The 135,643-nt window shown below is 38.6% G+C and overlaps 1 protein-coding gene, 1 long non-coding RNA gene and 2 pseudogenes across 3 annotated transcripts; 3 read left to right on the top strand and 1 right to left on the bottom strand.

The window, feature by feature from the left end:
- Positions 1–9,474: 9,474 nt before the first annotated feature.
- LOC143645796 (eukaryotic initiation factor 4A-II-like) lies at positions 9,475–28,853 on the top strand (annotated as a pseudogene).
- A 268-nt stretch (positions 28,854–29,121) lies between these two features.
- Positions 29,122–30,483, top strand: LOC143645797 (uncharacterized; annotated as a pseudogene).
- Positions 30,484–32,708: 2,225 nt separating this feature from the next.
- On the top strand, positions 32,709–94,568 carry SLC30A5 (solute carrier family 30 member 5). 2 transcript variants are annotated; one of them, XM_077117408.1, is made up of 16 exons: positions 32,709–33,056; positions 35,347–35,469; positions 36,627–36,693; positions 37,995–38,080; positions 50,353–50,440; positions 51,488–51,575; positions 55,139–55,215; positions 55,458–55,628; positions 56,177–56,465; positions 56,649–56,857; positions 57,396–57,553; positions 58,387–58,516; positions 72,292–72,520; positions 88,515–88,741; positions 92,195–92,323; positions 92,926–94,568. In XM_077117408.1, exons 1-16 carry the CDS (start codon positions 32,962–32,964, stop codon positions 93,094–93,096), a joined length of 2,337 nt encoding a protein of 778 aa, XP_076973523.1. In that variant the 5' UTR covers positions 32,709–32,961; the 3' UTR covers positions 93,097–94,568. The 2 variants fall into 2 exon arrangements, with proteins under 2 accessions (XP_076973523.1, XP_076973521.1); XM_077117406.1 differs by lacking the exon at positions 32,709–33,056 and adding an exon at positions 33,696–34,042.
- Positions 55,112–59,178, bottom strand: LOC143647401 (uncharacterized). Its single transcript, XR_013158038.1, has 3 exons — positions 59,121–59,178; positions 57,404–57,547; positions 55,112–55,623 (listed from the first exon to the last, which is right to left on the bottom strand). It is a non-coding gene; the product is annotated as an uncharacterized LOC143647401 (long non-coding RNA).
- Positions 94,569–135,643: the final 41,075 nt, after the last annotated feature.

Here is a 135,643-nt window from a genome sequence, read left to right on the forward strand (position 1 = left end):
GGAAGCATAGAAAAGGAGATTTAGGAGTTCAAAAAAGGAAGAGGTCACCTCTATGATAGTTCTGTGTGACACCTGTCTTTCATTCCTGAATGAATAACACTTAACAGCAAACAAACCACAGGATTAACAGTGACTGAGAGCTGATTTTGTCAGTTTATATTGAGACTGTGACCAAGATCAAAGCAAACCACTCCTGTTATTCAGATAACAAAAATGCTGCTGGATTTCAACCAAGGAAAAATATTCACTGGGTAATTAATGTTTTTAAGATAAAGTACCATGCAGAAAGAAAAATAGCTAAGATACTGTTCTAGGTTGTTAACTGCCAGAATGCAACACACCAGAGACAGATTGGCTTTTAATAAAAGGGGATTTATTTTGTTAGTTCTTCAGAGGAAAGGCAGCTAGCTTTCATCTGAGTTTCTTTCTTATGTGGGAAGGCTCAGGGTAATCTCTGCTGGCCTTCTCTCCAGGCCTCTGGGTTCCAACAACTTTCCCCGGGGTGATTCCTTTCTGCATCTCCAAAGGCCTGGGCTGAGCTGCAAGTGCTGAGATGAGGAATGCTGAGCTGCTTGGGCTGTGCTATGTTGCTCTCTCTCATTTAAGCACCAGCCAATTAAGTCAAACATCATTCATTGCAGCAGGCACGCCTCCTAGCCGACTGCAGATGTAAACAGTAACAGATGAGGTTCACATGCCATTGGCTCATGTCCACAGCAACAGAACTAGGTGCCTTCACCTGACCAAGTTGACAACTGGATCTGACTACCACAGATACTGACCCTGACCTAAAGGAATATATTATATAATTGGGAGTAGTTACTTAAGAATAACATATAAAAAATATATCAGAACTAAGATCTTGTGACTCTCCAATTTAAGCCCAGCTATTTTTTTTTAACATTTTTTAGCGTGAAATATAACATATACACAAAAAAACAATGAATTTCAAAATTCATTGTAACAAGTAATTATAGAACAGATTTCAGATTTTTATGTGGGTTACAGTTCCATAATTTCAGGTTTTTACTTCTAGCTGCTCCAAGACATGGAGACTAAAAGAAATATCAATATAATTTTTTTGCAGTCAAACTCATTTGTTAAATGCTATCTTCTCTGCTATAACTCCTCCTTCCCCTTTGATCCTTTTCCCAATCTTTAAGTACTTGGGCTAAGCTCATTTTAACTTTGTCATGTTAGATAGTATTGGATAGGGTGGAACTGGTAGATGTTCTTGGAGAGGCTGGCCCCTATGGGCTTCAGGATCTATCTGGCCTAGGAACCTAGAATCTGGATGTTGTAGGTTTCTGGAAAGTAATCTTAGAATGTGAAAATTTGTAGAATCTCAGATAAAGCCCTAGGTGTTCTTTAGGATTGACAGGAATAGTTTTGGTTGGGGGTTGGCAAACTGAGGTAATGAGCAATATCTGGCTGAAGCTAGCACAAGAGTAGCCTCCAGAATAGCTTCTCAGCTCTATTTGAACTCTCTCAACCGCTGATCACTTATTTTGTTACATTTCTTTTCCCCTTTTGGTCAGAAAGGCATTACGGACCCCATGGTGCCAGGGAACCCAGCTATATTTTAAAGCTTTATTAAAATAATTTAGAACATATCTATGTAGTAGCTTTGGGACTGTGGGAGAAAAAAATGGGTCTTTTTTTACTAGAAGAAAATATTTGCAAAACATTTATTCACAAAAGAATGGTGAACACAATATAAAGAACTCCGACAATGAAATAATAAAAAAGACAAATCATCTGATCAAAAGTTGGACAAAATACTAAGACATTTTATAAAAGGGACATAAAAATAGTCCATAAAAAAGGTTGCCCAAGCAAAAAAAAAAAAAAAAAGCCCCATCAGGACATGAAAAAATGCTTGACTTGATTAGTCATCAGGAAATGCAAATTAAGTGAGACACATGCCTAGTGGAACAGCTAAGTTAGATTCATGCCACCAAATGTTCGTGATGATGAGGGGCAACCAGAGCACTCAGATACTTTTGGTAGATACATAAAGTGGTACAACTACTCTGGAAAATGGGTTTTTATAAATCTCAACTTTGCTTGTGTTTGAAGCTTTTATATTAAAATTTAAATATATAACATTCATGATAGACGAGGCAGTAAGAAAAGTCCCAGAATGGGGAGGTTCCCATCCTCCTGGTCCAGTTCTGTCAGTTAATCCCTGTCTGTCCCTGGGGGGGAGGTAGGCTGCTTCCTCATGTGTCCTCAATCTTCTCCTATGTTAACTGCGGTACTAGGACTTAAAGAACTCCATAGCTCCTGCCAGCTCTAAAATCAGTGCTCTTGATAAGGATGGTTTCCAGTTTTACTCTATTATAAGCAATGCCATTATGAAATGATTTTAGAGTATTATTCTTTGAATTATAAAAGGAAACACATTAACGATGGAAAATTAAGAAAATATTAAAAATTCAAACGAAGGAAATCAAAACCACCCATAACCCCTGCTACCCGAAGATTACCGTTGTCAGTTTCCAACGTGTCTCCTTCTATTTGAAATTTGTCAATTTTTTGTGTGCTGATATGAAAGGAAAAAAAGTATCTGATACAAGTTGGGTTTTCCAGGAGCAGACACTGATTACAAATTTGCACACAAAGATTTACTAGGAATCAACATCCATAGGAAAGGAGAGGATTGGAAGCAAGATTGGTCAGAGGGAAAAGTCCAACTGTGAAGCAGGTTCAATAAACAAATCCTCAATGCTGAGACTGCTCTGGAGTATACGTATCTGTCATAGCTGTTGTGCCTTGAGACAAAATAACCAGGCTTTGGTAAACCTGCCTCACTTAGTCAGTGACTGTGAGCCATCCTGGGAACATGAGGTAAGACCTGAAAGAGCTGACAGTTTGTGACTGTGGGCTGTTACCCAGATGCTGAGTTTCTCCTTGAAGGAGGGTCTGGAATCTAGAGCACACATGTCTATGCTCACTGCAGCATCTTTTCTCTTCTACTTTGCATTTCTTCCAGTATCGGTGAAGTCTTAAAATATTTATGGGTTAAAATGCAAATCTAACCATGCTTTAAAATCCTGTGCTCAATTGTGAGCTCTCAGTCCTGTTTTAGAGGCAGCATAGTAACCCTACATGCATATTGGGGTGCCTGTATATTGGTGCCAACCTGTCAGGTAGAAGCCTGCAGGACTTAACCAGGAAACGTCGCTTCGGATCATCCTTGGCCGGCAGAAAGAAGCAGCTTAAAGACAGCTACGAGTATAAAAAGTAACCTAGTCAAAGCGGCCTAGTGAAAAGAATTGCCTGCATTAAATCACACACTAGAGAGCCCAGCAGGGGTGGAAGTCTATTTCATATGGCAGAGTGTGCGTTCTTATTACTGTAAATGGGGGAGTCCCTAAGGCCAGTAAACACTAGCTCAGGATAAGAAGGACTCACGCAGACTCAGATAAGACCGGACTCTGTGTGGAGACCCAGGCCCGGGGTTCCCTCCACAAGAAGAGGAAGTTGCTACACATAGCCTCCTACTCGACCAGGACAGAGTAAAACGTCAACCAACCTCCTCAGGGAGGAACAAATATACAGATGTTACCAAAAACCACTTATCTTGGTAAAGCATTAAAACTCCTCTCCCCTGATGTGCAGGTTGATAACAAATCTCCAGATCCCCTGCATCATGAGACCCTGCTAAAACTCTGTTCTCATACCCTATGAATGCCCTTGTCCTAAACCCTTATAAGCTGCCCCATATACTCCAGCCTTTGCAGAGAACGATTTCCATATTTCTGGATGGCCACCACCAGAAACCCTCTCCTATCTGTAGAATTCCTGTCTGACTCTGTGCCTAGCATGTCCTCTGGTTTTGGGGCTATGCTGATTAGAGCCCTTCAAGAGCTGGGTTGGAACAATTGGCAAGCCACCCAGGAGTCCAAAGAACTGCCAGCCGTAGCAGGCGTGAGTCCTGGAAGGAGAATCCATGGAGGAAACCCCAAAGTGGCCTACACTGTCAACGTGGGGAGAGGTGGCTGCCTTCTGGATGAGTGCAGGTGACCACAAGAGTATGAGGACGCCCTGAAAACTCCAGCAGGGTTGCCAACTGTTTCGCAATAGATAAAAAGAAGGACAACTAAATTTTAACAAAAAGGTAAAGCAGAGCCAAGTAGCAGCAGCCATAGCCTGTCCTCTTTTAGGAGCCTTACATTTGGCCACAGAGTCAAAACAGACAGCAAAAGTAACTAGAGAGGGACACATGGCTCCCTCAAGCAGACATGAGAGATGCCTTAAATGAGTGGTTGTGTGATGTAAATGATCAATTAGAAACATTAACCTGTAGATATGATTGAGCCCTTGGTAGCAAATTACTCTGAGTTCAAGTCCAGAGAATACAAATCACTCTGGGATGAGACCCCAGAAGATGGGGCCCTATACACTCCTCCTCATATGAGGAAGGAAAGGAGGGTGGGCACCCCATAATACAACGGAAATGGAAGGCACCACAAATCAACCCCCTGGGGCTCAGCAATTCCAACCTCCTGAACAGAAATTACATGTCACTATAAGATATTATACCACTGCCAAATTGGGTGATTTAGGGCAGTGGCACAGACAAAAAACTAGGGACTCCCTACCCAATTGGTTTCTGGGGTTTTGGGACATGGGAACAGAGGAGGTAATGCTTTCTGGAGTGGCGATGAGTAAATTGGTGCCTATTGCAACCCACCCTTTGCTATGACAATGCTTGAATGATGCCTCAGCTGATGTGAAACCGCCTCCTTATTGGTATGGCTGATGGATGGGTGTAAGGTTGCATGGCCTGATAAAGGGGATATAATGCACAATAACCCCCATTGGCTAAATATGGGATTGCTACAAGATGTTTTAATGGGCCTGGGAATGAAACATGCCATTTATGTTGTGGCTTTTGTAGGTCCTGACGCTGAAGCTTTTCCTACAGGAATGAGAGACACAGTATTGCACACTGGCCCCAACTATTGCTATGGGCCTCTTATGCCTACCCCAAGTCTGTTGGTAAGACAGTCCATTTCCCTTGCGCTCAGGCTATTGCTGACCTCAGAGAGTAAGAGGGGCTGCAGAAAAAGGAGGCAGGGATTAGGGCAATGGGAGAGGCTCCCCGTGAGCATGACACCCTATTCAGGTATCTTGTAAGCAGATGTGGGCAGATATCATTGCTGGAGGCACAGAGATAGAGGTTACAGATAGGCAACCTAATGCAGTCCTGGTAAAACTATGACGCAAACCTACTAAGGACTGAAGATTTACTGAAGTGAACTCCCAAGCTTCTGAGGGAGAAAGGAATTCAGTAAAGAAATCACCATACAGAGCCCCAGCCCAGGAACCCTCCACTCTCCCAGAAGAGGCCAGGCAAACCCCTTTCCCTCTTTTGTAGGGGGGAGGTTGAGATTCCTGGATGCAAACAATAGCCAGGAACCCTAGGGATCAAAAGCCACATGTAGAATTAACCATCTACTGGTCTCTGACTATCCAGCAGCAAGTGTTAGCACTAATAGATAAAGGAACTGAATATACCTTAATCAATGGGAATGTAACCAGATTCCATGGGCCAGTACTAGCTAAAGACAGCTATGAATCCAGGCAAAGCAGTACAGTGTAACTTTCCAAATAGAGAGATTGCCAAACCAAATGTATACAGTATGTATTTCCTCTATATCAGAATACATTTTAGGCATTGATCTACAGAATGCCTTGTTGCAGACTACTAGAGGGGATTCTGCCTCCAGTGTAGAGTGATTAAAGTGGTGCTGATAGGACAAGTTAAATGGTCTCCTATAAAACTAACCCAACTTTGGAGGGTCATGGCTACAAAACAATAAATACTTCCAGGAGGGCACCGAGAAATCTCAGCCACTATCAGAGAGTTGGAATAAGTGGGGACATTAATACCCACCCAGAGCCCTTTCACGAGTCTGGTATGGCCAGTAAGAAAGCCTGTTAGAATGTGGTGTGCAGGTTTGAAAGGATTCTGTGCCCTAGAAAAACTGTGTTTTAATCCTGATCTTCCTTGTGGGGGCAGCCCTTTCATTTAATCCCTATTCAATACTGTAAATTGGAAACTTGATTAGATTATCTCCACGGAGATGTGACATGCCCGAATTGTGGGTATTAACCTTTGATTAGAGGGAGATGTGACTCCACCCATTTCAGGTGGGTCTTGATTAGTTTACTGGAGTCCTTTAAAAGAGGAAACAGTTTGAAGAAAGCTAAGGAGCCACGAGAACCATGAGAGACCACACAGTCAGAGACCTCTGGAGATGAAGAAAGAAAATGCCCCTGGGAGAGCTTCATGAAACGAGAAGCCTGGAGAGAAAGCTAGCAGATGTTGTCATGTTTGCCATGTGCCTTTTCCGCTGGCAGAAAAACCCTGAACTTCATCGGCTTTTCTTGAATAAAGGTAATTTCTTGTTGGTGCCTTAATTTGGACATTTCTATAGTCTTGCTTTAATTGGGACATTTTCATGGCCTTAGAACTGTAAACTTGCAACTTATTAAATTCCCCCTTTTAAAAGCCATTCTGTTTCTGGCATATCACATTCTGGCAGCTAGCAAACTAGAACATGGCATATGAAGCAGATTATTGGAAGTGAAATTATTTGGCATAATTGGGATTATGCCAAATCCAGAGCATCACTGGTTTACTATGAGAAATTAGTATCTGTTCTAGTTTGCTAGCTGACAGAATGCAGTATACCAGAAACAGAATGGCTTTTTAAAGGGGAATTTAATAAGCTGCTAGTGTGCAGTTCTAAGGCCAAGAAAATGTCCCAATTAAACAAGACTATAGAAATGTCCAATCTAAGGCATCCAGGGAAAGATACCTTGGTTCAAGAAGGCTGATGAAGTTCAGGGTTTCTCTCTCAAGTGGAAGGGCATGTGGTGAACATAGTCACAGTTTCTCTCTCATCTGGAAAGGTACATGGTGAACATGGTCAGGGTTCCTCTCTCATCTGGAAGGGCACATGGTGAACACAGCATCATCTGCTAGCTTCTTCTCCTGGCTTCATGAAGCTCCCTGGAAGGCATTTTCCTTCATCATCTCCAACGGTCACTGACTGGTGGACTCTGCTTCTCATGGCTACGTCGTTCTGCTCTGCTCTCTCTGAAATCTCTTTCTCCAAAATGTTTCCTGTTTTATAAGGTTCCAGTAAACTAATCAAGACCCACCCAAATGGGTGGAGACACACCTCTACCTATCCAGCTTAACAACCACTCTTGATTGAATCACATATCTGGGGGGGTGATCTAATTATAGTTTCAAACATACAGTATTGAATAGGCATTAGAAGAAACGGCTGCCTTTACAAAATGGGATTGGGATTAAACATGGCTTTTCTAGGGTACATACTCATTTCAAACCAGCACATTATCCAATTGTGTGATATCATTTGTGTCAGATCTTGCTAATGCTTTCTTTAGTATCTCCCTAGAAAAATCAAGCCAACCTGTATTTGACTTCACTTGGGGAGGTCGGCAATGGACTTTTACTATGCTTCCTCAAGGCTATGTACATAGCCTGACCATCTGTCATAGGGCAAAGGATCTAGCTAAGTGGAAAATCTCCACAAGTGTAACTCTATTTTACTACATTGATAATGTCATGTTAACCAGTAATTCTCTTTCAGAATTAAAAGAAACCTCAGAGTCATTGCTATCTCAACTTGTGATTCAGAGATGGGCAGATAATCTACAAGAGAGCAGCTACAAGGCCCTGGCTGCTCTCAAATTCTTGGGTGTTGTACAGCTGGGTAAGACAAAAACTGTACCTTCTGTTGTCATTGATAAGGTGCAATGTTTCTCCACACCACAACTTCCAAAACAACTAATAGCTTTCTTGGGGTAATATAAAAGGTATTAAAGATCTTTTGTTCCTCATTTAGCCCAAGAGTTAAAACCTTTGTATATTCTGGTTAGGAAACACCATCCTGGGAATGGGATACCTCCTGAAAGGCTGTTTTGAAAAAGCAAAAGGGACAATAGCACAGGCACAAGCACTGGGGGCGGGGAACGCGTAGATCCAGACCTGCCTGGTGAACTGGATGTAGTCAGCTCTGATAGTGGCTTTGGGGGGAGGGGTATCTGTGGCAGAGGCAAAATACTAAACAAATTTCCCTTGGCTTTTGGTCACAATTATGGAAAGGAGTAGAACTGAGATACAGTCCCTTAGAAAAGAATTATGTACTGCATACAATGCCTTATTGCAAGTTAAGGAACTGGTGCAAAGAAGCCCAGTCACCTTGAAAATGACTATCCCTATTCATGGGTGGTGAACTGATAAACTTTTAAGCCATGCTCTGGCAGTGCCCGACTGGGCACATTGACCAAATGGAAAGCCTACCTGCTACAGCACAACATTTTCAATAGTAGCCCTCTGAGTGCATAAATGCATACAATTCTTGGAATGGTGTCCTATATAGGAGATTCAATGGCTAAAGTCACTGCAACTGAAATAGCTGTTAAAATGCGCACTATACAGGGCACAGGTACCGTTCCCAAACCTGCTTGGTACCCTGACAGATCTGCTAGCAGTTAGGCTCCCACATGGACAGCTGTGACAGTACAACCCACTGCTGACACCATACTGTGGGAGACTGGTTAGAGTGGTAAGGACTGTAATCGTGCATGAACCAGGGGATGCACTAATGATCTATACCGACAGCTGGGCTGCTTACAAGGGCCTTATAGCTTGTATGGCAACCTGGAAGCAGGAACAATGGACGGTCACAGGTCACCCCCTCTGGGGACAAAAATTATGGAAAGGCATCTGGGATGCCTGCTGTGCTGGTTTGAAACTGTTGTGTACTCAGGGATGTTTTTTAATCCCTATTCAATATTACTGGGTGGGATCTTTTTTATTAAGTTTGTTTCCATGGAGATGTGACCCACCCAGTTGTGGGTGGGACCTTTGGATTAGGAGGTTTCCATGGAGATGTGTCTCCATCCATTCAAAGGGAGGTTGCTTACTGGAGCCCTTTAAGAGAGAACCATTTTGGAAAAAGCTTCAAAGCCCACACAGCCAGAGATCTTTGGAGATGTAGAAGGAAAATGCCCCTGGGGAAGTCTTTTGAAACCAGAAACCTACAAAGAAAGTTAGCAGACGTCACCATGTGCTTTCCCAGCTGACAGAGGTGTTCCATACCCATCAGTTTCCTTGAATCAAGGTATCTTTCTCTGGATGCTTTAGTTCATATATTTTAATGGCCTTAGAACTATAAACTTGCAACTTAATGAATTCTCTTTTTAAAAGCTTTCCATTTCTGGTACATTACATTCCAGCAGTTTTAACAAACTAAAACACCTGCCAACAATGAAAGGGAACTATCTATCGTGTGCCTGCCCACATTCACAGCACAGTACCTGGGAATCTGGAAGCAGATGCACTTGCATGGATTCAACTGAAACCAAGGAAATGGTGGAATAGCTTCATTGCAAAAGCAGACACCAAGGGTATCAAATCCTGTGATGCCTGGCCCAGCAGTTCCAGCTACCAATTACATGCCAGCAGCTATAGACATCACTAGAGTGCCCTTCATGCTCCCTGTGGTGACCATGTGGCTACCACAGCAGGTAAAACACATTGGCCAGTCACAAATCCCTATGACCTGCTGGCAAGTGGATTACATCAGCCCCTTCCACTCTCAGAGCGGGCAAGGTATGTTTTTACTGCCACAGGCACAGCTACAGGACTTTTGTCAATTTTCTTAGCGGGGAAGGTGAATGAGTGGACCGCCATATGCTGCTTGGAAAGGGTGAGCACTCTGTATAGCATACCTACCCAGACAGACAGTGATTGGGAGACTCCTTTTACTGGACAAATAATTCAATCCTGGGCCACGGATCAGGACATCAGACAGTTGTTCCATCTGCCCTACAATCCCACAGGTGCAGGCGTCATTGAAAGAATAAATGTTTCATTAAAGGAAAAGGTAAAAGATAATAAGAAGTCTTTACAGCAGTGAACTAAGAGGTTCTATCAGTCCTTAACTCATGTTACTACAACACCATGAGCTGCTGCACCTGCCCCCATTGAAATGCTGATGGCTGAGCCAATCGAAGCCCTGAGAACACAAGTCAGAAAGTCCACTGCTGGTTCCAGTAAGATGACAGAATAGGATAGGTTGAGTTCACCCCTGCTCCAAGGAACAGCTAGAGAAGTGACAGAAGAAAGACTAGAACAGCATTTCCAGGGTGTAAATGACTTGGGTGGGTCTTCTACACCATATAGAGAGGCTCTGGGTGAAAAAGCAAAAATGAGAAGCAGAGAATCTAAAGACCGTCCAGCTAGTGCAAGCAGCCTAACTCACCCCTTTCCAAATAGAAGCCCAGAGTCTTTAGGATTGCACAGATAGGGAGACAGGGACAAGGAAGTAAGCCAAGCTGTGTTCTTTGAATGCACTACCCTCATGTGTGCCGCCCCTGCCTGGCAACCCACAATTCCCCCAACACCCCACATACCTGTACCCCATTACCCGCTCCCCACCATGCTCCAAGCACTCCCGCCCCAACCACGCTCCCCGTGCATCCCCGCCCCACACACACACATCCCGTGCTTGCACACAAGCCTGACCCAGTCTGACCTACCTCTCACACCCAGTGCACAGTCTCGCCCTGCCCCTCCTTAGACCTGAGTACCTGTAGCCAGCCCCTCAACTCCCATCGCCTGCTCCCTGCCCCCTGCAGGTGGTTACTGAGCATTCAGGCTGCAAGCACTCACCTCTATACCCAGGCTACACCTATACGCAGTCCATACAGTCACTCAACCTTGCACGAACCACCCCAACTCTACCTACATGCACATCAGCATCAGGTCCCCCAGATGCATGCCCACTCGTGCCCCACCCCCTTATTCTCTGGGCAAGAGCCAACCTGCACATCTGGGCCACACCCATTCACAGCTGATGCAGGCAAAATCCCTCCCTGCTGCCCTTGCTTCATAGACCCACACAAACCAGGGCCCTGACCCCCGGGTCCACACACCAGCACAGTCATATTTTCCTTGCTGGGCATCCACATATCCAGGCATCCACATATCTGGGCATGGACCTCTTGATGCCTGTACCACACCCACCCTGTCCCTCACACATCCACACACTTGCCCCATACCATGGCACAAGTGCCTTCTCCCACACTTGGCAGATGCTCTCAGGCACATCTGTGCCACATAGCCTCTGCTCTACAAGTGGGCACCACTAGCCCATCCCACCCCTGCACCTGTGGACCTGCACCAGCACCCTGCCCACCTATCCACATTCAACCCTAACACACATCCCACAACTTCATGACCTATACCCCACTCATTTGCATATTCACATCTCAGCCCCCCTGGACAATTCCCATAGTGCAAGGAAACACCTGCACCCCAACTGCCCTGTGCCCCAACTTCTGTACCCTGTACCCCACACCCTGACACCCCCAACCCACAACTTCACACATCCACCTGCATCCTGCCCACAGAACAGCCTCAGCACAGCTGCTCAGCCCCCCACCTGCCTCCTGTCATGCCCACCTCTGTGTCCCACATGCCACACCCTGTTCCTGCACTCCAAGGCCTGAGCTGCACCTTGCCCCAATGGTCCCCAGACCATATGTCCACAACCCAGTGACCTGCACCTCACACTCACAGGCACCAGCGTAGAGTTCCTGGCCTGTGCATATACCTGCACCACAACAAAGGAAAACACAGATAAATGGGAACTCCTCAAAATCAAATGCTTTTCTGCCTCAAAGGACTTTGTCAAAAAGTAAAGAGGCAGCCAATTCAATAGGAGAAAATATTTGGAAATCACACATCAAACAAAGACTTGATATCCTGTATACAGAAAGAAATCATATAACTCAACAACAAAAGAACAAGCAACCCAACTATAAAATGGGCTAAAGATATAAAAAGACATTTTTCTGAAGAGCAAATACAGATGGCTCAAAAGCGCATGAAGAGATGTTCATTTTCACTGGCTATAAAGGAAATGCAGCTCAAGACTACAATGAGATACCACTGCACACCTATAAGAATGGCTGGTATTAAACAAACAAGAAACTACAAATGTTGAAGAGGATGTGGAGAAATTGGGACAATTAAGCATTGCTTGTGGGAATGTATAAGGGTACAGTTGCTGTGGAAGACAGTTTGGCAGTTCCTCAGAAAACTAAATATCAATTTGCCCTATGACCTGGCAATACCACTACTCAGTGTATACCCAGAAGAGCTGAAAACAGTGACACAAAGATTTGCACACCAATATTCATGGCAGCATTATTCACAACCACCAATACATGGAAACAACCCAAATACCATCAACAGATGAGTAGATTAATAAAATGTGGTATACACATGCAATGGAATATTATGCAGCAGTAAGACAAAATGGCATTCTGAGGCACATGACAAGATGGACGAGCCTCGAGGACATAACACTGAATGAAATAAGCCAGACATGAAAGGATAGATAGTGTATGGTTTCGTTTTTATGAACATAGTAAAGGTAAACCCAGAGGCTTATAATACAGAATGTAGAGGATGTAGAGATACACAGAGCTTGAGATGAGTGAACAATTAGCTAATGAGGTTGAACTTAATTGTATGGGAATAGATAGAAGTGAAGGCAGTTCACTAGTGGGTCTATAAATAATATTACCCTATTGAAGGTGAACATGATTGAAATGGGTTGTATAAACTCATGTGCCTCACCAATTAACACTACAAATATAAAAAGATCTTGCATGAGCTATGCTGCAAAAATATGAATCTTGTACAAAGGGTGTATAATTTGGGGGTATGGCAGAAAAATGCTATTGCATGCTATGGGTTATGCTTAACAGGAAAATATCCACAGTCGCAAAGCAATACCAAGGGTGCATAATGGGGGGAAGGACAAGATTTAGGGGGAGGTTTGGATTTTTTATTTGGTACAGGTGTGTTTGTTGGTTATTTTTCTCTTGGGAACAATGAAATTATTTACAATTGAGAGTATTGATGGGCTATTGACTTTGGGCATTATACGTGAGGCCCAGTAGATGCAAGTGGCTGAAAGATGCATGGACTGAGAAGTAGATTGGTGAATGATGGTGTACACATATGATCAAATAATGCGCTGCTACAAAAAAGAATGAAGTTGTAAGACATGCAACGATGTGAGTGAACCTGTGGGACATTTGGTGAGGCAAATAAGCCAAAAACAAAAGAGAAAATATTGTATGATCTTATTTAGAAAATATTTGTAAGAAAACTGAGGCTTAGATTGTAAGCTCTTATAGCAGTCACATTTAGTCTGGAGAGGTAATTGTTACTTCTGGATTTTGAGAGGCTATTTTATATATGTATAACCTGGTATTTAGAGATAAGAATGAAGCTGATCAGGTCAAGATTAAGGTAATTCAGAATACAAGGATAAGGGAGATATTGTCTGTATTTTAGAATTTCACTATTCTTTGAGACCAAAGGAAGATGAGTTTATTTTGTCCAGAACCTACATTTTCTGTAGCACATAATCTAACTCTACCTGTCTGGATAGATCACTTAAACAATCCAAACACAGGGACCCAGAATAAGAAGGAGAACTTTTTTTTTTTTTAATTTATTTTTTTTTTAATTTTTATGAATTAAAAAAAATTACAAGAAAGGAACACAAACATTCTTAATATATGATCATTCTGTTCTACATATATAATCAGTAATTCACAATATCATCACATAGTTACATATTCATCATCATGATCATTTCTTAGAACATTTGCATCAATTCAGAAAAAGAAATAAAAAGACAACAGAAAAATAAAATGAAAACAGAAAAAAAAATTATACATACCATACCCTTACCCCTCCCTTTCATCGATCACTAACATTTCAAACTAAATTTAACATTTGTTCCCCTGTTATTTATTTTTATTCCATATGTTCTGCTCGTCTGTTGACAGGGTTGATAAAAGGAGCACCAGACACAAGGTTTTCACAATCACGCAGTCACATTGTGAAAACTATATCATTATTCAATCATCATCAAGAAACATGGCTACTGGAACACAGCTCTACATTTTCAGGCAGTTCCCTCCATCCTCTCCATTACATCTTGACTAACAAGATGATATCTATTTAATGCATAAGAATAACCTCCAGGATAGCCTCTTGACTCTGTTTGGAATCTCTCAGCCATTGACACTTTGTCTCATAAGAAGGAGAACTTTTAATCCTGTATAGTTTAAGGTAATGCCTGGGTACCTCCAAGAGTATGTTAAGCAGACAATCAAAAAGTATTGGCAAGATCCCTTGAGGGATGGGAGAAAAAATATGAAACTATTAAACTTTACCATTGTGGAAACCCTGATACAGTGTCAGACCTTAGGGACACCCAAGTCAGTAGGCCAAGACCTTGATCTTGAGGCTTGTCCTTGGGAAGCTCATGATGTAATGGAGACTCAGCCTACCCAAAGGTATGCCTAAGAGTCACTTCCAGGGACTGCTTTTTATTTTATTTTATTTTTTTAAATACCAAGAAAACACCAAATAAATGCAAACATTCCTATATGTAGATCATTCCATTCTACATATATAATCAGTAATTCACAATATCATCACATAGTTGCATATTCATCATGATGATCATTTCTTGGAACATTTACTTCTATTCAGAAAAAGAAATAAAACGAAAACAGAAAAAAAAAATTACACATACCATATCCCTTATCCCTCCCTTTCATTGATCCCTAGCATTTCAAACTAAATTAATTTGTTAATTAATTTGTTAATTTATTTAATTAAAAATTAAATTCTTCCCCCTATTATTTATTTGTATTCCACAGTTCTACTCGTCCGTTGACAAGGTAGATACAGGAGCATCAGATACAAGGTTTTCACAATCACATAGCCACATTGTGAAAGCTATATCATTATACAATCATCTTCAAGAAACATGGCTACTGGAACACAGCTCTACATTTTCAGGCAGTTCCCTCCAGTCTCTCCATTACATCTTGAATACAAGGTGATATCTACTTAAGAATAACCTCCAGGATAACCTCTCGACTCTGTTTGGAATCTCACAGCCATTGACACTTTGTCTCATTTCATTCTTCGCCCTTTTGGTCGAGAAGTTTTTCTCAATCCCTTGGTGCCGAGTCTCAGCTCATTCTAGGATTTCTGTCCCACATTGCCAGGGAGATCCACATCCCTGGGAGTCGTGTCCCAAGTAGACAGGGGGAGGGTGGTGAGTTTGTTTGTTGTGCTGGCTGGAGAGAGAGGCCACATCTGAGCAACAAAAGAGGTTCTCCTGGGGGTGACTCTTAGGCCTAATTTTAAGTAGGCTTGACCTATCCTTTGTGGGCTTAAGTTTCATATGAACAAACCCCAAGACTGGGGGCTCAGCCTATAGCTTTGGTTGTCCACACTGCTTGTGAGAATATCAAGAATTCAACTTGGGGAGGTTGAATTTTCCCCTGTTCTCACCACTACCCGAAGGGGACTTTGCAAATACTTTTTTATTCACTGATCAAATCACTCTGGGATTTATCAGGGCATCACTCTGGACAAACCAACAAAATCTCATGTCCTACTCAAGGTTCAGAGGACCTCTTTGGTTGCTCAGATGTGGCCTTTCTGTTCTAAGTCCAGCTCTCCAGTGAAACCATTGCCCTTCCCCTACATGGACATGTCTCCCTGGCGGCATGGGAGATGACTCCCAAGGGTGAGCTGGCCCTGGCACCATGGGATCAACAATGCCATTCCCTCAAAAGGGGGGAAAGAAGTGTAACAAATAAGGTATCAGTGGCTGAGAGAGTTCAAATAGAGTCAAGAGGCTACTCTGGATGTCACTCTCATGTGAGCTTCAGTTAGACATTGCTACCTATCATAACTTGCCAAACCCAACCAAAACCATTCCTGCAAATTCTGGAGAATACCTACGGCATTGTACAAGATTCTACAAAGGTTCCATTCACTAGGGTAACTTTCCAAAAACCTACAATCTCCAGATGGGTCCCTGGACCAGATAAGTCCTGAAATGCAGAGGGGCCAGCCTTTCTAGAGTGTCAACTAGTTCCATCCTTCTATCTCATATTATTGACAGCCCTTTCCAACATGAAAAAGTTAGAATACCCCTAAAACGTGGGAGAAAGATAAAAGTAGATGGTGGCATTATGCAGGGAACATAGGGTTTAACAAATGAGTATGACTGCTGAATCATTATATTGTTATTTCTTTTCATCTCCTGAATCTTAGAGAAGCTAGAAGTAGAAACCTAAAATTGTGGAATTGTAACCCATACCAAACTCTGAAACCTGCTCTACACCTATTTGTTGTGATGTACTTTGAAATTTGTTGCTTTTTTGTATTCATATTATTTATCACAAAAAAACAATAAAAAAAGAGTAATGTAACAGAGAAGATACAGCTTATAAATGAATATGACTGCACAATCATTATATTGATATTTTGGTCTCTGGTGTCTTGAAACAGCTAGAAGAAAAAGCAAAAATTGTTGAAACTGTAACCCATACCAAACTTTGAAATCTGTTCTATAACTACTAGTTAAAATATGCTTTAAAATGTATTGGTTTTTTGTACATATGTTTTATTTCACAATAAGAAAATGTTTTTTTTAGAAAACCCACTGATTTGCAGCCAAAAAAAGGAAATGATAATAATTTGTTGTTGCCTGGGCCCAACACCACACAAAATGAGGAAAATGAGGTCAATTGGCTCTGGTACTGGCCTGTGCAGCCACATTGGTTAGGAATCCTAAGTCCCTGGGAAATAGGAGTCACCCAAAATGTTGTAATAAGACCTCAATTTAAACAAAAAATATTGTTAAAATCTTGTCCTACTCAAAGCTATAGGCTGAGCCCCCAGTCTTGGGGTTTGTTCATATGAAACTTAACCCCATAAAGGATAGGTCAAGTCTGCTTAAAATTTAGGCCTAAGAGTCACCCCCAAGAGAGCCTCTTTGGTTGCTCAGATGTGGCCTCTCTCTCCAGCCAACACAACGAGCAGTCTCACTACCCTCCCGCTGTCTACGTGGAACATGACTCCCAGGGGTGTGGACCTTCCTGGTAATGTGGGACAGAAATTCTGGAATGAGCTGAGACTCAGCATCAAGGGATTGAGAAAACCTTCTCAACCAAAATGGGAAACAGTGAAATGAGACAAAGTGTCAATGGCTGAGAGGCTCCAAACAGAGTCTAGAGGTTATCCTGGAGGTTATTCTTATGCATTAAGTAGATATCACCTTGTTATTCAAGATGTAATGGAGAGGCTGGAGGGAACTGCCTGAAAATGTAGAGCTGTGTTCCAGTAGCCATGTTTCTTGATGATGGTTGTATAATGATATAGCTTTCACAATGTGACTGTGGGATTGTGAAAACCTTGTGTCTGATGCTCCTTTAATCTACCTTGTCAACAGACGAGTAGAACATATGGAATAAAAATAAATAATAGGGGGAACAAATGTTAAAATAAATTTAGTTTGAAATGCTAGTGATCAGCGAAAGCGAGGGGTAAGGGGTATGGTAGGTATAATCTTTTTTTTTTCTGTTTTCGTTTTATTTCTTTTGCTATTGTCTTTTTATTTCTTTTTCTGAATGGATGCAAATGTTCTAAGAAATGATGAATATGCAACTATGTGATGATATTGTGAATTACTGATTATCTATGTTAATTTTTATTTCATTTGTTGATTTTTTCAGTTAATAATTTATTTTTTTTAATTTTGTCCTACTGGAAACTTATGCATGGCTGTGTGGACCCTTCTTATACCCAGATTAACAACTGATGTATTAGTAGAGGACTCACAAGATTTTTAGGGGGAGAATATCTGGTATTTAAAACCTTCCCTTAATGTTCTTCTTTCTGGTACCTTATTTTCAACCAATATAACTATATATTGTATGCATATTACTAGATCAGCAGGAATTGCCTCTTCTTGTTCCCCACAACACAGCTCTGAGTTCTGGCTTGCTTAGCTTCTCATGGGAAGGCACATGGTGATATCTGCTGGGTTCTGCATCTCCAAATGTCTGTGTCTAGGTATCGCTCTCTATGTCAGCACTCCAAACATCTCCAAATGTCTGTGTCTGACAGCTCTGAACTTTCTCCAAAATGTTTCCTCCTTTAAAGGAGTCCAGTAAACTAATCAAGACCCATCCTGAGTGGAGTCACATCTCCATCTAATCAAAAGATCACACAACAATTGAGTGTGTCACATCTCCATGGAAACAATCTAACCAAGAGATCCCACTCTACAATATTGAATCAGGATTAACACAGCATGGCTGCCACCACAAAATTGGATCAAGATAAAAAAACATGGTTTTTCTGGGGTACATAACATTTTCAAAACAGCACACAACCCAAGAGTCCATCAGATGAATGGACAAACAAAATTTGACATTTATTCAAATTTTATCCAAAATATTAATATGATTCAGCTATAAAAAGAATGAAGTTCTGACAAATGGCACAATATGATTGAAACTTGAAGATATCATATTGAGTGAAATAAGCCAGACACAGAAGGACAAATATTATGTGATATCACTGATAGGAGATTTTTCAAAGAAGCAAATTCATAGCATCAGAACTGGAATACAGGTTATTAGGGGCCAAGGTAGAGGTAGGCAATGGGGATTTAGTACTTAACTAGTCCAGAGCTCCTGCTTCGTAGTGATGGAAAAGTTATGGTATTAGTTGTAAATGTAATCAACACCACAGAAGTATATATTTGAATGTAGTTCAAAGTGAAAATTTTAGGCTGCATATATATGTTACTATAATAATTTTTTTTAAAAAAACCATAGGTCTGTACAAAATGGTGAGTACCAATGTAAACTATAGATTGTTTTAATAGTATAATTATAATAATATTGTTTCAACAATTATAACATAGATATCACAATGCAAAGTGTTATAAATAGGAAAAAATGCATGTGAGGGAAAGTATATTGGAACTCTATATACTCTTCATGATTTTTCTATAAACTTCAAAGTCTCCAATAAAAAAATTTTTAAAACACAATGACATATCAGTTTTTTACCTATAATATGAACCAAGTTTTTGGACATTTTGTTTTACTGAACTTGTTTATCGGTATCAGTAGGTTTTGAATGGCAGATTCCTTAGGATTTTCTACATAGAAGATCATGTCACCTGCAAATAGAGATAAATTTACTTCTTTTTCCAATCTGAATGCATTTTATTTCATTTTCTTGCTCCTGGCTAGAATCTTTAGTACCATGTTTAATAAAAGTAGTAAGAGTGGGCATCCTTACCTTGTTCTTGATCTTAGGGGGAAAGTATACAGTCTTTCACTAATAAGTATGATATTAGCTGTGGGTTTTTCATAGATGCCTTTTATCAGATTGAGGAGTTCCCTCCTTTTCGCAGTTTATTGAGTACTTTTATAATGCACAGTTGTTGAATTTTACCAAATGCTTTTTATGCATCTCTTGGGATGACCAAGGGGTGTTTGTTCTTTATTATGCTAATATGGTGCATTGCATATCCTTAATTCTTCAACATTTTTTTATTGCGAAATGCAACATATATACAGAAAAATGATGCATTTTAAAGTAGAGTTTAGCAAGTAGTTACAGACAAATTACATAGTGTGGGTTACGGTTCTACAGTTTCAGGTATTTCCTTCTGGCTGTTCTAATACACTAGAAACTAAAATGAAATATCTATATAATGATTCAGTTGTCATGCTCTTTTTAAAATTGTAACTTCTCTATTACAACTCCTCCCTCTCATTGGATCACTCTCTCAGTCTTCAAGGATATTTGGCCAATGACCTTTCTAACTTCTTTATGTTGAAAAGGGGTATCAACATCATGGGGTAGAGGAATGCAACTGGTTGATCGTCTGGGAAAGATTGGTACCTCTAAGTTTCAGGGCATATCTGACATAGGATCAATCTGGAGTCTTTAATTTCCTGAAAAATAAACTTACTAAGTAAAACTTAGGGACCCTAAAACCTGGGTTTTCTCTAGAGTTTTCAGGAATACTATTGGTTGGGGCTTGGTATACCATGGCAATTTGTAATATCTGGCTGAAGGCTGCATAAAGGTAACCTCCAGAATGACCTCTAAATTCTATTTGAAATCTCTTAGCCACCGAAACTTGTTTTTTTTTACATTTCTTTTTTGCCTTTTGGTCAAGAAGGCATTCTCCATCCCATGATGCCAGGGCCAGGCTCATCCCTGGGGTTTACATTCCATGTTGCCAGGGAGACTTATATCCCAGAAAGTCATGTCCCATGTAGGGCAGAGGGTATTAAGTTTATTTGCAGAGTTTGGCTTAGACAGAGGCCACATTTGAGCAACAAAAGAGGTTTTCTGGGGGTAACTCTTAGGTGTGTTTATAAGTAGGCTTAGCTTAGCATTACAGAAGTAAGTTTCATAAGGGCCAGCCTCAAGATCGAGAGTTTGGCTTATTAAATTGCATAACCTTAATTTTAAAAAGGTTTTAAAATAATACATGTATATGGCAAAAATGTAAATGTTACAAAACATAAATAGTGAAAATCAAACCTCCTTCACCTTTAACTTTCTCCAGTGGCAATCACTGTTATTTCTTTTCTTTTCTCTTTATGAACATGTTATCTGGATATACAAAAAAATGAATAAACCCTATACTCTTCTTGCACTAATAGAAGCCTAAAACAAGACACTGTTCTGCCTTTTGCTTTTTCAGTATCTACAAATACACCTACCTCATTTAACTGCATTTTATTTTATTTTGTGAACATACATGATTTGTTTAGTAACAATCTTACTTAGCTGTGTAACTTTGGGCAAGTTACTTTACCTTTCTTTGTCTCCATTTCCTCATCTAAATTACTAAGAAGAGTGCTTTAGACCTAACAAAAGCTTAATAAATTTTAATTATTGTTGGGGATTGAATCATGTCCCCAACAAAAGACACTGGTAAGTGCTAACCCCTGCTTCTATGGATATGAACCCATATATAAACGGGATCTTTGAGGATGCTACTGTTATTGAAGGTGTGGCCAAACTGAATGAGGGCTGGCCTTAATCCAATATGGCTAAACAGAAACTGGCTACAGAAGAAACCAGAAGTCAGCAGAAACTAGAGGAGCAGAAACAAGGAGAGAGAGATGGCCATGCGGTGGAGGATTACTGGACTGCTACAGACTACAGGAGAAAGCAAGCTCTGCCAATCCCTTAAATGTTGGACTTCTAACTTCCAAAACAGTGAGACAATAATTTCCGGTTGTTTAAGGCAAGTACTTTCTGATGTTTGTCATAGAAGCCCTGGCAAACTAGGATAATTGTTATTAATATTAGCACTTACTTAATAATTATTGCTACAATTAATATCTCTGTATTTCTATCTTTGCACACTTAGACTATATATCTTTAGGCTAAATTCCTGAATCATGCACAGTTTCCATTTTGACAGAGATTGCCATATTGCCCAAGAGGTTTTATCAGGTTATGAGCCCAGCAACAAAGTCACCGTTTTCTCATACCCTTGCCAACAGTATCGTTGATTTTTCTAATAAAATGATGAATAGCATGAGCTTCAGGTATGCATTACTTTTTCTTGCCCCTTAACCCAAGTTCCATAGGAATAACATGGTCAGCCTAGGTAGATGCTGTGGACTCAGTGAGATTTTGACACAGCCAAGGAAGCTTGAGTTTAGGAAACCTCTCAGTGTTTTAAAGGCGGCAGCTGGCAAACCTGCCCCAACCTTTTTCATGGAGGAGGCGTTATCTTTATTGTCCTGAGCAACAAAAAAGCCTCCCCTCTGTCCCAAAGGGAGATGATCTTCCCAGGCTGTTTGCTGGACAATCTTGAGAAGATAATCTGGAATAAAAGCTATCAGTGCCCCTGCACAGAAGAGGTGGAGAAACACAAGAGACATGTGGAGAATCATAGCCCATAAAGGTTCTTTTTTCCAATTTGTTCCTCCCAAAGTGGGTTGCTACCAGATGAGTTTCTAATCAGTTTGAGATTATAATCATTTTCTAATGTGCATTTTCCAACACTCTGGGGTAAAATTGGTGGTACAAACTAGGCCCTCAAAAATGTTTCCTTTCTGACTGTTGGTATGAATTCATGGATGAATAGATGGAAGGAAAGAAAGGCAAGTCCTGCAAAACTTGGGAGATCATTAAAATCAAACTTCAAGATCACTGTAAGATTCTGATTTGTCCTTTGACAACGTCTGAATATGTGCTTTTTCTTCCTGTCTCCTCAATTAGATCCTCCTGATCATAGGTGTAGATAATTGGCATTTTCCATCTTTGACTGCCTAAGAGCCCTGGGGAGAGAGTCAGGAAAGATGCCAAACAGCCTTTTTGACTACTCCCCAAGCTGTGCTTTCCTGGCCTGGCCTGCCCAGACGATGAGTCTCAGCACACTCTTGCCTGCAGCCCTAAGGAGGCCCTGCAGTCTTTAAACCTCCACTGCCTTCACCCCTGTCGGGGGCGGTGTTGAAACAATGGCCACAGCAGTCCCCGTCTGGGGCAGGCTAGCAACAGTGGTTCAGAGCCAGAACCCAGCAATCTAAATTTGCCAGTCAAAATCCATGATCCGTATTCAGCCGTGCCCACCCTGCCGCTCTCCTCCCGTTCGTGGGGAATAGGGTTTCCATGTCCCTCTCCCTTCACAGCAGCCAGCCAGGGACTGAACCTGAGGCAGCTCATCTGGGAAGTGGGGGTAGGCACGAGCAGCCACCATGGAGTGAGTTACTCATAGTTTTTCATTGCTGTTTTTCAGCCTCTTCACCCCACTCTTCCCTGGATGGTACACAGTGCTCCCCTTGCCTCCAGAGCCCCAGCACCGTACTTCAGACAGTTTCTGCTTGTCCATTACCTGTTTGGGGAGGAAGAGTGAGTCCTGAGCTCCCTACTCTGCCGTCTTCTTCAGAAGTTCCCTCAGTCACCAGGAGTTTGATTTTTATATGAGCGCTGTGCTGCTCGTCAGACTGAAATAAAATGCATTTACAAAACCCGTGAACAGCTTATTGATTGCTGTTCAAGGTTTGGCACAATATCACCTGTAATATTCAGTAGTCTTAATTGCAAGAAACAACTTACACTCTGACCAGTTCATGCAAAAAGGAATTTATGAAGGGATATGGAGATTCTCAAAGAATGATGAAGGAAGGCACAGGAGCAGCTAGGGGTTCCCAGGGCTAAATCTAGGACAATTTGAGAATTAAAAATGATAGCAAATGATTATAATCCATTGAGTAAAATAGGAACCAATGAATCTATGTTAATATAAATAAATGAGTAAATGGGGGAAATATTACTATACCTTACAGTAGGATGTCAACTAATAAATATAGAAGGAATAATGAGGGAATGATTGTCATAAAAGTGGATTCATACAATATCTGTACTTTTATGTCTGGCTTCTTTCACTTAGCATAACATTTTCAAGGTGTCTCCATATTTTAGGATGTATCACAAATTCAATAAAAGAAAAAATAGATATGAATACAAATGGGTAATTGTTTGATCAGGAACAGGATCTTAACATAGTTTCAAAATATCACCAGATAAAATACTTATTCAGTAACTTTACCTTGGAAAGCCTGGGAGGCATCATCTTACCAAATGATAAAACTCAACTTCACCAGTAATAGAACAAATCAACATCACGTGCCTTCTGATAGGATGCAATGAGAAGAATGCACCATCACTTCTGTGGTTTTCCTGCCGAATATGCATATCCTGAGTCCAATCATGAGGAAACATCAGACAAACCCAAGCTGATGGAATTCTGCCAAGTATTTGGCTGTCCATTAAATGTCAGAGTAGTGAAAACAAAGAAAGACTAGGAACTGCCCCAGAGAGAAGGAAACTAATAAAACATGACAATTAAATGCAACATATGATCGTGGATCTATAAAGAACTTTATAGGGACAATCACTGAATTCGAATGATTTATGGATTAAAAGTTGCTGTGGTAGTCAATGTTAATTTCCTGTTTGATGGGTTATACTGTCATTATGTAGAAGAGTGTCCCAGTCTTTAGGAAATAGGCACTGAAGTATTTAGGGGTAATCTGGCATTACTCTCAGATAGTTCAGGAAAAAATAATGTATTTATAGAGAAAGAAAATAATAAGAAATGTGATGACATGCTAGCAATTGGGGAATCAGGTTTAGGGAATACAGGAGTTCCTTGTACTATTCTTGCAACTATTTTAAAGTTTAAAATTATTTATACTTTATTAATAGCTGTGAAATATTTCTAAAAATTCTATTTTGTAACATTCCCTCTGGCAACCTAATTCGAACTCAGTATAAAAAAAAGCATGAAGCTAATAAGAAATGTCATGCAAAAACAAAGTAAAAGAATGTATAAAAATAAGTAAAAGTTACTCACTAAATATATGAGACCTATGAGCCTTGGATCCAATTTGTTAATTACATACTAAATTTTACTGTTAAAGAGCCGTAGGGGCTGGAAAAATATAGCTCTTCATATATTTTTATACTAGGAAAGTGTTCTAGTTTGCTAGCTGCCGGAATGCAACACACCAGAGACAGATTGGCTTTTAATAAAAGAGGATTTATTTTGTTGGTTCTTCAGAGGAAAGGCAGCTAACTTTCCACTGAGGTTCTTTCTTACGTGGGAAGGCTCAGGATGGCCTCTGCTGGCCTTCTCTCCAGGCCTCTGGGTTCCAACAGTTTTCCACGGGGTGATTTCTTTCTGCATCTCCAAAGGCCTGGGCTGGGCTGGGCTGAGCTGCAAGTGCTGAGATGAGGTATGCTGAGCTGCTTGGGCTGTACTAAGTTGAGCTCTCTCATTTAAGTACCAACCAATTAACTCCAAACATCATTCATGGCGGCAGGCATGTCTCCTAGCCGACTGCAGATGTAATCAGGAACAGATGAGGTTCACGTACCATTGGCTCATGTCCACAGCAACAGAACTAGGCATGTTCACCTGGCCAAGTTGACACCTGAACGTAACTACCACAGAAAGAAAACGGCACAAGAGAATAATTTGTCAGAGATTATTTCTGAAATTAACTCATATAAGTTTTTTATTTATTTTACTACAAAACAAGTCAAGAAAAAAAGTGTCAAAAATTTATCATGTAGGGAGCACAGGTGGTTCAGTGGTAGAATGCTCGCCTTCCATGTGGGAGGCTGGGATTCGATTTCCAGACCATGCACCAAAAAAAAAAATATATATATATATATATATACATATATGTATCATGTAATATAATGAAGACCCAGCCTAAGAATAAAACATTTCCAAAGACAACAGATTGTCCTCCCCACCACATTCCTAATACATTATTCTTCCTTTGTTGTTTTGTGGTTTGTTTTTTCAGTTTTTTGTTTGCTTGGTTTTTGTTTTGTTTGCAGTTGTTGAGCCTGAAATTTGCAGCTTTTTTAAAGCCTATACTGCATATCTGTCTTTGTTTTCAAAAAAAGGGCACGGTGCCTGTCATCCAATTTTTTCTTTTTTTACGTTATTGTGCTAAAATATACATATATAACATAAAATTTGCCATTTAATCACTTTTAAGTGCACAATTCAGAGGTGTTAATTATGTTTACAATGTTGAGTAATCGTCACCCCTATCTATTTCCAAAAGTTTTTCATCATCTGAATTAGAAACTTTGCACCCATTAAGTAATCTCTCCCTACTTCCCCTCCCTCCAGGCTCAAATAACCTCTAATTTACATTTCATCTCCATGAATTTGCCTATTTTAGATATTTTATAAAAATGGAATCGTACAATATTTGTCCTTTTATTTCTGACCTCTTTCACTTAGTACAACATTTTCAAGGTTCATCCACATTTTAGCAGAACTTCATTCCTTTTTATGGATGAATAATATTCTATTGTGTTTTTATACTGCATTTTGTTTATCCACTCACCTGTTGATGGGCACCTGAGTTGTTTCCACTTTTGCAAATTGTAAATAATGCTGCTATAAGCATTGGTATACAAGTATCTGTCGGAGTCCCTGTTTTCAGTTTTTGAGGTTATATACCTCGTAGTGGAATTTCTGGGTCATATGTAACTCCATGTTTAACTTCCAACATAATATTCTTAATTCAGTATTTATCATTCTTTTTTATGTATTTATACTTTTATAACATAAGTATATATTCTTAGACAAAATATTATTGGGCAAGATTTTTATTTTATTGAAATTATACCATACTGAATATATCATTCTGAACTTTTATTCGCTCATGTGTTACAGATTTATTTAGTTCAATACTCATAACTCTAAGTGATGCATTTTAACTGCCATGTAGTGTTGTTTGGCATGAATATATAGTTTTTTATTCTGTATCGTAACACCCTGAAATTGCTACCCTCCCTTATTCAAACGGCCCGCACGCTGAACACTGCTGTGAACACTGAGTTGGCGCCTCATGCTGACAGGCAAGCATTTCTTTAGGCCAATGGTTCGCAGACTTCAGAATGCATCACAGCTTTGTAGCCGAGTGCTTAGTGGTTCTTCAGATCATTTATGGCGCGCCAGGGATTACAACAGCATGGTCCAAAATGTCTGTTCCCTCCCCTTCTTCCCGTGCACAACACAGCAGACAGTTCAATTAAAACCATGGCGCAGGCCGCATTCTATTCTACGTAACCTGGGGCCATGTTTGATGTGTGACCAGCAGCGGAGTTGAGTTCCTGGGTTGCTGATGGGGGAAGGGTGGCAGTGGCATTCACCCGCCGCTGTCATAAGGTGGATAGCACTGACCAAGGACGAGGGTCCAGCAGGACTTGGCATATTCCCCAGGCCTCTTCCCCGTGTCGGTCACACCGGCTTGCGCAGGAGAACTCAGCTACCCAGAAGGGATGGACCCTGATGGTTTCATGGAGGGCACCTGGAATGGCATTGTTGGTAACTTTGATGAAATGAATTTAAAGGAATTTCTTCTTCAGGGTGCCTTTGCTTATGGTTTGAGAAGTCTTCAGCTATTCAACAAAGAGTTATTATTCCCTGTATTGAAGGTGATGATGTGATGGCTCAAGCTCACTCCGGCACTGGACTGACAGCCACATTTGCTATTTACCTTTGCAACAGTTGAAAATTGAGTTCGAGGAGACCCAAATGCTAGTATCGGCCCTGTGCTGGTTTGAAAGTACTATATAACCCCAGAAAAGCCATGTTTTAATCCTGATCCAATCTTGTGTGAGCGGCCGTTTCTTTTTAATCCAGATTCAATACTGTAGGTTGGAAACTTTTGATTAGATTCTCTCCATGGAGATGTGACACACACAATTGCAGGTGTGATCTTTTGATTACATGGAGATGTGACTCCATCCATTCCAGACGGGTCTTGAGTAGTTTACTGGAATCCTTTAAAAGAGGAAACATTTGGACAGAAACTTCAGAGTCTACAGAAACAACAGAAGCCTCAGAGCCAACAGAGAGAGCAGATTTAGACTTGGAGAACACTTGCTTCAGAGAATAGAGACACAGATGTTTGGAGATGGATGGAGCCTAGCAGACATTTCCATGAGATGTTAAGCAAGCGAGAACCTGCGAGGAGCCAAGGGAAGCCAAGAGATGAAAGCCAGTCCTGGAGAAGCAAAGTGAGGAGCCTCTACACAGACAGGGACTGAAAGTTATGGAGCCCGGGAGGAAGGGACCAGCAGATGGCAGCCACATGACTTCTCAGCTAACAGAGGTGTTCCAGAACAATCAGCCTTTCTTGAGTGAAGGCAACCTCTTGTTGGTGCCTTAATTTGGACACTTGCACTTCCTTTCACTTCACCTTAAACTTGTAACTTACTGAATTCCCCTTTTTAAAACCTGTTCCAGTTCTGGTATATTGCCTTCCATCAGCTTGCAAACTAACCCATGCCCCTACCAGAGAACTGGCTCAACAGATCCAAGAGGTAGTTCTGGCTCCTAGAGACTAAATAGAAGCAACTTCTGCCTGTTTTTGGTGGAACCTTCATTCAAAATGAAATTTTAAAACTGCAGGTTGATGCACCACATATTGTTCTTGGTACTCCAGAGAGAGTATCTGATACGTTAAACAGAAGATCGCTTTCTTCAAAATGGATCAAAATGATTGTTTTGGATGAAACAGATGAAACATTGAGCTGAGGGGTTAAAGATCAAATCTACGAGATTTTCCAAAAATTAAAAACAAATATTCAGTTTGTGTTGCTTTCTGCCACAATGTCAACTGATGTGTTGGAAGTGGCCAAAAAGTTCATGACAGATCCAATTCAAATTCTGATGAAGAAGGAAGAATTGACCCTTGAAGGAACAAGCAGTTTCATCACAAAATTCGAAAGAGTGGAATGGAAGTTGGATGCATTGTGTGACTTGTACAAGAAGTTGGCCATTACTCAGGCTGTTATTTTTCTCGATACAAGGTGCAAGGTGGACTGTCTTACTGCAAAAATGCATACCAGAGACCTCACAGTCTCTGCACTGCATGGTGATATGGACCAGAAGGAAAGCGATGTTATCATGAGGGAATTCTGAGAGTGGTAAATCCGTGTTCTGATCACTACTGACTTGTTGGCTCATAGAGTAGATGTGCAACAAGTGTCTTTGGTTATAAACTATGACCTACCTACCAACTGTGAAAATTATATTCACAAGGGTGTGTAGCTACTGTTGATGATGAGATGGTGCTCAGAAGTGGCACTGGTGTAATTCAGGATGTGGAATTGTAAGCAAAACAGCATACTGTTTGAGTAAAGAGCAAGTAAAATTGGGAGAAGGGGTCAATTTGTGAGGAAAGGTGTGGCTATTAATTTGTTATTGAAGGAGACTTCAGAGAATCAGTAGAGGATGCTTTGGGACCTAGAGACTTTCTACGGTACTACAGTGGAGGAAAAACTAATGAACATGGCTGACGTTATCTAATTCCTGGGATGAGATAGTTTTGAATGCAGCGCTTGCTGAATACACAATCACAATGTGCATGTGCTTCTTTCTTTAGGAATATTTTAATCTTGTCTCAATGCTTATACCAGATCAGAAATACAGATTTTGATAGCAAAACAACATTATATCCTTGTGAGGATAGTTATTGGCTTTTTCTTCTTCAGAATTAGACTATTGGGGTAGGGTATAAAAAATATCAGCTGTAAAACCTTTCTGCCTTAGAAATAAATCTCCTAGTTCTGTAGAAATGGTTGTGTTAGATGTTCTTTATCATTTAATAATATACTATGGACTAAAAGATATAAGTACTGTATAAAATCAGCTAGTTATCCTAAATTAGCATATCTGTCTTTATTGTGTTTGTCATTAGCCTGAATTTAGAAAGGTCTTTTAAATTGATTTTTTCCTTTTAGAAAGTATTTGAATGTGTTTTGCTTGGTATTTATTCAATAAAGTAGTTAGTGCTGTCTAGTGAACTAGACTCTGTTGCTAAGCCCCAGCAAGCAATCATATTCTAGGTAGGTTTAATCCCAGTAAAATTGCCATATTACACATCTTAATGAAGTTTAAAAGTTAAATGAATTGTAATAAACACTTAAGAAAAAAAAAAAGAATGCCTCAGAATCACAGGAAAGGTTTGTTAAAACATTAATTTCTGAATCCCAGCCCCAGAGTGTCTGATCCAGTAGGCCTGGGATTGGGGATCAAGAATTTGCATTTCTAACAAATCTTAAGTGAGGTTTACAATGGTGATCTGAAGACCACAGTTCTGAACCACTGTTCCAAGACATACATCTAGGAATAAATTTGCTGGGTCTAGGAAGGGTGTTCCTTCCCCCGTGTGCTCTGTGGCAGGCCCAGCTATTTCCACCAGGCGCTGAGGAGCAGGAGCCTGGCATCTGCCCTTGGGGTTTCCCACTAGCCTAAGACAGGGAAGCAATTATGGCCGTTTGCCTGGACTGGAGAGTTGGCTCCTTCTCCTACCAAACTCAAAGACTGTTCTGAGGAGAAGCCCAAGGATTGCTCTAAAGATAAAGGATCTCCAAGGAGTTGCAAGGATCATGGAAGGGATAAAACTCCAAAGAGGCTCAGCGCTTCCTGTGGTAGCAGCAGTACTGCTACCAGGTCTGGCTCCAGCTCGATCTCCAGCTCTGGCTCTAGCACCAGCATGGGCTCAAGCAGTGGTTCCAGCTCCTTAAGGCCTCAGTCCACTGGGGAAGGTACAGCACATCTTCGGCTCCAGCTCCATCAATTCTTTGGGCTCTCCAAGTCCTTCTTGGCACAGACATGACAGTAGGAACCATTCCCACTCCAAATCCAAACCACCCAAAAGAGATGAAAAGGAAAAGAAAAGACAGTGTCCTTCTTTTAAACCCACCAAAATGCACATTAAGAGGCTCGCCTGGAATCCTGGAATGTGAACAAGGATCAGATCGTGGAAATATTTTCTACCTATGGCAAAATTAAATGATTGACATGCCTGTGTAAAAGATGCATCCCCATCTAAACCCAAAGCTATGCCTATGTTGAACTTGAGATTACAGGTGAAGCCAAGAAGGCACTGAAACACAGCAATTCACTGCCACAGCTGTGCTGCCCCACTGCTTAGGCTGTCCTCCCAGGAGAATGCTGCCACCAGCCTCCAAGTGGTGGCACATTTCTCATTCACACAACTGCCCTTCCTCTCGACCCTGTCCAGAGTCCCTCCGCTTCAAGTCCTTTTCCAACCCCTAAGATCAGAACACCTCAAGAAGGGCCTCCCCCTGCATTTGTTGTTGTGAACACACACTCCATACTTCCTCTCTGAAACTGGTAAGCAACTTTAGAGCCAGCTCAGCAACATCACCACAGAGCCACCCACTGCAGTTGTTAGTCCTGGTGGTCTTCAGGTTAACTTTGCACAGCGTTTATTGCTTTTATGGCTCTCATTGTACGATAAGTACTATAAAGTTTCTGTTTTGAGATTTGTAATTCAGTAGCATTTTAGATAATGTTGTATTTGTACTTTGTTGTGTAAAATGAAATAATTGTATTGAATAAACCTAGGATTAAATAGCAAAAAAAAAATTTTTAGTGTCAAGTAATTGTGCATCTTCAACTTTATTAAATATGCCAAATTCCTCTGCAAAAGGATTTTACCAATGTGCTCTCCCACCAGCAGTGAATTAATTCCCTTTCTCTCCATCTTCAACACACTTGATGTCATCAGACTTTCAAAGAACCAAAAACATGTCGTTGTATTTCATTGTGATTTTAATTTGCATTTACCTAATTACCAGAAAGATCCAGCAGCCTTTTGTATGTCTGTGGCCATTCACGTTGGGTTTTGTTTCTGCATTGTATCTTTTACATTCCTTGACATGCAAAGACATGGCTTAAACAATGGGAATTTAATGGCTCACTGTTTTGAGGCTGAGAAAATGTCCAAATCAAGGCATCACCAAGTCGATGCTTTCTCCCCCAAAACCACAATGTTCGGAGTCTGGCTGTCCACAGTCGTTGGTCTTCGGTTTCTCTTTTATGTAGTAAAGCACAAGGAGGCCTCTCCTGGTCTCTCCATTGTCTTCTGGGTTCAGCTGAATTTCAGCTCCTTGCTTCCTGTCCTTTCACTTTCTGTGTCTGAATTTCATTCCAGTTATAAAGGACTCCAGTAATAGGATTAAGATCCATCCTAATTGAAGTAGGTCTCACCTTAACTGAAGTAACCATATCGAAGGTCCTATTTACTGGTTCCAGTCACTAGAGTAACTTTCCAGAAACCTACAACCTCCAGATGGGTCTCTGGGCTGGATAAGTCCTGACACCTAGCCCAGTCTCCCCAGAATATCAGACAGTTCCATCTCTGTACCCCATATTAGTGACAGACCCTTCCAATATCAAAAATTTAGAATTGCCATAGCCCAAACAACCCCAATGAGAGGTATGGAAAGATCAAAGGTGATGGTGGAATTATAAATAGAAGATAGGACTTAACAAATCAATATGAATGCTGAATCATTAAATTGATACCTCTTTTAGTCTCCAGTATCTTAGAGCAGCTAGAAGTAAAAACCTAAAATTGTGGAATTGTAACCCGTGTCAAAGTCTGAAATATGCTCTACAACAAATTGTGGTGCTGTGCTTGGAAACTTACGGCCTTTTTGTATATATATTACCGTTCACAAAAGAAAGAAGGAAAAAAGTTAATTGTGATGATAAAAAAGTATTTAAACCCTTTAGCCTCCTGTACTCTAGAGCAGCTAGAAAGAAAAATATGAGAGGATCCTATGGTAGCCCATGACAAACTCTGGGATCTGTCCTGTAACCACTTTTTGAAGAATGCTTTGAAAGCTATTGCTTTTTTATTTCTTTGCTTTGTATATATGTTATATTATGCAACAAAAAAACAAAGTTAAAAAAAGATATGGGTAGGTATTTGTGGGGTGTCTCTCACACTTTTAAGATTTCGGTGCAAACTATGGATCTTTTAACCAGAAAAAGATTCATCACACTCACACAAATTTCGAGGCAGAGGGTATGTCCGAAACCTCAGATTAAGAATCGCTACCCCGGAGGTTTAGATTTGTGATTATCTCGGTTTAATCACACATTGCATTTTATCTTCCCACTCTTCCGCTCTACGAACCCGCCGTACCCCTGACGACCCACAGGTGGCGGTGAAGGCGCGTGCAAGTGCGCAGCCGCGCCAGTAGGAGGACCCCGATGGGGGCGGGGTTTGATCCGTCACCTGCGGAGGGAGGAGCTAAAGAAGCGCCAGGGCAGGCGAGTGCACGTGATGCGCAGGCGCAGGGCTGGCGGCCGCTGGGGCAGCGAGGGCTGCTGGGCCAGATGACGTGGCCTGGCGGCGTCCGCGAGCGTGCGGCCTCCCGGGAGCCCGGCGCCGCCGGATCTGCCCGCGGCTTACCCCGGACCCCCGTGTGAGTGGGAGCAGGAGCCGGGGGCAGCGACGGCCGCGGCCCGGACCTGTGGAGACCCGACGGGGTCGGTGCCATGGGGGAGTGACGCTGCTGCGCTGGCTGCTCGCGGCCGCGGCGAGTCATGAGGAGGCCCCGCGGCGGGGATAGCGGCGGAGGCTCGTAGCCCGGGGATGGAGGAGAAATACTGCGGGGACGTCCTAGCCGGCCCCGGCGGCGGCGGCGGCGGCGGCGGCGGCCTCGGGCCGGTGGACGCGCCCAGCGCTCGGTAAGGAAGCAGCCCACCTCCCTCTGCAGGGTCGCCGGCCGTCTGCCGGCCCGGGCCCCTCGGGTTCTCACGCCGGGCCTCCGAGCCCTCCGCCCTGCGCCCTCCGCCTTCCGCCCTGCGCCCTCCGAGCCCTCCGCCCTGCGCCCTCCGCCTTCCGCCCTGCGCCCTCCGAGCCCTCCGCCCTGCGCCCTCCGCCCTCCGAGCCCTCCGCCCTCCGAGCCCTCCGCCCTGCGCCCTCCGAGCCCTCCGCCCTCCGCCCTCCGAGCCCTCCGCCCTCCGCCCTCCGAGCCCTCCGGCCTCCGCCCTGCGCCCTCCGAGCCCTCCGGCCTCCGCCCTCCGCCCTGTGCCCTCCGAGCCCTGCGCCCTCCGCCCTGTGCCCTCCGCCCTCCGCCCTGTGCCCTATGCCCTGCGCCCTCCGAGCCCTGCGCCCTCCGCCCTGCGCCCTCCGAGCCCTGCGCCCTCCGCCCTCCGCCCTGCGCCCTCCGAGCCCTGCGCCCTCCGCCCTGCGCCCTCCGAGCCCTGCGCCCTCCGCCCTCCGCCCTGCGCCCTCCGAGCCCTCCAGCCTCCGCCGTTCTGTCTCCAGGCGCCTCGGGGTCCGGGCAGACGGTTGACTGCGGTCCCCCGTCCCGTCCGTGTGCAGTTTCTCGGCTCTCCGAGAAGCGCTTCTGTGTGCTGGCTGCTCCTGGGTGAGGAGGTGGTGCCGCCCCTTCGCCGCCCCGGCGCGACCCCGCGCCGTAACCGGGGCCGAGATCGCGTCTCTTCGGACGAAGAGACCCAAGTCCAGACTCGAGAACTCGGCCGTTCAGGTCGACTGAGCGCATCCGAAACCCAGCCCCGAGGTCCCGTGTTCTCTAGTTTGGTTTCTTTCATTATGAAATAAGTATGTTTTCGTGGTTACAAAATTCGAGAAGTGCAAACGCCTTTGGGGGAGGGAGGGAAGAGCCCCTTCTGCCCTGCCACGCCGCCCGCGCCCCGGCTCCCGAGAGGTGAGTGTGTCCCGCGGCCTGGCCCGGGCGTGCTGCGGGCGCTCGGCCGCTGGGGCCGGGACTTGTGCTCGTTGCCTTCGTTGTTTGTGTGTCTGCTTTTTTTTTAGTTTTCTAATGTATTTTTAATAGCAGTGAAATACACATAACATCAAAATCCCTTTAACCATTTTAAGTGGACAGTTCTTTGATATTCAATACATGGACATTGTTGTGTAACTTTCACCGTTATCCGTTTCCAGACTGTTTTCGTCATCCCGAACCAAACCGCGTACTCCTTTAGCAATAGCTCCCCATCCCCACCTCCCCCAACCTGGCAGCCATTATTCTACTTTCCATCTCTAAAAATTTGCTTATTCTGAGTATTTCACATCAGAGAAATCATACAGTGATTGTCCCTTTGTGTCCGGGTCATTTCGCTCAACACGATGTCTTTAAGGTTCATCCATGTTATTAGAACATGTATCAGTATGTCGCTTCTGTTTTATGACTGAGTAAAACGTCTGGATCTCTCCAGAGGCCAAATAATAAGCTCCGTGGCTTTGCGGGAGTGGAGGAGGGATGCCTGCCTGGCCGTGCTGGGTGGGAAACTGAGCCCCTGAGTGTTCTGAAGACCTTCTGTGAGCCTCCTCTTCTCTGCTGCACTCGCCCCCACTGCCGGGAATTCCCGGGGCCTCCGGGCCAAGTTGTTTGAAGACTCTTAGGTCCAGTCGTGTCAGCTGCAGACCTCACCACAGTCTCTAAGCAAAGCAGAGGAGGGGCAAACCTGGGTTATTCACCGTCCTTCTGTTTCTGTCTTCCTGTTTGGAGTCTCCCATCCGAACAGGAGACTGAAAGTTCATCACAGGTTGTTTGGTTTCTATTACCGTTCTTAATTGTTTGGAGTAATTGTTAAGACGGGAGTAGAATCATCTTTACTCAGTTATGTTTAAATCAGATCTGATTAAAATCTTTGTAGCTGTATCTATATTTTTAATATATTAAAGTTAAAAAGGAGGTTGCAAAATAGTTGTCAACTTAACCAAGAGCGCCTTTAATTTTAGTTTGTCATCTTTTACTAATAGTCTATATCTATACATATATGTTCATATGTATTGAAAAGAATGTAGAAATTTGTATACCAAAATATTAACAGTTTTTCTCATGTGGGATGGTGCATTGTTTGAAGGTTTTGTGGGCTTTTTTTTTAGTGTTGTTTCATTCTGTTTATGTGTATTTAGGATTTCTATAATCTCTCTTATAAAAAACAGGTTACAGAGTTCTTTGTGATTTCAATGCTAAGACATGTTTCTGAATTTATTTTTTAGATTAATGAAATATATCGTGTTACTATGTTTCGCTAAATTTTTGAAGGCTTTGGGACTGTTTGAATCATATGATCTTCTAAAAGCAGTTCACATTGTTCAGTTCATCTTTATATTAAAACTTGGGTAAGTGTGTGGCTTTTTGTCCCGAATGTTTTTTATTTCTTGGAAAATCCTGTTTCAACTGAATATCTTTAGGAAATTTTACATAAACTATTTTGGTAATTTAGTTCTCCTGATAAGTATATAATAACAAAAAAATAATATCTCAGGTTAAGGGTGCAGAGACTGATAAGAAAGAGAATTGTTATACCCAAATAGCTTGCCAAAACATAGACTTTTACTTTAATTTGTGTTAATGAGATTTTTACAATTTCTCTTACATCTAATTTAATAAGAGAAGTCATTTGGATTTTTGTACCTGGGGCAGCCTTCAGTCTGCTACGGTGTTTCCTATCCTGTAGCCTCTGAAAAACTCTACACTACAGTCATGAGAGAATGAGAGTGAAAAAAGAGCATGTATGTTAGTATTTTTCTGAAAAATGATTCTGATGTCTCATGTCTTGAAAGAGTCTCACGAACCCCAGGGATTCCCAGAACATACCACTGGGTTTCCCGGTCTTCTCGTAGGCACAGAACCTTACCTGAGGCTTGTCTGGGCACAAATAATCCTTATTTTCTAAGTTAAACCATGTTGGGCTGTTCATTGCATGTTCTCTTCACAGTACAGGGTCTTCCTACAATGTGAACATCAGATCTGCATATAGTAAGAAATTCTTTCTAAGTAAGGATTCTCTGGATCCTAAGATTGATAGTGACACCCTTTGTGTTAGCAAACTCTGTTAAAGATTTTTGGGAGTAGTATTTTGGTACCCATGAAAAATGATTCTTGATTCAGAAATTTAAGTAACGTTTGTATACCTTTTTATATAACTGTTTTGGGAATGTGAAATATGGGGACATATTTTATATTTAGTACTTTCGTCACTAAATTTTGGAGAAGATATAAATTATTTCTTTGGTATTATAAGTTATGAAATGTTGAAACATGTTTTGTTTTGTGGCTAGTAAATGGTTCTGAAGGCAATTCCAAAAGAATTCCCAAATGTTGCAGTGGAAGCCTTATTAAAATAAGTATAGTTTCCTAGTATGATTTCTTTGGAGGATTACATACCTTTCAAGTCCTACTACATTTGTTTAAAAAAGTGTCTTTACTTAAAACTATACTGTATTTGATATTGCCTGATATTTATATATTAATATTTCAATATTTACATTAACAGGACTGCATTTTTTATGGTTTTGTTTCAAAAGCCATTTTCTTCTGGGAAAACTATTACCAAACATCAGGTGAGTTTTTTCAGAATCCTTTTTCCCTAGGTTCCATTCAGTGGGCCAGGATACAATGCTCATTCCTTGATTAGGAGTAATTAATGAATGATTTACATGTGCAGCAGAATATTTCCAGAGTTAACTTGCTTTTTTGATTTGAGTACCACCTTTTCAGAATTAAAGCTTCAAGGGTTAAAGTTGAAGCACTTCGAGAGTAAATGCCGAAGCAGTGAAATATGAGACTGTTTAAAAATGCAGAAAAAAGTAGAAAAATTTTAAAGACTGCATATAATTATTTTCTTTAATACAGCCTCCTTATTCTTAAAGATATACAAATCAGACATGGAGACATGCCCAAGAGCCTAGACCAAATGTCACTGGGAGACAGAGTGTAGGGGTTAAGAGTGTATAGCTTTGAGGGGGGCCTCAGTGGCTCAGCAGACAGAGTTCTCACCTGCCATACTGGAGACCGGGGTTCGATTCCCAGTGCCTACCCATGTGGAAAAAAAAAAAAAGAGTATAGCCTTTAGAGTCAAACAGATTCATGGTTTATCTGTCCTACTTAATAATTCTTGCTTTGGGCAAGTTACTTAATATCTCTCTGCCTTAGTTTTCTCATCTGTAAAATGGAGGTATTAGACCTTCTTAATGGAGCTGTGAGGAATAAATGAATTGATACATGTAAAGTTCTTAAAATAGAAGCTGACATATAGTGAGTATGCCATACAAATTAGTCGTCACCCTCGTTGTTATTATTCCTTTGGGTACCTAAGGTTCATAATTTCATGCCAGAAATGTCCAGCATTCGTGTTATCACCTCTTTAGATAGTGGTTGTACTGCACTACATGTTTGTTTTAAACCCCAGCTAAAAACTTTTACCATGATTTTTTGATCAGGATGATAAATTGAAGTACTTTTGTTTTAAAGACCAAGAACACTAAAAAATAGGATTAATATTTTAAACACCATTTTAACTTTTTTCTCTCCCTTTTTCGAATAATTGAGGCCCTGAAAATTCCTGATGGGAAGAAAATTAAAGACTAAAACAATATGTCCCTTGCAAACTAGTGAGAAACTAAAATTGTATTGTGTAGAAAAACATTTTAAGATCTAACATAACGGACTATGGACAATGCAAAATAAACCACTGTCTTGCAAATCTAAATTTAGTCACGGAATCTTCATATTTCAAAATATGTAATTATTTGACCTTTAAAATACATATGTTACCATTGTTATCTTTCCCTGTGTGTTTCATTTTGAGATATTTAACAAAATATATATAACTGAGATTTTTCATTTTTGTTTCCGTTTATAGTGGATCAAAATATTTAAACATGCAGTTGCTGGGTGTATCATTTCACTCCTGTGGTTTTTTGGCCTAACTCTTTGTGGACCACTAAGGTAAATAAAAATGAGTTATTTTGAATATTTGTTTCTATTTCTTCATTTGTAATATTTTCTCCCACTGTATGGTAGGTCAAATACTTTGTGAACTAGTTCTTTGGTGAGTATCACATCAATGTATTTTTCATGATCTGTTGTAGATATTTTAGTAGTTAGAATCCAAAGAGTTTCAGAAATTCTTTAGCATTAATTAACTTTTTTATCATTCATTGGTGTTCTTTTTAGTAGCTGATTTTGAAGCCAAAATGTCTGTAGTGGTAAAATAAAAAAGGAGGAGAGCAAAATTTTTAAAATTTTTTTTGTCTTTTTGCACAGCTCTGCAAGTGCCCTGGTATGCAGAGAAAATGTTTGAAAGGTTTGGTTTTTAAACAGATGTCTTCAGAATAGTGTATAGATCAGATTAAAGATAGGTTGAGATATTACTCTTATTTCATATTCCCCTAAATCTATGTAGAGTAATCTTTTTGCATGAAGGTGCCTGCTCAGGGTTGGGAAATGTACTTCATTTAACAGAATTGTAACATGAAACTATGCTTGTGGATTCTTTTAATACTTCTCTATTAAAGGATTTACTTATTAGGTTAAAGGAAAAGTATATTGCTGTCAGTTAGGAGGGAATATGAGGATAAGAAGTAAGAAGTTAGTTAAGAATACTCTGAAGAGCTCTCACTTGGAATGATGGGGTGGCAGAGTGGAGAGTGATGAGTGAAAAACGCTTTATGAAAATTCCTTTCCCCTCTCCCAACCAATAGAATAGCTTTGGGTTTTGGGTCCCTTTAGTTTATTTGCCCTGTGCTTTGTCACATGCACACTATGCATCATTTCACACATCTCTGTAACAACAGCAGCATCCTGGAGGGGTTGTAAGTCTGGCTGGAATTTCTCACTTTGAGAGGAACTTTTCAATTTATGTTTGAATATGATTGGGTAATGGTGTTGCTTGCCATTCTAATACTTTAAATTTCTTATTCATGAAATTATTTGTTTTCATCCATATGTTGTGTTGTTTTGTTTTGTTTTGTTTTGTTTTACGGCATGTGCTGGGTCTGGAAAACAAACCCAGGTCTCTGGTATGACAGGTGAGAATTCTAATACTGAGCTCCCCTTGCACCGCCCATCCATATGTTTTGTTTTGTTTTTTAGGTTTTTAAAATATTTTTATGGATAAAACAACATACAAACACGAACATTCTTACATTAAAATTCCATTCTTGGTGTAAATCAGTGACTTACAGTATAATCACATAGCTGTATATTCATCAACATGATCATTTCTTAGAACATTTACATCACTCCAGAAAAAGAAATAAAAAGACTCATAGATACCACACCCCTTACGCCTCCTTCTCATTGACTGCTAATATTTCCATCTACCCAATATATTTTAACCTTTGTTCCCCCTATTTTTTTCTTTACCACTTTACCACTCCTTTTCATAGATCATTAGTATTTCAATCTACTCAATTTATTTTAACATTTCTTCCTCCTATTATTTGTTCATTTTTTAAAATTTTTTTATATTTCTCTATTTTTAATCCATATTTTTTACTCATCTGTTCATACCATAGATAAAAGGAGCATCAGACGCAAGGTTTTCACAATCACACAGATTGTGAAAGCTTTATCATTATATAATTATCTTCAAGAGACCTGGCTACTGGAATACAGCTCTACAGTTTTAGGCACTCCCCTCTAGCCTCTCTAACACACCTTAAACTAAAATGGGGTTATCTATGTAATACGTAAGAATAACCTCCAGGATAACCTCTTGACTCTGTAATCTCTCAGCCATTGACACTTTATTTTGTGTCATTTCTCTCTTCCCCCTTTCAGTTGAGATGGTTTTCTCAATCTCTTGATGCTGAGTCCCAGCTCATTCTAGGATTTCTGTCCCATGTTGCCAGGGAGGTTTACATCCCTGGGAGTCATGTCTCTTGTAGAGAGGGGGAGGTCAGTGAGTTTTTTTGCCGTGTTGGCTGAGAGAGATAGGCCACATCTGAGCAACAAAAGAGGTTCTCTTAGGCCTAATTTTAAATACGCTTAGCCTATCCATTGCGGGGATAAGTTTCATATGAACAAACCCCAAGATTGAGGGCTCAGCCTACTGATTTGGTTGTCCCCACTGCTTGCAAGAATATCACGCGTTCTCCAAATGGGAAAGTTGAATTTTCCCCCTTTCTCGCCATTTCCCCAAGGGGTCTTTGCAAATAGTTTTTTATTCACTGTGCAAATCACTCTGGGATTTATTCGGGCATCACACTGGACAAACCTACAAAATCTCATGCCCTATTCAAGGTTCCATGTACTTAAATGGTGTTCAATTAACCTGTCCATATAAATTATATTAGGACATACACTGGTCAATATTGACATTCCTTTGTTCTTCATGCAAAAACATTTTTAAATTAATATATTTAGCCACCAGCATTCATATGTTTTAAATCATCCCTGTGTTTTAGGATAGGGAGGGAATGGGAAAAAATACTTAAATTCTTACTTGGCTCCTCTATTGGTTTATTATGGCTGCCAGAATGCAATATGCCAGAAATAGAATGGCTTTTAAAAAGGGAATTTATTAAATTGAAAGATCACAGTTCTAAGGCTATAAAAATGCCCAAACTAAGGCATGCAGGGAAAGGTATCTTAATTCAAAAAAGGCCAATGGGTCCAGAACACCTCTGTCAACTGGGAAGGCACTTGACTGGCATCTCTTAGGTTCTTTGGCTTCTCGTTTCAAACAGCTTCTCTGGGGGTATTTTCTTCCATCTCCAAAGGTTTCTGGCTGTGTGGCCTCACAAGCTTTTTCCAAAATGGCTCCTACTTAAAGGACTTCTCACCCACCTTGAATGAGTGGAGATACATCTTCGTGGAAATCACCTAATCAAACGGTCCTACCCACAATTGTGTAGGTCACATCTCCAAGGAAATAACTTAATAAAAAACATCCCACCCAACAGTATTGTCAGGATTAAAGAACATGGCTTTTCTGGGGGTACACACAGTTTCAAACCAGCACAGCTCCTGAGTCATGAACCTCCTGCCCTTGCAGCCCTTAACCACACAAGCAGCTCTACCACCACTGCCCACCTCATTCATTTACTAAAATTACCATGTAATTTCTTGATGTGAAGGACTGCTTTGGTATTTCATGCGCTGCCTTATTTTAGATTAGTCTCTTCCTGTTAATATATTTCTTTTCTCAAATTACTGTCTTCCAAATATTAATAAAAGTAATCTCTAATATGTTCCCATTACGAAGTTTTGGTTAAAGAGGAAAAAAAAATTTATGTAACCAGCAGTTGAACATCTGTTTACTATATTTAGTTCATTTTTGCTGTTGATAATATTTTACTACTTTTTAAAGAAATATTTTATGAATATAAAAAAGTAAATATAAATATAAGTGTGTTTAAAGAATAATAAAATGAACAGTCATGTATCCAACACTAAACACCAAAAATAGAATGTTACCAATACCTTTGAAGCCCTGTGCGCCCCTCGATTGTATCACTCACTCCCTCCACCCACCTTTGGATGTAACCAGCCAGCATCATAAGTTTTGTTTTTCATTCTCTTGTTTCTCTTTGTAGTTTCACCATATAGTACATATTTCTTTTAGAAAAAAATGTTCAATTTTGAAAGTTCTTTTGCTTTATAAAAAAGGAGTTATATTACGTGCATTTTTCTGCAATTTTTTTCATGTTATGTTTGAGATTTTTTCCATTTTAATGCATCTGCCTTAGTTCTTTCATGTGTTTTTATCTTTTTTAACATTTTTTATTGTGAAATACAACATATATACAAAAACAATAAATAAGAACATTGTAACAAGTAGTTATAGAGCAGATTTCAGAATTTGGTATGGGTTACAGTTCCATGATTTCAGGTCTTTTCTTCTGCTCTTCCTATGTACTGGAGACTAAAAGAAATATCAGTATAATTATTCAGCAGTCATACTCATTTGTTAAATCCTGTCTTCTCTGTTATAACTATTACTTTTCCTTTGATCCTTCTCTCAGTCTTTAGGGGTATGTGTGCTATGCCCATTCTAACTTTTTCATGTTGGAAAGGAGTATTGGAATAGGGAAATGGAACTAGTTGATGTTCTTGGAGAGACTGGCCCTTCTAGGTTTCAGAACTTATCTGTCCTAGTAACCATATGGAAGTTGTAGGTTTCTGGAAAATAATATTAGTATGTGAAACTTTTGTAGAATCTCAGAGCCCTATCTGAGATTAGGTATTCTTTAGGGTTAACAGGAATGATGTTGGTTGGAGCTTTGGCAAACTGAGGTAATTCACAATATCTGGTTAGAGATTGTTTACGAGTAGCCCCCAGAGTAGCCTCTTGAGTCTGTTTGAACTCTCTTGGCCACTGATACCTTATTTTGTTACATTTGTTTCCCCATTTTGGTGAAGAAGGCGTTGTCATTTCCATGGTGCCAGAGCAAGGCTCATCACTAGGAGTCATGTCCCACATTGCAAGGGAGGCTTTCACCCCTGGGTGTCATATCCCATGTAGTAGAGAGGGGTAATGATTTTCTTTGCGGAGTTGGGCTTGGAGAGAGAAGGGCCACATCTGAGCAACAAAAGTTTTCTGGAATTAACTCTTAGGCATACCTATGGGTGGGTAGGCTTAGCTTCTCTGCTACAGAAATGAGCTTCACAAGAGCAAGCCTCAAAATCAAGGACTTTGCCTTTTGACTTGGTAATCCCAAATGTCTGAAACAGTACCAGAGGTTTCCCTGGTGGTAAAGTTTAATAGTTCCATAATTTTTCTCCAGTTATACAAGGAACATTGCCAGTACTTTTTAATTATCTGCCCAATGTAACTCTAGGTTATATCCGGATATTACATTAAGCTACACAGAATTAGAATCCCTCATTCCCATTCTGGGCTCCTTGTGTTTGGATTGCTTACATGAGCTATTCAGACAGGTTGGGTTAGAATAGGTGCTACAGAAAATTTAGGTTTTGCACAAAATAAGCCTCTTTTCACAGTCAATGAAGTTCTAAAGTATAGACAATGTCATCCTTTACCCTGTATTCGGATTTTCTTTAGTCCCAACCTGATGGCTTCATTCTTATCTCTAACTGAAGCCTGATCTCTTCTTCAGTTTCTTTAATAGTTATTGTATGTAGCAATGCTGACTTTCAGAGCTGCAGAACACCACCTCTGAGCCTTAGGTATCACACAGGTACCCAGAGTTCCAGGGAGATACCAGCTTATACATATATACCACAGCATCTCAAAATCTGTAAATCACATTTACAGCTCCAGACTAAATGTGACTGCTATAAGATCTTACAATCTAGGCCCCATTTTTCTTTAAGTATTTTCTGAAAGAGACCATACAATATTTGTTCTTTTGTTTCTAGCTTATTTTTCACCACATAATGTCCCCAAGGTTCATTCACCTCATTTCATGCCTCAGACTTCCTTTCTGTAGCTGACAATATTCCATCATGTGTACACACCACAGTTTGCCAGTCTGCTTCTCAGTGTATCTTCCAGCCCCCTCCATCTATTGGACATCATATCCAAAGTAAACAATCCATGCCTCGTTTTATCTTCACTTAGTTGTGCAAGCATCAACACTCTTAATTTTAAACAATTTTCATTGTTCCAGAGAGAAAAGTACCAGATAAACACACCGTCACCAAATAGAAAATCCGAATCTCCCTTAACTCTTGTCCTCTCCACAAGTATATACCCTTGGTATTGCTGTGTGGCTGTGGTACTATTGATGTCTTCCTATTAAATATAGGCCATTGGATTGTTTCCATCTTCTGGTGATTGTGAATAATGCTGGTATCGAACCACATTCAGTGTGAAAATGGTTATGTCACTGCTTTCAGCTTCTGGGTAGTGGTATCACTGGGATGTAGGGCAACTCAGTATTTACTTTTCTAAGGAACCAGAAACCGTCTTCCACTGTGGCTGTATCATACATTCCCACCAGCAGTGAATAGGTGTTCCAAATTCTCCAACATTTGTTTAATAGCAGCCATTCTTATGGTGTGAGATGATACCTCATTGTAGTCTTAATTTTCATTTCCCTTACAGCTAATGAAAATGAGTATCTCATCTTGTGCTTTTTAGCCATCTGTATTTGCTCATTGGAAAAATGTTCGTATCTTTAGCCTATTTTCTATTTAAGTTGGTTGTCTTTTGTTCTTGAGTTGTATGATTTCCTTATGTATACAGAATATCAAGCTTTTATCCTGTCTGTTTTCTTCCGTTGAGCTGGCTGCCTCTTCACCTTTTTGACAAAGTCCTTTGAGGCACAGAGGCTTTTGTTTTAAGGAGTTCCCATTTGTCTGTTTTATCTGTTGTTGCTTATGCTTTGGGTGTAAATTTTAAGAGGCCAGTACCATGCTGTTTTGACCACTAAGCTCTAAGATCAAGAAGTGTTAGTCCTCCCACTTTGTTCTTCTTTTTTAGGATATTTTTAGCTGTTTGAGGTTCCTTTCCCTTCCAAATGAATTTGTTAACTAGTTTTTCCAAGTTCTCAAAGTAGGGTGTTGGGATTTTGATTGGTGTTGTATTGAATCTGTAGATCAGTTTGGGTAGAATTAACATCTTAACTACATGTAACCTTCCTATCCATGAGCAGGGAATGTCCTTCCACCTATTTAGATTGTCTTTGATTTTTTTCAGCAGTGTTTTGTAGTTTTCTGTGTACAGGCTGTTTACATCCCTAGTTAAGTTTATTCCTAGATATTTGATTATTTTAGTTGCTGTTTCGACTGGAGTTTTTTCCTTGTCTTCTCAATTAGGTTACTGCTTGTGTATAGAAACATTACTGATTTTTGCACGTAAACTTGTAGCCTGCCACTTCACTGAATTTATTAGCTCAAGATACTTTATCATAGATTTCTCAGGATTTTCCACATGTAGCATCATGTCATTTACAAATAATGAAAGTTTTACTTCTTCCCTTCTGATTTGGATGCCTTTTATTTCTTTCTCCTGCCGAGGATGACAGAGGGCTTCCTTGTCTCCTTTCTGATCTTAGGGGGAAGGTTTTCAGTCTCTCACCATTGAGTATGATGCTGGCCATGGGTTTTTCATGTATTCCCTTTATCACATTGAGGAAATTTCCTTCAATTCTTACCTTTTGATGTGTTTTTATCAGAAAAGAATTCTGAATTTTGTTGAGTGCTTTTTCAGCATCAGTTGATATGATCATGTGATTTTTTCCTTTTGATTTTTCAATGTGCTGTATTACATTGATTTTCTTGTGTTGAACCACCTTGCATTCCTGCTATAAACCCCACTTTGTCATGATGTATAGTTCTTTTAATGTGTCATTGGATTCGATTTGCTAGTATTTGTTGAGAATTTTTGCATATATCTTCATTAGGGAGATCATAGTTTTCCTCTCTTGTACCATCTTTGTTCAGTTTTAGTATTAAAGTTTTGGTATTAAAGTGATGTTAACTTCATAAAAAGAGTTATGTAATATTCCTTTTTCTTCGATGTTTTGAAAAAGCTGAGCAAGATTGGTGATTATTCTTTTTGGAATGTTTGACAATTCCCCCTGTGAAGCCATCTGGCCGTGGGCTTTTCTTAGTAGGAATATTTTTGATGACTGATTAAAACTCTTTACTTGTGATTAGTTTGTTGAGATCTTCTATTTCTTCTTGAGTCAGTGTAACTTGTTTGTGGGTTTCTAAGAATTTGTCCATTTCATCGAAGTTGTGTAGTTTGTTGGCATGTAGTTGTTCATAGTATCCGCTTATGATTTTTTTTATTTCTTCAGAGTCTACAGTAATGACCCCCCCCCATCATTTCTCATTTCTCTTTTTTTATTACTTCCTCTCTCTTTTTTTTTGTCAGCCTAACTAGGCTGATGTCCATTTATTTGATTTTTCTCGAAGAACCAATACTTCAGTTTTATTGTTTCTTTCTATGTTTTCTTGTTCCCCAATTCATTTATTTCTGCTTTAATCCTTGTTATTTCTGTTCTTCTCTTTGCTTTGGGGTTAGTTTGGTGTACTTTTCCCAGTTCTTCTAGGTGAGCAGTTAAATCCTCAGTTTTTGTTCTTTCTTCTTTTTTATTATAGGTTTAGGGCAATAAATTTCCCTCTCAGCACTGCCTTTACCAAACCCCTTAAGTTCTGACATGTCGTATTCTCATTTTCGTCTCCAGATAGATACCTGTTTCTCTAGCAATTTATTTTTGGACCCACTGGTTGTTTAAGAGTGTGTTATTGTATCTCCATATATTTGTGAAAGTTTGGTTCTTTGGTGGTTATTGATTTCCATCTTCATTCCATTGTGATCAGATAAGTGCCTTGAACAATTTCAGTCTTTTTAAGTTTATAAAACCTGTTTTGTGTCACAGCATATAGTCTTTCCTAGAGAACATTCCATGAGCACTAGAAAAGACTGTGTATCGTGGTGTTTCACAGTGTAACGATCTATATATGTGTTAGTCTAATTCATTTATCGCATTAAGTTCTCTATTTCCTTGTTTATCCTCTGCCTCATTGCTCTCTCTATAGCGGAGAGTTGCATATTGAAGTCTCCCACTATTCTTGTTGAAACATCTTTTGCTTTCTTCTGCTTAGACAGTATTTGCCTCATGTACTTTGGAGCTCCTTGATTGGGAGCATTAACGTTTTTATGTTATTATTTCTTCTTAGTGAATTGCCTCTTTTATTATTGTGTAGAGTCCTTCCTTGTCTCTTATGACATCTTTATATTGATAGTCTATTTTATATGATATTAGTGTAGTTACTCCTGCTTTCTTTGGTTACAGCTTGCATGGAACGTCTTTTTCCATCTTTTTACTTTCAGTCTCTTTGTATTCTTCAGTGTAAGGTGTGTCTCTTGTAAGCATCATATAGATGGATCATACTTCTTATGTATTCTGCCAGTTTGTATCTTTTAATTGGTAAGTTTAGTCTGTTAACATTCAAAGTTATTACTGTAAAGGCATTTAGGAAATCTACCATCTTACCCTTTGGTTTTTATTTGTCAGATCTATATATTCTTTCCTGTTCTAGTTTGCTAGCTGCTGGGATGCAATATACCAGAAATGGAACGACTTTTAACAAGGGGAATTTAATGAGTTGCTGGTTTACAGTTCTAAGGCCGAGAAAATGTCCCAATCACAACAAGCCTATAGAAATGTCCCATCAAAGGCATCCAGGGAAGATACTTTGGTTCAAGAAGGCCGATGAAGTTCAGGGTTTCTCTCTCAAGTGAGAAGGCACATGGTGAACACAGTCAGGGCTTCTCTCTCAGCTGGAAGGGCACATAGCAAACATGGAGTCATCTGCTAGCTTTGTCTCCTGGTTTCCAGTTTCATGAAGTTCCCCGGGAGGCATTTTCCTCTTTCATCTCCAAAGATCGTTGGCTGGTGGACTCTCTGTTTCGTAGTGTTGCTCTCTCTGAATCTCTCATTCTCCAAAATATTTCCTCTTTTATAGGACTTCAGAAACTAATCAAGACCCGCTCAAATGGGTGGAGACATGTCATCCACTAATCTAGTTTAACAACCATTCTTGACTAAATCGCATCATCCAGGGAAATGATCTCATTACAGTTTCAAACATACAGTATTGAATAGAGATAATTCTACCTTTATGAAATGGGATTTATATTAAAACATGGCTTTTCTTAGGGGGCACACTTCCTTTCAAACCATCACATTTCCCCTCTCCCTTTTTTTATCCTTTAAATTACCCTTATGGTACTCATCAATTCTCTGCCCTCCTCCAAACATCCCTCTCCTGTCCTCTTTTTTTTCGGCTAATAGAACTCCCTTCAGTGTTTCTTATAGGGCAGGTCTCTTGTTGAAAAATTCTCTCAGCCTTTGTGAAAATTTTAATCCCTACCTCACTTTTGAAGGAAAATTTGACTGGGTACAGAATATTTGGCTTGGAAGTCTTTCTCTTTCAGGATCTTAAATTTATCATATCTCACTGCTTTTTCACCTCCATGGTGCCTGTTGAGTAGTCCAAACTCAGTCATACGTAGTTTCCCTTATTTGTAATAATTTGCCTTTCTCTTGCTCCTTTCAGAACCTTTTTCTTTTCAACTTCCACAGACTGATTAGTATGTGTCTTGGAGAAGGCCTATTTGAACTCATTCTACTTGGGGTTCATTGGGCTTCTTTGATTTGCATACTTATGTCTTTTATAAGGGTTGGTAAGTTCTTGCCTATTATCTCCTCAATCTTTGTAGCCCTTTACTTTTCTCCTCCTGGAACATTGATGATTCTTATGTTTTTGTGCTTCTTGTTATCCATAATTTCCCTGAGATCCAATTCAAATTTTTCCATCCTTTTTGACATTTGGTCTTTTGTGCATTTGAATTCAACTTGTCCTCTAGTTTGCGTGTACTTTCTTCTGCCTCTTCAGAACTCTTGCTGTGTCTCTCTAGTATATTTCTGATTTGATCTACAGTATCTTTGATCTCTGTGAAATCTCCTGTTTTTCTATTTTTTCAAAGTCTTCTTTATGCTTTTCTATTGTCTTCTTAATATCCTTTAAGTCATTGACCAATCTATTAAATTTACTTAAGAGATATGTATGAACATCTTTGATTAGTTGTTTCCAAATTGTATCTCCTCTGGTATTTTAGTTTCATCATTTGGCTATTCATGTCTGTCTCTGCATCTTATATCTTTTGTAATTCTCTTTTGGCTTCAAGGCATTTGATTCTCTTGATAGGGTTATTTTGAAAGTTGATTTCCCTCAGTTGTCTAAGGTTTTGTATTTGCTTGGCTTTGTATTGAAGGTCTGCTTTTGCACTTGCTTTGTCAGTAATTCCCCACTAAACCAAGGGCCCAGCCTCATGCAGGGGATGCAACTCTACTTGACGATCTGTTTAAAGCTAGACAGATAGGCAGTTTGTCTGACCACACTTTCCATTTCTTCCCAGCATATGGTGCTCTTGGGCTTCCTCTTCCCCTCAAACCCTCCTCTTCCTAACTGTGGCACTTGGCTGAGCTGAATGGAGACCTGGTGCAATTCCAGCTAGGTCCACTGGTCCCAGTGCATGATGAAAGCCACTGATCCTGGGTCTGGGGGATGGGTACTGCACACCTTAGTTACAATTTTGCTTGATGGCCCAATCAATCTGGTGGCCCTTGTGCTCCCACTTGAAATAACCTTGGGCTGTAGGGCCAAGTATTTTAGGTCCCTTTTCTGAGGTGCAGGGGCATGGGGGCACAGGGTACATTTCGGGGGTGCACGGCAGGGCAAGGAGCACAGAGGCATGGCGTGTGTGTTTGCAAGGCACACCATGGGGATAGGGTGCAGCACAGGGGCCACGTGGTTCAGTGTGGCTTGGGATCGGGCCGGGGGTTGGAGCACAGTGGCACAGGACACAGTATGGCTTGCTTCCTCATCCCCGCCTCTTCATCTGTGCACTCCTGAGGGCTCTGAGCCTCTTTATGGAAAGGTGAGCAGTAGGCTTTGTGCATTAGGTAGATGGTCTCTGTGTGCAGGAAAAAGCAAGTTTACTGGCTTCTGGGTTCTCCAAGGGAGCTCCCAGTTATAGAGCTGAGGGGGCTGACATCCCAAGCTAGCTGCAAGGGCAGGCACTTACTTTCCTGGTGCCACCTCTTGTCCCCAGTGGAGTCAGGGCTGTGCACTCATCCCATTCTTTCCGTTCCAGTTCCTCTGCTTTTCGTCCAGGACCTCCCTATGTAGTGTGGAGGACCGTCTCAGGCCATTCACACCCTGGAACTGCTGCCCTGGTTGTTTTTCTGTCACTTTTCTGGTTGTTCCATGAAGTAGGGATGAACTCAGCTTATCTATTCAGGCATCTTCCCAGAAGTCCTCATGTGTTTATTATAAGGTTTTTTAAAATATTATTTATATACCATAAAATTCACCCTTTTAAATTATACAATTCAGTGGTGTTAAGTATATTGACAGTTCTTTCATTTTTGCTGCTATATAATATTCCATTGAATGAATATACTCCAGTTTATTTATCCATTCTCTTATCGGTAGACATTTAGATTGTTTCCAGTTTTAGCTTACTTAAAACAGTGTATCCTGATACACATATACGAGAATTCTATGTGTTATAATCTTGGGAATGCTATTGCTGGGTATTTGTAACTTCAACCTTTCTAAGGTAGATAATGCCAATATATTTTCCAAAGCAATTGTATCTGTTTATATTTCTTCATTATGTCTTTTGAAATAAAGAGGAAATATTTATTTTCTTTTTTGTTACTCAGTTGAATTCATGCTTCCTGATAAAAGATCACTTATATTTCATGAATTATGTTTTATTTTTGTAGGACTTTGCTGTTATTTGAACACAGTGATATTGTTGTCATCTCACTACTCAGTGTTTTATTCACTAGTTCAGGAGGAGGACCAGCGAAGGTATAATTTTTCATTATCAGTTACTTGAAAATTGAAGTATACCTATTAAACTACATCAAAGCAACAAGATAGTGTCTTTTACTATTTAAAAGAATGCAGGGCATTATATGCTGTGAATATGCATTGCAAATAAGTGTGTAAGTGTTGAATCTATAAATTTGGGTTTATATAGTACATTTGTAATATATAAGTGTTATATGCTATGAATGTGCATTAACACAGTCAGGGGGTTTTTTTGTACCAATTTAAAGTTTTTTCACTTGCTATTTTAAAATCATTATAGACTCCCACTAAGTTGCAAAAATAATAATATACCTGTACATTTTGTCAATACAGGATATATAGTGATGGTATTTAGATTGATTTTACACCTATTGTTTTGAAATATTTGCACAAACTGTAGGCTCATATGTCCCATCTATAATTTTCTTTGTTTTTTCAGCAAAAATCCTTTTCAGCAAAATCCTTTTCCTGAAATGAGGACATAGCTTAAAAAGTTTATCAGCTATTAAATGCTTTACAACTTTACTACATATTAGAGATGACTTTTCTGATTTTCTTGACATGCCCTCTGAGTTCTTTTTCCCTAGAGAAGTGTTAACTACAATATTCATACTATAAATTAACTGTCATTTCTGTCCCTGCATTTTGTAGGGTAAAATAAATCCCTACTAATTATTCTTTAGCTATTAGCTATTTCCAACTAGAAGTAAAGTAACGTTTAGGGAGGTTAATTCTGTAAATAGCAATAGTTTGTGCATAGTGACATGCCTAACCATATTAGCAAGGAGACTTTGAAGTCATCAATATTGTATGTCTTAAATGTCCTTAAATTATCCTGCAGAATTTGCTAGAGCTGTTTACTTTATTATTTTCTATTAATACTGTATACATTTATATTATATAATATAAGGTGTTTAATTTTCATATACTATTTCTCTTTAAATGTTTATTTGGAAAAAATGCTTTTCTTTGGCATTTGTATAGTCGTGATCTTAATACTTACCTCTTGAAAAAGCCGTCTTAGTCTGTTTTCTTTATTTTTAGACAAGAGGAGCTGCTTTTTTCATTATTGCTGTGATCTGTTTATTGCTTTTCGACAATGATGATCTCATGGCTAAAATGGCTGAACACCGTATCCTTTTGCAATAGATTGGAGTTAAAGTATTGCACAAAAACAGAAGACTGGTAGAAAGGAATAGAAAAGGGTGAATGAATTAAACTAATTAATCATGAATGAAACTTTGATAGATAATTGTGTAGGTAGTCGAAATCATTATTCAAATAATAAATTCTAAATTGAAATTTCTGGTATCTCAATTCCGAAATCTAAGGACATGGAAAGAATATTTCAGAGTATTCTGATGCTAGGAAACAATAGCTAATTTGTCACTGAGCATAATCAGTCTGTTTACACCCTTGTGTGTTAGCTCATATCCTCATGTTAAAAGTCAGTAGCGGGTGGGCAGTGGTGGCTCAGTGACAGAATTCTCATCTCTCATGCTGGAGACCCCAGGTTCGATTCCCTGAGCTTGCCCTTGCCAAAAAAATAAAAAATCAGTAGCAATTATTAAGTGTAACATTTCTGAAATTAAATGAGCACCCCTTAATATTGTCTTGCCTGAAAGAAATTCAGTATCCTTAGCATGGTTTACTCACTTGGTTTAATTATTGTTGTTCCAGCTTGGGCTCTGCTCTTCTGTTCTATAAGTGCAACTTTCCAATCACATGTATCTACTCATTTGCATGTATAGATGTATCTTCTTATTTCCCATCTATATACTTTACCCCTGTCTAGTCCACAAAACTGAGATACCAGTTTTAATTCTTCTGATTACTGAGACTCACAGCCCTAGAACTTGTTAGTAACAACTAATAATAATTTATTTTGTTACAATGTATGTGACATATCCTCCCTTCCCCATTCTACAATATTTTGCTTGCTTCTTCCTGTACTGAGGCTTAGGTCATCAGTGGCTCAGAAAACAGATTTAGGACTGATTTTACATGTCCTCCTAAAAGGGAGCCTTTAGATGGAAGTAACCAAAGGATACAGTGACTAAGAAGCACAATGGTGAATGGTTATACATTTATATGATGAAATATGGTGCGACTATAAAAAGCAAGGACATTGAGGGGCACACAACAAACTAAATAAACCTTGGGGACGATATGTTGTCAAAATACGGCAGAAACAAAAGAACAAATATGCTAAGGTCTCTCTCAAAAAATACTTGTAAGAATAAATTGTGAGCCTTATAGCAGCCACATTTAGTTTGAAGTTGTAGATGTATTTCTGGATTCTGAGACTCTAAGCTTGTATATGTATCAGGTGGTATTTCCCTGGAACCTAGAGTAGCTCTGTGATACCTAGCACCCAAAAATGGAGTGCTGCAGCCCTGAACGTTAGCATATCTATATATAATAACAGTTAAAATAACCAAAAAATAGATCAGGACTCAATTTGAGTTTGAAATGAATCTAATCTAGATGGTCTAAGATAAGTTAGAATGCAGGGTAAAAGATGATAGTGTATGTACTCTAGACCTTCAGCTACTGTATGAGATCCAAGGCAGAGAGGTTTATTATGCTAGAACCTAAATTGTCTGTAACACATAATCTAAATCAGTCTCGCTGGATAGCTCATTTCAACAACCCAAACTCCTGTAGTCTAGAAGGGCCTTGTAATTCTGTATAGCTTAATATAATACCAGGATACATCTCCAACTGTGGTAGGCTGATAATTAAAAAGTATTGGTATAGGCCCTTGAGAATCTGAAGTGGGGAAGAGAAAATGTGTGTGTGTGTGTGTGTGTGTGTGTGTAATATTTCCCATCTGGAAAACAGCGGATACTCTCTAAACCGTTGGGGACTCCCAAGAAAATAACCCAAGCCCTTGATTTTTTTTTTTTTTAAATATTTCTATTCACAGATCTTCATACCATACGTTCCATACATGGTATATAATCAGTGGCTTACAGTGTTATCACATAGTTGTGTATGCATCACTCCAGAAAAAGGAAAAAGAAAAAGCTCATACATACGATACCCCTTATCCCTCACTCTCATTGACCACTACTATTTCCATCTACACAATTTTTTTTACCCCTTATCTCCCCTATTATTTATTCATTTTTATCCGTATTATTTTTACTCATCTATCCATACCCTGGATAGAAGGAGCATCAGACACAGGTTTTCACAATCACACAGTTCATTGTAAATATTATATCTTAATACAATCATCTTCAAGAATCAGGGCTACTGGAACACAGCTCAACAGTTTCAGATACTTCTCTCCAGCTTCTCCAATACACCATAAACTGAAAAGGAATATCTATATAATACATAAGAATAATCTCCAGAATAACCTCTCAACTCTGAAATCTCTCAGCCACTGAAACTATTTTATTTTGTCTCATTTCTCTCTTCTCCCTTTTGGTCAAAAAGGCTTTCTCAGTCCTTTAATGCCAGGTCCTGGTTCATCCCACAAGTTCTGCCCCACGTTGCCAGGGAGATTTACACCTCTGGAAGGCATGTCCCGCACAGGAGGGAGGGCAGTGAGTTCACTTGCAGAGTTGGCTTAGAGAGAGAGGCTACATCTGAACAACAAAAAAGGTTCACTGAGAGTGACACTTAGGCCTAATTTTAAGTAGGCTTAGCCAGTCCTTTGTAGGAATAAGTTTCATAGGGATTGTTCTAGTTTGCTAACTGCTGGAATGCAACACACCAGAGATGGATTGGCTTTCAGTAAAAGCAGATTTATTTAGTTAACGTGTAGTTCTTCAAAGAAAAGGCAGCTAACTTTCAACTAAGGTTCTTTATTACCTGGGAAGGCACAAGGCAATCTCTGCTGGCCTTCTCTCCAGGCCTCTGGGTTCCAACAACTTTCCCAGGGTGATTCCTTTCTGCATCTCAAAGGCCTGGGCTGAGCTGCAGGTGTTGAGATGGGTATGCTGAGCTGCTTGGGCTGTGCTACATTCATTGAGCACTCTCATTTAAGCACCAGCCAATTAAATCAAACTAATGATCATTAATTACAGCAGGCATGCCTCCTGGCCGACTGCAGATGTAATCAGGAACAGATGAGGTTCGCATGCCATTGGCTCATGTCTGCAGCTATAGAACTAGGCACCTTTACCTGGCCAAGTTGACACCTGAATCTGAGTACCACAGGGGTGAACCCCAAGATCAAGGGCTCGGCCTATTGATTTGGTTGTCCTCCCTGCTTCAAAAATAGCAGAAAGTCTCCATAGGGAGAAGTTAAATATTTCCTCCTTTTCCCCCATTCCCCTAAGGGGACTTTGCAAATACTTCTTTATTCACTGCCCAAATTATTCTGGGATATATTGGGGCATCACACACATGCACGTGTGAGATCCAAGGCAGAGAGGTTTTGGAGATTAAGTACTAAAATTTAGCAATTGTGTTTTAGGCACTACTCTAATTGTTCTGTCAACAACAAAAGAAACACAGGCCATCTCAATTTATAAATCATGTCCCAACGTTAAGTTTTAAATTGATGGGGTGATTTTTTTTGTTTTGTTTTTTAAGGTGAGCATGTTATTGAGGGTAGCAGGTTTTCAGACCTCAGACTAGTCTGTAGTCAACCCAAAATGATGTACATAACATTTCAGAAGGACTTCAGGATTCCAAGAATTAATATTTGGAAAATTTTTCTTTACTCAACTCACTTAGCTGAGGGACATCATGACAGTGCTCTCACTCACATGCTTTACACAGCTATTTCCTTCCTAGGTGTGGCAGATCACAAGGTATGTTCTTTTCTTTATTGCTACTATTATCAAAAGATTCTGAAAAGTTATAGCAACTCTAATGTTATATATGTGTTTAAAATGTTATTGGTAATTTACAATATTGTTTGCCATTTAAGTAGTTATATTAAGTAATTTGGTATATGTAAAGAAACATGTTAGTTCATTTCTTCAGATATCATGTATTTAAGAATTGGATATTGAACCGTGTGTGTTTGAGACTTATCTAATTTTACTTGTAGGGTGGAGTATTGCTGCTAGTACTGGCTCTGTTTTGTAAAGTTGGTTTTCATACAGCTTCCAGAAAACTCTGTATAGATATAGGTGGAGCCAAGCGTCTTCAAGCTTTATCCCATCTCGTTTCTGCACTTCTCTTGTGCCCATGGGTTGTTGTTCTTTCTGTGACGACTGAGGTAAGAACAAGAGTTTATTGAGAATAAGTAAAATGAATTGTTAATGTTTATAAATTTTAGTTCAGTACATTATATTTTAATTTGAAGTTTAAACTGATTTAATTATCTTTGCTTTTTCTTTGTCGTTTTGAAAACATTTTGGAGTTAAGTTTATTGTTTATAAAAAGCTTAAGTTTATTGTTTATAATTATAGTTTGATTTACAAATCAAATACTATTATGTCTTTATACATATCCCTCATATTCCTTAAACCTAAAGGAATTGGTTGAGCAAAGAATTAAATACCTACCATATGTTAGGCACATGAGGTATGGGCCACCTTGTATTTATGTGCTTATTAAATAATAGCACTTTTGTGTTTTAATTCTTTAGGGAATACTGAGAAAAATGTGCCAGTGTCTTGTCACTCTTATATGTTGGTATTTTATGAGTCATGTTGAAACATTATTATTATATTGATTTATATAGAGAGATGTTAATTAAAATATCTTATGTGACCCTTATACCAGTATAGAAGTGACAGTTTTTTGTGTTGTTATTATTTCTAGAGTAAAGTCGAATCTTGGTTTTCTCTCATTATGCCTTTTACAACGGTTATCTTTTTTGTCATGATCCTGGATTTCTATGTGGATTCCATTTGTTCAGTCAAAATGGAAGGTTTCAAATGTGCCCGCTATGGATCCTTTCCCATTTTTATCAGTGCTCTCCTTTTTGGAAATTTTTGGACACATCCAATAACAGACCAGCTTCGAGCTATGAACAAAGCAGCACACCAGGAGAGCACTGAACATGTCCTGTCTGGAGGAGTGGTAGTGAGTGCTATGTTCTTCATTTTGTGTAAGCATTTTTCTGCTTGTTTTTACTTTAACAAATTTCTATTTATGAATTGTGATAGTCAGATAATTTACTTAATTTGGGAAATTGCTCAATGCTTACATTTAGTGCTGACAGTTACTGTGTTGTTTTTGGTAACTTAAATTTACAAAATTTTTGTAATACTCCTTTCTTTTCTCCTTGTAGCTGCCAACATCTTGTCATCTCCCTCTAAGAGAGGACAGAAAGGTACCCTTATTGGATATTCTCCTGAAGGAACACCTCTTTATAACTTCATGGGTGATGCTTTTCAGCATAGCTCTCAGTCAGTCCCTAGGTTTATTAAAGAATCACTAAAACAAATTCTTGAGGAGAGTGACTCTAGGCAGATCTTTTACTTCTTGTGCTTAAATCTGGTAAGAGTTTTAAATATTATGGCATAACTTAAAAGCTTAATATTTTAATTTTGATAGTTTTGGTAATTTTAGTAATTCCCAAATTTAAAATTAGAGATGTGCTAAAATTTACATTTTCTCTAAGCAGTAGCAAGACTGTAGGATCATTTCCAGACAACTGAAGTGAACAATTTTTGAGGCATTTTAAAATTATTCAAATCAATAAATATAGTAGTTTTAAGGATTTATATCTACTCTTTATAGGAGCTCACTACAGTTCACCAATTGTTAATATTTTACAGTTCATTTTCTTGATTATTACAGACATGTAAACAAAGTTATCTCCTCAGTAGTTTATAAATATATTTGATTTGGTTTAATCTTTCTTACAATTTATGTGACTAAGATTTCCAGTATAAATTACAGTAAGTAAAGAAGCAGAGTTATATGATATCTTCAAGTAAGGTTTGGGTAATTAAGGATTGAAATCCTCTGATAAATATTGAAACAATATTTCCCAACATACTCCTCCTCTATTTTTTTTTTAAACATTTTTTAGCTGTTTACCTTTGTGGAATTATTCTATGGCGTGTTGACCAATAGTCTGGGTCTGATCTCAGATGGATTTCACATGCTCTTTGACTGTTCTGCTTTGGTCATGGGCCTCTTTGCTGCACTGATGAGTAGATGGAAAGCCACTCGGATTTTCTCCTACGGGTAGGTAAATTGACTATCAACTGATGTAGCACAATGAAAAAATCTCCAGTGCAAAATCTTTCTTAGGAAATAAAATGTTATTACTTTAAATGCAAATAATTTTTTCAGAGCATTATTTTTCTTTCATTTGAAGTAGGTAAAGGAAATGAACCAAGCATCTGATAAACACTGAATGGCAGTAAGCTCACAGTTATAGTTCTTCACTAATCCCTCTTATAGGGGAGAGCAGATCAGTTAAACTCTTCAGATTCTTCCCCAGGCTGTTGTTTTTGAGGCAATGGAATGTACGTGGTCATTCACATCTTTGCTATTAAAATAAGTGTCCACAATTTGAAGCAAAAATATCCTTTCATTAAGCAAATAATTCGTTTCAGCATACGTCAGAGACAATATTTTGTGCAAATCATTTTGATAAGACCTATTGTGAATAGATTAATGAAATGCACCTTTTATTCTCAGCTGTTTATATTTTGAAAGATAGATGAGCCAAGGAAACAAATAATTTTTGTGCAAAGCACCATGTGCCATGACAAAAGATACAGAGCACATTAAGGGTTTAAAGGAGGGAGAAATAACTTACTAAGAAATTAGTAAGAATAATATGTAAAATTCAGTAAACATATATATGGAAGCGTTAGTAAGATGTTTGAAATCTTGCCAACATTACTATTTATGTAGTTTGAAAATACAGGTTTTGTTTTCTCATTTATAAAGTAAGAATATATATACTTTAAAAATGTATGTTATTCCTATTTTCTTTATCTAAAAATATAAAAATATACTTTTTATACTATATATATATTTATATAATATAAAAAATATACTTTTTTTAGGTATGGCCGAATAGAAATTCTCTCTGGATTTATTAATGGACTTTTTCTGATAGTAATAGCTTTTTTTGTGTTTGTGGAGTCGGTGGATAGATTGATTGATCCCCCGGAATTAGACACACATATGTTAACAGTAAGTCTTCTTATTTTCCTATTTTAATTTCTATTCTTCTATTAATACACTTCCACGCTAAAGTTTAACTATTTGTAGTTACTGACCTAAGAGAGTTTTATTTTAGTTTTTATTTAAATCAAATAAGTTCTTACCTTGATATTTATATTTATACTACTGACTCTTAGAAATTAATCCTTTTCTATTTTTTTTGTATACTTTTTGGTGAGGGTGTCACATTTCATTCTTTTTTCCATATGAGTATCTTATTATTACAGTACCTTTGTTGAAATTTTTTTGGGTGGGGGTGGGGGAGTGCTTGGGTTGGGAATCGAATCCAGATCTTCTGCATGGCAAATGAGAATTCTACCGCTAAACTGTTGTTGCACCTCCTTTCTTTATTTTAATAGTCAAAATATTAGATGATGCAAAATATGCAGTCTTTTTTCTGACTGATTAAATTTTTTTTTTTGAAAGATGTGTTTTTAAATACCTGGGGAAGATACAGAATGTTAGCAATTAAGAAAATCATGGGAGAAATAGAATTTTAAAGTCTTAAACAGCTTTAATTTAAATGGTCGGCTAAATTTAAATGACTTCTCCCTTAACTTTCTCCTGATCTTACCTCTTACATGAGGTATGGAACCATAAGCCAAGTCTAAGAAACCTCAATTTAGAACTTTATTAAACATTCTGAAGAATTTAGAACTTCAGCACTGGACCAGCAGTGATAAAGGCAGAATAACACTCCTCCCTTGCTGCTTCCAAGAGCTGCAGGTAGCCCTGGAGGAAGAGAGTCCCTTTCAAATAGCTCTGCCCACAGCTGACGAGCGTAATGAGATTAGTACGGTTTTAGAGATAAAGAGGACTTTTAAGGTCCTGCATTGCTTCTGCATTTCATGGTTTCCCCCTCCTCTGGAGTGGCATTCTTACCTCTCCCTTTCTGAATCCTACTCTTTGAAGGCTCCCTCAAGTTTCCCCATCTCATGAAGCCTTTCTGAGTATAACTGCCTTCATCTCCTCTCATCTCTTCAGCATCTAATCTGTACAAACAGTTTAACACTTACTATTTTTTACTTGCTCACTGGTTTACATTGTTATCTTTTTCCTTTGCATAAATAGCTAAACTCACCCTAATGCAGAGGGAAGGTGGAGCAAACAGAGCAGTGATCTGTTATTTGTGTACATGTTCTTGCCCACAACTATGTCAGCGTTGATGGAATGAAAATAAATTTTAAAAATAGGACCAATACATCTCCCTACCCCATATTATTGACAGCCCCTTCCAACAAGAAAAATTAGAATGGCCATAGCCCAGATACCCCTAAAGAGTGGGCTAGAAAGATCAAAGGTGATGCTGGAGTTATACAGAGAAGGGAGGGTTTAACAAACAAATATGATTGCTGAATCATTAATATTTTTTTTAGTTTCCAGTATCTTAGAGCAGCTAGAAGTAAATTTGTTCTATAACTAATTGTTGTGCTGTGCTTTGAAATGTATTGGTTTTTTTTGTAGAAATGTTATCACAAAAAAAAAGTCTGTTGTTATGATAAAAGAGTATTTATTCCTTCTAGCTTCCTATATTCTGGAGCAGCTAGAAGAAAAAGTCCTTCTAGCCCATGACAAACTCTGGGATCTGTCTTGTAACTACTTGTTAAAGAGTACCCTAAAAATTACTGCTTTTTCCTTTCTTTGCTTTGTAAATATGCTATATTTTCAAAAGTTAAAAAAAATTAGGACCAGTATTCCCTGATTTGAGAAATGCAGCATGTTATAATAGGAATTTTCCCTATTTCTCTTAATAGCTATATGCGCAATAATACGCAAAGCTAATGGTGTGTATATATAAAAAATCTTCACAACAAACATACAAAGTAAACATTATCACCATGTTCAGTTGAGAGTTGAAGAAACTGTGTCTCTTAGAGGTATAGTGAATAAAATATTTGTGGGGCTATAATGATTTGCTTGAGGTCAACAAAGAAATAAGTGCCAGAGCCGGGACTTCTACCCAAGTCCATCTAACCTTTAAAGACTGAGTGCCTAATCGTTACATTATGCTGCTTCTTGCAACTTCCTGAATGAAACTGAGATGGATTTTTGGTGTTTATTTTATATCTTTGCAGGATATATATATATTTTTTAAAGAAATTTTAATATGATTCAAGATTATATAAGTGCTTTTTACATTTGCTGTCAGGTATAAAATGTGAAGGTTGTGACAGTTCAGGAAAGAAATAAAATAAATCCTAGGCATTATAAAGGGGAAAGAAATGAGGATGCCTTTCCCATCCCAAAATATTTAGTATAATTATTAAGAAATAAAAATAAGACTGTCTTCTGAAATGTGGAATGCCTCTTAGGGCCCAGAGGTTTTGGATTGTTTCTGTTTTTATTTTGTTTTGTTTTTCAATTTAAACATAAATTATGGAAAGCCTAAAATGATAAAGGAAGCTGATTTACTAATTTTTAAAAGATTCAAGCAATATATAAAGCTTTTCTTTCCATCTTTTTAATAGCTCTTTCTGTTGCTGTTATGTTATAAACTATATATTACATAGACCATCCCCCTTAGGAAATTTCTTTAATTTACTAAGGAGCTACAGTTCCTTATCTCTTGCAACAAAAGATGTTTTCGTTCCTATTATTTTGTAGCTATTCACTTTGTACATTTAATGATTTTCTTTCCAAAGTCTTTAAAGAACAAAAATTGGTTCCTAAGCCTGTTGGACCCAACACCTTCTTTTTAATAAATATATATATTTTTCAACATTTTTTAATTGTGAAATATATACACAAAAAAGCAATAAATTTCCAACTATATTTTAACAACTAGTCATAGAATAGACTCTGAAATTTGGTATGGGTGATAGTTCCACCATTAGTTCTACCTTTTTTTGTTATTTCTTCTAGCTGTTCCAAGACACTGGAGACCAGCAGAAATATCAGTCTAATGATTCAGCAGTCATACTCATTTGTTAAATCCTATCTTCTCTGTTATACTTCTCCTTCTCTTTAAATAACATATATACATAAGCAATAAAATTCACAGTACATCGCAACAATCAGTTATAGAGCAGATTTCAGAGTTTGGTATAGGTTGCAGTTCCACAATTTTAGGTTTTTATTTCTAGCTGCTCTAAAGTACTGGGGGCTAAAAGAAATATCTCTACAGTGATTTAGCACTCATACTCATTTGTTAAACCCTATCTTCTCTAGTAAGTCTACCATCACCTTTGATCTTTGTTCCATTTTTTAGAGGTATTTGGGCTATACCCATTCTAACTTTTTCTTGTTGGAAGGGGCTATCAGTAATATGGGATGGGGGATGGAACTAGTTGATGTTCTGGAAGAACTGACCCCTGTGCCTTTCAGGATTTACCTGGTCCAGGGACCCATCTAGAGGTTGTAGGTTTTGGAAACTTACCCTAGTGCATGAAACCATTGTAGAGTCTTATATAATGTCCTAGGTATTCTTTTGGATTGTTAGGAGTGGTTTGGTTGGGCTTTGGCAAGTTACAATAGGTAGCAGTGTCTAACTGAAGCATGCGTAAGAGTGACCTCCAGTGTAGCCTCTTGACTATATTTGAACTCTCTCAGCCACTGAAACCTTATTTGTTACACTTATTTTCCCCCTTTTTGTCAGGATGGCGTTGTTGATCCTGCAGTGCCAGGGCCAGACTCATCCCTGGGGGTCTCCAGTAGTACAATCCTTGGATGTCATGTCCCACATAGGGGTGAGGACAATCATTCCGCTTGCACGGTTGGGCTTAGAAAGAGAAAGGCCACATCTGAGCAACAAAAGAGGTCCCCCAGTGGTGACTGTTAGGCATACCTATAGGTAGGCAAAGCTTCATAAGAGCATGCCTCAAGATCAAGGGCTTGGCCTGTTGATTTGGATATCTCTACTGTCTGGCATAGTATCTGTAATTTTCCTCCCATACCTCAAGGAACTTTGCTAATATTTTTTGATTATCTGCTTAATATACTTTGGAATGTAGCCAGGCATTACTTTAAGCTATACAGGATTCAAGGCTCTCATTCTCATTCTGGACTCCCTGTGTTTGGATTGTTTAAATGAACCGTCCAGACAGGTTGAGTTACAGTGTGTGCTACTGAAAACCTAGGTTCTGGGCATAATACAACTTTCTTCCTTTGGTCTCAAAGAATAGGTGAAGTTCTAAAGTACAGGCAGTGTCTTCCTTACCACTGTATTCTGAATTACCTTAATCCCAACCTGATTATTCTTATCTCCAAATACCAGGTTATACATATATGAAACAGCCCCCTCAAAATTCAGAAATAACAATTACCACTCGGGACTAAATGTTTCTGCTGTAAGAGATTACAATCTAGGCCCCAGTTTCCTATAACTATTTTCTAAATATTGCTCTTTTGTTTCTGGCTTATTTTGCCCCACCAAATGTCCCACAAGTTCATTCACATCGTTGGTTGCCTCGCAACTTCGTTCCTTTTTTTGTAGTAGCACCGTTTTCAGTCATGTGTTTAAATCATCGTTCGCCAATCTGCTTCTCAGCGCATCTTTTAGCCATATGTATCTACTGGGTCTCATGTATAATGTTCAAAGTCCACAGTCAATCAACACTCTCAATTTTAGATAATTTCATTATTCCCAAGAGAAAGATAACCAATAAACACCCTCACCAAATAGAAAATACAAACCTCCCCCAAACTCTTGTCCCTCCTCCCATTATGTCCCTCTGGTAATGCTGCAGTATTGTTGATGTTTTCCTGTTAAACATAGCCCAGAGCATGCAATAGCATTTTCCCCCATACCCCAAAATTATACACTCTGTACCAGATTGATACCTTTACAGTAGTTCATACAAGAACTTATATATTTGTAGTGTTAATTGGTGGGACACATGAGTCTATACAACCCCTTTCAATCATGTTCACCTTCAATATGGTAATATTACTTACCAACCCACCAGTGAACTGCCTTCACTTTTGTCTATTCCCTTACAATTGAGTTTAACTTCAATAGCAAAATGTCTACCCATCTTAAGCTCCTGTGCATCTTTAGGTCCCCTATATTCTATATTATTAGCCTCTGATTTTACCTTTACCATGGTCATAGAAGTGGAATCATACAGTATCTGTCCCTGTCTGAAATAAGTCTCCTGGCTTATTTCACTCAGCATTTTGTCTTCAAGGCTCATCCATATTTTCTTGTGGTTCAGAATGTCATTTTGTCTTGCACCTGCATAGTATTCCATTGTATTTATATACCACATTTTGTTAACTCATCTGTTGATGGGTACTTGAGTTGTTTCCATCTCTTGGCACTGCTGCTATGAACATTAGGGTGCAAAAGTATATTTGTGTCACTGCTTTCAGCTCTTGTGGGTATATACCAAGTAGTGGTATTGCTGGGTCATAGGACAACCCGATATTTCATTTTCTCAGGAACTGCCAGACTGTCTTCCATAGCAGCTATACCATTATGCGTTCTCACCAGCAGTGCATAATTGTCCCAATTTCTCCACAACCTATTCAACATTTGTGGTTTCCTCTTTGTTTGATAGCAGCCATTTTACAGATTTTCTCAAAGAACCAACTTTTGGTTTTATTTCTTTCTGTTCTTTAATTCTCCTATTCATTTATTTCTGCTTTAATCTTTGTCATTTCTCTTCTTCTATTTGCTTTGGGGTTAGTTTGCAATTCTTTCTCAAGGTCCTCCAGATAACCTCCAGATGGGGTTAAGTCCCCAGTTTTTGCTCTTTCTTTTTTTTTTTTTGGCATGGGCAGACTCCAGGAATTGAACCTAGGTCTTTAGCATGGCAGATGAGAATTCTGCCACTCAGCCACCGTTGCAATGCCCTCTTCTTTTTTAATACATTAAATTTCTCTCTCAGCCCTGCCTTTGCCACGTCCCACAACTTCTCATATGTTGTATTCTCCTTTTCATTCATCTCCAGACAGCTACTGATTTCTCTAGCAATTTCTTCTTTGACCTCCTCATTGTTTAAGAGTGTATTATTTAATCTCCATATATTTGTGAAAGTTCTTGTGGTTATTGATTTCCAGCTTCACTCCATTGTGATCAAAGAAAACGGTTTGAATAATTTCAATGTTCTTAAATTTATAAAGACCTGTTTTGTGTCCCAGCATATGATCTATCCTGCAGGATGTTCCATGAGCACTAGAGAAGAATGTATATCCTGGTGTTTTGGGGTGTAATGACCTTTATATGTCTATTAGGTCTAATTCATATATCAAATTCTTTCGGTTCTCTATTTCCATATTTATACTCTGTCTGGTTGTTCTGTCTATAGAGGAGAGTGGTGTATTGCAATCTCCTACTATTATTATTAAAATGTCTGTTGCTTCCTTCAGTTTTGCCAATGTTTACCTCTTTTACTTTCGAGCTCCTTGATTAAGAATGTCAACATTTTTTATTGTTACTTCTTCTTGGTTAATTGTCCCTTTTACTAATATGTAGTATCCTTTGCCTCTTATGATATCTGTACATTTAAAGTCTATTTTTTCTTAGTAGAGTTACTCCTGCTTTCTTCTGGTTAAAGCTTGCATGGACATCTTTTTCCATCCTTTCACTTTCAATCTATTTGTATCCTTGTGTCTAAGATGAGTCTCTTATAAACAGCGTATAGATGGATTTTATTTCTTAATCCATTCTGCCAATCTGTATCTTTTAATTGGTAGGCTTAGTCCATTAACATTTGGACTCGTTACTGTAAGGGCATTTCTTGAATCCACTATTTTATCCTTTGGATTTTGTCAGATTTTTATATTCTTTTCCCTCTTTCTCTCTTTATTTCTAGGTTACCCTTACTGGTGCTCTTCAATTCTGTGCCCTCCTCGAGACCTCCCTCTCCTTTTTTTTTTTTTTCAGCCAGCAGAACTCCCTTCAGTCTTTCTTTTCATGCTGGTCTCTTGTTTACATATTCTCTTAGCCGTTGTTTGTCTTTGAAATTTTTAATCTCTCTCTCAGTTTTGAAGGACGGTTTGGCAGTGTATAGAGTTCTTGACTAGAAGTCTTTGTCTTCCAGGATCTTAAATATATCATATCACTGCCTTCTCCCCTCCATAGTTGCCAGTTGAGTAGTCCAAACTCATCTTAATGTGGTTTCCCTTGTATGTAGTAGATTTTCTCTTGCTGTTTTCCGGAGTTTCTGCTTCTCTTCAACATTTAACAGACTGGTTAGTATGTGTCTTGGGGTAGACCTATTTGGATTTATTCCATTAGGAGTTTGTTGGGCTTCTTTGATTTGCATATTTATGTCTTTTATAAAGGTTGGGAGGTTTTCCCCCATTATATCCTCCAGTAATCCTCTTAGCCCTTTACTCTTCTCTTCTCCTTCTAGAACACCAGTGATTCTTATATTTGTGTGCTTTGTTTTGTCCATCATTCCCTGAGATCCAATTCAAATTTTTCCACCTTTTTTTGTCATTTGCTCTTTTGTGTGTTCAAAATCAGTTGTCCTATCTCTAGTTCACTTACTATTTCTTCTACCTGTTTAAATCTGCTGTTGTATGTCTCTAGTATTTTTATTTGGTCTACAGCATCTTTAATCTCTGTGATAATCTGCTATTTTTCTATTTATTCTTTGAAGTTCCTCTTTTTGTTTTTCTAGTGTCTTCTTGATCTCCTTTATATCGTCAGTCATCCCACTAATTTTATTTAGTAAAATTATGAACATCTGTTATTAGTTGTTCCAAGGTCTGTATCTCCACCAGTTTTTTAATTTGGTCATTGGACTGGGCTGTATCTGTCTGCATCTTCATGTGGTTAGTGATCTTCTGTTGTCTTCACAGCATGTAAATACTTTGATAGGTTTACTTTAAATGTTGATTTCCTTCAGTTGTCTAAATCTCTGTATTGATGGGATGGGTATGGAGCAGGATGTGGGGCGTGGGCAGGGACACAACAGTGTAGTGATGAGTTGCAGTGCAGGTATATGCACGGATCAGGGACTCTATGCCGGTGCGTCCTTGTCCCCGTCTCCCTGCCTGTGCGCTCCTCACGGCTCCAGGCCTCCATCTGGAAATGGACACACTGGGCTGTTTACACCTTCTGGCCAGTCTCCACTTATCTGTGTGTCAGTTCTTCTGCTTTTTCAACCAGGGCCTTCGTACATGGTGTAGAGGACCCTTCCAGGTCACTTATACCTGAAATCACTCTCCTGGTCTTTTTCTGTCCCTTCTCTAGCTGTTCTTTGGAGCAGGGGTGAAGTCCTCCTCTCCTATTCCACCATCTCACCGGAAGTCCTGTATGACAAATATTTTGTTATACCCTCAAGTACTCTGAAACGAACTTCAGAGATACCATAATATTCCTATACACATATTTTTAGAATAATACTAGTAGTGCCCTGGCTTCAAAATAAAGATGAAATAAAAAGAAAATAATTTAAAATAAATGATATGTATTTCAATACATAAAAGGTTAGGTACAACAATCTGGCAAGCATAATGAATGAGTTAGATGTTTGTACCTATACAAAAAAAATCACCATGTATTCTGCATTTACTAATACAGACTGATTATGAAGTATTGAATAAGCAATTCAGATACCATGAGTAGCCATTGGTAGTATGGTTTTTGTCTTAGTTTGACAGAGCTGCTGTTATAATTACCACAAGCTGGTTTGATTTACACAATAAGCAGCATTAGTTTCAGAGATCTGAAGTCTACCTCAAGGCATTGGCAGGACTGTGCTTTCTCCCAGGGTCGTACTGTTCTGGTGGAGCTGACACAGGAATACTTTGAGGTTCCTTGGCTTTCCCATTACATGGGGATATCCTCTCCTTTCTCCACTTCTGGGTTCCCACTAATATCCAGCTTTCCCTGTGGCTTACTCCTTTTCAGGCCTTTAGTAATCCAGATTAAGACTCATCATTATTCAGTTGAGCCACACCTTAACCAAAAATAACATCTTTAAGAGGTCCTATTTACAATGGGTTCATGCCCACAGGACTGAGGATTAAGATTAAGAATGTGTGAATTTGGGGGTACATAATTCAGTCTACCACAGTTTTCCATAATAATGAACTGCTTTTGGTGAAGTTCCAAAGAAATTAAAGCATAATCCTCTTTAGTTAAATACAGTAGTTCAAAATTTTAGCATATATTGAAATAGTACCCAGAATATTTTGATTCTATATATATATAAATGGGGTTAGTTCCAGGCTGAGATAATTATAAGCAAGGATTTTTTAATCTATGTGGATGTCCAATAAGTCAGGATACAGGATAATTTGTTGGACAACCATGTGACTACAGGTGTCCTCATATGATCCCTGGCCTCTACCCACCAAATGCCTGTAGCACCCACTATTAGTCGTAGCAGCCAAAAAAAAGTCCTCTCATATATCCAGACAACCTCTGTGGAGTGGTAGCTCCCTGTGGTAGATTCAGTTGTCAGCTTGGCCAGGTGAAGGTGCCTAGTTATGTTGCTGTGGACATGAGCCAATGATAGGTGAACCTCATCTATTACTCATTACATCTGCGGTCAGCTAGGAGGCGTGCCTGCTACAGTGAATGATGTTTGATTTAATTGGCTGGTGCTTAAATGAGAGAGCTCAACATAACACAGCCCAAGCAGCTCAGAATACCTCATCTCAGAACTCGCAGCTCAGCCCAGGTCTTTGGAGATGCAGCAAGAAAGCCCAGGGAAAGTTGTTGGAACCCAGAATCCTGGAGAGAAGGCCAGCAGAGATCACCCTGAGTCTTCCCACATAAGAAAGAACCTCAGATGAAAGTTAGCTGCCTTTCCTCTGAAGAACTAATGAAATAAATCCCCTTTTATTAAAAGCCAGTCCGGGGTGGGCCACGGTGGCTCAGCAGGCAAGAATGCTCGCCTGCCGTGCCAGAGGACCCGGGTTCGATTACCGGTATCTGCCCATTTAAAAAAAAAAAAAAAAAAAAGCCAATCCGTCTCTGGTGTGTTGCATTCCGGCAGCTAGCAAACTAGAACACTCCCCCTTTGAGAACCATTATCCACCCTCTTCTATCATAATAATTCAAGGCTAAATTTTATAGCTAAATGCATTGATGGCATTTACTTTCTACATTAAACTTCTTGAGGATAATTGTTCGGATTGAGTTCCTGATTTGTGATAACTAATTTCGTTGTCATTGTAGCCTTCCAAAACTATAATAGCGTTCTTTCTTGCCTTTGTAGGGATAGCTCCTAGCATAGTACCTGGTTCATAATGGAGTTTAACAAATACTTTATCCTCCTCTCAAAATTTAAATACCTAGGAAACAGAGAATTCTTAATTTAGAAGTCTGTTATATTTGAAGTTTTACCTACATTCTGAAAATACTATAAATATGTATATAATATTAGATTATCTTATGTTACTACTAAATGTCTTTACATTATATACATAGATAGGATCAAGAGTCAGTGCGTAATGTCTATAAGTATGTAGAAAAGTCACTATTAGGAGGTATCAGTGGCTGTCTACAGTGAGGGCAACTGGGTTATGTGGGGGACAGATTAGGAAGGAAGCCCGCTTTTTTTTTTTTTTTTTTTTAGTTAATGGATTTTTAATTCTATGTTCTGGCAATATGTTGACAGTAAGATTTAGCTTATTATTGCTATTGTTATGAAGTTTCTATGTTGAATTATTCATATTTTTATATCAAAGGTATTTCAAAGGGAAATAGCTTGCCGTAAGCATCAAAAACTACTCTTTAACCCAGCAGAATGATTAGATTTGATAGTGTCATGAAATGACAGTCTGTTCTAAACCCATACATTTCTGCACTAGTACATTTATTATAGACAGGTGGGGCAATATACTGTCAAAAGGAAGGGTTAGAATTTCAACTCTGGTTACTTAGAGCAAATCTACTCTAAGGAGGACATGATTTTTTGCCTGCCACGCATAAGTCTGTATACTTATGGCATGTTCAACTTTTTTTAAAATTTATTTATTAATTAAAAAATTAAGAACCAAATAAAACATCAACATATATAATCAGTAATTCACAATATCATCACTTGGCATATTCATCATTTCTTAGAACATTTGCATTAATTCAGAAAAAGAAATAAAAAGACAATAGAAAAAGAAATAAAGAAGCCTGCTTTTTGTTCTTTATCTTTTTGTACCTTGTGCAGGCATTACCTATTAAAAAAAATTGAATTTTTTTTCTTTAAAATATGCTTACATAATAAATATAAATAATGATGAATGTGTTTTCATTTGTGTCCCAAAAGTTATGGTGGAAATAAGGACCAGTAGTCCATTAGGCCATTACTCAACTAATCAAGTTGGAGTTTGATTGCTGAGGAAACAGTAGGGCAGTTTTAAATCCGTGATCTATTCCGTATACACACACACACACTCACACACACACCACCTCTCACCAAATCCACATAAGGTTGGCTTAAACTCTTGTCTAGACCATTACAATAGTCTCTTGACTGTATTACCCTTTCGTCTATCCACTGCTGATAAAGCAGTCATCCTGAAACATAAACCTGATCATGTTACCTTCTTGCTTAAAATCCTTTTCCAACAGCCTGCACCCATTCTGAACATTTTTTCCCTTCATTCCTATGACCTTGGAATGTTCTGCCTGTGTCCCCGTATTTTACATGCTGTTTCTTAACATCGTAACGCCCTTCCCTCATCTCTGCCCTTTAGCCTCTTTCAAGACTACTTAAATGTCTTGTCCCATGGGACACTTTCCCTTAATCCCTGTCCTCCCTCCTCAAAACTTATTAGATTCCCCTTCTCCAGTTGTTTCTTGGGCATTCTTCTAGTAACATATTGAGTTATAATTGTTGTTTAATTTGTCATTCTTCCACAATTAAGATATAAGTACTTCAGTGCCTGAACTGTGTCTTTAACTCTTAAATTCTAGTGCCTGGCTTGTAGTAGGAAGTCAGCAATGAATTGTTGAATGAGGAAAAGCAATTATGAGTAAAAGTAAATCCTTTTGGAAACACCAGAAACAGTAAAATGTTTCTGGAGTACAGTTTGGACAAATCTGTTGGATTTTTAAATGCTCATATCCTTTGACCTTTAATATTTACCATATAGGAACATTCACACAAGTGTGTAGAAGTGCATGATTCATTGTACCATTCTTTGTAATAGTGAAAAGAATGGAAATAATCCAACATCTATGAAAGAAAAGGACTAGTTAAATAAATTTAAGGTTGTCCATATAATACAATATTACGCAGCTATTAAAAAGGAATAGGGAGGGCAGGCCACAGTGGCTCAGCAGGCAGTGTTCTCGCCTGCCATGCCATAGACCTGGGTTCGATTGTTGGTGCCTGCCCATGCCAAAAAAAAAAACAGGACTAGGGGACAGGCAATGATGGCTTAGTGGCAAGAATTCGCGCCTACTGAACTGGAGACCTGGGTTCAATTCCCAGAGCCTGCCCATGCCAAAAAAAAGAAAAAGAAAGTATATCTAAACTAGCATGAAAAAATATTTAGAAGATGTATTAAGTGAAAAAAAATTTCAAAAACAGTATATGTAATATCTTACTGGTTTAAAAGGTGTATATGTATCTGTTAATACATGCACCGAAAAACACAAAGGTAACTTGGAGATTGAATTATGGCGGGCTTTTTTTTTTTTTACTGATGAAATACACAAAGACAAAGTTTCTCAGTAGAGGAAACAAGTATTTGTGAGGTTGTTGTATTCCTTTAAGCAGTACTTGGCTTCACCCTAAAACCCACTAAACAAAAACTGCTCATAAAGTTGATATAAATTTTTTAATCTGGTGTATGAACAGTAATAGGAAGATGAAAATATGCCCCACACATCTTCACTAAAGTAAATCTCTTCTCTTACTACCTTTGAAAAGTAAATTAAAATTATTTGTTCCTCTCAGTTTTATATTTTCCTTTTATAAAACAACTGGATTTCTCTAAAAGATAAATTATAGATGTGTAAATTAAGCAACTATCTGAGCTGCTGTTCAAAATCATTTTGTAAGAGAGGATAATCAAGAGTAAGTAACTTTGTTTATCCCTTGAAATGTTCTTTGTGGCACCATTAAATCAAGACCATTTCATGTACTTTGTTAAAAAATAAGAGTTGAAATGATCATAATGATGAATATGCAACTATGTGATGATATTGTGAATTGCTGAGTGTATGTGTAGAGCAGAATAAGCATGTGTTGGGAATGTTTGTGTTTCTTTCTTGTAATTTTTTTTTAATTAATAAAAAATTTTTTAAAAAATAAGAGTTGGGTGGGCCACAGTGGCTTAGTCGCAAAGTTCTTGCCTGCCATGCTGGAGACCAGATTCAATTCCCAGTGCCTGCCATGTAAAAAAAAAAAAGAAAAAGAGAACTTACAGTACAAAAAAAGTACTGTACTGTATACTTTTTTGTTCTTTTATTTACTTTGGAAAATTTTACTGTATTTAAGGCACAATAAAACTATCTTCAATCAAATAGTAAATTATCATTTAAAACTGTTGAAATTTACCTTGTACCATAAGCAGGATTTCAGGTACAGTGTATAGTTTTTTTAAGTAAACAATACTTTCAAACTCTTATACAAGTACAATATTATTCTTAATCATTTAATGAAAACCCATCAAAACTCCTACTTTTCAATATTTTCTTTGGTATTTGAAAGTTAAAATGTTTGTTCTAAAATATTCTAAAGTTAACATTTAAAATTTTGCGTAGGCTTATTGAACTTAGGTGTTACTGGTAGTACTTTAAAAAGTATAAACAGAAAACCATGTACATGTATAGTAACTTTTAAATCACAAGTTAAGAAATTGCAAATTTAAAAGTTCTGTTTTCTCCTTTTTCCTAGCCAGTCTCAGTTGGAGGACTGATAGTAAACCTTATTGGTATCTGTGCCTTTAGCCATGCTCATAATCATACCCATGGAGTTTCTCAAGGAAGCTGTCACTCATCTGATCACAGCCATTCACACCATATGCACAGCCACAGCCACGGTGATCATGGGCACAGTCACAGTGATCACGGGCACAGTCACAGCCACGGATCTGCAAGTGGAGGGATGAATGCCAACATGAGGGGTGAGTCCTTGCCAAATATCGGCCTCCTATTCAACTGTGTTCTGTTTTTACTTGTATTAAATAGTGGGTTTCTGATAAGATTTTATTTTTAAAAAGCAATCTTTGGCTAAGAAAAGGTCAAGTCATTTGCAGTAGAAAATACTTTTGTTCATATATGCCAATTTTTAATTAAATTATTATAATTATAGAGTCCTTTTTATGATAGTTAAATATTATTTGCAAGGAAAACTGTACTATTATGAACTTTTACTTAAGGTACATTTTACAAAGAACTCCAAGAAATTTTTGATATACTCTAGTAAGAAAAAATACAGTGGGGACTTCCATGAAAACGGCATAATAGAGAGCTGCGGGCCTCCCTCCTTTTCCAAAAGCAGTCAGTGGACATGCAGAAATTGTCCAAATGAACTGGTCTGGTGCTCAGAGACCAGAGGAGTTCTGTGCAGCATCCAAAGAAGTGCATGATGAAGAGACTAAGAAACCATGGTGAGAGACTGAATAATTCTGGCTGCAACTTCTGACACCCATTTCCTACCCTCAAGGCAAGGAGCTATGGGCAGTCTAATCCCTGCCAGGTGGGCTGCTGTGGACTGGGATGCCCAAGAGGGTCCTCCACCCCACAGTAGAGGAGAATACAGCCCAATGCTGATCTAGCTATTAGCTGGCAAATTTAGACCACTGATTCCATCTGTTCTAGCCCATCCTCATCAGGCTTCACCGATCCATTCATTGTTTCATCCTTATCAAAGGTGGTACTGACAAAGAGCTAAAAATAACCTGCATTGGTAGGGCTGAGAGGAATAAATTACTGTAGAGTGATTTGCTGGGCAAATTTGCCATTTCCTGGGCAGGTCAGGAAAGTGAAAGATTGGTAAGGTACAGGAAAAACAACAGATATTTTGTAGTCTTTCCTGGCCCTCTTGCCAGATCCTTTGCATCTGGTTTGTGCACCCTGCGTGCCTACCTGGCCCTCTTTTGGCTGGGAAATACTGATGAACCAGCTATCAGAGAAGAGCCTTAACACAAACCCAATCAACAAATAAACCCTGGACAAGAGAAAGAAACTGACCTTCAAAATAAACCCATCAACATGACGTCCAGGGGTGAAAGTCTCCCTGATAGCATGGGAAATGACTCCCAGGGATGAGTTCAGCCCCGACACCATGGAATCAACAATTCCATCTTGACCAAAAGGGGGAAAGAAAAGTAACAAATAAGGTATCAGTGCCTGAGAGAGTTCAGATAGAATCGAGAGGCTACTCTGGAGGTCACTCTTAAGCAAGCTTCATATCATAACTTGCCAAACCCCAACCAAAACCATTCCAGCCGATCCTAAAGAATACCTAGGACAATATATAAGATTCTACAAAGGTTCCATGCACTAGGATAACTTTCTAGAAACCTACAACTTCCATATGGATCCCTGGACCAGATAAGTCCAGAAACTTAGAAGGTCCAGCAGCTAGTTCCATCTTCCTACACCATATTATTGACAGCCCCTTCCAACATGAAAAAGTTAAATTGGTCATAACCCAAATACCCCTAAAGAGTGGGATAGAAAGATCAAAGGTGAAGGTGGAGTTATACAAAGAAGGTAGGGTTTAACAACAATATGATTTCTGAATCATTAAATTGATAATTTCTTTTAGTCTCCAGTATCCTAGAGCAGCTAAAAGTAAAAACCTAAAATCATGGAATTGTAACCCATACAAAATTCTGAAATCTATTCTACTACTGTGCTGTGCTTTGAAATTTATTACTTGTTTGTATATATGTTATTTTTCACAAAAGAAAGAAGAAGAAAAAGTCAATTGTGATGATAAAAACATATTTATTCCTTCTAGCCTTCTATATTCAGGAGCAGCTAGAAGTAAAAATCTGAGATGATGGTATGGTGGCCCATGACAAACTCTGGGATCTGCCCTGTAACTGCTTGTTGAAGAGTGCTTTGAAAACTTGTGTTTTTTCTTTCTTTGCTTTGTAATGTGTGTTTGTGTTATAATTAAAAAAAGCTAAAAAAACTCCATCAAGATAATCAGCAAAAAATTGCAGGTCATACTAAAAAATATGAATATATGACCCAAAGGGACAAATTAAAAAGTCAAAGGAGATACAGAAATGGGAATATCTCAAAGATATTCAAACTGATATCCTAGGTCAAATAAAGGACATAAATATGGCTAAAGAGTTAAAGGATGTTAAGAAGACATTGGATGAACATAAAGAATAATTTGAAAGCATGCAAAGAAAAATAACAGACTTTACCTAATAAAAGGCACAATAGATGAGATTAAAAATACAATAGAGGCATACAGTAGCAGATGAGAATAGGCAGAAGAAAGGTTCAGTTAGTTGGAAGTCAGTACATCCGAAATGGAACAGATGACAGAGAGAGAAATGGAAAAAATGGACAGGGTATCAAGGAATTGAATAACAGCACATAGTATACCTACATATCATGGGTATCCTAGGAGAAGAAAAGAGAAAAGGAAAGAAAGAATATTTGAGGAAATAATGTCCGAAAATTTCCCAACTCTTATAAAGACGTAAATATACATATTCAAGAGGCACAGCATACTCCAAACAAAATAAATCTGAGTAGCCTCACTCTAAGACATACTAATCAGACTGTCAAGTGCCAAAGAAAAAGAAGTCCGAAAGCAACACAAGAAAAGCAATTCACCACATTAAGGGATACCCACTGAGACTAAGTCCCAGTTTCTCAAAAGAAACTGTTCAAGTCAGAAGTCAGAGGTATGATGTAAGAGAAAAATTGCCAGCCAAGAATTATTTATCTGGCAAAATTGTCCTTCAAATAGGAGGGAGAGTTTTAAATATCCACAGATAAACAGAAGCAGAGAGAGTTCCTTAACAGGAGACTTGCCCTAAGAAATACTAAAGGAAATTCTTCAGGCTGAAAGGAAAAGATGGGAGAGGAGACCTGGGGGAGAGTATTGAAATGAAGATTATCAGTAAGGCTAGCCAAAAGGATAAAAAGAGAGAGAAAAATAAGATATGACAAATAAAAGCCGAAGAATGAGATGGCTGAAGTGTAAGTACTGCCATTACAGTATTAACCTTGAATGGTAATAGATTAGACTCCCCAATCAGAAGACACAAGATTGGCAGAATGGATTTTTAAAAAAAGACCTATCTATATGCTCTTTATAAGAGACTCGTTTTAGATCCAAAGATACAAATATGTCGAAAATGAAAGATTGGACAAAGATATTCCATGCTAACTGTAACCAGAAAAAAGCTGGAATACCTATGCTAGTATTTGACAAAGTAGACTTTAAATGCAAAAAACATTGCAAGAGAAAAAGAAGGACATTGTATATTAATTAAAGGGGCAGTTCACCAAGAAAAAAATAACAATCATAAATATCTATGCACCTAAACAAGGTGCACCAAAGCGTATGAAGCCAACACTGGCAAAGCTGAAGGAATTAATAAATGCATCTATAATAACAGTTGGAAACATCAATACACCACTCTCATCAATAGATAGAACATTTAAACAGAGGATCAATAAGGAAACAGAACCTAAATAACATGATAAATTAATTAGACCTAACAGGCTATTCAGAGCACTGTACCCCAAAACAGCAGGATGTAGACTCCTCTCAAGTACTCCTGGATAGATGTTGGCTCACAAAACAGGTCACAAAAAAGGGGGAAGAGTGAAATGAGACTAAGTGTCAATGGCTGCGAGATTCCAGAGTCGATAGGTTATCCTGGAGGTTATTCTTACACATTAAGTAGATATCATCTTGTTCAAGATGTGGTGGAGAGGCTGGAGGGAACTGCCTGAAAATGTAGAGCTGTGTTCCAGTAGCCATGTTTCTTGACGATGAATGAACAATGATATAGCTTTCACAATGTGACTCTGTGATTATGAAAACCTTGTGCTGATTATCCTTTTATCTACCATATCAACAGATGAGTAGAACATATGGAATAAAAATAATAGGGGGAGCAAATGTTAAAATAAATTTAGTTTGAAATGCTAGTGATCAATGAAAGCGAGGGGTAAGGGGTATGGTATGTATAATCTTTTTTTATCTGTTATCGTTTTATTTTTTTTCTGTTGTCTTTTTATTTCTTTTTCTAAATCGATGCATATACAATTATGTGATGATATTAAGAATTACTGATTATATATGTGGAATGGAATATGTTAATGTTTTGTTGTTAATTTTTTTAATAAATAAAAATTTTAAAAAACAGGTCACAATAAATATTAAAAAATTGAAATTTTGCAAAGTACTTTCTCTGATCATAATGGAATAAAGCTGGAAATGAATAATGGGTGTTGAATGGGAAAATTTACAAATATATAGAGATTGAACAATATACTCTTAATCAGTGGGTCAAAGAGGAAATTCCAAGAGAAATTAATAAATATTTCAAGACAAATGAAAATTGGAAAACATCTAAACACTTATGGAATGCAGAAAAGGCATTGCTGATAGGGAAATGTATACCCCTAAATGCCTATATTAAAAAGGAAGAAAGACCTAAAATCAAAGGCCTAATTACACAACTGAAGAAACTAGAAAAAGAACAAACTAATCCCAAATCAAGCAGAATGATAGAAATAAAAATAACAAGGAAAATAAGTGGAGAATGAAAAAACAGTAGAGAGAATCAGTAAAATCAGAAGTTGGTTCTTTGAGATCAATAAAATTGGCAAACCCTTAGCTAAACTGACTAAAATAAGAAAAGACACAAATAGATAAAATCATAAATGAAAGGTGGGTCATTACCACTTACCCCATAGAAATTTAAAAGATCATAAGAGGATACTATGAATAACTAACTGTATGCCAACAAATTTAAAAATTTGGATTAAATGAACAGATTGCTAGAAACAAACAAATAACCTACACAGACACTAGAAGAAATAGAAAACCTCAACAAGCTAATTTTAAGTATGAGATTGAATCAGTCATCAAACACCTCCCAGCAAAGAAAAGCCCAGGGCCAGATGGCTTCAGAGGTGAATTCTGCCAGTCATTCCAAGAAAAATGCCAATACTGCTCAAACTCTTTCAAAAAACTGATGGAACACTACCTAACTCACTCCATGAAGTCAACATCACCCTAATGCCAAAAGCCAGGTAAAAATATTAGAAGAGGCGGGGCCAAGATGGCGGCTTAGTAAGCTACGTGCGTCTTAGTTCCTCCTCCAGAGAAACTACTAGGTGAACAGAAACAGTGCAGAACAGCTCCCAGGGCCACGGTAGGGAATGGACACACAGTGTACCCCAATCTGGACTGGCTAGTCTGACTGCGAGACTCGGCTGCAGTGAGATCCCCGAGCGGCGCGCGACCCCCCGAGCAGCGGCAGCTGTGGCGGCCGGAGCTCCTCCCTCCCTCCTTCCCGGGCCGGCTGAGAGTCTCAGAGAGGCAAGTTTCCCAAGCCGCGGCGGCCGGCACCCCTCTTTTGCGGGCGGCTTCCTGGTCCGGCTATGAGTCTCGGATCAGAGGGCTACCGAAGCCGCAGTGGCCCTCCCACGCGGGCGGCTTTCTGGTCCACTGACGAATTCCCCAGGCCATGGCGGCCTGCGACCGACGCCCCTCCCCCGCGGGCGGCTTCCTGGTCCGGTAGCGAATTCCCCGGGCCCGCTGCGGCTGGCACCAATAGGGAAATTAATAAAGGAGCCACAGGGTCCCCTCAAGCCGTGGCGGCTGACTCCCCCACCACGCGCAGCCCCCCAAACCAACTGAGAGAATTGGATCGGAAATCCCCAGGCCGCGGAGAACGGTGACTGGGGGGATCCCTTCCAAACACGTGAGACAAACGTGTGCCACGAGCGCCACCTACTGGGCAGGATAAGAAAAACAGAACCCAGAGATTTCACAGAAAAATCTTACAACCTTGTTGGGTCCGACACCCAGGGAAATCTGACTAAATGCCCAGACGCCAGCAGCAAAAGATAACGGTCCACGCTCAGAAGATTGAGAATATGGCCCATTCAAAGGAACAAACCAATAGTTCAAATGAGATACAAGAGCTGAGACAACTAATGCTGAATATACGAACAGAAATGGAAAACCTCTTCAAAAGGGAAATCGAGAAATTGAGGGAGGACATAAAGAAGACATGGGCTGAACAAAAAGAAGAAATAGAAAAACTGAAAAAACAAATCACAGAACTTATGGAAGTGAAGGATAAAGTAGAAAAGATGGAAAAAACAATGGATACCTACAATGATAGATTTAAAGAGACAGTAGATAGAATTAGTGATTTGGAGGATGGAACATCTGAATTCCAAAAAGAAACAGAAACTGTAGGGAAAAGAATGGAAAAATTTGAACAGGGTATCAGGGAACTCAAGGACAATATGAACCGCACAAATATACGTGTTGTGGGTGTCCCAGAAGGAGAAGAGATGGGAAAAGGAGGAGAAAAACTAATGGAAGAAATTATCACTGAAAATTTCCCAACTCTTATGAAAGACCTAAAATTACAGATCCAAGAAGTGCAGTGCACCCCAAAGAGATTAGACCCAAATAGGCGTTCTCCAAGACACTTACTAGTTAGAATGTCAGGTCAAAGAGAAAGAGAGGATCTTGAAAGCAGCAAGAGGAAAACAATCCATCACATACAAGGGAAACCCAATAAGACTATGTGTAGATTTCTCATCAGAAACCATGGAAGCTAGAAGACAGTGGGATGATATATTTAAATTACTAAAAGAGAAAAACTGCCAACCAAGACTCCTATATCCAGCAAAATTATCCTTCAAAAATGAGGGAGAAATTAAAACATTCTCAGACAAAAAGTCACTGAGAGAATTTGTGACCAAGAGACCAGCTTTGCAAGAAATACTAAAGGGAGCACTGAGTCAGATACAAAAAGACAGAAGAGAGAGGTATGGAGAAGAGTGTAGAAAGAAGGAAAGTCAGATATGATATATATAATACAAAAAGGCAAAATGGCAGAGGAAAATATTATCCAAACAGTAATAACACTAAATGTTAATGGACTGAATTCCCCAATCAAAAGACATAGATTGGCAGAATGGATTAAAAAACAGGATCCTTCTATATGCTGTCTACAGGAAACACATCTTAGACCCAAAGATAAACATAGGTTGAAAGTGAAAGGTTGGGAAAAGATATTTCATGCAAATAACAACCAGAAAAGAGCAGGAGTGGCTATACTAATATCCAACAAATTAGACTTCAAATGTAAAACAGTTAAAAGAGACAAAGAAGGACACTATCTACTAATAAAAGGAACAATTAAACAAGAAGACATAACAATCATAAATATTTATGCACCGAACCAGAATGCCCCAAAATACGTGAGGAATACACTGCAAACACTGAAAAGGGAAATAGACTCATATACCATAATAGTTGGAGACTTCAATTCACCAGTCTCATCAATGGACAGAACATCTAGACAGAGGATCAATAAAGAAATAGAGAATCTGAATATTACTATAAATGAGCTAGACTTAACAGACATTTATAGGACATTACATCCCACAACAGCAGGATACACCTTTTTCTCAAGTGCTCATGGATCATTCTCAAAGATAGACCATATGCTGGGTCACAAAGCAAGTCTTAACAAATTTAAAAAGATTGAAATCATACACAACACTTTCTCGGATCATAAAGGAATGAAGTTGGAAATCAATAATCGGCGGAGAGCCAGAAAATTCACAAATATGTGGAGGCTCAACAACACACTCTTAAACAACAACTGGGTCAAAGAAGAAATTGCTAGAGAAATTAGCAAATACCTCGAGGCGAATGAAAATGAAAACACAACATATCAAAACTTATGGGACGCAGCAAAGGCAGTGCTAAGAGGGAAATTTATTGCCCTAAATGCCTATATCAGAAAAGAAGAAAAGGCAAAAATGCAGGAATTAACTGTCCACTTGGAAGAACTGGAGAAAGAACAGCAAACTAATCCCAAAGCAAGCAAAAGGAAAGAAATAACAAAGATTAGAGCAGAAATAAATGAAATTGAAAGCATGAAAACAATAGAGAAAATCATTAAGACCAGAAGTTGGTTCTATGAGAAAATCAATAAGATTGATGGGCCCTTAGCAAGATTGACAAAAAGAAGAAGAGAGAGGATGCAAATAAGATCAGAAATGGAAGAAGAGACATAATCACTGACCTCACAGAAATAAAGGAGGTAACAACAGGATACTGTGAACAACTTTACGCGAATAAATACAACAATTTAGAGGAAATGGACGGGTTCCTGGAAAGACATGAACAACCAACTTTGACTCAAGAAGAAATAGATGACCTCAACAAACCAATCACAAGTAAAGAAATTGAATTAGTCATTCAAAAGCTTCCTAAAAAGAAAAGTCCAGGACCAGACGGCTTCACATGTGAATTCTATCAAACATTCCAGAAAGAATTAGTACCAACTCTCCTCAAATTCTTCAAAAAAATCGAAGCGGAGGGAAAACTACCTAATTCATTCTATGAAGCCAATATCACCCTCATACCAAAACCAGGCAAAGATATTACAAAAAAAGAAAACTACAGGCCAATCTCTCTAATGAATATAGATGCAAAAATCCTCAATAAAATTCTAGCAAATCGTATCCAACAACACATTAAAAGAATTATACATCATGACCAAGTAGGATTCATCCCAGGTATGCAAGGATGGTTCAACATAAGAAAATCAATTAATGTAATACACTATATCAACAAATCAAAGCAGAAAAATCACATGATCATCTCAATTGATGCAGAGAAGGCATTCGACAAGATTCAACATCCTTTCCTGTTGAAAACACTTCAAAAGATAGGAATACAAGGGAACTTCCTTAAAATGATAGAGGGAATATATGAAAAACCCACAGCTAATATCATCCTCAATGGGGAAAAATTGAAAACTTTCCCCTTAAGATCAGGAACAAGACGAGGATGTCCACTATCACCACTATTATTCAACATTGTGTTGGAGGTTCTAGCCAGAGCAATTAGACAAGAAAAAGAAATACAAGGCATCAAAATTGGAAAGGAAGAAGTAAAACTATCACTGTTTGCAGACGATATGATACTATACGTCGAAAACCCGGAAAAATCCACAACAAAACTACTAGAGCTAATAAATGAGTACAGCAAAGTAGCAGGTTACAAGATCAACATTCAAAAATCTGTAGCATTTCTATACACGAGCAATGAACAAGCTGAGGGGGAAATCAAGAAACGAATCCCATTTACAATTGCAACTAAAAGAATAAAATACCTAGGAATAAATTTAACTAAAGAGACAAAAAGCTATATAAAGAAAACTACAAAAAACTGCTAAAAGAAATCACAGAAAACCTAAATAGATGGAAGAGCATACCGTGTTCATGGATTGGAAGACTAAATATAGTTAAGATGTCAATCCTACCTAAACTGATCTACAGATTCAATGCAATACCAATCAAAATCCCAACAACTTATTTTTCAGAAATAGAAAAACCAATAAGCAAATTTATCTGGAAGGGCAGGGTGCCCCGAATTGCTAAAAACATCTTGAGGAAAAAAAACGAAGCTGGAGGTCTTGCACTGCCTGACTTTAAGGCATATTATGAAGCCACAGTGGTCAAAACAGCATGGTATTGGCATAAAGATAGATATATCGACCAATGGAATCGAATAGAGTGCGCAGATATAAACCCTCTCATCTACGGACATTTGATCTTTGATAAGGCAGTCAAGCCAACTCACCTGGGACAGAACAGTCTCTTCAATAAATGGTGCCTAGAGAACTGGATATCCATATGCAAAAGAATGAAAGAAGACCCATATCTCACACCATACACAAAAGTTAACTCAAAATGGATCAAAGATCTAAACATTAGGTCTAAGACCATAAAACAGTTAGAGGAAAATGTTGGGAGATATCTTATGAATCTTACAATTGGAGGCGGTTTTATGGACCTTAAACCTAAAGCAAGAGCACTGAAGAAGGAAATAAATAAATGGGAACTCCTCAAAATTAAACACTTTTGTGCATCAAAGAACTTCATCAAGAAAGTAGAAAGACAGCCTACACAATGGGAGACAATATTTGGAAATGACATATCAGATAAAGGTCTAGTATCCAGAAGTTATAAAGAGATTGTTCAACTCAACAACAAAAAGACAGCCAACCCAATTACAAAATGGGAAAAAGACTTGAACAGACACCTCTCAGAAGAGGAAATACGATGGCCAAGAGGCACATGAAGAGATGCTCAATGTCCCTGGCCATTAGAGAAATGCAAATCAAAACCACAATGAGATATCATCTCACACCCAGCAGAATGACCATTATCAACAAAACAGAAAATGACAAGTGCTGGAGAGGATGCGGAGAAAGAGGCACACTTATCCACTGTTGGTGGGAATGTCAAATGGTGCAACCACTGTGGAAGGCAGTTTGGCGGTTCCTCAAAAAGCTGAATATAGAATTGCCATACGACCCAGCAATACCATTGCTGGGAATCTACTCAAAGGAATTAAGGGCAAAAACTCAAACGGACATTTGCACACCAATGTTTATAGCAGCGTTATTTACAATTGCAAAGAAATAGAAACAGCCAAAATGTCCATCAACAGACGAGTGGCTAAACAAACTGTGGTATATACATACGATGGAATATTATGCAGCTTTAAGACAGGATAAACTTATGAAGCATGTAATAACATGGATGGACCTAGAGAACATTATGCTGAGTGAGTCTAGCCAAAAACTAAAAGACAAATACTGTATGGTCCCAATGATGTGAATCGACATTCGAGAATAAACTTGGAATATGTCATTGGTAACAGAGTCCAGCAGGAGTTAGAAACAGGGTAAGATAATGGGTAATTGGAGCTGTTGGGATACAGACTGTGCAACAGGACTAGATACAAAAACTCAAAAATGGACAGCACAATAATACCTAATTGTAAAGTAATCATGTTAAAACACTGAATGAAGCTGCATCTGAGCTATAGGTTTTTGTTTTGTTTTGTTTTGTTTTGTTTTTACTATTATTACTTTTATTTTTTTCTCTACATTAACATTCTATATCTTTTTCGGTTGTGTTGCTAGTTCTTCTAAACCAATGGAAATGTACTAAGAAACGATGATCATGCATCTATGTGATGATGTTAAGAATTACTGATTGCATATGTAGAATGGTATGATTTCTAAATGTTGGGTTAATTTCTTTTTTTCCGTTAATTAATAAAAAATAAAAATAAAAAAATTAGAAGAAAAAATTATAGACCAATCCTGCTAATAAATATAGATGCAAAATTCTTGTAAGTTCTTGTAAACCAAATTCAACAGCACATTAAAAGAATTATGCATCATGATCACATGGGTTTTATAACCAGGTATGCAAGGGTGGTTCCACACAAAATTAATGAAATACAACAAATAAGTCAAAGAAGAATTTGTTTTCTGCATCTTGATTGGTATAGAAAAGACATTTGACAAAATCCAGCATCCTTTCTTGATAAAAGCACTTTGAAAAGTAGGAATAAAAGGAAACTTCCTCAAAATAAAGGGCATATATGAAAAACCCACAGCTAACTTTGTACTCAGTGGTGAGCAACCAAAGGCTTTCTCTCTAAAGTCAGGAAGAAGACAAGGATGCTCACTGTCACCACTGTTACTCAGCATTGTGCTGGAAGTTCTAGCTGGAGCAGTCAGGCAAGTGAAAGCAATAAAAGTCATCTAATCAGAAAAGAAGCAAAACTTTCAACTGTTTGAAGACACCATGACCTTATATTTACAAAGTCCCGAAAAATCTGCCACAGAGCTACTAAACTAATAAACGAATTGAGCAGAGTGGCAGAGTACAAGATAAATACAATGCTTTCTTAACCAAATTGGGTAAGAGAAATGAAACAAAATAATAAAGTTGCTGTATCAAGACAAGACAAGGGCGGGCTACGGTGGCTCAGCAGGTAAGAGTGCTTGCCTGCCATGCCCAAGGACCCGGGTTTGATTCCTGGTGCCTGCCCATGTAAAAAAAAAAAAAAAAAATTTAAAAAGACAAGGCAAAAACAAGTAGTGTTCCTATACATAGTAATGAGAAACAGAGGGAAATGGAGAAAAAAAAATCCGTTTACAATAACAACTAAAAGAATCAAATATTTAGGAATAAATTTAACCAAGAATGTAAAGGACCTATATTCAGAAAACTACAAAACATTGCTGAAAGAAACCAAAGAAGACCTAAGAAAATGGAAGGACATTCTGTGTTCATAGATTGCTAGGCTAAATGTTGTCAAGATACCAGTTCTGCCCAAATTCATTAACACATTCAACACAATCCTAATAAAAATTCCAACAGCATACTTTGCAGAAATGGAAAAGCCAGTTATATTTATTTGGAAGGGTAAGGGGCCCCAAATAGCCAAAGACATTTTGAAAAAGATGAACAAAGTTGAAAGACTCTTTGCTTCCTGATTTTTAAGCTTATTATAAAGCTAGTGGTCAAAACAGCATGGGACTGGCATAAAGATAGATCAATTGATCATAGAATTGAATTGAGAGTTCAGAAATGGACCCTTGGTCTATTGATTTTTAAAAGACATTTTTTTGTGAAATGTATATACAGTGATAAATTTTGAAGTATAGTTTAACAAGTAGTGAGAGCACATTTCAAGGTGGAATATAGGTTATAGTTCTGCAATTTCAGATATTTCCTTCTAGCTGTTCTAATACACTAGAAACTAAAAAGAAACATCAAAATAATGATTGAGTTGTCCATAATCATTTGTTAAATCCTAATTTCTGTTTCAGCTCCTCCCCCTCATTTGATCATTCTCTCAATTTTCAAGGATGTTTGGGCAATATCCATTCTAACTTCATGTTGAAAAGGGGTTGTCAACATTATAGGGTAGGGGAATAGAACTGGTTGGTGTTCTAGGAGAGGCTAGTACCTCAGGGTCAGGGCTTAATCTAGCACAGGAGCCATCTGGAGGCTTTTAAGTTTCTGAAAAAGTAAACCTAATGTATAAGACTTTTATAGAGACTTAGATAGAGCCCTAGGTATTCTTTATAGTTTTCAGGAATACTGTTGGTTGGGGCTTGGCATACCATGATAATATGCAATATCTAGCTGAAGCTTGCGTAAGAGTAGCCTTCAGAATGACTTCGAATGACTCTACTCGAAATCTCTTAGCCACTGCAACTTTGTTTCATTTCTCTTCCCTATTTTGATCAAAAAGACATTGTTGATCCCCTGAAGCCAGGTCCAGGTTCATATCTGGGAGTCATGTCCCATGTTGCCAGGAGACTTACATCCCTGAAGGGCATGTCCCACTTAGGGGGAGGGTAATGTGCTTATTTACAAAGTTTGACTTAGAGAGAGGGGCCACATCCGATCAACAAAGTAGGTTCTCCGGGGGTGACTCTCAGGTGTGTTTATAGGTAGGTTTAGATTCATGATTACAGAAATAAGTTTTCATAAAGGCAAGCCTCAGGATCGAAGGCTTGGCTTATTAAATTGAAAGTCCTCAATGCTAGGTCAATTGATTTTTGACAAGGCTGCCAAGTCTGCTCAACTGAAACAGAACAGTCTCTTCAACAAATAGTGATGGGAGATCTGGATATCCATATTCAAAAGAATGAAAAAAGACCCCTATCTCCCAACAAATGATACAAAAATTAACTCAAAAAGATCAAAGACCTAAATGTAAGAGCCAGGATCATAAATTTCCTAGAAGAAAATGTAGGGAAGTGTCTTCTTGTGCTGGGAGGTTTCTAGGACCTTACACCCAAAGCACAAGCAGTGAAAGAAAAAATACATGGGACCTTCCTAAACTTGAAGACTTTTGTGCTTCACACCTCTTTGTCAAGAGGTGAAAAGGCAGCCTACTTAATGGGAGAAAATATTTGGAAACCACATATCATTAAGGGTTTAATATCCAGAATATGTACAGAAATCCTACAGCTTAGTAAAAAACAAACAACCCAATTAAAAATGGACAAAAGAGTTATGCAGCCACAAACCACAAGAATGCCAAAGATTGCTTGCCAGTACCATATGCTAATAAAAGGCAAGGATGCTTCCCTGGAGCCATTGGAGAGAGCATGACTCTTCCAATACCTTTATTCTGTACTTCTCACCTCCAGAATTGATAGATTAAATTTCTCTTTTTTAAGCCAAAAAAAGACAAAAGACATGAATAGACATTTTTCTAAAGAGGAAACACAGATGGCTAAAAAGCACATGAAAAGATGCTCAACTTCACTAGTTATTAGGGAAATGCAAATCAAAACCATGAAGCATATCATTTCACACCTACTAAAATGGCCACTATTAAATAAACAAAACTACAGGTGTTGGATTGGATGTGGAAAAATAAGAGTATTTATTATTCACTGCTTATTATTCACTTATTCCCACTGATGGGAATGTAAAATGGTACGGCCACAGTAGAAGGTAGTGTGGTAGTTCCTCTGTAAGCTAAATTTAGAACTTCCATATGATCTGGCAATCCTACTACTCGGTATATATTCAGAAGAACTGAAAGCAGGAATATGAAAAGACATTTGCATACCAATGTTCATAGTGGCATTATTCATAATTGCGAAAATACGGATGCAATCCAAGTGTCCACCAACCAATGAATGGATAAACAAATTGTGGTATATACATACAATGGAATATTATTCACCTGTAAGAAAGAATGAAGTCCTGATATTATGTGACACATGGATGAATCTTGAGAACGTTATGTTGAGTGAAATAAGCCAGACACAAAAGGACAAACATGGTATGATCTCAGTGATATGAAATGAATATAATGAGCAAACTCATGGAGTTAATATCTAGAATATAGATTATCAGAAGGTAGAATGAGGGTACTTAATGTGTGCATAATTTTTAATAACGTCCACTGTAAATGTTATAAATGGATAGGGTGATGGTAGCTCATTATCTTGTGTATAAATGACATCCCTGAGTCTTGTGAGACTGTGGTTGAAAGGGGAAGTTTATGGTCATGTATATCATAGAATGAAAGCTAGTGGATGATGAAGGTGGTTAACAGTACAAATGCAAGTATGTTTTCCATGAATTAGAACAAATGTATGTCACAACTGCAAGGTATTAATAATAGGGTGGTGTATGGAGAAAAATGCACCTAATGCAAACTGTTGACTCCGGTTAACAGTATATCTTAGTGTTCTTCCATCATTTGTATCAAAGGCCCCACACCGATACTAGGTGTCAGTAATAGGGACTACAGGGGCATTGACTCTGGTTAACAGTGTATCTTAGTGTTCTTCCATCATTTGTATCAAAGGCCCCACACCGATACTAAGTGTCAGTAATAGGGACTACAGGGGCATTGACTCTGGTTAACAGTGTATCTTAGTGTTCTTCCATCATTTGTATCAAAGGCCCCACACCGATACTAGGTGTCAGTAATAGGGACTACAGGGGCATTGACTCTGGTTAACAGTGTATCTTAGTGTTCTTCCATCATTTGTATCAAAGGCCCCACACCGATACTAAGTGTCAGTAATAGGGACTACAGGGGCGTTGGTTGTTTTTTTTGGATTTATGAAAATGTTCTAAAATTGATTGTGGTGATGAAAGCACAGCTCTGCGATTGTACTGAGAGCTATTGATTGTACACTTTGGATGAATTGTGTGGTGAGTGAATAAAACTATTGAAAAGGGATATACTGGTCACTTATTATGTTGAATTGTTTATTCTGGTTCTTCAGTATAAATGATTTGGGTAATGTTGAGGTTTGGCTCAAGTATGGTTTCTAGGATGCATTCCCAGACATACCACATACTACATACACCATGATAAAACTTAACACACCCATGTTGTAGTTACCCATGTACTTGATTATTTACCACTATACTGTGAACTCCATGAAGGCAGTGACCAGCCCCTAGTATAATGCATGGTGCATAGTAGGTACTCAGTGATATTTGTAGAATGGATAAGAGAACTAAATTGGATGTGCCTTAATTTTTTAATGTTTTTATGCATTTTCTTTGTAGGTGTATTTTTACATGTTTTGGCAGACACGCTTGGCAGTATTGGTGTGATTGTATCCACCATTCTTATAGAACAGTTTGGATGGTTCATTGCTGATCCTCTCTGCTCTCTTTTTATTGCTATATTAATATTTCTCAGTGTTATCCCATTGATTAAAGATGCCTGTCAGATTCTGCTTCTAAGACTGCCACCAGAATATGAAAAGGAGCTACATATTGCTTTAGAAAAGGTCCGTATGTAATTTCTTTACTCTTTTTTCCTTTTAAGATAGCATTTTAAATTGAATAAGTTGACTAACAAGAAATGTGCAAGAGGTGAAAATTTCTATTTTGACTAGTGCATTTCCTAATATAACTTATGTAGATAGTTTGATTGAACGCCATAAGTACTTGGAATCTCAGGTAGGACATGAGATTTTGCTGGTTTGTCCAGAGTGATGCCCTGATGAATCCCAGAGTGGTTCGATCAGTGAGTGGAAAAGTATCTGCAAAGCCCCCTTCGGGGAATGGTGAGAATGGGGAGAAATTCACTTTCCCAAGTTGAATTCTTGATATTCTCACAAGCAGTGTGGACAACCAAACTATAGGCTGAGCCCCCAGTCTTGGGATTTGTTCATATGAAACTTAACCCCGCAAAGGATAGGTCAAGTCTACTTAAAATTTAGGCCTAAGAGTCACCCCCAAGAGAGCCTCTTCTGTTGCTCAGATGTGGCCTCTCTCCAGCCAACACAACGAGCAGTCTCACCACCCTACCCCTATCTACGTGGGACATGACTCCCAGGGGTGTGGACCTTCCTGGCAACGTGGGGCAGAGATCTTGGAATGAACGGAGACTCAGCATCAAGGGATTGAGAAAAACCCTAGAATGAGCTGAGACTTAGCATCAAGGGATTGAGAAAACCTTGACCAAAAGGGGGAAGAGTGAAATGAGACAAAGTGTCAATGACTGAGAGATTCCAAACAGAGTCAAGAGGTTATCCTAGAGGTTATTCTTATGCATCAAGTAGATATCATCTTGTTATTCAAGATGTAATGGAGAGGCGGGAGGAAACTGCCTGAAAATGTAGAGCTGTTTTCCAGCAGCCATGTTTCTTGGGGATGATTGAATAATGATATAGCTGTCACAATGTGACTGTGTAATTGTGAAAACCTTGTGTCTGATGCTCCTTTTATCTACCTTGTCAACAAAGGAGTAGAACATATGGAATAAAAATAAATAATAGGGGGAACAAATGCTAAAATAAATTTAGTTTGAAATGCTAGTGATCAATGAAAGCGAGGGATAAGGGATATGATAGGTATAATCTTTTTTTTTTCTCTCCTGTGTTCGTTTTATTTCTTTTTCTGTTGTCTTTTTATTTCTTTTTCTGAATTAATGCAAATGTTCTAAGAAATGGTGAATATGCAACTAAGTGATGATATTGTGAATTACTGATTATGTATGTTGTTTTATTTTGTTTCGTAATTTTTTATTAATAAATAAATTTAAAAATAAATAAAAAGAAATGTGCAAGATGTGAATGCAGGAAATATTTACTTAGTGGACATGAAAGAGGGACTGAATGAATGGATATATTTTCTTGTATGGAAAGACTATTGTGAACATGTTGATTTCTTCCATCTTAATGTCAATCCAGTTGTCTCTCATTGGGATTTATTTTGTTTTTGTTTGGGGGGCAGTGGTGGTGATAGATAATCCGATATTAAAGATTTTTTGGAAGAATTAATGTCTAAGAACAAGCAAGAAAGAATATATACGTAAATTTATACAGTTAATTAACAAGATCATAGTTTGCAGTTTTAAAGTTACAGAATTAACTAACAAAACTAACAATTTTTTATCCTTGCACAGAAGTAAGTCCATATTTTGAATAGAGAAAAATAAAAATAGGTTGTCCAGAAACAGACCCTGGAACTTAGGTGACTTCAATATATAGTAAAAATGGCATTTCACACTTTGCCCCCAGGCATCTAGACCTGGCATCTAGCCCTCACTCAGGTCAGCACCTGAAAAGAATCAATGAAAAGTGCAGCTTATCAGTCCCTTATTAGCATAACCAGAGGGTGAAGGGCCCCTCCAGGTCCTTACAATGAAAGGATACTGACCTCAGACTACTCCTTTGGAGAATGCCCAACTCACCCACCCTCACCCCACCTCCACTCATGTTTCTTTGAGTGTGTACTTTTGCTACACATTAAAGTTTTGAGCTGTGCTTTTAAAAAAAAGGCATTTCAGATCAGTGGGGACAAAGTGTTAACCTAATTAACCAGCTTTGTGTCAGTTATATCTCCATTTGGCAGAAAAGAAAAGTTGTACGTCTACACCATACCATATAGAAAATATGTTTCCAGTGTATTATAATATCTAAATAACAAAAAAAGTATAAAACTGCCACAGTGAAATAGGAAAATGTTTTTATCATTATGGAGGTAGAGACAGCCTTTTTAAGTGAACCTAGAATTGAAACCAGAACTATAAAGATAAGATGGAGGGCGGAGGGGCGGTAGATGCACTGATTTGATCAACTGAAATTGAAAATTACCAATTGGCAAAGATTCCATTCACAACTATGAGATACAAAAGGTAGACCAGGAGAAAATATTTGCAGCATATGTAAACATGCTTACAAACCATAATCCTTTAAATCAGAAAAGGACAAATCTTAAAGAAAAATGAACAGAGAATATAAACAGACAATAAGTAGAAAAAACAAATTCAAAATACAATATATTTTACCTTGGTTTGCCATATCATAGTAAAGGAATTGTGATCTGGTGACATCTTGAATATTTAAGCTATAGTCCACCTTTTTTTTTTTTTTGACGGGTGGGGTACATGGTCCAGGAATTAAATAAGCTATAGCATCTTAACCTAATGTTTTCATGACTAAGATTAGTAATGTTTTCTCAAACCCTCATAACTAGTGAATATTAATCCTACTAAAAAAAGTATTTTTTTTCGTTTCAAAAATAATGTATGTCCATAATAAGAGGACAAAAAATAACTACAAAAAAGGCACTTAATTCTTCCACCTGGAAACACTTTTGCAAATTGCTTTTCTTTATCAGTTTTGTTTTGTTTTTTTAATAAAAATGGAAAAACCCTGTTTTGTGCAGTTTTGTAAATTTTTCCCCACTTGATTATGTCATGTTCAGTGTCCTCGTGTAGTATTTTTGATGGCAATATGTTATTACATTATATGGGTAGTCTTTGATTTATTTAACCAATCCTCTATTGTTGAACATTGAGGATATCTTTTGAATATGTTCTGCACATATAACAAACAATATGTATGTGTGTATAAAGGAGACTGGTTCACTGAATGTGTCCGCCCAACGTGTCTGTGTAGAATAGGCAAAGTACATGCTATATAGGTGAAAAATGGGTATGTAACTGTCGGTGATAGCCAAATTTGTGTGTAAAGACACCTGTTAACCTATGTTTACCTTCTTATTCAAAGCTGCCTTCCAGGACATCACTCCTAAGTCAGACTGTCTTATATTTTAGACACCTTTACTTTTTAGCTAGTTGTCCCTCTCCTATTCCTTCCTACATCTGGCCTCTCCTTTTTAACTTTGTTTTTAAATCAGCTTAATAGAGATAACTGGATCAATAGGGTTGCTATGTGTTAAGCAAATTAACCTTTACAAACTGTTAAATGACTTTTACTTTTATTTGACAGATACAGAAAATTGAAGGCTTAATATCCTACCGAGACCCTCATTTTTGGCGTCATTCTGCCAGTGTTGTGGCAGGAACAATTCATATACAAGTGACATCCAATGTGCTGGAACAAAGAATAGTACAGCAGGTAACAGTCTTTTTGTTTTTTTCTTTTGTTATTTTAATTAAGGTAATTCTTACATAAAATCACACACATTATAAGTTACACGGCTCATTTAGTCTGGTCGTTTAACAGTTTGAAAATATCAATATTTTAGCTGTCCAAGAGTAACAGCATTTATTTTGTACATCTAGAATTGTATTATGTCCCAAAATGGTTAGAAGAAAATCATGGTTTAATATCGAGAGGACAAGCTTAAGTTAATGTTAAAAAGAAAAATTTACTTGAAAAGAAGTTATTATAGATAGAGGCCTAAATTAATAATGACAATAAAATATATGTGCTGTGGTTGGAGGTAGTGATCAGAATACTTCCTGTATCCCTATTCTGGGTACATCCTAATAAAAGCAATATTATTTTCCTTTTCTACTCCGAGTGACAATGCTCACTTTGAATGACAGGCCAGTAATTTACTGGCTTTCTAAAAGACCTTTTCTACCATTTTGACTAAACTAAAAAATAAACTTTACTGTGAGGGTTTATCTTTCACTATCTGAAGTTCTAAAAATGTAGTATCAATTATTTAAGATCTGTTAAATACTTTAAAATGTCTGGATTTTTATAATCAGGTTACAGGAATACTTAAAGATGCTGGAGTAAACAATCTAACAATTCAAGTGGAAAAAGAGGCATACTTCCAACATATGTCTGGACTGAGTACTGGATTTCATGATGTTCTGGCTATGACAAAACAAATGGAGTCCATGAAATATTACAAAGATGGTACTTACATCATGTGAAACAACTCAAGAATTACCCTTGATATATGACTAATGAAGATTACATGGTTTGGTATTTATAATATTGCCAGAAGGAAGAAAATTGCCCATAATTGCACAGAAACACTTTACCATATTGAAAAAGGTTTTAAAGCTCTCTACTGTTGGATCAAATAATCTTTCTTAAAGGAGATTTCAATACACAACGAAGTATTAATTGTGCAAGTAAAAACATTCAAATTATGTGTATACAAAGAATCTTCATTTAAGTCAACATAATGGATCATATCATCTTGGAAAATGGACAGATAATGGATTATAGTGAAGACCAAAATTACTGTTGTGTTTACTTTCTGTGAGAAAGCATCTCCATTGTAAATATATATTTACATGTTTATTACAAAGACACAAATGAAAAATTGAATTTTTAATCAATTTTTTGCATCGCCTAAGGATAAAATAGAAATAAAAGTTCTATATTTATGGATTTTCTGTATATAAAACTGGTTTCTAATTATAACTTAAATCCATTAAGTAAAATCTATATTGCCACTTTAAGTGTATACTAAATTATTTGGAAGAAACTTAAGCTGGTGATAAGAGACAAGCAGTAAGATAAGGGAAGTGTAACTTTACATTTTTTTGATGTGTTACAAAACCAGCCATGCTGTAAAATAAATTTTTTACTTTTGGTAATATTTGCAAATGAATAATTAATTTATTAGTGTAAACAACAAATACTAAGTTGTGTCTGTATTATTCATTCACTTTCTTCTTCCTCCAAAGTGAAATGTTCCATTTTCTGGTATCCCAAGCTTATCAAGCTGGTATCTAAGCAATGTTAGACTTTTTATCTTTTAATTTAGTTCCGTGTATTATGGAACAGTCAGTTGAGCGAATCATAAATAATTGTCAACTCAGGGTTGAACTCTCTGCCTATGGATGTAACTTCTAAAAAGTTTCTGAAATATATGAACATATTAGAAATATATAGGTAAAGAATAGGTAGTTTTTTTAAGGTTTAATTTTAAAAAACTTGTCCATAAACATTGGGGTACCATGAAATCAAAATATTTACCCTGTGATTACTTTCTAATTTATATTTTTTTACTTCTGTTTTAACTGAAGGAATAGTCTGAAAAGGCTGTACAATAAAGAAATATATAATAATATATGCAATTTTATGAACACCAAAAAATGTTATCCAAAAGAAACTTTTGAATAACTATCTATTTATAAGCATTTGAATATTTTCATTCTTAAACTATAAATTTTGGTAAGTAGGATGAATGAATTTTAGTGTGGAGACTATTTTCTTATCTATACCATAATGTCAAACATATATTGTAAATAATATTTTTGTCTTAGCAATTTCAATATGTGAAGTTTCAGAAATTTGTTATAAATTATTTTGATATTCTTTTTCATCTTTGCATGGTATGTAGTCTAGAATCTTCAATACATATTAAAATTTTTGAGTGGTGGGAAAATAATTGCATATTGATGTTTTAATACAAATTTTATATGCTAAATTTTTTTTAGGTAGTAATGTGCAATAAATAATGCACCATTATCAAAATTGTCATTTCCCTTAGAAGAAGAAAACCAAATTAATGTGATTGATGAAGTTGAGTAAAGGAGGAGGAGTAGAAGTGAAAAGTAAGGAGATTCCAATATTGAAAGGACCAGCATACTGATACCAGCTCATAGAAATTATATGACTTCAGGCAAATCAGTCTGTATCTTTTTTCTCTTTATATATAAAATCAAGATAAAATCTGCCCAAATCTCCTCAGGGTTAGGAGCAAAGAAATAATGAATGTGAAAATAAAAGTTGAAAAGGGCTAGGTGAAGGTGAGTATATTAGGGGTCTCCAGAGAAACAGAACTGGCGGACTATTTTATATATATGTATATTAATAAATTTATTACAGGAATTGGCTCATGTGACCATGGGAATAGCAAGTCCACATTTCATAAGGGCAATTATGTTGATTGTAGACATAATCAGCCATAGATGCAATTAACTGAGTAACGATTTAAATCCACAAAATACCCTCACAGTAACAATCAGACCAGTGTTGGCTTGACCCCACAGCTAGGCACCATAACCTAGCCAAGTTGACACAATAACCATTATAGTAAGGAACCACTACATTATTTCAGACTTGAGTTCAAAGATAGCTTTCATTAATTTCTCATTTTTTCTATTTAAATCAGCATCCCAAGAAATTAGCTAGATATAGGTGCACAGATAAGTTTAAAATAATACCTAAAACAGAAGACTATTAAACAGTTATTTTGCTCCAAGAAAGGCAGTGGTGGTTGTGGTTTACCACACCTATTCCTTTCTTCCCCAAACATTTTTTTCTCTTATTAAAAATTTAGGAGGAAAAAAAAGCCAAAAACAAATGAGAAAACGTTAAAAATAGAAAATTTAGGAGCTCATAATTTCCACTTAGAATAAACTTTGTCTTTTTTATAATATAATTTCTTATACAAAATAATCAAACTTTAAACTTATTTAAGAAGAAAAGTGAGGATGTTCTATAATTAGCTATCTCTGAACAAAGGATCTGGTTTCACTTTAAATTATGATTCCCCCTTAAACCATCTGTGAGCTAGAAATTCTCCTAGGTATTCTCCGTGGAAAAATGGAAACATGACCACAAAGAGACTTGTACAAGAGTGTACATATTCATAATAGCCATGAAATAGAAAAGACCCAAATGTCCACCAACAAAAGAATGGATAAGTCATAGTATATTCATAATGGAACACTACTCAGTAATAAGAGAAAATTACTGCTACAATATATATGAACCTCAAAAATAGTAAAGACAGTGCCAGACAAAAGTTTACACTCAATTCAATTTATATGAAGTCTAAGAACAGATAAAACTATAGTGATAAGAGCCCAGAAAGTGATTTGTATTAGTTTTCTAATGCTGCTGTAATAAATTACTACAAATATAGTGGCTCAACCAGTGCAAATTTATCATCTTACAGTTCTGTAGGTCAGAAGTCTGGTATAGGTCTCACTAGTCTAAAATCAAGGTGTCAGGAGAGCTGTGTTCCTTTCAGGGAGGCTCTAGAGAAGATTCTGTTCCTTGGCTCATTCGGGTTGTTGGCTGAATTGACTTCCTTGTAGTTACAGGTGTTCAGTTTATAGAGTCTTCTTGACTGGCATTCACAGTTTACGGAGGTCACCTGCATTCTTTTGGCTTGTGGCCCCTTTCCTCCATCTTCAAATCCAACATTAACAAATCATGTCTCTCTCCTACTTTGAATCTCTCCTGCCTTTTCTTCTGTTACTGCATCTCTCTGGCTTACTCTTCTGCCTTTCCTTTCCACTTTTAAGAACTCATGGTTACATTGGACCAACCTGGATAATCTAAAATAATCTCCCCATCTCAAAATCTTCAAAATCCCTTTTGCCATGTGAGGTAGTATTCAGTTTCCAAGAATAGGATATAATGTCTTTGGGGGGTTGGGTGGGGCTGTTATTCTGCCTACCACATGGTTGCTTTGGGGGGCAGGGGGCTTTTTGTAAAGGGATGGGGAAACTTCTGTTATCCTCATGAAGGTAGTGGTTACATAGGTGTATACAAGGGTCAAAATCTTTTAAATTTTATAATTTAATTTCTATTGCATTATTTAGTGATTTACTTGGAAGCTACTATGTGCTAGGCACTGTATTAAGAGCTTAGAATGATCATCTCATGTTTTTTCTCCTAGTACTCTGATGTTCTTGCATGTTTGCTTTAATGATCTTGTTCAATAATGCAGTATATTCTACTAGATTTTACAGATTTAGTTCTGCTTTATGGCAATTTTCCATTTGAATTTAAAGGGGAAAGAAGTTTCCCCCTGCAACAAAGTTCAGTATATAGATCTGTCAGCATTAACATTCATGCAACTATGGAAAACCAGTTTAAGAAAATAATGCAATTCAGTAGTTCATTTATGGTTTTTAAAACATCAATAAATTAATTCATAGTCAACAAATACTTGATGAGCTCCTTTGTATTACAGGTATTGCTCTAAGGACTAGAAATAGAATCATGAATAAAGCCAAGTCCTCCCCAATAGAGCTTATTTTCTGGTGGAGGAGGCAGACTAGCATATAATAAAATGTCAGGTAGTGAGTGATAAAAGCAGTACCTTTATTAAGCATGATAAAAGAACAGTAGGTATTGAATTTGTATTGTTTTTGCTACTGTTCTAAGTGTGAAAATATTTCAAAATAAAGTAAAAAAAGAAAAAAAAAACACCTATATGATAGCAAAATTAGGCACATGGCATGGTGAGGACCTGAAAAGCCCATGGAGGCTTTGAGTAAGAATGTGACATGAATGATATGTTTCAAAAAGAGCAAGTGTGAAAGCTAGGGGATGGAAGACTTGGTCAATCCCAAGTAAAAAAGAATAATGGCTTGGACTAAATAGCATGTTCACTGCATTTTATTTGTAAGTTTACTGTTTAAGATAAAAAGATGAATCAGATACATACCCTACCTTCAATATGCTTATAACACTAGGGCAGATAAGACATATAAATAACTATATTTCAAATTTTAGAAAGATTCGGTATGAAAGAGTGTGACAGAATGCAGACTATGGAGAGGATACTTGTAGCCGGAGGCAATGAGGACGCTTCACATTGCAAATGGCATTTGATGGACTTAAGCCACTGGTGGGACTTGGAAGTGTGATGGCAAGAAGGTTAATTCTATATGGAGAGCTCTGAGTAAACCCACAAGTAGTTCACTTCTGCATAAACATGGCTTTCAGGAATAGGATTTTTAAATCTTTAGCTAGAAAGGAAAGTCAGAACCAGGGCATGGAGGGCATTTGAATATCAAAATATTTCTGTTACTCTGGCTCTCTTTAACAGATGGTTACAAGTTAACTCTGGACTGCTTAGGTAATCAATCATATGGGGGTTAACTGGCCCTGTAAATAGCATTATGTAAGTAACACTGATACACTTTATAAATACCTTACTTCAGGTAGAATTTGCCATACTTGGTAGCCTCAATTTTCTATAGGAGCAGATTAAAAATAATATGGAACATTGCAAATTGATATGGTGGGATGGATAATAACTGACCTAAGAATCAGCTCTTATATTAGGGTCCTCTAGAGAAACAGAGCCAACAGGAGAGATCTGTAAATATGAGATTTATAAAGGTGTCTCACTCAACTGTGGGAAAAAAAGAGTCAAAACGTCTGTAGGACAGGCTGTGAAACTGGTGGCACTGATGAAGGGTCCGGACAAACTTCACAGGAGAGGCTCGCTGGCTGAAGAAGCACTGAAAGAGTCTTCTTACTTAAAAGCCTTCAGCTGATTGAATTATCTCATCGTGTGAGGCACACCTTAGTTGATAAGAGATATAATCAGCTGGTTGGTGATTTAATCAATCAGCCATGAAATGTCCTTGCAGCAACGGTCAGGCCAATGCTTGCCTGACCAGACAACTCGGCATAATCATTTGGCCAAGTTGACTCCAGAACCTAACCATCACAGTCCACCCCTTGTCCACTCAGCAACTATACACAGTACCTTGAAACACATTTAATTTCCAAATAGAAAACAATAACAGACATATGTTTTGCCTAACAATACTCAACTGTCCTGTGTACATCTGGAAATGCGCTACATCTCTCCAGAATAGGTACAAGTCCTTAGGTGACATTCACTCTTTTTCTTTTTAATTTTTTTCTTATTGTATAATATAACATATATACAAAGCAAAGAAAGAGTGGCTGAGGAAAGAGGATGATTTGTATCCACAGAATGGGTCATCTTATCCACTTGATTATTAAAACCTTCCTCTGCTGAAGTCATCCTCTGGTGAGCATTTATGTGGGACACAAATACCATAAGTTATTTGCCCACTTAGAAAGCTCTATCTGCATACCTCTTCCCCAGGCCTCTTTGTCACCATTTTTCCAATCATTCCCCTCCCAAGTCCCTGGCCATCCATCCAAACCATTAGCAACAGCCCATGAGTCAGTATGCAGATGCACCTTTGGCCAGGTCTCCTTCCAAGCAAAGTGAACAGCCAGGTGCCCTGCTCAGAGTTCCGCCCACTGGGAGGTTTCCCCTCACCACTATCCTTTAAGAACATCCAAGAATAGGATTGTAGTGCTATAGCTGTCCACTTCTGGATGGTCCCTGAATATCATGCAGAACCATCTGTAAACCAGGCCTGAGTTTTCTCTTCCTCAGTCAACTGACTTTAAGGAACTCCCTAAGAGGCCATAGCTCTGGTCTGGGAAAGAGAAGGCAATGTGGCATGAGTTGGGGCCATGGACATTTGGGCCACTTCCTCATGTAACTTATTTGTGCCTTCAGGACCTGCTCGAGCCCTCTAAATGTACCATTTCCATTTTATGATGGAGTATTGCTCTGCATGCCCAGCTTTTATGGCTTGGTGGGTCAGACAACACCCAGCTTATGATAAGCAACTCAGGTCTCAGGGTAACTTGGAGACCCATTGTTAAAAATGTTCAGTCTCTACTAAAGCCCAGTAGCAGGCCAAAAGCTGTTTCTCAAAAGTGAGAGTAGTTATCTGCAGCATGTGGCAAAGCTTTGCTCCAAAATCCTAAAGGTCTGCATTGTGATTCTTCTATAGAGGTCGACCAAAGGCTCCAGACAGCATCTCTATTTGCCACTGACACTTCCAGCAGCTGGATCATATGACCCACGTGGCATATCAGCTTGCACAGCAGCCTGGACCTGTCACAGAGCCTCCTCTTATTCCAGTCCCCACTCAAAACTAACAGCTTTTCTGGTCACTTGATAAATGGGCTGGCATAGAACACCCAAATGAGGAATCTGTTGTCTCCCAAAGCCAGAGAGGCCAACTAGGTGTTGTGCCTCCTTTTTGGTTGTAGGAGGAGACAGATGCAACAGCTTTTCTTTCACCTTAGAAGGGATATCTCGACATGCCCCACACCACTGGACACCTAGAAATTTCATGAGGTGGAAGGCCCCTGTATTTTTGTTGGATTTGTCACCCATCCCCTGACCCACAAATGCTTTACCAATAAGTCTAGAGTAGTTACTACTTCTTTTTTTTTCATGTAATTGCCTTTGCTGGAGACCTTTATTTTCTTTCTTTCTTTATTTATTAATTAATTAAAAAAATAAACAAAATTAAACAACATACATAATCAGTAATTCACAATACCATCACTTAGTTGCATATTCATCATTTCTTAGAACATTTGCATTAATACAGAAAAAGAAATAAAAAGACATTAGAAAAAGAAATAAAATGAACACAGGAAAGGAAAAAAAAGATTATACCTACCATACCCCTTACCCCTTGCTTTCATTGATAGCTAGCATTTAAACTAAATTTATTTTAGCATTTGTTCCCCCTATTATTTATTTTTATTCCATATGTTCTACTCCTTTGTTGACAAGGTAGATAAAAGGAGCATCAGACACAAAATTTTCACAATCACACAGTCACATTGTGACAGCTGTATCATTATTCAGTCATCCTCAAGAAACATGGCTACTGGAACATAGCTCTACATAGTTACTACTTCTTGCTCACTAGGTCCAATCAACATGCTATCATCAATATAATGGACCAGTGTGATGTCTTGTGGGAGGGAGAAATGATCAAGGCCCCTACGGACAAGATTATGACATAGGGCTGGAGAGTTGATATACCCCTGAGGTAGGACAATGAAGGTATACTGCTGGTCTTGCCAGCTGAATACAAACTGTTTCTGGTGCTCCTTACAGCTATTGAGAAAAAGCATTTGCCAGATCAATAGCTGCATACCAGGTACCTGGTGATGTGTTGACTGCCCAAGCAATGATACCACATCTGGAACAGCAGCTGCAGTCGGAGTTACCACCTGGTTAAGTTTACAATAGTCCACTGTCACCCTCCAAGTCCCATATGTTTTCTGTACAGGCCAAATAGGAGAGTTGAATGGGGATGTGGTGGGAGTCACCACATCTGCATCCTTCAAGTCTTTAAGCAGTACCCCACCTGTCTGGTACAGTCTGCCAAAGCTGCCACAATGCAACACACCAGAAATGAATTGGCTTTTAATAAAAGGGAATTTATTTAAAAACATATAGTTCTTCAGAGGAAAGGCAGCTAACTTTCATCTGAGGTTCTCTCTTACACAGGAAGGCACAGGGCGATGTCTGCTGGCCTGCTCTCCCAGCTTCTAGGTTCCAGCAGCTTTCCCCAGGGGCGATTTCTTTCTGCATCTCCAAACATCTGGGCTGAGCTGCAAGTGCTGAGATGAGGTATGCTGAACTGCTTGGGCTGTGCTGCGTTAAGCTCTTTCTTTTAAGCCTCCAGCAAATTAAATTAAACATCACTCATTGCAAAAGGCACTCCCCTTAGCCAACTGCAGATGTAATCAGCCATAGATGAGTTTTACATGCTAGTGACTCAAGTCCTCAGCACAGAATTGGCACCATCACCTGGCCAAGTTGACATCTGAACTTAACTACCACAGCTCTCTACCATAGCTGGCATCTAAGGGCCAGTCACTTATTCTCTGATTTTAAATGATGGGGTTTGAATCCAGTGTATCTAAAATGTGGTTCTTCCAGCCCTATGAAATTAAGGCAGTTGTCCTAAATTAATCTAAGGAAACCATTTTGTTAAAGGAAACTGTTTTGTCAACAAATACATTAAATGCCTAGTGTTTGTAAAGCAGATGGATGATTAAAGAAGTATAATTTGCCTTCCTTTATAGGAAGGCAATAGTTACTAGAACATGTAAAAATATGTAAAAAGAGCAGGGAAGAGAGATAATCTGAGAGAAAAATCAATATAATATTGTTCTGAGTTCAGAAGGAAACCCTTTCTCCTGTGAAATTAGAAAAACCTCATCTTTATGGAGGAGAGGGCATTAATTGTTAATAACACGGAAAAAATAAGGATCTAACTGTGCTTTTTGAAGCTTGGCTCATCTATATCCTGGTTACATGACAGGTCTGCTCAAGCGATGAGCTTCAGTTTCCTCAGCTGCACACTCATGATTGGTGAAGACTTGACTTTCCTCCCCACACCCACCGAACAGCTCGTTTTAAAGCACAGACAGGCACCAACACAACTAGTAAATTGTACTTTCAGATTTCTGCTCTGTTACCTTTCCCATGTTATTTAATCCCAGTCACAGAGCGTCAGGCTACTCAGCCTCTTAGAAAGATTGTCTAATGACGGTGCAAACAGAATCCCCTATGATACCCCAGAAGCAGACTATGGGAGAGAATACCTCAGTTTCGAGGACTAGCACAGGGCCCTCTCCCATTCTCTGTATCTTTTCTTTCAAGCCTCCTCTTTTATTATTTGCTCTTCCTAGCCTTCATTCGGTTTTTCTATCCCTATCCTCTTTTTTTTATAATTTTTAAAAACTTTTTATTAATAAAACTGATCAACATACAACATGAACATTCTTAATGTATGAGCATTCCATATGTGGTACACAATCAATGGCTTACAATATCATCACATAGTTGCATATTCATCACCGTGATCATTTCTCAGAACATTTACATCATTCCAGAAAAAGAAATAAAAAGAAAAAGCTCATTCATACCAGACCCCTTACCCCTCCCTCTCATTGAACACTAGTATTTCCCTCTACCCAATTTATTTTAATATTTGTTCCCCCTATTATTTTTAATCCATATTTTTTACTCTCTGTCCATACCAGAGATAAAAGGAGCATCAGAACAAGGTTTTCACAATCACAGTCACTTTGCGAAAGTTATTATTATACTATCATCTTCAAGAAACCTGGCTACTGGGACACAACTCTACAGTTTCAAGCACTTCCCTCTAGCCTCTCTAATAAAACTTAAACTAAAAAGGGATTATCTATATAATGCATAAGAATAACCTCAAGGATAACCTCTCTACTCTGAAGTCTCTCAGCCACTGACACTTTATTTTGTCTCATTTCTCTCTTCCCCCTTTCAGTCAAGAAGGTTTTCTCAATCCCTTGATGCTGAGTCCCAGCTCATTCTAGGAGTTCTGTCCCACGTTGCCAGGGAGGTTTAAATCCCTGGGAGTCATGTCCCACGTAGAGAGTGGAAGGGCAGTAAGTTTGCTTGTCGTGTTGACTGAGAGAGAGATAGGCCATATCTGAGCAACAAAAAAGGTTCTCTATTTTGGGGTGACTCTTAGGCCCAATTTTTAGTAGGCTTAGCCTATCCTTTGTGGGGACAAGTTTCATATAAACAAACCCCAAGATTGAGGGCTCAGCCTATTGATTTGGCTGTCCTCACCACTTGCGAGAATATCAGGCATTCTCCAGACAGGGAAATTGAATTTTCACCCTTTCTCACCATTCCCCCAAGGGGACTTTGTAAATACTTTTTTATTCACTGTTCAAATCACTCTGGGATTTATCAGGGACACTGGACAAACCTACAAAATCTCAGGCCCCACTCAAGATTCCATGTACTTCTGGTGTTCAATTAAGTTGTCTACATAAGTTAATATTAGGAAAGGCACTAGTCAAAATATAAATTTTGTAACAAATAAGCATTTTTTGCCTTAGTCTCAGACATAAGTTAAAGTTTTAAAATATGAATTACCATCTATTTTCAATACCCTGCAATATTGACATTCCTTTGTTCTTCCTCATGCAAAAACATGTTTCAATTTGTACATTTAGTCACTATCATTTTACACTGTAGGCATTTCTAGATTATACCATCTCGGTCTTAATTATTTCTCTTTCCTTCTGTTTTCATTTGTGCCCCCAGCCCTCCTTCCTCTGTCATTCTCTCATTCAGCTTCATTCAATGTACTAGCATTATTGTTCTCTCCCTATCTTCTTGCCATCACTTAACTCAGCAAACTAAAGATTAAATAGGACTAAAGTTAGGCCTTATAATAGATTTTTCAAATGTGGAGGATACTTAATTTTGAAATATTTCACATCAAGAGGCATAACTTATTCCCATAGGAGAGTCTGTTTTAAAAAATAAAAATACCCTTGCTGACCTACTGTATCTGAATCACAATAAGTAAAACCTCAGTATTCAGAAAATTTTTTGCATGAGAACCATATTTTAAAAATTCAAATATATGCAGACCACCTTCTAAATGTAACAAAACCAATTTTCCCTACTTTCTTAAGTATCAGTTCTTTGAAAATTTTAACTCTGTAAAATAACTTAGATGTTATTCACAAAGACACACATACACTGTGGGAGTAGGAAGGCTCTTGCTCTCTCAGTATAGTATTCTATTGCTTGTTTATTCATTCTCTAAAGATTCTTTTAAAATATGTTTTCTAACAGATGCATAGTATATTCTTAAAGGGTCCTCAAGAAACTTTTAATACATGTCTTCTGTGAAGGAATTCATATTGTTTATTGTGCTACATCCTTGACTGTTAAATATAGGGTCTAAAACCTAAAAAGGAAGAAGGAGGAGGAGGACGAGGAGGAAGAAGAGGAAGAGGAGAAGAAGGAGGATGACAACGACGAGGACTACGAGGATGAGGAGGAGAAAAGAAGAAGAGGAGAAGAAGGAGGAGGAGGAGGAGGAGAAGAAGGAGGAGAAGGAGGAGGAGGAGGAGGAGAAGAAGAAGCAGGACAAGGAAGAGGAGGAGGATGAGAAGGAGGAGAAGAAGGAGGAGGAGGAGGAGAAGAAGGAGGAGGAGGAGGCCGAGAAGGAGGAGAAGAAGAAGGAGGAGGAGGAGGAGGAGGAGGAGAAGAAGAAGGAGGAGGAGAAGAAGAAGGAGGAGGAGAAGGAGGAGAAGGAGGAGGAGGAGGAGGAGAAGAAGGAGGAGAAGGAGGAGGAGGAGGAGGAGAAGAAGGAGGACAAGGAGGAGGAGGAGGAGGAGAAGAAGGAGGAGGAGGAGGACGAGAAGGAGGAGGAGGAGGAGAAGAAGAAGAAGGAGGAGAAGAAGGAGGAGGAGGAGAAGGAGGAGGAGGAGGAGGAGGAGAAGAAGGAGGAGGAGGAGGACGAGAAGGAGGAGGAGGAGGAGAAGAAGAAGAAGGAGGAGAAGAAGGAGGAGGAGGAGAAGGAGGAGGAGGAGAAGGAGGAGGAGGAGGAGGAGAAGAAGGAGGAGGAGGAGGACAAGGAGGAGGAGGAGAAGAAGGAGGAGAAGAAGGAGGAGGAGGAGGACGACGAGAAGAAGGAGGAGGAGGAGGAGGAGGAGAACAAGAAAACAGCAAACTCCCCATTGCTAACTCCCCATGCAAGAGACCGTGGTAAGAGGTTGAAGTATATCATCTCCACAAGTGGAACAGTCAGTGTATATGATTGAAGAAGTTATTTCATGCTGTTTCCGTATAAACTGAGTCTTTTTCAACTCTTGTTTCTTTCTATCTCCATTTTAGCGTGATGACCCTGATTTTTATCATGCACTCTGTCTTTAATTCTTTTTTTCAATTGCACATATTCTTTGACTTATAACAACATCAGCCGACCCCAGGCCCCCATTTCTGCTCTTTAAAAGGAATGATTTTCTATTCTTTAGGTATTTGATTTGTTGTTTGCTACCATTATTTCTCAATAATGAGCTCATTCTACTATTTCTTCATTATGCAGTTTTAAAAATTAAACTCTGACTACTTTCAATGGAAGATGAGGGCACACGTACATACTTATACACATATCTCTCTCTCTCTCTCTCTCTCTCTCTCTCTCTCTCTCTCTCTCTCTCTCTCTCTCTTCTCCCCAATATAATTGAGTCATGATTTTTTGTTAAATCAATAATCAGTATTTCCATTATGACTGTATAATTTACCATACTGCCCTATATAGTGTATTGTTGTTATTATATTTCCTATATTGTATATTGTTATTATATTTCCATTTTATTTTCTAACAACCTTTAGTTTGCCCCAGAAATTAATGTTGCCTTGTGTTTTAGTTTCCTAGGCTGCTCAAGAAAATACCCTTAAATGGGTAGTCTTAGACAGCTCATTCTATGAAGCCAACACCACCCTAATACCAAAGCCAGATAAAGATACTACAAGAAAATTACTGACCAATCTCTTTCATGAAAATAGATGGAAAAATCCTCAACAAAATACTTACAAATTGTATCCAACAGCACATTAAAAGAATTATGTACAAAAAAGCAATGAATTTCCAAGTACATTTTAACAAGTAGTTATAGAACAGATTTTAAAGTTTTATATGGGTTTTTCATTTCACAATTTTTCATTTTTTCTTCTACCTGCTCCAAGACACTGGAGACCAACAGAAATATCAATACAATGATTCAGTAGTCATATTCATTTGTTAAATCCTATCTTCTCTGTTATTCTCCTCCTTCTTTCTCTTTATCCCGGTGTGCAAGCGTGGGTCAAAACAAGAAAATTGATCAATGTAATGCACCATATTAACAAATACATGGAAAAAGCCATATGCTCATCTTGATTGACACAGAAAAAGCATTTGACAAAATCCAGCATCCTTTCTTGATAAAAGCACTTCAAGCACTTCAAAAGATAGGAATAGAAGGAAATGTCCTCAATGTGATAAAAAGCAAAACAACAACAAAAAAAAACATGCTAACGTAGTACTCAGTCATGAAACACTGAAAGCTTTTTCCCTAACATCAGGTTCAAGACAAGGATGCCCACTGCCACTACTGTTATTCACCATTATGCTAGAAGGTCTAGTTAGAGCAAATTAGGCAATAAAAAGAGACAAAAGGCATCTGATCAGAAAGCAATAAGCAAACGTTCACTACTTGCAGACAATATGATCCTATATTTAGAAAGTCCCGAAAAATCTACAACAAAGCAACTACAGCTGATAAACAAGTACAGCAATGCAACTACAGCTTATAAACCAGTACAGCATGTTTATCTTGTATTCTGGATACAAAGATACAAGATAAACATGCAAAAATCACTAGTGTTTCTAGTTATAAGCAATCCTAGGGGAAAGTCAAGAAGCAAAATTCATTTTCAATAGCCACTAAAAGAATCAAATATCTAGGAATAACTTAACTAAGGATGTAAAGGATCTATATTCAGAAAACTGAAAAATATCACTAAAAGAAACTGAAGAAGAGCTAAATAAATGTAAGGATATTCTATGTTCATGGATTGGAGGTTAAAATGTCATTAAGATCCTAATTCTACCCACATGGATTAACAGATTCAGTGCAATCCCAGTCAAAATTCCAACAGCCGAATGATTTCTAAATGTTGTGTTAATTTCTTTTTTCCTTTAATTAATTTTAAAAAAAATTCCAATAACCTACTTTGCGGAAATGGAAAGCCAATTATCAAATTTGTTTTTGAAGGGTATGGAGCCCCAAGTAACCAAAAACAGCTTGAAAAAAAAAAGAACAAAATTGGAGAAGCCACACTTCCTGATTTTAATGCATATTACAAAACTACAGTGGTCAAAACAGCATGGTACTGTTATGGGAGGCAGGGCAATATGGTGACATAGGGAGGTGTGGAGTTTAATTAGTCCTCTAGAGCAGCTAGTAAATAGCCAGGAACTGTGGGGAGCAAATGTATGGGGACATCCATGACCAGACACACACTGTACACTAGTCTGGAATGGGTGGAAAGGCCGAGATAATAGCATAGAACTGTAGGTAAAACCTCCAAACTCTGGAAGCTAGCACCCCCTCCACCACTGGCAGACACTTCTCCATGGGGAAAAAAAGTCCTCTCTAATAGGAACAAGGAAAGACAGCTCAACCAAGCTCTAATTGCAGTTTTAATTAACAAATTTGGACTGCTGATACAAGCTCCAAACACAGATAAACCCAGAGAAGGCAGGAAAATAACTTGGGCAAAGAGGAGATGAGGCTGATGAAGAAAAAAGGATGGAGGCTCAAACTCAGAATACTGGAAAAGGGCTGTGCCCCACAATAAAGGGCACATTGAGTCAGGTATCAACTCTGGCTCTTGATTGGCAAAACATGGGAGCCAGAGACTGGTTCTGAAAAGGGATTTTATTTTATAGTATTATTTCTTTGTCTATATTTTTCTTCCTTCTTTTCTTTTTCTTTTTTAAATTATTCTAAGCAGCTCATTAGAGAAAGCATCAGGCATTTTCAATTGTCATCACTGACTGTGCTGGTTTGAAAGGATGTATGTCCCCCAAAAAGCCATGTTTTAATCAAATCCCATTTTGTAAAGGCAGAATAATCCATATTCAACACTGTATGTTTGAATCTGTAATTAGATAATCTCCCTGGAGATGTAACCCAATCAAGGGGGGTTATTAGGTGACGACATGTCTCCATCCATTTGGGGGGGTCTTGATAAGTTTCTAGAGTCCTATAAAAGAGGAAACATTTTGGAGAATGAAAGAGATTTGGAGAGAGCAGAGAATGCTGCAGCACCACAAAGCAGAGTCCACAAGCCAGCGACCTTTGGATATGAGAAGGAAAACGCCTCCTGGGGAGCTTCATGAAACCAGAAACCAGGAGATAAGAAGCTAGCAGATGACACCATGTTCACCATGTATCCTTCCAGATGAGAGAGGAACCCTGACTGTGCTCGCCATGTGCCTTCTCACTTGAGAGAGAAACCCTGAACTTCATTGACCTTCTTGAACCAAGGTATCTTTCCCTGGATACCTTAGATTGGACATTCCTATAGACTTGTTTTAATTGGGACATCTTCTTGGCCCTAGAACTGTAAACTAGTAACTTATTAAATTTCCCTTTTAAAAGCCGTTCTGTTTCTGGCACATTGCCTTCCAGCAGCTAACAAACTAGAACACTGACCCAGACAAAGATTGAATTAAGATAGGCCTGAGAGCAGAAATAAATGAAATTGAGAACATGAAACCAGTCAAGAAAATCAACAAAACCAGAAGTTGATTCTTTGAGAAAATCAATAAAATTGATGGGCCCTTAGTTAGGTTGACAAAGAGAGAGCGGGAATGCAAATGAATAAAATCATAAATGGAGGAGGAGACATAACCACTGACCCTGCAGAACTAAAGGAGGCAGTGAGAGGATACTATGAACAAATATATGCTAGTAAATTAGACAATGTAGATGAAATGGACAACTTCCTAGAAAGGAACAAATGACCAACATTGACTCAAGAAGAAATAGATCAAATTGAATTCTTGATATCCTCACAAGCAGTGTGGGCAACCAAAGCTATAGGCTGAGCCCCCAGTCTTGGGTTTGTTCATAAGAAACTTAACCCCACAGGGGATAGGTCAAGCCCATTTAAAATTAGGCCTAAGAGTCACCCCCAAGAGAACCTCTTTTGTTGCTCAGATGTGGCCTCTCTCTCCAGCCAACACAGCAAGCAAACTCACCACCCTCCCTCTGTCTATGTGGGACATGACTCCCAGGGGTGTGGACCTTCCTGGCAATGGGGGACAGAAATCCCAGAATGAGCTGAGATTCAGCATCAAGGGATTGAGAATAACTCTAGAATGAGCTGAGACCCAGCATCAAGGGATTGAGAAAACCTTCTCGACCAAAAGGGGGAAGAGTGAAGTGAGACAAAGTGTCAATGGCTGAGAGATTCCAAACAGAGTCGAGAGGTTATCCTGGAGGTTATTCTTACACATTAAGTAGATATCACCTTGTTGTTCAAGATGTAGTGGAGAGGTTGGAGGGAACTGCCTGAAAATGTAGAGCTGTGTTCCAGTAGCCATATTTCCTGATGATGATTGTATAATGATATAGCTTTCACAATGTGACTATAATGATATAGCTTTCACGATTGTGAAAGCTGTGTGTCTGATGCTTCTTTTATCTACCTTGTCAACAGACGAGTAGAACATATGGAATAAAAATAAATAATAGGGGGAACAAATGTTAAAATAAATTTAGTTTGAAATGCTAGTGATCAATGAAAGGGAGGGGTAAGGGATATGGTATGTAAATTTTTTTTTCTGTTTTTGTTTTATTTTTGTGTTGTCTTTTTATTTCTTTTTCTGAATTGATTCAAATGTTCCAAGAAATGATCATGATGATGAATATGCAACTACGTGATGATATTGTGAATTGCTGAGTGTATGTGTTGGGACTCTTTATGTTTCTTTCTTGTATTTTCTAATTAATAAAAAATTTAAAAAAAAAAAAAAGAAGAAATAGATGACCTCAACAAACCAATCACAAGTAAAGAAATTGAATCTGCCATCATGAAGCCCCCAAAAAAGAAAAGCCCAGGACCAGATGGCTTCACATGTGAATTCTACCAAGCATTCAATAAAGAATTAGTACCAATCCTGCTGGAACACTTCAAAAAATTGAAGAGGAGGGAAAACTACCTAACTCATTCTATGAAGCCAACATCACTCTAATACCAAAACCTGACAAAGACACTAGAAGAAAAGAAAATTACAAACCAATCTCTCTAATGAATATAGATGCAAAATCCTCAACAAAATACTTGCAAATTGAATCCAGCAGCACATAAAAAGAATTATACACCATGACAAAGTGGGATTTATTCCAGGTATGCAAGGATGGTTCAACATAAGAAAATTAATTCATGTAATACACCATATCAACAAATCAAAGCAGAAAAACCATATAATCCTCTCAATTGATGCAGAAAAGGCATTTGACAAAATCCAACATCCTTTCTTGGTGAAAACACTTCAAAGGATAGGAACAGAAGTGAACTTCCTCAACATGATAAAGGGAATATATGTAGACCCACAGCCAACATCATAGTCTATGGGGAAAGGCTGAAAGCTTTTCCTCTAAGATCAGGAACAAGACAAGGATGGCCACTAATACCATTGTTATAACAACATTGTGCTGGCAGTTCCAGACAGAACAATTAGACAAGAAAAAGAAATAAAAGGCATCCAGATTGGAAAGGAAGAAGTAAAACTGTCACTAAAAGTTTGCAGATGGCATGACACTATATCCTGAAAATCCTGAAAACCTACAGCAAAGCTACTAGAGCTAACAAATGAGTACAGCAAAGTGGCAGAGTACAGGATCAAAAATCAACACCCAAAAATCTAGTTTCTATACACTAGTAATGAGCAATCTGAGGAGGAATCAAGAAAAAAATCCATTTACAGTATCAACCAAAATAATCAAATATTTAGGAATAAATTTATCTAAAGATAGGTCTGAGAAACAAGTAACAAGTCAAGTGAAGGAGATAATTCCTTGAAGGGCTTATCTTCCCCAAGCAAAAGGAGAGTGCTAGCCAGCCTAAGTGGTGACCCTCCTTAAGAGCATTCAGATCCCAGGGGCTGGGAACCAGAAAAAGCTTTAGCGTGCCTTCCACCTCAGCCTGTCTCAACCATGCCCCGTCAGGCTGAGAAGTAAAGGCTCCACACCACTTTACCATGCTGGGGATCTGTGGGCTGACAAGTACCACTTACTGAGCAGGATAGAAGAAGTACCGAGTCTCAGGGCTCCACAGAAAAATAAAAAACCAGCTGAGTCTAATCCTCAAGGAAACTTGATACTGATTATACCCTCCTCCTGAAACCTGGGCCTACCTTGTCTGGGAGAATCTGATCGGGGTCGATCTTATCTGGGGAAATGCTCCTCAAACAAAGTTTCTATATAGGCAGAGCAAGAGCCAGAAATTAGAACTGAAAAGTTCTGACCAGTTGAACAGAAGCTATGTTAGAGGTCTAGAGTGAGTTGAACTGAATGCCAGAGAACAGATGGAGAATAAAGCCAAACCACAAGAAAACCCTCGGTGAAAGAGTGAAAGTGCCCCCCAGAATAAACTCATCAAGGAAATCAGATGTCTAGACACGGGCAAAAACTATGAGACAAAGAAAGACAAAGCTATGGCTCACTCAAAGTAACAAACCAACACTTTAAAGGAGATACAGGAGTTGAAACAACTAATTTAATGTTCAAACACATACACTGAATCAATTCAAAAATCAAATCAATGAACAGAGGAAAGACATGGCAAAAGATACGAAAGATATAAAGAAGACATTGGGTGACCATACAGAAGATCTCTTAAGCTTGAAAAAGCAAATAGCAGAACTTGTGAGAATGAAAGGCATGACAGAAGAGATAAAAAACACAATGGAGACTTACAACAGCAGACTCAAAGGGGCAGAAGAAAGGATTCATGAACTAGAGGATAGGACATCTGAAATCCTATACATAAAAGGACAAATAGGGAAAAGTATAGAAATATATGAGCAGGGAATTAAATGACAATATGAAGTAGGCAAATAAACACACTATAGTCTATGCAAGTGTGGGTTTTCCTCCACCACCGTCCTCCCTTCAAATCTTTGGCATCAACCTTCATTCCTGCTACTGATGCCACCTACTTATGATTTTTACCCCCACATTTCCTATTTCCACTGAAGCTGGGAGAACCTCTCTTCAAGAGAAGGCTCATTAAACAAAACATCTGAAGGGCCCTTGGCAACTCTCACTTTCTAATGACAGCCATTAATAGCAGCAAATAATGGAAAACAAACATGGGGACAGATGTCTCTCTTGAGTCCAGACCTGCAACGGAATACAGGGCAAACAAAAATCTGCCATCTTGAAATGCCTGCCTTTCACCTTCTTAATGAATTAATTCTGCACCTGAGATACAAAGGCATTCCCTTCTGTCTGCAGTCCAGCCACTTGATGAGAATCCTATGCCTTTATCAAAAATCCAACTTTGCTGTTACAAGGGAAAGTTTGTTTATTTAGAACACAAGAGATTTCACTTATGGAGAGAACTTTCAAGATAATCCAGCAATCTTTCCAGATAAGGGACAGAGAAACACAAGTGACCAGCATAAACACCACAGGCTGGGAAGTAATATTATTCATACTCAGAGCCCAAAATAACTGTGGCCATGCTGCAAACCATTCTGCTTTGCCTTGAAAAGAAAAAACTGAACCATTCAAGGTTCTAGTAAATTTTCTTTTAACTTCCTTTGATAAAGAACATGTTAGGAACCATGAAGAAATATCCAACTCTATTTACCCTCATAATCCAATCTAATCGGTACTTCCAATATCCTCAGTGATTAATAAGAAGATGGGGAAAAAGGAAAGGTTTCATGAATGAGGCTCAAAGTGAGCTTGGCCTTCTCAGAGAAGCTGGACCACAAAGAGGCAGTTTTGAAGAAGGACTTCTATTTAACCAAGTCACTAGTTTAAAAGGTTTCAATATTGGGCGGCCACTGTGGCTCAGCAGGCAGAGTTCTCACCTGCCATGCCAGACACCCAGGCTTATTTCCCAGTGCCTGCCCATGTTAAAAAAAAAGCTTCAATATTTTCCTTCTTTTATTTATTATTCATACCTTTTCTGTTTCAAAAAGGATTCACAGCAGCTAAAAGCCACTTTGGAATTAAAAAAATAATATATATATTTATACATATTATTATATATATATATAACTTAAATGCAACTAAGAAAAAATCATGCCCATAAAAAAATGGCCCAAGGGGGGAAAAAATTAAATAGTAAAAAGTAAGCTGACACATATCTGAAAAAGTTAGTAGAAAAAGGTCAACAACTTTTCTTCAAAACTCTGTCTTTCTGGCTGTTCCTTAGAAAGTTGAATATACAATTACCATAAGACCTGAAAATCTCGCTTCTGAATATATATCCAAAAGAATTGAAAGCACATTTGGACCAATGTCCATACACCCATATTCCCAGCAGCATTATTCACAATATCCAAAAGAGGAAAGCAAATCCTTCAACAGATGAATGGATAAACAAAATGTGGCATATATATATATATATATATATATACACAATGGAATATTATTCAGCCATAAAATAGAATGAAGTTCTGGTGCATGGTATATGGATGAACCTTGAAGATATCATTTTGAGTTAAAGAAGCTGGACATAAAAGGACCAATATTGTATGATTTCACTTACATGAATACTCAGAATATGTAAATTCATAGTCAGAAAGTATATTGCAGATTGGGGTGGGGGAGGGGCTGGAAGGATAGAGAGGGATGGGAGTTATTGCTTAATGGGTGCAGAGTTTCTGTTTGGGATGATGGAAAAGTTTTGGTGGTGGATGTTGGTGATGGTGGCACAACATTGTGAAGGTAATTAGTACTACAGAATTGTGTACTTAAAAGTGGCTAAAATGGGAAATTTTGAGTTGTATATATGTTACCACAATGAAAAGTTAAAAAACAAAAAATAAAAATAAAACTAGGATCCAAGAAGCACAGTGTACCCCAAAAGGAGTAGATCTACATGAACCTACTGTAAGACATTAATCAGATTGTCAAATGTCAAAGAGGGAATTCTGAAAGCAACAGGAGAAAAGTGATCCATCACATACAAGGTAAACTCAATAAGATTATGTGAAGATTTCTCAGCAGAGATCATGGAGGTGATAAGGAAATGGTGTGATATATTTAAGATACTGAAAGAAAAAAAAATTCCAACCAAGAATTCTATATGTGGAAAAACTGTCCTTCAAAAATGAGGGAGAACTCTGGGGACGAGCCAGGGTCCAACATCATGGGATTGAGAAAGCCTTCTTGACCATAAAGGGGAAGAGAAAAGTGAGACAAAGTTTTGGTGGCTGAGATATTTCAGAGTCGAGTGGTTATCCTGGAGGTTATTCTTATGCATTATATAGATATCCCTTTTCAGTTTATAATGTATTGGGGTTGTTAGAAGGAAGTGTCTGAAACCGTTGAGCTGTATTCCAGTAGCCTTAATTCTTTTTTGTGTAGCCTTAATTCATGAAGACAACTATATAACTATATAACTTTTACAAGCTATATAGTTGTGAACATGTGATTGTGAAAACCTTGTGGCTAACACACCCTTTATCCAGGGTATGGACAGATGAGTAAAAGAAATAAGGACAAAAGTAAATAAATAATAGAGGGGATAAGGGTAAAAAAAAAATGGGGTAGATGGCAATACTAGTGGTCAGTGAGAGGGAGGGGTAAAGAGTATGGGATGTATGAGATTTTAAAATTTTTATTTATTTTTCTGCAGTGATGTAAATGTTCTAAAAATGATCATGCTGATAAGTACACCACTATGTGATGATATTGTGAGCTATTGATTGTATACATTGGATGGACTGTATCATGAAGATCTCTATAAAATATTTTTAACATTATTTATTGTGAAATATAACATATATACAAAAAAATCAATAAATTTCCAAGTACATTTTAACAAATAGTTATAGAACAGATTTCAAACTTTGGTATAGGTGACAGTTCCATGATTTTTTCATTTTTTCTTAGCAGCTGCAAGACACTGGAGACTAACAGAAGCATCAATATAATGATTCAGCAGTCATACTCATTTGTTAAATCCTGTCTTCTCTGTTGTACTCCTCCTCCTCTTTAAATAACATATATATACATAAAGCAATCAATTTCTAAGTACATCACAACAATTAGTCGTAGGAAGATTTCAGAGTTTGGTATGGGTTACAAGTCACAATTTTAGGTTTTTATTTCTAGCTGCTCTAAAGTACTGGAGACTAACAGAAACATCAATATAATGATTCAGCACTCATACTCATTTATTAAACCTGACCTTCTCTGTATAACTCCACCATCACCTTTGATCTTTCTCTCACTCTTTAGGGGTATTTGGGCTGTGTCCATGCTAGCTTTCTCGTATGGGAAGGAGCTGTTTATAATATGGGATAAGAGGATGGAACTAGTTGATGTTCTGGAAGAGCTGAACCCTCTGCATTTCAGGACTTGCCTGGTCCAGGGACCCATCTGGAGGTTATAAGTTTCTAGAAAGTCACCCTAGTGCATGGAACCTTTGTAGGTATTCTTTAGGATTGGCAGGAATGCTTTTGGTTGGGCTTTGGCAAGCTATAATAGGTAGCAGTGTCTAACTAAAGCATACATAAGAGTGACCTCCAGTGTAGCCTCTCAACTCTGTTTGAACTCTCTCAGCCACTGATACCTTATTTGTTGTCTTTCTTTTCCCCCTTTTTGTCAGGATGGCATTTTGATCCCATGGTGCCAGGGCCAGACTTATTTATCCCTGGAGGTCATCTCCAATACTATCACGGAGAATTTCATCCTGGCTGTCATGTCCCACGTAAGGAGGAGGGCAATCAGTTCACTTACAGAGATGGGCTTAGAGAGAGAAAGGCCACATCTGAGCAACAAAAGATGTCCTCCAGAGGTGACATTTAGGCATGCCTGTAAGTAGACTGAGCTCTGCTACATACATTAGCTTCACAAGAGCAGGCCTCAAGATCAAGGGTTTGGCCTATTGATTTGGGGGTCCTGAAGGTTTGGCATAGTATCTGAGGTTTCCCTGGTGGTAAAGTTTAATAAGTTCCATAATTTTTCTCCTACCCTCCAAGGGACTTTGCCAGTACTTTTTGAATATCTACTTAATATACTCTGGGATGCACCAGGCACTGCACTGACCTGTACAGGATAAAGGCTCCATTCTTATTCTGGCTCCCTGTATTTGGATTGTTTAAATGATCTGTCCAGACAGGTTGAGTTACAGTATGTGCTACAGAAGATTTAGGCTCTGGACAAAATAAACCCTTCTTCCTTACGTCTCAAAGGGTAGATGAGGATCTAAAATACAGACAATGTCTTTCTTTTTTTTTTTTTTTTTTTTTTAAGAGAGAGGGAGGAAGGGAAGGAAAGACAGAGAAGGAAGGAAGGATGGAAGGAAGGAAGGGAGGAAGAAAGGGAAACATCTTAAACATTTTCTTATTTTTTATTATATTTTGTTTGTTTGTTTGTTTTTACATGGGCTGGGGCCGGGAATCGAACCGAGGTCCTCCGGCATGGCAGGCAAGCACTTTGCCCGCTGAGCCACCGCGGCCCGCCCGACAATGTCTTTCTTAACCTGTATTCTGAACTACCTTAATCCCAACCTGATTGGCTCCATTCTTATCTCTAAATACCAGGATATACATACATAATACAACTCCTCAAAATTCAGAAATAGCAATTATCAGTAGGAATTAAATGTGACTGCTGTAAGATCTTACAATCTAGGCCCCAGTTTTCTTATAACTATTTTCTAAATGAGATCATACAATATTTGCTCTTTTGTTACTGGCTTATTTTGCCCCATCAAATGTCCCACAGATTCATTCACATCATTGGTTGCCTCACAACTTCTTTCCTTTTTGTAGCAGTACTGTGTTCATTCATGTGTTTACATCATCATTCACTAATCTACTTCTCAGCCAGTGCATCTTTCAGCCGCCTCTATCTGCTGGGCCTCATGTATAATGTCCAAAGTCAATAGTCCATCAACTCTCAATTTTCCCTAGAGAAAAATAACCAATAAATACACCCTCACCAAATAGAAAACCCAAACTTCCCCCTAACTCTTGTCCTGCCTCCCATTATGTCCCTCTGGTAATGCTGCAGTATTGTTGATGTTTTCCTGTTAAACATAGTCCAGAGCATGCAATAGCATTTTCCTCCATACCCCAAAATTATACACTCTTTGTACAAGATTGATACCTTTGCAGTAGTTCATGCAAGAACTTACATATGTTTGTAGTGTTAATTGGTGGGACACATGAGTCTACACAACCCCTTTCAATCATGTTCCCCTTCAATATGGTAATATCACTTGTAGACCCGCTAGTGAACTGCCTTTACTTCTATCTTTTTTTTAAGTTCAACCTCACTAGCAAACTGCCTACCCATCTCAAGCTCCTTTGTATCTCTAAGTCCCCTATGTTCTGTATTATTAGCCTCTGATTTTACCTTTACCATGGTCACGAAAGTGGAATCATACAGTATCTGTCCCTTTGTGTCTGGCTTATTTCACTCAGCATTATGTCCTCAAGGTCATCCATATTTTCAGGTGTTCAGAATGTCATTTCATCTTACTGCTGCAAGATATTCAATCATATTTATGTACCACATTTTGTTAATCCACTCATCTGTTGATGGGCACTTGAGTTGTTTCCATCTCTTGATGACTGTGAATAATGCTGCTATGAACATCAGGGTGCAAAAGTCTGTGCCACTGTTTTCAGCTCTTCTGGGTATATACCAAGTAGTGGTATTGCCAAGTCATAGGACAACTTGATATTTAGCTTTCTGAGGAAATGCTAGATATCTTCCATAGTAGCCGCACCATTATATATTCCCAACAGCAGTGCATAAGTGTCCCAGTTTCTCCACATCCTCTCCAACATTTGTAGTTTACTGTTTGTTTAATAGAAGCCATTCTTATAGGTGTGAGGTGGTATCTCATTGTAGTCTTGATCTGCATTTCTCTTATAGCAAATGAGAATGAGCATCTCTTTATGTGTTTTTTAGCCATCTGTATTTGTGCTTCAGAAAAATGTCTATTCATATCTTTAGCCCAGTTTATAATTAGGTTGCTTGTTCTTTTGGTGTTGAGTTACATGATTTCTTTATGAATACAGGATATCAAACCTTTATCCTATGTGTGATTTCCAAATATTTTCTCCCACTGAGTTGGCTGCCTCTTAACCTTTTTGACAAAGTCTTTTGAGGTGCAGAAGCATTTGATTTTGAGGAGTTCCCATTAATCTATTTTTTATTTTATTGCTTGTGCTTTGGGTGTAAAGTTTAGGAAGCTACCTCTAATTACCATGTCTTGAAGATGTTTCTCTACATTTTTTTCTAGGAGCTTTATGGCACTGGTTCTTATGTTTATGTGTTTGATCCACTTTGAGTTAATTTTTGTATAGGGTCTAAGGTAAGGGTACTCTTTCATTCTTCTGGCTATTGATATCCAGTTCTCCCATGCCCATTTACTGAAAAGACTATTTTGTCCCAGTTCAGTGGATTTGGGGGCCTTGTTGAAGATCAGTTTACCATAAATTTGGTGGTTTATCTCTCAATTCAGTTCCAGTGGTCAATATTCTGTCTTTGTGCCAGCACTATGCTGTTTTGACCACTGTGGCTGTATAATAAAATTTTAAATCAGGGAGTGTTAATCCTCCCATTTATTCTTCTTTTTTTAGGATGTTTTTAGCTATTTGGAGACTTTCCCTTCCAGGTGATTTTGGTAACTTACTTTTCCAAGACTTTAAAATAGGTTGATGGAATTTTGATTTGTGCTTTGTTGAATCTGTAGATCAATTTGGTTAGAACTGACATCTTAATTACATTTAACCTTCCTATCCATGAGCATGGAATATCTTTTCATATATTTAGATCTTCTTTGATTTATTTTAACAATGTTATGTAGTTCTCTGTGTACAAGTCCTTTACATCCCGAGTTAAGTTCATTCCTTGATACTTGATTCTTTTAGTTGCTATTTTGAATGGAATTTTTTCCTTATTTGACTCTTTGGTTAGGTTATTGCTTGTGTAAAGAAACATTACTGACTTATGCACATTAATTTTATGAACTGTCACCTTGCTGAATTTGTTTATTAGCTCAAGTAACTTTGTTGTAGATTTCTCAGGATTTTTCAAGGATAATATCATGTCATCTGCAAATAATGAAGTTTTGCTTCTTCCTTTCCAATTTGGGTGCGTTTCATTTCTTTTTCCTGCCTGATTGCTCTAGCTAGAACTTCTAGTACAATGTTGAATAATACTGGTGACACAGGGCATCCTTGTCTCATTCATGATTTGGGGGGAAAGGTTTCAGCCTTTCGCCACTGAGTACAAATATGGCTATGTTTTTTTCATATATGCCTTTTATCATGTTGAGGAAGTTACCTTTGATTCCTATCTTTTGAAGTGTTTTATCAGAAACGGATGTTGAATTTTGTTGAATGCTTTTCAGCATCAATCAAGATGATCATATGATTTTTCCTTTTTGATTTATTAATGTGTTTATTACATTAACTGATTTTCTTGTGTTAAACCATTCTTGCATTCGTCATGTATGACTCTTTAAATGTGCTGTTGGATTTTATTTGCTAACATTTTGTTAAGAATTTTTATATCTATGTTCGTTAGGGAGATTGACCTGTATTCTTCCTTTCTTGTAGCATCTTTACCAGGTGTTGGTATTGAAGTGATGTTAGCGTCATAAAATGAGTTAGGTAGTGTTTTTTTTTTTTTCCTCAGTTTTTTGGAAAAGTTTGATCAGGATTGGTGTTCATTCTTTTGGAGTGTTTGATAATATTCCACTGTGAAGCCATCTGGCCCCAGGCTTTTCTTTGTAGGAAGATTTTTGATGACTGTTTGAATCTCTTTACTTGTGACTGGTTTGTTGAAATCTTATATTTCTTCTTGAGCCAGTATAGGTTGTTTGTGTGGTTCCAGGAATTTGTCCATTTCATCTAAGTTATCTAGTTTGTTGGCATATAGGTGTTCAAAGCATCCTCTTATGATTTTCTTATTTCTTCAGGGTCTTTGGTAATGACCCCCCTCTCATTTTTCATTTCGTTTATATGTATCCTCTCTCTTTTTTTCTTTGTCAGCCTTGCTAGTGTTCCATCCATTTTATTGCTTTTCTTGAGGAACCAACTTTTGGTTTTATTCATTCTTTCTATTGTTCTCTTGTTCTCCCATTCATTTAATTCTTCTTTAATCTTTGTTATTTCTCTTCTATTTGCTTTGGGATTAGTTTGCTGTTCTTTCTCAAGCTCTTCTGGGTGAGCAGTTAAGTCCTCAATTTTTGCTCTTTCTTCTTTTATAATATAGGCATTTAGGGCAATAAATTTCCCTCTTGGCACAGCACTTACTGCATCCCATAAGTTCTGATATGTTGTATTCTCATTTTCATTGATCTCCAGATAGCTACTGATTTCTCTAACAATTTCTTCTTTGACCCACTCATTATTTAAGAGTGCGCTATTTAATCTCCATATATTTGTGAAAGTTCTTGTTCTTTGGTGGTTATTGATTTCCAGTTTCACTCCACCATGATCAGAGAAAGTGCTTTGAATAATTTCAGTGTTTTTCAATTTCTAAAGACCTGTTTAGTGCCCCAGTATATGATCTATCCTGCAGAACGGTCTATGAGCACTAGAGAAGAATGTATATCCTGGTGTTTTGGGGTGTAATGACCCATATATGTCTGTTAACTCTAATTCTTTTATCAAATTCTTTAAGTTCTCTATTTCTTTATTGATACTCTGTCTGGTTGTTCTGTCTATAGAGGGGAGTGGTATTTTGAAGTCTCCTACTATTATTGTTGAAACGTCTATTCCTCCCTTCAGTTTTGCCAATGTTTGCCTCTTGTACTTTTGAGTTCCTTGATTGTTATTTCTTCTTGGTTAATTGTCCCTTTTACTAATATATAGCATCCTTTGTCTCTTATGATATCTTTACATTTAAAGTCTGTTTTTTTTTCTTATATTAGTAGAGCTACTCCTGCTTTCTTTTGGTGACAGCTTGCATGGAACATCTTTTTCCATCTTTCACCTTCAAAGTATTTGTATCCTTGTGTCTAAAATGAGTCTCTTGTAAACAGCATGTAGATGGATTATATTTCTTAATCCATTCTGCCAATCTGTATCTTTTAATTGGTAGGTTTAGTCCATTAACTTTCAAAGTTATTACTGTAAATGTGTTACTTTAATCCATCAGCTTATCCTCTTGGTTTTTGTTTGTTTGTTTCATGGACAGGCACTGGGATTCGAACCCAGGTCCTCGGCATGGCAGACAAGAACTCTGCCTGCTGAGCCACCATAGCCCACCCTGGATTTTATCTGTCAGATTTATATGTTTTTTCCCTCTTTCTCTTTGTATCCTTTAGGTTACCCTTACTGTTACTCCTCAATTCTGTGTCCTCCTCCAGACCTCCTTCTCCTGTCTTTTTTTTTTTTTTTTTTAAGCTGGCAAAACTTCCTTTAGTAGTTCTGGTAGCACTGGCCTCTTGTTTACATATTCTCTCAGCCTTTGTCTGTGAAATTTTGAATTTCTCCCTCAGTTTTGAAGAATAGTTTGGCTGTGTACAAAGTTCTTGGCTGGAAGTCTTTCTCTTTCAGGATCTTAAATATGTCATACCACTCCCTTCTTTCCTCTATAGTGCTAGTTGAGTACTCCACATTCACCTATGTGCTTTCCCTTGTATGTAGTAGATTTTCTCTTGCTGTTTTCAGGATTTTCTTCTTCTCTTCAACATTTCACAGACTGATTAGTATGTGTCTTGGGTAGACCTATTTGGATTTATTCTTTTTGGAGTTTGTTGGGCTTCTTTGAACTGCATATTTGTGTCTTTTTTGAAGGTTGATAAGCTTTCCCCTGTTATATCCTCTGCTAATCTTCCTATCCCTTTACTCTTCTCTTCTCCTTCTAGGACACTGACGATTCTTATATTTGTGTGCTTTGTTTTGTCCATCATTCCCTGGGATCCAATTCAAATTGTTCCATCTTTTTTGTCATTTGCTCTTCTGTGTGTTCAAAATCACTTGTCTTGTCCTCTCGTTCACTTATTCTTTCTTCTGCCTCTTCAAATCTGCTGTTGTGTGTCTCTAGTACATTTTGACTTGGTCTGCAGTTTCTTTAATTTCTGTGATATATATTAGTTTTCTATTTATTCTTTCAAATTCCCTTTATGCTCTTCTAGTGTCTTCTTGATCTCCTTTATGTCATTAATCATCTCACTGATTTTATTTAGCAAAGTTATGAACATCTCTGATAAGTTGTTTCAAATTCTGTGTCTCTTCTGGTGTATTAATGTGGTCATTAGACTGGACTGTGTCTGTCTGCATCTTCATGTGGTCAGTGTGCCAGTTTGAAAGGATGCATGTACCCTAGAAAAGCCAGGTTTTAATCCTAATCCCATTTTGTAAAGGCAGCCATTTCTTCTAATCCCTATTCAATAGTGTATGTTTGAAACTGTAATTAGATCATCTCCCTGGAGATGTGATTCAATCAAGAGTGGTTGTTAAAATAGAATAAGTGGAGACATGTCCTATTTGGGTGGGTCTTGATTAGTTTACTGGAATCCTATAAAAGGAGAGATTCAGAGAGAGCAGAGCAGACTGACAAAGCATGAGAAGCAGAGCCCACCAGCCAGTGACCTTTGGAGATGAAGAAGGAAAACGCCTCCCAGGGAGCGTCATGAAACAGGAAGCCAGGAGAAAAAGCTAGCTGATGACACCGAGTTCACCATGTGCCCTTCCAGCTGAGAAAGAAACCCTGACTGTGTTTGTCATGCACTTTCTCACTTGAGAGAGAAACCCTGAACTTCGTCAGACTTTTTGAACCAAGGTATCTTTCTCTGGATGCCTTTGATTGGACATTTCTATAGACTTGTTTTAATTGGGACATTTTCTCAGCCTTAGAACTGTAAACCAGCAACTTATTAAATTCCCCTTTCTAAAAGCCATTCGATTTCTGGTATATTGCATTCTGGCAGCTAGCAAACTAGAGCAGTTAGTGATCTACTTTTGTTTTCGTGGAATGTAAATATCTTGATGCGGTTACTTTGGATGTTGATTTCCTTTAGTAGTCTAAACCTCTGTATTTGCGGGAGGGGTACGGAGTAAGATGTGGGGTGTGGGGAGGGGTGCATATATTAAGATGCAGGTGTATGCATGGGTCAGGTATTCTATACTGGTGCCTGTGATCATGGGGTGCAGGGGCTGTGGCAGTGGGATGCTGTTCAGGCAGTCCTTGGAATGCAGGAGCAGGGTACAGCGTGGCAGACACAGAGCAGCAGGAGACGGGTGAGTATGAGCAGGAGACATCAGCTGTATGTAGGCAGGAAGCGAGTGGTCATGAGAAGCGTGTGGGTCATGGTGTTAGGGTGTGGGACACATGGCCCAGAAGTCAGGGCATAGGGATGTTGGGGCATGGCTGTGTCCTTGCGCAGGGGGGAGGGTTCCAGAGGGGCTGAGATGCAGATGCACAAGTGTGTATGGGTAGGGCACAGGCCACAGGGTTGAGGGACCTGTGTCAAGGGTGGGTGATGATGGGTGGGCAAGGCCCTGGTGCGGGTCCACAGGTGCAGGGTGTGGTGGGGTAGAGATGCCCACTTGTGCAAGGCAGAGGCTATGTGGCACAGATATGCCCAAGAGCACCTGCCAGGTGTGGGAGAAGGGCACTTATACCGTGGATGGGGCAAGAATGTACACGCGAGCGGGGCAGAGTGGGGTGTGGTACAGGGTGAAGAAGTTCTTGTGCGGCTACCTGGGTGTATGGCAGGGAGGGTGTGGCTGTGCTGGTGTATGGATCTTGGGGGCAGGGCTTTAGGTGTGCACGGGTTTGGGAGGTGGGGCCCTGGTGTGCACATGAGCAGAGCTCAGGGGTGGAATTGTGCGTGCATGGACTGGAGGCAGGCATGTCCTGGATGTGCAGGTCAGCACTTGCCCAGAGCTGAGGGGCATGGTATGAGGGGGCACATGTGCGTGCATGCGTCTGGGAGGCCAGATGCTGATGTGCGTGTGTGCACAGCTGGGGGGTCAGGTGGAGTTGAGCAACTGTATGGGCTGGGTGCAGATGTGGGCCGGATATGGAGGTGACGGTCTGCAGCCTGGATGTGCAGGTGACTGCCTGCAGGAGGCAGGGAGAGGGATGTGAGGGCCGAGGAGCTGGCTGCCGGTACATGGGTCTTACAAGTGGTGAGACTGTGCGCTTGGAGGGGAGAGGTGGGTGGGGCTGGGACAGGCTTGTGCAGATGCGTGGGGTGGGGCGTGGGGCAAGGATGCATGGGGAGAGGGTCAGGAAGGCAAGTTGGCGTGTGGGTGTTTGGAGTTCGGTGAGGGGGCAGGTGTGTCAGGGTTCAGGTGCATGGGGTGTGCTGGGAGTCACTGTTGGTGAGCAGCAGTGGCTTGCATGACCATAGCACATTCAAGGAATGCGGCTTGGCTTCCTTCCTTGTCCACGTCTCCCTGTCGATGCAATCCTGAGGGCTCCAGGCATCCACCTGGAACGGGACACACAGGCTGTTTGCCCCAGCTGGATGGTCTCTGGTTCTCTGAATCTCGATTTTTCTGCTTTTTCAACTAGGGTGTATTAGTTAGGGTTCTCTAGAGAAACAGAATCAACAGGGAACACTTGCAAATATAAAATTTATGAAAGTGTCTCACGTGACCGTAGGAATGCAGAGTCCAAAATCCACAGGGCAGGCTGCGAAGCCGACGACTCCAATGGATGGACTGGATGAACTCCACAGGAGAGGCTCACCAGCCAAAGCAGGAATGCAACCTGTCTCCTCTGAGTCCTCCTTAAAAGGCTTCCCATGATTGGATTTAGCATCACTAATTGCAGAAGACACTCCCCTTTGGCTGATTACAAATGGAATCAGCTGTGGATGTAGCTGATGTGATCATGACCTAATCCTATGAAATGTCCTCATTGCAACAGACAGGCCAGCGCTTGCCCAATCAGATGAACAGGTACCACAACTTGGCCAAGTTGACACCTGTCCCTAACCATGACATAGGGCCTCCTATGTGGTGTAGAAGACCCTCCCAGGTCACTGAGAGAGATTGTGAATAGAGATCATCTCTACAACAAATACTAAAGGGAGCACTACAGGCAGATAGGAAAAGAGAGGAGAGAGAGGTCTAGAGAGAGTGAAGAAATGAAGACTATCAGTACAGGTAAAGAAAAAAATCAATATGACATATCAGAATAAAGTCATAACACATGCAACATCATGGATGAACTTTGAGGACATTAGTGTGCTGGTTTGAAAGTATTATGTACCCCAAAAAGCCATCTTTTAATCCTGAACCAGTCTTGTGGGGAAAGCTGTTTCTTTTAATCCTGATTCATACTGTAGTGTGGAAACTTTTGACAGCTTATCTCCACAGAAAGGTGGCCTGCCCACTTGTGGGTGTGACCTTTTGATTGATGGAGATGTGACTCCACCCATTCCAAGTGGGTCTTGATTAGTTTACTGGAGTCCTTTAAGAGGGGAAGCATTGGTGGCTCAGCAGGCAGAGTTCTCGCCTCCCATGCTGGAGTCCCAAGTTCAATTCCTGGTGTCTGCCCATGCGAAAAAAAAAGAATACATAAAAGGGGAAGCATTTTGGATCAGATCCAAGCATCAGATGCAGATGCTTGGAGAACAGTTGCTTCAGAGCCAACGGAAAAGCAGATGTTTGGGAACTCCCGGAGTGAGGGAGCCAACAGAAGCTAGACAGGAACCAGAGCCCAGAGATGTCACCATGTGTCTTCCCATGAGCTGCTAAGCAAGCCAGAACCCAGAGTTGTGACCCAAAGTAGTTACCAGAAGGCCTGTCAAATGCTTAGAGAGGAACCCTCTGGCATCAGAATCTGGAAGCAATGGAACCAGGAACAAGGATGAGCAGACAGCAGCCAAGTGCTTTCACATGTGACACTGGCCTTTCCTGAGCCAATTCTTTCTCTGGATGCCTTAATTTGGACATTTTTATGGTCTTAGAACTGAAAACTTCTAAGTTAATAAACTCCCTTTTAAAAAGCCATTCCATTTCTGGTATATTGCATTCTTTCAGTGCGTTAGTTACTAGCTGCCAGAATGAGATATACCAGAACTGGAATGGCTTTTATGAAAGGGAATTTAATCATTACAAGTTTACAGTTTTAAGGAAGTGAATGTGTCCAAACTATGACATCCAGGTAAAGATACCTTAACTCAAGGAAGGCTGATGCATCTGCAACCCCTCTGTCTGCAACACCTTTGTGGCTCCTGGGCTCCATTGCTTTCAGCCTCTCTGCCTGTGGAGGTTCCTCGCTTGACCTCTCCAGGGCTGGCTTTCACCGCTTGGCTTCCCTTGGGTCTCTCCAGGTTCTGGCTTGCTTAACATCTCATGGCAATATCCGCTGCACTCCAAGTATCTCCACACATCCGTGTCTCTGTTCTCCATCTGTCAGCATCTGTGTCAGCTCTGCTGTGAAGTTTCTATTGACTCTGAAGCTTCTTTCATAGCTCTAGACTGTCATGTCCGTCATTTCTCCAAAATGTTTCCCTTTTAAAGGCCCTAGTAATCTAATCAAGACCTACCTAATATGGGTGGAATCACATCTCCATCTAATCAAAAGTTCATACCCACAATTGAGCATGTCACATCTCCATGGAAATAATCTAATCAAGTTTCCAACCTACAATGCTGAATGTGGATTTTAAAAAATGGTTGCTCCCACAAGATTGGAACAGGACTAAAGTACGGCTTTTCTGGGATACATAATAGATTCAAACTGCACAGGCAGCTTTAGCAAACCAATACACCATGTGGTCCTGTAACCCCATTATATGTATATACTTGGAAGAACTGACAGCAGGGGCATGAATGGACATTTGCACACTGGTATTTATGGTGGCAGTGTTCATGATTTGCAATGGAGGGAACGATTTGCAATGGAAAGTATACAATCACGATTCACACTCTGAAAATACAGTTGTGAATTCATTACAATCAATTTTTGAACACTCTTTACTCCAAAAACAATACAAAAAAATGAAAATAAAAATCACACCCCAAACTTCCCATCTCCCCAATCATTTTTTAATTTTTGTCTTTATTTTCTTACTTATCTGTCCATACACTGGATAAAAGGAGTGTCAGTCACAAGGTCTTCATAATCACACAGTTACACCATAAAAGCTATACTTCTGTACAATTGTCTTCAGGGATCAAAAATACTGGATTATGGTTCAATGGTTTCAGGCATTTCCCTCTAGCTACTCCAGTACACCCAAATCTGAAAAGGGTTTTCTGTATAATGCGTAAGAATACCCTCCAGAATGACTTCTTGACTCTATTTGAAACCTCTCAGCCACTGACGCTTTATTTTGTTTCATTTCTCTTCCCCCTTTTGATCAAGAAGTCTTGATCAAAGACAGACATATCAGTGGAGTGGAATTGAGAGTTCAATAACAGACTCTCACATCTACAATCGATTGATTTTTGACAAGGCTTACAAGCCCACTCAACTATAACAGAACAGCCCCTGATGCCAGGGCCAGGCTCATCCCCAGGAGTCAGGTCCCAGGTTGCCAGGGAAATTTATACCCCTGGGAGTCATGTCCCACATGTGGGGTGAGTGCAGTGAGTCCACCTGCAGAGTTGGCTTCAAGAGAGAGGCCACACCTAAGCAACAAAAGAGGTTCTCTTGTGGTGACTCAGGCATAATTAGCAGTAGTTTTGGCTACTCCTATAAGTTTTATAAGGTCAAACCCCAAGATCAAGGGCTTGGTCTATTAAATTGGTAGTTCCCAATGTTATGAGAATATCAGGTCTTCCCCAAGTGGGGAAGCTTAATATTTCCAGATTTTTCCCCAGTACCTCAAATGGACTGTATTAGTTAGGGTTCTCTAGAGAAACAGAATCAACAGGGAACACTTGCAAATATAAAATTTATGAAAGTGTCTCACGTGACCGTAGGAACGCAGAGTCCAAAATCCACAGGGCAGGCTGCGAAGCCAATGACTCCAATGGATGGCCTGGATGAACTCCACAGGAGAAGCTCACCAGCCAAAGCAGGAATGGAACCTCTCTCCTCTGAGTCCTCCTTAAAAGGCTTCCCCTGATTGGACTTAGCATCACTAATTGCAGAAGACACTCCCCTTTGGCTGATTACAAATGGAATCAGCTGTGGATGTAGCTGACGTGATCATGACCTAATCCAATGAAATGTCCTCATTGCAACAGACAGGCCAGTGCTTGCCCAATCAGATAAACAGATGCCACAACTTGGCCAAGTTGACACCTGTCCCTAACCATGACAGGGACTTTGCAAATATTTTTTTTTAATCTTCTGCCAGGTTACTCTGGTATGTATCAGGGCATCTCATTAAGCTGTACAACCAACAAGATCTCACTCCCTCTTCAAGGTTTTATGTAATTATGGTGTTTGAATAAATTGACCATACAAATTAAATTAGATAGTGTGCTACCAAAAATATACATTTTGCACCAAATAAACCTCACTTCCTTTGGTCTCACAAAGAAGTCAAAGTTTTAAAATAGAATTAACATCATCCTTTACCCTGTATTCTGATTTACCTTAGTCCTAATCAGATCAGCTTCATTCAGATTTTTAATTGAAGTCTGATCTCCTTTTCGGCTTTTTAAATAGTTGCTGTATGGAGTAAAGCTGGATTTCATAGCTGCAGAGCTCTAGCTCTAATCTCAGGAATCTAGGAATATCTAAAGTTCCAGGAAATGACCAGTTCAGACACAAAGAGCTCAGCAACTCAGAATTTAGAAATAACAACTCAGGAACAGATGTATCTGATATTAGAGCTTACAATCTAGGAAACTTTACAATAGGACTTCCCTTGATAACATATGCTCTAGAATTCAATTCTGAGTTTTTACATTATAGTTAGTCCAAATAAGTGAGGCGTGATAATATTTGTCTTTTTGTTTCTGATAATTCCCTGAACATATTGTCCACAAGGTTCATTCACTTAGTTGCATGCCTTCCAACTTCATTCTATCTTGCAGCCACTGAGTAGTCCATTGTATGCATACACCATGGTTCACCCTTGTGTTCATCAGTCAATGTACCCTTAGTCCACCTCCATCCACTGCCCTCCCCCCACATGTGGGACATGACTCCCAGGGGTATAAATCTCCCTGGCAACCTGGGATCTGACTCCTTGGGATGAGCCTGGCCCTGGCATCATGGGTTTAAGAAAAACTTCTTAATGAAAAGAGGAAGAGAAATGAAACAAAATAAAGTGTCAGTGGCTGAGAGGTTTCAAATAGAGTTGAGAAGTCATTCTGGAGGTTATTCTTACGCATTATACAGAAAACCCTTTTCATATTTGGGTGTACTGGAGTAGCTAGAGGGAAATGCCTGAAACCATTGAACCATAATCCAGTATTTTTGATCCCTGAAGACAATTGTACAGAAGTATAGCTTTTATGGTGTAACTGTGTGATTATGAAGACCTTGTGACTGACACTCCCTTTATCCAGTGTATGGACAGATAAGTAAGAAAATAAAGACAAAAATTAAAAAATGATTGGGGAGATGGGAAGTTTGGGGTGTGCTTTTTTACTTTCATTTTTATTCTTTTTGTATTGTTTTTGGAGTAAAGAAGTATTCAAAAATTGATCGTAATGAATTCACAACTATATTTTGACAGTATGAACCAGTGATTGTATACTTTGGACAATTATATGGTATATGAATGGAACTCAATAAAATTGCATCAAGAGGGAGGGCCACAGTGGCTTAGCAGGCAGAGTTCTTGCCTGCCATGCTGGAGACCTGAGTCCAATTCCTGGTGCCTGCCCATGAAATTAAAAAAATTGCATTAAGAAAACAGCACGGTACTGCAGAAAGACAGACATATCAGTGGAGCGGAATTGAGAGTTCAATAATAGACTCTCACATCTACAATCAATTGATTTTTGACAAGGCTTACAAGCCCACTCAGCTATAACAGAACAGTCTCCTCAACAAATGGTGCTGGGAGAACTGGATAGCCAATTCTCTATCCTAGCAGTCCTCTTTCATTCTTAATTCATAAATTTTCTAGAAAAAAATTAGGGAAGCATCTTCAAATTCTTGTGGTAGGTGGTGGTTTCTTAGACTTTATAGCCAAAGTATGAGCTATGAAAGAAAAAATAGACAAATGGACTTCCTCAAACTTGAGGACTTTTTTGCTTCAAAAGACTTTATCAGGAAGGTGAAAAGTGAGCCAACTCAATGGGAGAAAATATTTGGAAAACCACATATCCCATAACGGTTTAATATCCAGAATATATAAAGAAATCCTACAACTCGATGATAAAAGATAAACGAGCCAATAACAATGATAAAGATTTAAATAGACAGTTTTTCCAAAAAGGAAATACAAGTGGCTAAAAAGCACATGAAAAAATGCTCAACCTCACTAGCTATTAGGGAAGTGCTAATCAAAACCACAAAGCGTTATCATTTCACACCTACTAGAATGACCACTATTAAACAGAAAACTACAAGTGCTGGAGAGGATGTGGAGAAATAGGAATACTTATTTAATGTTGGTAGGAATGTAAAATGGCACATCCACTGTAGAAGACAGTGGGCAGTTCCTCAGGAAGCTAAATACAGATCTACATAGGATTTGGCAATCCCACTACTCAGTACGTACTCAGAAGAACTGAAAGCAGGGACATAAACAGAGATTTGCGCATCAATGTCCAATGCAGCATTATTCACAACGGCCAAAAGATGAAAACAATCCAAGTGCCCATCAACCAATGACTCGATAAACAAATTGTGGTATACACAAACAACGGAATATTATTCAACAATAAGAAAGAATTTGATGCATGCAACAACATTGATGAACTTTGAGGATGTTATGTTGAGTGAAATAAGCCAGACTCAGAAGTACAAATATTGTATGGTCTCACTAATACGAACTGTTTATAATGAGCAAAATCATGGAGTTAATATCTAGAATATGGGTTCACAGGAGACAGAATGTTATTAGAGAATGGGGAACTAACACTTAATTTGTCAGAATTTTTAACAAGACGGATTGTAAATGTTTGTAAGGATAGAGGGGATAGCACTTTATCATGAGTGTAATTAACAATGCTGAATCATTTGTGTGATTGTGACTAAGAGGGGAAGTTTAGGGTCTGTGTGTCACTAGAAGAAAATCTAGAGGGTGAAACATGGGACTCTATAAGCTAGAGAACCCTGTTGTGGGTGATGGAAGGTGGTTGTTCTAGTTTGCTAGCTGCAAGAATGCAATATACCAGAAACAGAATGGCTTTTTAAAGGGGAATTTAATAAGTTGCTAGTTTACAGTTCTAAGGCCAAGAAAATGTCCCAATTAAAACAAGTCTATAGAAATGGCCAATCTAAGGCATCCAGGGAAAGACACCTTGGCTCAAGAAGGTCGGTGAAGTTCAGGGTTTCTCTCTCAAGTGAAAAGGCACATGGTGAACACAGTCAGAGCTTCTCTCAGCTGGAAGGGCACAAGGCGAACACTGGAAGGGCACAAGGCTAGCTTCCTCTCCTGGCTTCCTCTTTCATGAAGCTCCCCAGGAGGCATTTTACTTTTTCATCTCCAAAGGTCACTGGCTTTTTCATCTCCAAATGGACTCTTTGCTTCTCGTGGCTATGTCACTCTGCTCTCTCAGAATCTCTAGCTTTCTCCAAAATGTTTCCTCTTTTATAGGATTCCAGTAAACTAATCAAGACCCACCCGAAAGGGTGGAGGCACGACTCCACTTAATCCAGTTTAACAACCACTCTTGATTGAGTCACATCTCCAGGGAGATAATCTAATTACAGATCCAAACATACAGTACTGAATAGGGATTAGAAGAAACAGCTGCTTTTACAAATTGGAATTCGGATTAAAACATGTTTTTCTAGGGTACATACATCCTTTCAAATTAGCACAGTGGTCAATAGTACAAATATAACAACATTCTCTTTCAGGAGAAGAATGTTGAGGTAAAGGTAGCAAGATGTCTTCACTAACATCTGAGATATCTAGTTCTGATTGCAGTCAAGGGCAATGACCTGTAGCCCCCCAACTATGTCAAGAATACTCCAAATTTGGTTCTTAGAGAGATCCACTACATCCATGCCATAGGCTACAAATCTGGGGCGGTGATGCTCAGAGTTGGACCCCAGGGAGGCTCAAGGTCTCGCGGGCAGAAAGTTGCCCAAAGATAGATCGCAGCTCAGTCAGGTGATTATTGTTGGAGCTTAGTGTCTAGAGTTTTCAGACTGCATAACTCATTAAGCAGAACAGCTGGATCAGCCCATGGTCCTCGAGCTGAAAAGCACCCATTTTCTAAGCCGTTTCCACAAGACAGCAGAGGGCACTATTTCCCTTCCTAGCACCAAGGCTCAGGCTTCTTAGCTTGCAATTGAGCAGTGGAAGACCCACGACGGAGCTCCAGGAATGCATTCCCGGCCCCACCTGGCAAAAAGCCCTGGAATGTCGGTTTGTCCCCATCTTGACTTGAATTGGTTTGTTCTTGAATTTTACATTAGGACCTTTTGGATTACACTGAAACATTTATACAAATGCAATTACATCAATTTATTTTGCCAGTAGATAGTCTGAAGTGATTCTCTTCAACAGGAAAAGATGTTGAATTTTGTCAAATGCCTTCTCTGCATCAATCGAGATGATCATGTGATTTTTCTGCTTTGATTTGTTGATATGGTGTATTACATTAATTGATTTTCTTATGTTGAACCATCCTTGCATACCTGGGATGAATCCTACTTGGTCATGATGTATAATTCTTTTAATGTGTTGTTGGATTCGATTTGCTAGAGTTTTGTTGAGGATTTTTGAGTCTATATTCATTAGAGAGATTGGTCTGTAGTTTTCTTTTTTTGTAATATCTTTGTCTGGCTTTGTTATGAGTGTGATGTTGCTTCATAGAATGAATTAGGTAGCTTTCCCTCCTCTTCAGGTTTTTGAAGAGTTTGAGCAGGATTGGTACTAATTCTTTCTGGAATGTTTGGTAGAATTCACATGTGAAGCCATCTTGTCCTGGACTTTTCTTTTTGGGAAGCTTCTTAATGACTGATTCAATTTCTTTACTTGAGATTAGTTTGTTGAGGTTGTCTATTTCTTCTCAAGTCAATGTTGGTTGTTCATGCCTTTCTAGGAAGTTGTCCATTTCATCTACATTGTTGTATTTATTAGCACAAAGCTGTTCATAGTATCCTGTTATTACCTCCTTTATTTCTGTGAGATCAGTGGTTATGTCTCCTCTTCCCTTTCTGATCTTCTTTATTTGGATCTTCTCTCTTCTTCTTTTTGTCAATCTTACTAAGGGTCCATCAATCTTATTGATTTTCTCATAGAACCAGCTTCTGGTTTTATTGATTTTCTCACTTGTTTTCATGTTCTCAATTTCATTTATTTCTGCTCTAATCTTTGTTATTTCTTTCCTTTTGCTTGCTTTGGGGTTAGTTTGCTGTTCTTTCTCTAGTTCTTCCAAGTGGACAGTGAATTCCTCAATTTTTGTCCTTTCTTCCTTTTTGATATAGGCATTTAGGGCAATAAATTTCCCTCTTAACACTGCTTTTGCTGCATCCCATAAGTTTTGATATGTTGTGTTTTCATTTTCATTTGCCTCGAGATATTTACTGATTTCTCTTGCAATTTCTTCCTTGACCCACTGGTTGTCTAAGAGTGTGTTGTTGAGCCTCCACGTATTTGTGAATTTTCTGGCACTCTGCCTATTATTGATTTCCAACTTCATTCCTTTATGAACTGAGAAAGTGTTTTGTATAATTTCAATCTTTTTATATTTATTGAGACTTGCTTTGTGACCCAGCATATGGTCTATCTTTGAGAATGATCCATGAGCACTTGAGAAAAAGGTGTATCCTGCTGTTGTGGGGTGTAATGTTCTATAAATGTCTGTTAAGTCTAGCTCATTTATTGTAATATTCAAATTCTCTGTTTCTTTATTGATCCTCTGTCTAGATGTTCTGTCCATTGATGAGAGTGGGAAATTGAAGTCTCCAACTATTATGGTAGATGTGTCTATTTCTCTTTTCAATGTTTTCAGTTTTTGCCACATGTATTTTGGGGCATTCTGGTTCGGTGCATAAATATTTATGATTGTTATGTCTTCATGCTGAATTGTTCCTTTTATTAGTACATAGTATCCTTCTTTGTCTCTTTTAACTGTTTTACATTTGAAGTCAAATTTCTTGGATATTAGTATAGCTACTCCTGCTCTTTTCTGGTTGTTATTTGCATGAAATATCTTTTCCCAACCTTTCACTTTCAACCTATGTTTATCTTTGGGTCTAAGATGTGTTTCCTATAGACAGCATATAGATGGGTCCTGTTTTTTAATCCATTCTGTCAGTCTATGTTTTTTGATTGGGGAGTTCAATCCATTAACATTTAGTGTTATCACTGTATGGGTAGTACTTTCTTGTACCATTTTGCCTTTTGGATTTTATATGTCATATGTAATTTTCCTTCTTTTTACCTTTACTTTTAGTCTTCCTTTCTACACTCTTCTCCACACCTCTCTTTTTTGTCTTTTCTTATCTGTCTCTAGTGCTCCCTTTAGTATTTCTTGCAGAGCTGGTCTCTTGGTCACAAATTCTCTCAGTGATTTTTTTGTCTGAAAATGTTTTAATTTCTACCTCATTTTTGAAGGACAATTGTGCTGGATACAGAATTCTTGGTTGGCAGTTTTTCTCTTTTAATAATTTAAATATATCATCCCACTGTCTTCTCACCTCCATGGTTTCTGCTGAGAAATCTACACATAGTCTTATTGGGTTTCCCTTGTATTGATGGATTGCTTTTCTCTTGCTGCTTTCAAGATCCTCTCTTTCTCTTTAACCTCTGACATTCTGATTAGTAAGTGTCTTGGAGTATGTCTATTTGGATCTATTCTCTTTGGGTATACTGCACTTCTTGGATCTGTAATTTTAAGTCTTTCATAAGAGTTGGGAAATTTTCAGTGATAATTTCCTCCATTAGTTTTTCTCCTCCTTTTCCTTTCTCTTCTCCTTCTGGGACACCCAAAACATGTATATTCATGTGCTTCATATTGTCATTCAGTTCTCTGAGACCCTGCTCATATTTTTCTATTTTTTTCCCTATAGTTTCTGTTTCTTGTCGGATTTCAGATGTTCTGTCCTCCAGTTCACTCATCCTATGTTCTACCTCTTGAAACCTACCATTGTAGGTTTCCTTTTTTTTTTTCATCTCTTCTACTGTGCCTTTCATTCCCATAAGTTCTGTGATTTGTTTTTTTCAGACTTTCGATTTCTTCTTTTTGTTCATTCCTTGCCTTCTTTATATCCTCCCTCAATTCATTGATTTGGTTTTTGATGAAGTTTTCCATGTCTGTTCGTATATTCTGAATTAATTGTTTCAGC

Source organism: Tamandua tetradactyla, chromosome 9, assembly GCF_023851605.1.
Source record: "Tamandua tetradactyla isolate mTamTet1 chromosome 9, mTamTet1.pri, whole genome shotgun sequence".
Lineage (NCBI taxonomy): Eukaryota > Metazoa > Chordata > Mammalia > Pilosa > Myrmecophagidae > Tamandua > Tamandua tetradactyla.

Excerpts from the sequence above, each read along its gene's own strand:
- SLC30A5 (XM_077117406.1), top strand. The coding sequence starts at position 33,939 with ATGTTTTCGTGGTTACAAAATTCGAGAAGTGCAAACGCCTTTGGGGGA. Across the intron at positions 57,554-58,386 it reads ACTCGGATTTTCTCCTACGG|GTATGGCCGAATAGAAATTC; the intron begins GTAGGTAAATTG and ends TACTTTTTTTAG. Across the intron at positions 72,521-88,514 it reads GATGAATGCCAACATGAGGG|GTGTATTTTTACATGTTTTG; the intron begins GTGAGTCCTTGC and ends TTTTCTTTGTAG.